At 36.3% G+C, this 134,079-nt stretch overlaps 1 protein-coding gene across 4 annotated transcripts; it reads right to left on the bottom strand.

Moving 5' to 3' along the window:
- Positions 1–19,751: 19,751 nt before the first annotated feature.
- Positions 19,752–115,503, bottom strand: GUCY1A1 (guanylate cyclase 1 soluble subunit alpha 1). 4 transcript variants are annotated; one of them, XM_007496200.2, is made up of 10 exons: positions 114,631–115,503; positions 80,206–80,316; positions 69,138–69,516; positions 64,659–64,720; positions 59,757–59,815; positions 57,919–58,622; positions 49,385–49,870; positions 46,685–46,828; positions 42,372–42,526; positions 19,752–25,471 (listed from the first exon to the last, which is right to left on the bottom strand). In XM_007496200.2, the coding sequence occupies exons 3-10, from the start codon at positions 69,390–69,392 to the stop codon at positions 25,270–25,272; spliced, it is 2,067 nt and encodes a 688-aa protein (XP_007496262.2). In that variant the 5' UTR covers positions 69,393–69,516; positions 80,206–80,316; positions 114,631–115,503; the 3' UTR covers positions 19,752–25,269. The 4 variants fall into 4 exon arrangements, with proteins under 4 accessions (XP_007496262.2, XP_007496261.2, XP_016278643.2 ...); XM_007496199.3 differs by having other exon boundaries at positions 115,133–115,503; XM_016423157.2 differs by having other exon boundaries at positions 114,588–115,115.
- Positions 115,504–134,079: the final 18,576 nt, after the last annotated feature.

The following is a 134,079-nucleotide window of genomic DNA, read 5'->3' as shown; positions in this document are numbered from 1 at the left end:
CAGAAGACAAAGGGGGGTTGACTCTGAGACCTAGGGAAGAGGGCCAAAGCCATTGCTCCAGGTGGTTTTTAAACCTCAAGTAAAGGCTGGTGCCTGAATCTGTTATTGCCTTCTCAAGTGATTGTTGATGTGTTGGAAAGAATCCAGTAAAAAAGTTGGAGCTAGCTCTTGGCTCAGCCATCCTGAGTTATCTCATTTTTGGGCATTTGGCACAGATTTCCATGTCCAGTGAAGGAGTTAGGCAAAATAAGGAAAAAATAGAAATATGTGTGTCTCTGCCATTTGTAACCATTATTTTTAAGTGACTCAGCAACTGACACAATGGTTATGAGGTGGCTTGTAATAATGATGGCTGGTAGTATATGCAAAGTGTGGTCTTCTGGGGACTAGGGGAGCATATGATCTTGCTCCTGTCTCATAGGAAGAGGTCAGTATGATTGGAAAAGAGATTTTTAAAAAAAACTCATAATTATTTATTACAGTTACTGATTTAGAACATGTAGATATTTGAGATTCATTCAGAAGTCATCTTTTTGAATTCTCTTCTTTTACAGATTAACTAGGACAGAAAGATTAATGGAATTTCCCAGGAATAAGGTAGCAAAGAAAGGATTTGAACTTGTGCTTCCTTGTACAAACCACAGTAGGCTTTCCATTACTCCACTGCTACTTGCTATTCTTCATATTTTGGTAAGATCAGTCTTGAAGTATTTCAGTTGTCCTTTCTTTCCATTCTAGAAAATAACTTTACATTTATCAGCATAAATGAATATTAAAAAATAAAAGTTAAATAGAACAGATAATGAAACATATATACCCTGTTAAGATAGAGGAAAAGGTTATTGATAAGACATAGTATTAGATTTGCTCATATATCACTTATTTTATCTTAATTTTTTCTTGATCTAAGGGCATAAGTGAAATGATTGTGATATAAAGACAAAAGACATTAAGCAATCTCTTTGAACCTTAGTTTTCCCATCAGGAAAACAGGAATACTAATACCTACTCTGTTTACTACATTGGACTGCTTTCTGGATCAAAACACATTTCTAAAAACAGTACAATTCCTGTGATATGGAATACAAATTGATGTAAACAGCTCTCTGTTTTCCTGAGCAGTTGTGTAAAAGACAGTTCTTCCTCAAAATAATTTAGACTCTTGCATTTTATCAAACACTATGTAATTACTTTTTGTTTTGTTTTGCCTCTGTTTCTTGCTAGTCTTGTCTGCTTTACTGATCTATTTATTTTGATCCAATACCAAATTGTTTTGATGACTACTGCTTCATAAAATAGTTGAATGTCTGGTAACACTCTTTTTTGTTTTTTGTTGGTGGTGTTGTTTTTTTTTTGCTGGAAATTCTAGAGCTTTTGGTCTTTTTAATTAATTTAGTTATTACTTTCTAGTTCTAGAGTAAGTAGCCCATAAGTAATTTAAAAGGCATGACATTAAATTGCCAGTGAATCTAAGTTGCATAGTAATTTTTATGACATTAGTTATTGCCTAAGCAATATCACTCTAATTGTTTTTCTCAATTTATTTCTTCCAAGAGTTTTATAACTGTATTTATAGAAATTAAATTAAATTAAATGTTTTTGTCAATTGACTTGTAGATGTTTTATATATTTTCAGTTACCTGGAATGAGGTTTTTCTTAGTATTATTTCTCTCTGATGTTTTAAATACTGTAAAAAAACCCAAATGATTTTTGTGGATTTATATTTTCATCTCATTACTCTGCTAAAACTGTTAACATCTCATTTTGCTTTACTGACCCCCTGGAATATTTTAGGAATACCATCATATTATTTGCAAATAGGCACAGCTTTATTTCCCTTTTGCCAGTGTTTATGCATCTAGTTTTGTTCTCTTGTCTTACTGTTATGACTAGCATTTCTAACATTATGTCAAATAATAGTAGAGAACGGGTACATCCTTGCTTTATCTCTAAGTGTACTGAGAAGATTTCCAGTGTTTCTTTGTTGGATAAAGTACTGGTTCTTGATTTAAATTATATGTTTTTGATTAGACTAAACAAGAATCCTTCCTTACTTAGGGATTTAAAAATTATTATTTTATATAAATGATTGCTTTATTTTGTCAAAGACTTTTGGGATGTCTAAAGAAGTAATCTTATTATTTGTTTTCATCTTTGTTGTTATAGTTATTTATGCTAAATAGTTTCTTATTTATTGAACCATTTTACATCTCTAGTATGAATGCAATTTGGTCATAGAGAATTTTTTTTCCTAAATATCTTGGGGGTAGTTTCCTTTGCAAAAGTTTTGTTTGTATTTTTTGTTTGGATGTTTATTAGTGAGATCAATATAAATATTTTACAGGCTTCATTTCTCCCCAGTTTGAATGTAAGAATACCTGCCTTTATAGAATGCCTTCTATCTTTATTTTACTAACATTTTTATAAGGTAGCATTTATATTTAGACATATGCTAGAATTCAATTGTAATCTTCATAGCTTAGAACTTCCCCTCCCCCCCTTTTCACAGATTGCTGAATATTTTTTCTGAAACTGGGTTAAGACCTTAATTTCTAATTTTGCCATTTCAAATATTTAATACTTTTATTTTTATTTTTTAAATTGAAATTATTTATTTATTTATTCATTTCAAATTCAAAATTCAAATTCAAAATAAAAAATTCAAATTCAAAAAATATTCAAATAATATTCATATTATTTATTCAATATTCCAAATAGAGGAACCAATTGGCAACATAAAAGCAGCAGAATTTCTCTAAGATTTCCATAGACTAGAATGATAGCAGAAGATGAAATGATGAAATTTAATAAGGATCAATATAAAAGTCTATATTTGTCATCCAAAAAATAATTGCTGTTGTACTGGATCTAGAAGTAACTCCAAGTGAGGTCATGTATAGAATACCCAAAAAAGTCTTAGTGAAGTTTTTATGCTATTAAAGTTTAAAACTTCAGTATGACTTTTGGGATCTCCTAGGTAGCATGAGGGAGGAGACAGCTCCATTGTCATTGGATCAGAGATTTAGACCTGGGCTGCGGGGTCTCTATCATCACCTAGTCTGGGTTCCTCATTTTATAAATAATGATATTGATATCCATGGATGTTAAATAACTTGCCTGAGGTCCTACAGGTAGCTGAGCTGGAGTTGAACTCAAGCTTTCTGATTATTTAATACTTTTAAAAGTACTCATTTCCTTTGAATTCTCAGTTTTACTGACAGAAAATGTGATAAATGATAGTTTCTGATAATTTTTTTGATTTTTAAGTTTCTTGTTTATTTTTCATTTAACTATCTTATTTTTACTTTAGTAATTTGATATTCCTCTCATCTTTTTCTTAATCAGGTTAATCAATTTCACTGTTAAAATCAGGTTTTTATTTATGGAGTTAATACATTTTATAAATAATTTTATTTTTATATTTTAGTCCCTTTTTTCTTAAAATTTCTTTCTTTATACTTATTTTTAGCATTGTTAGTTCATAAATTTTCTAGTCTCTTAAACTAACCACACAGTTTGTTGGTCGTCTCTTTTTTCCATTTGGTTAACATGTTTTCATAGGTATAATTTTTTTCAGAGATATTTTTTTCCTCTGAGGAATGCCATAGTTCTGTTCTATAAGTTTTGGCATTTTTAATTTTAATCATTTTAAAAAATTGTTTATTCTACGCATGAATTTTATTCATTCATCATTCAGGATACAGTAAGTTTATCTTCATTTAGGTCTGTATCTTTTACTTTATATTTCTTTTATTAATTACAAAATTTTTATGATATTGTCTGTAAAGAATTTATTTATTAATTAGCTTCTTAAAAATTTTCTATGTTTTATCATATAATAAATGTTTTTATATTAAGGGAGGGTGATAAATATTTTTCAATATTCTCATTTAGATGCTAAAATAGGAAAGTAAATCTAGATTTAAAATAATGTGTCCATTTCCATATTTATTTTCTATATTCTATACTCATTTATATAAATAATGTGTTCATTTCCTTCTAGCTTATATTAGCTTTGTTTCTTTTCTCTCTTTTTTTTTACTTGCCCAGGATCACAAATCTAGGAAGTATGTGATGCCAAATTTGAATCCAGGTCACTAGGCCTGGCTCTTAATCTACTGATTCATAATCTTATATATCTTTCTTAAAACGTTATCTGGCTTTAAAAGAGAAGTAATACAGTTTCCTATTATTATTTAATTATTATCAATGTCATGCAATTCATTTAGGTTTTTTAAAAAGAATTCATCTAAAAAAATAACAATAAATTAAGAAACAGGAAAAAAGAACTCATCTAAAAATTAATAATAAATAAAATTTATGAAGGCCTGTAGAATATTTTCATGAGAGATTGATGTTTTTGTGGGTAGTTGGGTGGCTCAGTGGATTGAGAGCCAGATCTAGAAATGGGAGATCCTGTGTTCAAATATGACTTCAGACACTTCCTAGCTGTGTGATCCTAGGCAAGTCCCTTAACCCCCATTGCCTAGCCCTTAACCATTCTTCTGCCTTGGAATCAATACAGAAGGTAAAGGTTTTAAAAAAAGAAAGTGCTGTTTTCAATACCAGAGCATTATATAATGATTTTTAATTTTCCCACCTAATTACTCTATATTGATTTCCAAACACCTTCATGTTTTATTCAAACTTTGTACCTCCCCTCCCTCAATAGCTCTTCTTGCTCTAGACATACCATGTACTTAATTCTTTGACAAACAATTGAGCTGAAATGAATCGACTGTGACTATGATTGTATAAAAAAAGATGAATTTCAACTAGCATTATACCTTCTTTATTTCAGCCATTATGTATTTTCTTGATGGTAGAATTAATAACAAATACACTAAAGGAATCCATGGAGTGTACATATAACCATTTAAATCTATCATGAATGTGATTTTAAACTCTTATATTTCTCGGTTGCTTTCCACTTTTTTAGGCACGCCAGCTTAATTATTGCTTTAGTGAGCAGATATCATGTAGAAGTAGCTTGGGTTTTAGAGCCAGTAGATCTGAGATCAAATCTAGCTCTTTTACTTACTGAGTAAATTTAGGCAAGTGATTTAAAATGTCTGGGTCTTGGATTCCTTATCAAAACGGACACCAAAATACTTATACTATCAACTTTACATTGTCATTTTGATGACATGCTATCTTTGGGTAATCATCTTCCCTTAAGACTTATTTACTAAGTCCTTAACTTGACAAGTTAGCAATTCTTCTGCTACATGCCTCTCCTTATTTCTCAACTTTAGATTCTGTTTCTTCTTTTTTAATGTCTACGCCAGAAAAAAACAGCAGAAAAAGTTAGTAGTAACCAAATGATTGTCAGTTTGTAATGCCTTTGCTATTTAAATAATCCTTGTTTACATTGATTTGCAGCTTTTCCAGACAAACCAGAAGATGAATTGAGCCCATAATAAATGAATTATATAAAAGAGTAATAAGAAAGAGGCATATTACTCATGAATCTATTTACAGAGTAGAACATATCCCTTCCTGGAGTGGTACTTTGGCAACTCCATGATGTTCTGAGAATAAATCACATTCATGATATGATATTTTTGACCTATGAAACAATTTTGAGTGAGAATCTGGATTTATATATAAATACATATACACATATATGCATATAGATAATTTAAGTGCTTTGAGAAGCATATGAAACATGTATATTGAATCAAATGTGGTTTGCGCTTTATATTCTTCACATCTTTAAAGATGGCTTCCACTGTTGTAGAATAACTATTTGAGTTAAAACTGAAAGGGACCTCAGGGATCATCTAGTTTCACCAAGTCATTTGGTAAGTAACAGAAAGAGGACTGGTCTCCCCAGTAGTCTTTTCTTCATGGGTCTCTCCCAAGGATCTCCAGTGCCAAATGAAGTAAATCTTTAACACAGCTATGCAGCATCACATTTAGCTTTCTCTCAGCCAATCAAGACCCATATATCCATTGTCTATGCAACACGGTACTGGCCTTCAGGACTGAATCCACCTGGACAAAGGGAGGCTACAGCTCTCTCTTGGGCTGAAATTTTTTTTTTTGTGATTCCTTGCAAAAATCAGCTGGAGGAAGATTAAAACTTGTATCTATATAGCATAACCACAAATGTCAGTGGTTTACACAACAAGAATCATGTTCTTATCTTCCCAGGTAACCAATCTATAGAACTGAAAACAAAAGAAAACAATGACCATGAAAAAGACAATTATCATTATATTTTTATAGAGTACAATTTAAAATATATGTTTAATACTTCCATATTCTAATGGAACTGTGATAAGGATGAAGATTCAACCTATCCATAACTATCTTACATAATTCTTGCCCATAACCTTCCAGAAATCCAACACCTATGATCCAACCCACCATGCAGGGGGGCTTCCTCTCACACTTTTCTCATTTATTGCACAAAGCCCAGTGGAGCACATAAGCTATCTCTCAGGCATTATCTGGTACTGATCCATTGTTTTTTCTGATCCTTCATTTCTCTGATGAAATACTTTAATTATATGTACAATAAACAAAACTTCAATAATATTCATGAATTATTTTAACAAACAAAAACATTAAATACACTCACTATTTTAGGTGAAGATATATATATATATATATGTACATATATATATATATATATAAATATAAAAGGTATAGATCCTGATCCTACATAGCTTATGTACATACTATTAAACAAGAGAAATCTAGAAACAACAAAACACAAACCACAAGGCTTCTCCCCCCCCCCCCCCCCCAAATTCCATTTATGACAAGTGAAGAAACTTAGGAGTTGGTTTTGGTTAGTAATGTTGAGTCACTGACCACATTATTTTGTACTCATCATGTGAGAAATATAAAATTCATCTGTGTGACTTTTTACGAGGAGAGAGCATTATTAAATAGTGAATAAATTTTGGAATTGAGAAAAGGCTCTTTTGACCTTTCTAGTTATGGGAACCTAACACTGTCTGGTGGTTATTTTTTCCTGCCTGTTCATTACTGGAAATCCCCCATCCAACTATCATCACTGAACATCCTAACTTTGACATTAATGGATTCCTCTTTTCTTTCTTCAAGACTGAACACTTAAATCAGGAATGTATAAGGGGAGGTAGATTCATATTAAGAGATCATTTTGGGTTTTGGGAAGAGGCCAGTGTTTAAACTAGCAAGACCATAAGCGAAAAGATAAAGAAACTGGTGACCTGAGAGAAAAGAGCTAGGAAGAATCAAGTTCTAGGGAAAAGAACATAACTGGGCAATGTCTGTAAATGCTTTGCTATCATACATCCTCGAATGAGTAAAGATATCACTTGAACAAATTAAATAAAACACCTATATACCTAGTGTTTTATAGAAATATATAACAAAAAAACCATACAAACATTTTCTCTAACACCTTGAAAGCCACACCTTTCTTATACCACCTTAATCTCTGGTATAGTTGTAGGAATTTGTCTTATAGCTTAGTTTCTTCATATTGTTCATCCTGCCAGGTTTATGTCCAAAGGAGGCATTACTGCCAGATGAGTCCTTCCCTTGAGTGGAGATTCCAAAAATAACTCTGATTTACTCCATAGTCCTCAGGGCATCCATGTTATACTGGCCACAAAATTTAGCCTGGATTCTGACAAATTCCTGTGACTCTTGCCCCTGGTCTTTGAAATTATCCAAATCAAAGACTTCAATAAATGTTCATACTCATATGGGTTTAAGTGTGTATGCTTAATACAAAAAACATGCAATATACATTATAGATGGTATGTATGTACATGTATATTATCTATCTATATGGATATATAATATGTATATCTATCTATTTGGACATTTGTATATACTGTAAGGGAAAAAAGGGGTTAATTTATTAAAAGGTTGAACTGGATTGTATTTAAAACAGGGTCTCCAGGAATTTAATTTATTCCAAAGAGATTTATTTACAAAATATAGAAAGAATGATGTAAGAAAATCAGAGAGGGATAGTGTAAGATATCTAGTCTAAGCACTAAGTAATTTACTCCTGGTCCCTGGCTCAACCCAGGCAGAGAGAGTTAGTCTTTAGTCTGCCTCAGCAAAGCTGAGGACCTGGGGGAGTCTCTCTCAAAAGGTAGGTCTCTCCTGATGCTAGTTTTTTCAGAAAATCCAGGAAAGGAGTCAGCCTTTTCACTCACCACGTGTCAGTCCAAAGGAAGAGATTTAAGAACAGCCTCACCAGGAACAGGGTCTCAGGTCCAGTCAATAGATTCTTCTCCAATCTCAACTCTAAAGAATGAAGAACTGCCTCTCACAGGAAGTTCAACTCCAAATAGAATTCCAAGTAAAAACTGCACTCAGGAAGTTGTAACTCCCTTTTAAAGACACTTTCTTTTGCATCACTTCCTGTGCCTTCCCCTAATTTTACATCTACCAAGCACAGTTGAAGCTTTGCTTTAGGACTGCCAAGGGGCAGTCAGTTTAATTCTGATTCATCCCTCACTATTGCACACATGGGTCACAGACCTCCTTCACTCAAGTGTGAATGGGGTATTTACATCTTTGGTAATTAAATCTAAAAATGGGCAAGGGAGTTAATTTAATTTTCACAATCAGGGGAGAGTTAAATTTAATCTTTACAATATACATGTTAGATATATAATATATACCTGTTACTTGTATATCTATACATGCATTCATGTTTTAAAACTATATATGTATACGTATGTGTATATAAATAAATATATACATATCCATTTTTTTGTTTATATGCTCTCTCCTATACTACCAATTCCATACTCTAAATACAAAGTAAAACTGCTTATTGGCAGCAATTGCTTCATTGTCTTTTGTTGCCCCAGTCCTTCATGTTTTGCTTGATAGATATTTAATATTTAATAAATACTTTTTGAATAAATTCATAACCTGAAAACTAAGAATAGAAAGCTAAAAATTAGACAGTCTCTGCCTTCAAGGATTTTGTATTCTACTAGGGTTGGAGTGCAAAAAGAGTTCTGGAAAAAAGGGAGAGTACTCACAACTAGGGAATAAGGAATGGTGCAATGAATAGAGCACTAGGCAAGTAGTCAGGAAATTCTGAGTTCAAATCTGACCTCAGACACTTATTAGTTGTCTGGCTCTGGGCAAGTCACTTAACCCTGTTTGCCTCACTTTTCCCATTTGTAAAATAAGTTGAAGAAGGAAATGAACTACTCTAGTATCTTTGCCAAGAAACCCCCAAACGAGGTCATGAATATTTGGATAATTACTAACAAAAGCTCACAATTAAGGGGATGTGGAAAGACTTTAGGTAGGATTTGAATTTGAATTTGTGTCTTGAAAAGAGCTAGAGATTTTGAGAAGCAGAGGTGAGCTTTGATTTTTGTTATTATGGAAAATCTCCATATGTTACCTTAGAAATATGGGAAATGCATATTTAGATACTGAGTATCTATATTTGTATAGAGAGACTTGTCTTTCTAAATTTTTTAAAGTAGGGAAAGCATATGAAAGCTTATTCACTCTCACTTTTTTAAACTTAAGAAAAGCAGTCTGATAATTATTTTACCTCCAATTTTCTTTGGAGAAAACATTATTTGAGGCAATCTTTCTCAACAAACCTATGGATTTGGGTCCCTTAGAAACTGGTGACATATAGCGTGTGTGTGCGCATGCATGTGTGTGTGTGTGTCTGTGAGAGAGAGAGAGATAGACTCCTTTGGCAGTCTAATGAAGTCTATGGACTCTTTTTCAAGATAAAGTTTTGAAATGTTTAAAACAAAATACATAGAAAAACAATTCTACTGAAATAGTTATTCTTTTATATGTTTTATAAAACAAATTCATGTATTTCATGTTAAGAATCCCTGAAGTCTATAACCTGAAAGGGAATTAGATGATAAATTCTCTTATGCAATATTTTGTTATGTTTCACAAAGCACTTAACTTGTTATATCCCTGTGAGTTAAGCACTAGGGATTATTATTGTGTCCATTTTATAGATAAGAAAATTGAAACTCTGATAGGTTAAAGGATGTTTTCCTTGGTCACAGAGCCAGTAAGTCTGAACCAACGTTTACAGTCTTCTTCTGCCTCCAGATAGAGTACTCTCTCCTAAGGCTATGCTGGAGACAGCTCAATCTCTACAACTGATTATAAAATTTCCAGTGTTGGCATTTATACTTCAGAAATCAGCACATAGTACATATCAGGGCTTAAGTTTTCATTTTGTTTATTTCCTACACTGAAGAAGATGTTAATAATGCAGCTTAAACTTAAAAATGCCATGGACACATTTCCCCCTCACAGCCCTCTGTTTATCAGCACACTACTGCTTTTTCCTCAGTTCCACAATGCCTTTCAAATGATTTAAATTCTTATTTGCTCATTGTTTCCCCCTTCCTAAGCCCCCCCCCCCTTTTTGTGGACTATAGCATGACTACTCAGGCTTTGTATGTGTGACCCTTTCTAATCTGTGTTGTTGTACTGTTGTTTAGTATCATCAAGTATTTATGAAGGAACACAGCTCATGCCAGAAAAGTCCTCCAGTGCCTCTGTCAACAGTGAGACCACTCGCACCCTCAATGGGAAGAGGACTAAACTAGTAGGATCATAGATTTGGAACTGGAAGGGACCTTTAAGAAGTCACCTTGTCTGATTTATCCACTTCCCCTCTTCTGCCTATACTTCCTCCATATTATCCTCTCCCTCCTCCGCTCCTCCCTGCACCCATCCCACTGCAAACTTGGAATCTGCTCCCCAGACACCAGCCTGTGCTAGATGAGTTTTGACCTTATTTGACTGTAACTAGACTTCCCCAGTAGTTCCTGGATATTTCCACACTTTGCTGCTGCCAGTATGCCCTCCAGCTCCTCTTAAAGTTTTGTTTTCCTCAAGAAAAATATAAGAAGTCTCTTGCTCACTCACCTTTCTATCCCCTGCACTTAGTATAGTGGCCAACACTGTTATTTGTTCTTCATTTTCAAAGAGGACCAATGACATCATGAGGGTGATATCTTGACTTGCATGTGAGTTGGATTCAAGAGAGGTAAAGTCATCAACCTCCTTCTCACTTCCCATCACCAAAATTCAGTGGCAGGACAAAAATTGAGATGCCTAGCAGTGCCAGGTACTTCATAAGCACTCAAGGAAAGTCTCTCTTTCTGTCTCTGTCTCTGTCTCTGTCTCTGTCTTTGTTTCTCTGCCTCTCTCTGTCTCTCTGTCTGTCTCTCTGTCTCTCTGTCTGTCTCTGTCTCTCTGTCTCTCTCTCCCTGTCTCTCTGTCTCTGTCTCTTTCTGTCTCTGCCTCTCTCTGTCTCTGTCTATCTCTCTGTGTCTCTGTCTCTGTCTCTCTGTATCTCTCTGTCTCTCTGTCTCTCTCTCCTATTTAACTGTCTTACAGATGAAGATCAGAGAAATTAAATAATTTACCCCAAGGTCATATGGGAAATAAGTGACAGGTTCACAGGTTCAGGTTTTAAAACCAAGTTCCGTAATTCCAAATCTTATATTATGATACTTCACTACCTATTTACAATACTTTTCTGCCACTGTGCCAAATCCAAGGCTTATGTCATGATTTTTTCCTTGACATGAATAGACAATTTTCAGTGAAATAAATCAAAACTACTAATAAGCACATGAAAAAGTGTTCTAAGTCTCTTATAATCAGAGAAATGCAAATTAAAACAACTCTGAGGTATCACTTCACACCTAGCAGATTGGCTACCATGACAGCAATGAAAAGTAATGAATGCTGGAGGGGATGTGGCAAAGTAGGGACATTAATTCATTGCTGGTGGAGTTGTGAACTGATCCAGCCATTCTGGAGGGCAATTTGGAACTATGCCCAAAGGGCGATAAAAGACTGTCTGCCCTTTGATCCAGCCATAGCACTGCTGGGTTTATACCCCAGAGAGATAATAAGGAAAAAGACTTGTTCAAGAATATTCATAGCTGTACTCTTTGTGGTGGCAAAAAATTGGAAAATGAGGGGATGCCCTTCAATTGGGGAATGGCTGAACAAATTGTGGTATATGTTGGTGATGGGATACTATTGTGCTAAAAGGAATAATAAAGTGGAGGAATTCCATGGGAACTGGAATGATCTCAAGGAACTGATGCAGAGAGGAGCAGAACCAGGAGAACATTATACACCAAGACTGATACACTGTGGTACAATCAAATGCAATGGACTTCTCTAACTTCTCTAGTAGTAGCAATGAAATGATCCAGAACAATTCAGAGGGATTTATGAGAAAGAACACTATCCACATTCAGAGGAAAAACTGTGGGAACAGAAACACAGAAGAAAAACTGCTTGATTACATGGGTTGATGGGGATATGACTGGGGATGTAGACTCTAAATGATCATCCTAGTTTAAACATAACAGTATGGAAATAGGTTCTGATCAAGGACACATGTAGAACTCAGTGGAATTGCGCATTGGCTATGGGAGGGGTTGGCAGGAGGGGAGGGAAAGAACATGACTCTTTTAACCAAGGAAAAATATTCCAAGTTGACTAAATAAAATTTTAAAAATTTGTAAGAACTCCCATAATCATGATAGGGTTGGAGTAGCAGATCTTTGAGATTCCATTACAAATATTTTTTAACCAATCTCAAATAAAACAAAGAGGCAAAACTCCAGGCCAATAACAGATTTATTGAGAGAGACTGGTGTCTCTCAGCAAAGCTGGGTCATTAGATATTTCTTATATTCTAAGACAATTGAATGAGTTTTCTCCTTTTTTTATCCTAAAATTATATCATTCAAGACCCCATCCCAATATTCAACCACAGTCTTAGGCTTGTCTCAATCAGTGGGCAATCCATTTAGGATCAATGGGCAGGAGATATATTTTCTAGTAATGATTAGGTGCAGTCTTATTGAAAAGCAGTCTCTGCTTTTTATTGAGTCTTGGTTAGTTGGATGGCCTTCAATTTGATTTACCAGCAATGTTCCTCAGCCAAGGGGTCAGCACACTTCCAAAGCCTCCATCACTTATCATCTGGACGTGTGTTATACGGTTGATAAGCTTTCTGTTATCTTGATGAGTCACATCCTATTGCAAATGCTAACATGAGAAAAAAGAGGAAGCAGCTAGATTTATTGCATAATTTAGACTTTTCCCTTATAAAATAGAATTGTGTTAATCACTAATTAATCATTGTCCCAAATTAATTACTTATTGTTGTGGAATACTGATGGTCATTACTGGGGTCTTATTTAAAAAGAATCAGGGGTCAGGGATTCTTATTCTCTTCAGTTCCTGATAGCTCTATATTTATGAGTCTGTGAACCCTGGTTCACATCACACTCTTCCTTATTTTATATTTTTCCAACCCACTCTACTCCTGGACTTCATTATCATACCCTCCATCTGGAATCTCATCATTCTATAAGATCAAATCAATCCTGTATCTCATACCTCTTTAGTATCCCTTCTCCCTCAGGTCTTTCCTTTCTTGTGATAGGAAAGAGAAGGCAGAGTGTGAACAGTGGAGAGCTCCTCCCAGATGCTCCATTTAAGAGGGTCTCAGGACAATCATCTCATAATTTTCCACTCTTATTTCCCACCTCACTGCACTCATGGATGTTATTTTGTCTATTCCCCTACTTTTCCTCACTTTCTCCTTCCCCTTTCAGCTCCTTTTTTTTTTCCAACCCTTACCTTCCATCTTGGAATCAACACTGTGAATTGGTTCCAAGGCAGAAGAATGGTAAGGGCTAGGCAATGGGGGTTAAGTAACTTGCCCAGGGTCACACAGATGGGAAGTGTCTGAGGCCAGAATTGAACCTAGGACCTCCCATCTCTAGGCTTGGCTCTCAGTCCACCAAGCTACCCAGCTGCCCCCTCAGCTCCTTTTTATATGTTGTTTTTCCCAATTAGATTGTAAGCTCCTAGAGGGTAGCCTTCCTTTAGCCTTTCCTTGTACCCCCAATGGTTAGCATAGTGCCTGGTACAGAGCAGGTGCTTAATAAAAGTTTAGTGATTAAATAATTGAATAAATACGTTTTTCAAAGGAAAGCAAAAAAAAAGTTCTTTTTTTTAATGCTAAAAGTAAACTGTATGTGGGTTGATGGTATATATTTGTAACCATAGTTCCAAAGCCCATTTGGTGTGGGGCTCTCTCTTTATTGATGGAGACCAATAATGCCAGAAAGAGCTTCTTCAATTTTTATGGGGAGGGATTGAATTGCTGAGTCTCCTTGAATATTGGGTCTTCTGGCTTTCAGCTTTGAGAGAAAAAATGAACAAAACCAACTCCATTTCAGGTTACTGAAGGAAAAGAATATGGAAAGAAGCCAACATGAAAGAGGTAGTAGGCTCCAGAGGCTCTGGGAAACTTTCCTTTGGATATGATCTAAAACCCTCTCATGGTGTAGCTGAGTGACCACACTCCCAATGGGAGAATTCCTCCATTCTGTATTTTGGGGCATATATTCTCGTATGTATATTTTCTCCAATTTCTGTTTCTTACTAACAACTGGATAAATGCCTTTAATTTGCTTTAATATGTTCATGGTGGAACTGGTATATGGATGGAAAAAGATCAAAATTTGGATAGAAATCTTAGGGTCCCCATTCCTCCCAGCTAATGAAATGCCATCTTCAGTTAAATTGAACCTGAAAAATCATATCCCCTAGTCTAACAATATTTAAGGAAGTAGACAAATATAATTCTAGTCTGATATCTTATCTCTCTGAGGAGAGCAGAGTGGCCAAGCTTCTGGTCCCAGCCTTCTGTTTCTCCTCCTGGCAGGAATCAAACTCTCCCTTAGAGTAGGACAGAAGAAGAGTCTAGATATGTCTATTCTGCTTCCTGTTAAGTCATAAAATGATAAGTCCCAGGTTACATTTGAGGGAGAGAAACAACCTTTACAATATACTTAAGGTTATAATCCTATGATACAATTTGAGAGCTATTTCATATTATAAATAGTCATTCAAAAATGGAGACAGAGAAGCTATGATGTATGCAGAAACCATTCTGTAAATTATGTACAGAGATAGGATTAGAATCGGAGTTTCCTGAATATGAATCACTTGTGCCTTGCATATCGTACTACTTTTCAAGAAACATTTACTGGCCAGCAAGTCATATTTTAGATGCAATAGCAGAATCCTGTTGGAATCATGCTATGAAAGATTCTCTTTTATAATAAGAAGCATTAAACACATCATTATTGGTCTTGTAGAATGGGAGCTTCTTAATGACTTTAATTTTTGTCTTTCTAACACAAGCAATTTGTTCAGTAACCTATATATAACTGACATTTACTAAATATTCATAGGACTTAATGAAATTATTTCTCTTTAGCATAAACACATTTTATATAGAATATTTGCCTAATCAAGATATACTTGTTTTAGATGTGCAAAAGAGGTAAGGATTACTCCTTTCATGAAGTATTCTGATACTGTAACATGGATCAAATGTGATTTTGAGTCCTTGAAAGATATATATCTGTCTGAATATAAGCTGTTAGTTCTTCAGTAGCCCCTTTATAGTGGAGCACTCACTTGGGAATGGATTCTTCCCAACATGCATACACTTCAGAGCAGGCACAAAGATCTTTCACTGCTTCTTCTTAGGTACGAGGACTCTTTTAGTTGGGTGATCTGTGGCTATACTAAAGATAATCTCTCCTTCAGTCCTCTTTTTCCTTCTAGAAGGCCTTGAAGAAGAAAGATGACTCTGGGCTCTGCCAGTTTTAGTATATCCATGGAATTCCAACTGAGCAGCCAATTAAAGAGTCTTCATGGCCAATTAAGAGGCAGTCAGCAAATATCCACATCTGCTCTGGGGAATGGCCCCGCAATCACATACTACCAAGGGAGCAATGATATTAGTTGTTATTCAATGTAATTAGATATGCCAGGCATGGGTAAAAGTATAGATCCTGAAATATATCTAGATCCAAAGTCCAGTCAACAAGAATTTATTAAATGTATGCTATGTGGAACATTTAAGTGGCCCAATGGAGAGAGAGCAAGACCTAGGGATGGGAGGTCCTGATTTCAAATTTGGCTCAGGCAGCTCCTAACTGTGTGATCCTGGGAAAATCACTGAACTCCAATTGTTAGTCCTTACTGATCTTCTGTCTTGGAACCAATAGTTAGTAATGATTCTAATACAAAAGGTAAGAATGATATACCTATATATTAATTATGAGTCAAATATTGTTCTGAGAGCTTTTAATAAATGACAACCTTTGCTACCTTAAAAAAAAAAAAAACCCTTACCATCTGCCTTAGAATCAATACTACACTTCTTTTTCAAGGCAGAAGAGCACTAAGGGCTAGCAATGGGGACAGGATGAAGTGACTTACCCAAGTCACACTACTAAGAAATGCCTGAGGCCAGGCTTGAACCCCGGACCTCCTCTCTCCAGGCCAGCTTTCAATTCACTGATCCACCTGGCTGCTCCCTCCATTGCAGTCTTTTTTTTTTTTAGTTTTTAAAACATTATTTTATTTGGTAATTTTCATACATTGTTGATTAGAAACAGATCATTTTCTTTTCCTCCCTCCCCCCACCCCTTCCCTAGCCAACGCACAATTCATCTGGGTATCACATGTGTCCTTGCTCTGAACCCATTTCCATGTTGTTGGTATTTGCATTAGGGTGCTCATTTAGGTTCTCTCCTCGATCATGTCCCCTCAACCTCTGTAGTCAAGCAGTTGCTTTTCCTCTGTGTTTTTACTCCCTCAGTTTGTCCTCTGCTGGAGCATAGTTTTTTTTTTCCATTGTAGATCACTGCAGATTCTTCAGGGACATTGTAAAGCCATTAATGGAGAAGTCCATTACATTCTCTTGTACCACAATGTGTCACTCTCTGGGTACAATGTTCTCCTGGTTCTGCTCCTCTCACTCTGCATCACTTCCTGGAGGTTGTTCCAGTCTCCATGGAACTCCTCCACTTTTTTTATTCCTTTGAGCACAATAGTATTCCATCACCAACATATACCACAGTTTGTTCAGCCATTCCCCAATTGATGGGCACCCCCTCATTTTCCAATTTTTGGCTACCACAAAGAGCGCAGCTATGAATATTCTTGTACATGTCTTTTTCCTTATTATCTCTTTGGGGTACAAACCCAGCAGTGCTATGGCTGGATCAAAGGGCAGACAGTCTTTTAGCACCCTTTGGGCATAGTTCCAAATTGCCCTCCAGAATGGTTGGATCAATTCACAACTCCACCAGCAAGGAATTAATGTCCCCACTTTGCCACATCCCCTCCAGCATTCATTACTTTTCATTGCTGTCATGTTAGCCAATCTGCTAGGTGTGAGGTGATACCTCAGAGTTGTTTTGATTTGCATCTCTCTGATTATAAGAGATTTAGAACACTTCTTCATGTGCTTATTAATAGTCTTGATTTCTTTAACTGAAAATTGCCTATTCATGTCCCTTGCCCATTTTTCAATTGGAGAATGGCTTGATTTTTTGTACAACTGGTTTAGCTCTTTATAGATTTGAGTAATTAGGCCTTTGTCAGAGGTTTTTGTTATGAAGATTGTTTCCCAATGTGTTGCTTTCCTTCTAATTTTAGTTACATTGGTTTTGTTTGTACAAAAACTTTTTAATTTGATGTAGTCAAAATTATTTATTTTGCATTTTGTGGCTCTTTCTAAGTCTTGCTTGGTTTTAAAATCTTTCCCTTCCCAACGGTCTGACATGTATATTCTTCTGTGTTCCCCTAATTTACTTACAGTTTCCTTCTTTATATTCAAGTCATTCACCCATTCTGAGTTTATCTTGGTGTAGTGTGTGAGGTGTTGATCCAAACCTAATCTCTCCCACACTGTCTTCCAATTTTCCCAGAAGTTTTTATCAAATAGTGGATTTTTGTCCTCAAAGCTGGGGTCTTTGGGTTTGTCATAGACTGTCTTGCTGAGATCATTTACCCCAAGTCTATTCCACTGATCCTCCTTTCTGTCTCTTAGCCAGTACCAAATTGTTTTGATGACTGCTGCTTTATAATATAGTCTGAGATCTGGGACTGCAAGTCCCCCTTCCTTTGTATTTTTTTTCATTATTTCCCTGGATATCCTTGATCCTTTATTCTTCCAAATGAACTTTGTTATGGTTTTCTCTAATTCAGTAAAATAGTTTTTTCATAGTTCAATGGGTATGGCACTAAATAGATAGATAAGTTTGGGTAGGATGGTCATTTTTATTATGTTAGCTCGTCCCACCCTTGAGCAATCAATGTTTTTCCAATTGTTTAGATCTAGTTTTAATTGTGTGGAGAGTGTTTTGTAGTTGTGTTCATATAGTTCCTGTGTTTGTCTCGGCAGATAGATTCCTAAGTATTTTATATTGTCTCAGGTGACTTTAAATGGAATTTCTCTTTCTAATTCTTGCTGCTGAACTGGATTGGAGATATATAGAAATGCTGATGACTTATGTAGGTTTATTTTGTATCCTGCAACTTTGCTAAAGTTGTTGAGTATTTTGATTAGCTTTTCGGTTGATTCCCTAGGATTCTTTAAATAAATCATCATATCATCCGCAAAGAGTGACAGCTTGGTCTCCTCCTTGCCAATTTTGATACCTTCAATTTCTTTTTCTTCTCTAATTGCTACTGCTAGTGTTTCTAGTACAATGTTAAATAATAGAGGTGATAATGGGCATCCTTGTTTGACTCCTGATCTTATTGGGAAGGCTTTGAGTTTTTCCCCATTGCAGATGATATTTGCTGATGGTTTTAGGTATATACTGTTTATTATTTTTAGGAAAAGCCCTTCTATTCCTTTACTTTCTAGTGTTTTCAATAGGAATGGGTGTTGTATTTTGTCAAAGGCTTTTTCTGCATCTATTGGGATAATTGTGTGATTTTTGTCAGTTTGCTTGTTTATATGGTCAATTATGTGGATGGTTTTCCTAATATTGAACCATCCTTGCATTCCTGGTATGAATCCTACCTGATCGTAGTGGATAACCCTTGTGATGACTTGCTGGAGTCTTTTTGCTAGTATCCTAGTTAAGATTTTTGCATCTATATTAATTAGGGAAATTGGCCTATAGTTTTCTTTCTCTGTTTTTAACCTGCCTGGCTTTGGGATCAGTACCATGTTTGTGTCGTAAAAAGAATTTGGTAGAACCCCTTCTTGGCTTATTCTGTCAAATAGTTTGTATAGTATTGGGGTTAGCTGTTCTTTGAATGTTTGATAGAATTCATTTGTGAATCTGTCTGGACCTGGGGATTTTTTCTTAGGGAGTTTTTGGTGGCTTGTTCAATTTCTTTTTCTGATATGGGGTTGTTTAGGTAATTTATTTCTTTTTCTTATAGTCTGGGCAATTTATATTTTTGTAAGTATTCATCCATATCACTTAGATTGCCATATTTTTTGCCATATAATTGGGCATAGCAGTTTTTAATGATTGCCTTAATTTCCTCTTCATTAGAGGCGAGGTCTCCCTTTTCATCTTGGATACTGTCAATTTGTTTTTTTTCCTTCCTTTTTTTAATTAGACTGACTAGTACTTTGTCAATTTTATTTAGTTCTTTGACTTTCAATTTTATTAATTTCTCCTTTGATTTTTAGGATTTCTAATTTAGTCTTCATCTGAGGATTTTTAATTTGTTCACTTTCTAGTTTTTTAATTTGCATGCCCAATTCATTGACTCTGCCCTTCTCCATTGCAGTCTTAAAGACTTTCTTTTTAACAAATGATCTAGAAGAGGGAAAGACTGATACAGTGGTCTAACTTGGAACAATATTCCTTTTATATGTATCAGATTTTTTTTTGCAACAAAAGACTCATTTTCTTTTATATTTATTTTAATTATGTTTTAAATAGTTCCATTACAATATTTATATGACAACACATCTAGGAAGGTCCCAAGAATCTTGGGTAACATTTTCTCAGGTTTTTGTGGCTTGCCAGAAGCAAAACTCAGGTATAAACAATTTGCTAAAAGTAATGGTGAAAATAATTCTTTATCATCACAATCATTATGCAAGTTTTCAATGCAAAGTAAAACATTTCTTTTTTTAGTTATTAAAGTTTATAATAAAAATTAAGTCAAAAGAAATATACTACCTGTATACATTACATTAGGTATATAATAGATTGGCTTGGGGAGAGGAAAATGTTTGCTGTAAATAAAAACTTGAGAATTGAAATATGAACTTCTATGAATTGCTTTACACAGGGCTTTCTGCCTCAAAAATTAAATGAGGAAACTATGAATATAGAGAGAATACAATGCCAAAGAATCCATAGGTCTAGATCAAAGCCCAACCAAGCCAAAACAACCAAAAGATTGGATTCATTTGGGTTTGGTTCAGGATTCTCTTCAAAATAGATAGATTTCATGCTATTTAAAATTCTAATTAAATATCAGATTTGATGCAAAAGCTATTTTGTCACTTACATTTATGCTGTACATTTATCAAATTAAATTTAGAATATTTAATGCCAGCAGAACCTCTTTCCTAACCCTCACCCAGGAAATTGAAATTGAACTTCCCAGATCCTCTATTTTTTTGATTTCTGTAATTGAGTTTTTAAAAAGGCAAATTAGTATATCCATAGATTAAAATCTAGGCTCACGATGAAAGAAACATGATATTTAAAAATATCAAGCTCTGTCTCATTATGTTTTCATGGATATCCTTCAAGGATCTGTGGATCATGGATACTGGTGCTCCCTCACTCAACTCAAGACTGTCAGTCCTCAATCACTGAGCAATAGTTCTCAAGACTTTCTTTTTTTCACGTGTGGTCCAATATTTCATATAATATGCATCATATTTAATTAAGTTAGCAACAAAGAAATATCCTGAGGCAGACAGAAAGACTCCAACTGCATCATCCAGTTTAGAATACTTATGCCTTGCCTTGTTTTCCCTTCCCTCTCTTTTTCTTTTACTTTCATAGCATATTGGAGGATGTGGCTTTGTGCCTACTGGAAGAAAGCTTCTATCATGAATTGCTGCAAAAATCAGGCAACAAATTGTACACAGAGAATGTGAAAATCCTAAAGTACACCTTGGTGAACATTGTAGTGGTAAGCTTGTTTTGGCAGAAAAAAAAATACAAATTGACCTGATGTCCTACTTTGGTGATGCCATTCTGAGTATAGTTAGGTTGGTCATTGCTCCATTAGGGTGTTTACACTGTATATAGTCACGGTGACCAGAATTTATAATCTTTTTATTCATATTTTTGATATTTATATTACATTAATTTCCAAATGTGTCCTTTCCCCCTTCCATTACACAGCAAGTCATGCTTTGCATTAAAGATGAAAAAAAAAGAAAAGCAGTTCAGAAAAAACAACCAACCCATTAACTATATCTGACAGTATATATATAAATATCCCACACCTACAGGGTATGGACAACTGGAGGAAATGATATTGCTAAGAAAAGAATATGGTCAAGGGAGTATCTATAGACTAGCAAAATGTTAAGAATGATGGAAAAATTTTGAAATGAGAAAGACAAGCAATACAGTTACTATTATGTGTTAAGAGTTTCTAATATAAGGAATATCTTATTCATAAAAAGCATAATTCTCATTAACTGATAAAATATGAAGAAAAAACATGCACCCACAAATATTATAATGTCTAAAATGAGGCTGACTTGGATGCTAATGGGTTTTAGCCCAGATAACATATTTCTCACATGTTTTAGGACATGGAATTTCCTAATTTCCTTTCTTGCTAGAGAGAAGTCACAGAAAGCATAGTCATTTTTCTTGATGAAAAATTCTCTCCAATAGAATTAAAATTAAATCATTTGGTTTCCATATCTATTCTTTTTTTTTTTAACTCTTAACTTTCTGTATTAGAATCTATACTGTGTATTGGTTCCAAGGTAAAAGAGTGGTAAGAGTTAGGAAATGGGAGTTAAGTAACTTGCCCAGGGTGACACAGTTTGGAAGTGTCCAAAGCCATATTTGAACAGAGGATCTTCCATATTTAGGCTCTCAATCCACTGAGCCACCTAGTTGTCCTCATGTCTATTCATAATATAGTAAATGCCTATTTATTCAGAATTTTTCATTGAATAATAAGGAAATTATTCCTCTTGTCTTCTCTGGGAATTCTTTCTTTGAAACATGAGTTTTCTCTACAAGAAGGGTCTGATCATGCTTATGACAGTCTTTTTTATTTTAATCCTTAGGAAAATTTCTCTTTTTTTCATTTGTGAAGAAATATTTCTTCAAGTGTGGAAAGACACCAAGAGGGTATACTTTGAAAATCATGTCTTTGATGGAAAAATAAGGCTCCCAGAAAAAAAAAATGCTGACAAGCACAAGAGGGAGATAGCTTCTTTAACCATAGTGACAGAGGTGCAGTAACATGGATTTGAATCCTGGATTCAACATTTCCTGTGTAATTATGGGCAATTCACAACCTCTCCTTGCCTCAACTGGCTCAGCTATAAAAGGGGAATAATGATGTTGGAATAACGTGCTTTACAGTATGATTGTGAGAACTGTATATAGCTCATTTTTAAAGTTCTCACTTCCTTGACTTCCTTCAAGAATCACTTGCTGCAAGAAGTTTTTCTCCAGGCTTCCTGACACTTATTAGCTTCCCTCTGAGACTCCACCTAATCTACCTTTCTTTGTGGTATTTGTACATACTCATTTTTATGTTGTCTTCCTCAGTAGAGTGTGATCTCCTCAAGAGCCACGACTGTCTTTTGCCTCTCTTAGTTGGAATTCTACTTAGAACTCATCTTGTTCTAGAAAAAGCCTTATCCCTTCTAGAATAATAAAGAATATCAGTACATGGGATTTAGACGTGGACTGGAGGTAAGACATCTTCATAGAAGGAGACCATTTTTCTTTTATGTATTTATTTTCTGTTTCTTCTCCCCCCAATTTATAATCCAGCCTTAGAGCCAGAAAGAAAAGGATATTTAATCCTTCACTTAAACTGAAACACATAGAGCATATTAGTATTATTTAAAGAGTCCAGCAGAATGAAGCTGATTTTCCCTCCAGTGACTAAGTCACTTCCAAGTTAAGAGGTTAGATGCTTAATGAGGCACCTTCATTCCTGCAGGCTAGGGGAGTATTGTTTGTGACCAAGTAATTCATAGTAAAATACTAAATTGTACACTGGGGAGGAACCAGGCTAATGCCAATCAAGAGTACCCTTTTCATCCTGTTTTCAACAATAGAAAGGGTAACAATGAGAAGTATTTAAAAACATGGCACCATTTTGACTGGATTTGAATCAGTTTAGGATCTTCTGTTGAACACTTGTTCCCTGAATATACTTCATTTAAAATCCATCCTTTGCATTCTGCTTTTGCTTGTGTAGTGCTCCTCTTAAATGTGATACCCACACTGTCAGGTTCTAAAAGGAGCTACAAGGACAAGTACTTGAAATTCTAGCACTGAAAGCAAAAATCAAAGGAATGCTAAAGCCAGGTCACAGTGAAAAACACACTGGACTCCAAGTAGCCTATTCATTTGAGTCTTGTCTTTGTTTTTTTGTAGTAGGTAACTTTGGGCAAATTTCCTTTCTTAGAAACTTAGTTTCCTCATCTGTAAGATGAACAAATTGGATTCAAAGAATCCTTCTATCTCTAAGACAATGGATTATTTTCTTTGCCACCATCCACCAAGCACTAAAAAATATAACAAATTTAGGAGCCTCTTTTGAAAACATTCCAATCCATAAAATGATCAATATGGACTTTTTAATTAAAAAAATAACAAAGAAAGAAACAAAGTCAACATCTCATGTAGCTTAGCTTTTTCCTACATATACTCTTATTGATTTATTGATTTTTATTTTTTAAACCCATACCTTCTGTTTGAGTATTAATTCTATGACAGAAGACCAGCAAAGACTGGGCAATTGGGGTTGAGTGACTTGACCAGGGTCACAAAGCTAGAAAGTATCTGATCCAGATTTGAATCCAGGTCCTCCTAACTTTAGACCTGGCACTCTATCCACAGTGCTACCCAGTTGTCCCTACTCCTATTGTTAAAAATAACAAAAATAATGAACAGTTCATTTATAACTGCACAGTGGGTTCCTGTATTTTGGATACTATCCTCAGCCCCTAGAAGCAATGTGGAATGGTGGAGAGAAACATGGAATTAGACCCAGGAAGCCCTAAGTTCAAATTATGACTTTGACCCATTTGCTATGTAGATCTGGTCCAGAAGCTAAATCTAGCATTCTGGAAAACTCTAAGAATGTAAATTAGACCCAAGATGCCAATCTCCACTAGTAGGAAGCTTCCCATCTAATCATTCCCCATGTCAGTGAAATTACACATCCAATCTATCTCTTCAACTCTATTTTTTTTCTATTTAAACTGTAGTAATTAAACCAAGAGCATTGCATTACAAAAAGTAATATGATCTCTAACAAATGTAAATTTATATTAACTACATTCACTGGGACACTCTCCTTACATATCTGTGTGTTATGGAAAGGTTTTATCATGCTTAAACATGGGAAAGAATACATGATAAGAAAATAACATTTATTGCTATGATACATGCTAATATAAAATTGTTTAAAAAAACTTTATGAACTACATGTAATATTTCGGTTACTTTGAATCTAGCTTGTGATTATTTATGACATGTACTTTCTTTTGTTTCCTAAAAAAAGAGGACTTGACAGAAAAATACTTGGCTTGTTTTGCTATATATTGGCAGCCACAATGAAAACATGATAATAATAATAGTTAGTATTTATATACCACTTTACGTTTTCCAAAGTGCTTTACAAAATGTCACAGTTTAATTTCACAACAACTGTAGAAAGTCAAGTGACTTGCCCAGAGTCACACAGTGTTTAAGCATCTGAGGCTAGATAATAACATGCAGTGAACTTTGGAAATTTATAATAGGGCCAATAACTTCTGGTGATTCTACTCTTAACAGCATCGTGAATATTGTATTTTAAATATGGTTGGAGCTCAAGCAAGGAACAGGACTCAATTAAGTAAATCTGTCTCTTGCTACAATACATTCAACTTTTCTAATATATGTTCAGTGGGTCTAGAATTCTAGATTCAGGTTTATCTGAAGTGACTTATATAACATCATCAATCACAGGAAAAAAAAAAAGGTACCTCCAGAGGCATCATATTAAAATAGAGGAGTTGAAATATTATTTTGGTACATATAGTCTGTCATTTAAAGGAGAAATCATATGTCTTAGGGGACCTAACTCCTGAATCAGTAATACTGCTTTTCAGGCATCTGCAATCCTAAAGTGCTTTTCGTGGCTTCATACATCCTCACTGGATTCACACCTCCAAATATCGATGGACCTGGTGAAGATACAATTTAATCTATGCCTGATGCTTTGCCCAGAAAGTTAGCATTTCCATCCTCAATATCTCTTTTTGGGAAGCATGTCTTTGGATTTGCTTCTTGTATGTAAGCATCCAGGAAGTGACAAATTCCAGGAATTTCCCTGGGAAAGTTGGGAGGCAGTTCTTCTCTTGAACGAGGGGTAAACACAAAGCCAGGGCATCCTTTGAGTAGTCTGAAAGACAGTTAAAAAGGGAGTTATTAAAATCATCTAATTAAAATAAGTGATTGTTCAGGAGGGAAGAAGATGACAAGATATTCTTCAGATTATCAGTTGAGGTAGAAATGTTAGCCTTGGCTAGAAGAAATAATTTAATGACTTTATCCTTTCTCAGGTACTCTAGGTTCAAGACAAACAGGCTTATTTCCTGTTCCCCATACTGGTTGCTCCATTTTTCATTTTGCACAGGTCTCTGGGCAAGGGGTGTATCATTGGGAAAAGGGGGTTTCTTCCTGAAGACGGAAAATCACTTTGGCTACTATGTGGGAGAAGGTATTGGAGTGGTGTGTGACCTGATGAGGGAGAACAATTAGGTGGCTATTGCAATGGTTCTCACAGAGGGTGAGGGGGATCAAAAGGAGGGTAATGGTCTTGTGACTGAGAAAAGATATATGTAAAATATATGTAAGATACATTGTGGAGAAAGAATTAAGATAATTTTATGACTGATCAGATTGGTGGAGAAGGAAAGTAATTATCATTGTAGAATCATTTTCTGGTAGATTTATCTGACCATCCATCTCAGTGTTAGCGTCTTCATCTCTAAATTTGGATATGTCTTTCTTAGTCTTTGTCTAAACCCATCTGACTATGTTTGGTCTGATCTATCAAAATAGACTTCTGAACTCCCCTTCTGTTTCTAGAACAGCAATAACATGAGGAAGAAGATTGGGTTTGGGGGGAAAATAGTGAGTTCTGTTTTGGACATGTTGAGTGTGAGACAACTATAGGACATGCAGCTTAAAATGTTTAATTGGCATTTGGTGAGGAAGGACTGGGGATGTACAGAGGAAAGAGATGGATATGTAGAAGTGGGAATAAATGTATGGAAATGATAACTGAACATTTAGGAGGTGATGTGATGAACAAGGAACAACGTGTACAGATAGAAGGGTGTCCAGGAAAAACCATTGGTGTATTCCCAATATTTAGGGGGATTTCATATGAATGATGCCTGAGAAGGCAAAATCTGATGTGTAGGAGAGCTCTAAGAGAGAAAAAGTATAGAAAAATTGTAATGATTGCTCCTGATCAAGTATACAAAATCAAATCATAGTGAATTGTATAATAACATGACATAAAACAGAGAAAATTAAAAAAACCAAAATTTTAAACTTTTCCTAGTTCTAATCAAATTCATATAAAACATTTTAACAGATGCCTATAATATTTAAAATTATACTTATTTCATAAATTTGATTTAAATTCAATGATAACCACAATAAACATTGAATTAATAACTTCATTTCTCTTCTTAAAATTTGAAAACTGTGCATGCTTTTGTATGATAGTATAGATTCTTTAAAAGAATTATTTTTATTTTTTGCAAATCAGAAAATACTTTTTAACTTTTTTCCTGTTTTCTTTTTGGTCTATGTTTTCTTTCACAACATGGATAATATGGGGATATATTCGGTGTGACTGCACATGTATAATCATATAAAGTTGCTTGTCTTCTCAAGATGAGAGAATTTGAGACTCAAATTTAAAAAAATGTTAAAATTGTTTTTATATGTAATTGTCATAAGTTCTTCAAATGCTTTCAGAGCAAGTTTTAGTCTATCTCTCTTAAAGCTTCCTTGAAAAATCACAGAAGCATTCTTTGATGATATCTAATCCAATCTAAATCTGGTTAAGAATCTGCCTGTATAACAGCCCTAAGTTCCTGAGTCAGTTCGTTGCCATTTTGGACAGTTCCAGTCATTAGAAAGTTTTTCTTTGCACCAAACTGAAGCCTGTCTGTCTGATATCTTTCCACAGTCCCAAGTTCTTTCTTCTGGGGTCAAGCAGAACAGATCTGATCTCTCTTCCACATCAGAGTCCTTCAGATACTTGGAGATAACTAGCCAACCTCCCACGGTCATATCTTTTCCCTGGTGAAATATTGCCAATTCTTTCAACTAACTCCTTTTAGGGCATGATCTTAAGACACTTTACTACCCTGGCTGCTGCTCTCAGGTCATTCTCTGTCTTCTCAGCATCCTTTCTTACATTTTTGAGAAACTAAACAGGCATCCAACTATGATTTTTTAGGGCATGGAGTGCCTTTTGCCTCATATCCCTAGCACTTAGCAAAATGCCTAGCACATAGGCTATATAATAACATGGACTTAATGGGCAGAATTAAAGGTGGCACAGTGCATAAAGTGTTAGACCTCTAGTCAGGAAGACCTGAATCCAAATCTAATATCACATGAGCCTCTCGGGCACACAGTCCAATTCGTTTATCCTGGGCAAGTTGTTTAGCCTCTTTTTACTTATGTTTCCTCATCTATAAAATGAAGATAATAAATTGCATCTACCTCCTAGGGTTGTTCTGAGGATAAAATGAGATTTATAAAGCATTTTGTAAACCTTAAAATGCCATATAAATACTGTATATTATTATTGTTGTTTCTTATTCATATTCTTATAATGGTATTATTATTTTTCACCTCCCTCATCCTCACCATAATGTCTCTTTTAAGAAGCCTGGAGTCCTTGATTGGATGCTTAATATTAGCTTAATATTATTGATAATATTATTTCTCCCACTAAAGTTTTATTTTTAAAGGATTGACCCAATTTCCTCTCCTTCACCTATTCCTCTCATACCATATCATTTATTGAAATTTTGTTTATAAATGAAGGTAATCTTTCAGTCACATAGAGACAAATTTTTTTTATATGGGTATTTATTAAGTAGATTAAAATAATGATGATAGAAAAGCTGGGTTGGGTTGACATTCGAATCAATTCAACAAGCAATCATCAAAGGCCAATTTAACTTTCTAGACTTCTGCTCCCCAAAGGCCTAGATTAGCAGAACATGATGGGGTGATGCCTTAATTTGTTCATGAGTTGGACTGAAGTGAGGCAGAGTCACTGGCCTCACTCTCTTCCAGAGTCCTTGAAGCCCAATTGGGAACACAAAAGTCACAATAACTAACAATGGCCTGGGATGCAGTGAATGGTCTTGGCATTTTTGGTGTCTAATCAATATCTAAGTGCTCCACAGTGCCTGCTTCAGCTGTTGGAACAAATTTTTCTCATCTCCCAATTCCCTGAGAAAAGTTTTCATGTTATTGGGCTAGACACTTCACTTACTGATGGATTTGTGGTTATCCTCAACTTGGTTATAAATGAGGAACTGAGGCAAATAGGATTAAATGACTTGTCCAGGGTTACATAGCTAGTGCCTGAGGCTGAATTTTAACTTATGTCTTCCATCTAGTTGCCCTGTTTCCCATCTACCTCCATAAGATTTTGCTAATACCTTTGATTTATAAGCAGTGTTGCTTTTGGCCACTTTTTCTTTTTGGTTGATTAGGAGATTAAAGTATAATTTCAGGCTGGTTGGAGTTCTTTTGAGCATCATTGGCTCCTTTGAATGGGAAAGGTTGGAGCTGTTATAATTATAAGACACGTCTTCTCATTTTCCTCTTTTCTTCTAAGTTGAAGTTGATTTTGATCTCTCTCACAGCAAGTGAGCTATTTTGGAAATGATTTCCATATCCATAACTAGTTATTTCATATCCCAGAAGATATAATCAATTTCATATTTTTAAGTAGTGATTTTTGATTCTTGCAATGTCTGTCATTGTCTAACTTTTTTGAAGAAAATATTCATATTATAAAGGAGTGAATATTCTGTTTTGTCAATAAGTCTTTGGAATCTTTAATTTTTTATATCTGAAAGATATTTTCCAATATGTTTTTTTTTTCCTTTTCCAGTGCTCACTTCTGCGAATTAGTAACCATGTTTAATTTAGTTTGGGCAAACCTCAAACACTGTAGTTATGCAAATGGTTATCTTTTTGTTCATGCTTATCTCAAGAACTTCTATGGAATGGTGTTTCTTCTTACCTTAGTCAAGCCAACACTTAATATGCACCAATTATATTCCAGGCACTATACTAAGTGCTGAATACATAAAGATAAAGGAGCAAAAACAGATTCTGCCCTTCAAAAACTAAGGGGGGGGGGATAACATACAAAGAACTATGTATAGAATGGATATACACAGGATGAACTGGAGATTACTTTGGAGGGAAGGCATTAGCATGATGGGATTGGAAAGGCTTCCTGCAGAAGGTAGAATTTTAGCTAAGATTGGAAGGAAGCCAGAGAAACCAGGAGGTAACAGCCAAGGTGAGGAGGGAGAGTTTCAGGCATAGAGTAGGGGTATCAGTTAGAGATTTGGGAGATAGAGTGACTTGGGAAGGAACAACAAAGAGTTTGTGAAGAGGAATAATGTATAAGAAGAGCAGAAAAGTAGGAAGTGGTTAGATTATGAAAGGCTATGAATATCAAATAGATAATTTTACATTTAATTCTAGAGGTCATATGGTATATGACAAATCCAATCCCATCAACTTCCTTATCTGCCTCTCAAAGGAGAACCTGTTATCAACCCTTCTTTTTCACTGCATTTTCCTTATATCCATTCATTATATTTAGTGTGAGAGGATTTAAATTGGTATGATTCAATTCCTCCAATACTATATCAAATCACTGGTCACTGAACTAGAATTTCACATTTACAATACCAATGGCTAAGTTAATCTTTAGAGACTCTTTAAAAACTGTATGATTCTTGCCCTCTTCTTTTTGGCCAACTTGAGCATCATCAATATAGAAGTTGTGTAGTTATTCTTGGACTCATGGCCAAAGAATAAATTATCTAGCAGCCAGTCTTCAGGATGAGCATCTCTATTGATCTGGTTCATCTGGTCTTCAAAAGAAGTGTAAAGCCTTTGGTCCATGCACTAAACTTTCTTAGCTCAGTATGGTTTGTAAGAGCTACTGGTATAACTTCTAAGAACCCACAAATACCAACATTTCACCATGAGTCATTGAATTGGACTTTTTGGATGGAATTCATTGATACTTATTCAATTAACAAATGAGAACTTTAACATTAATGGTGTATATAATAGCCAGTGTGACTGATGACTGTAACAATCTTCTAATTGATCTCTCTGTCTCAAGTTCATCCATATTCTAGGCCATCCCACACATTATTGTCAAAACTGTTTTTATTAAACCCAGGTTCTCATCATATTATCACCTTTTTCAGCCAACTCCAGTGGTTGCCAATTGCATATAAGAAAAAAAAAACTCCTTTGTTTAGCATAGGACTTCTTAAAGTCTTACATAATCTAACCCTAATATATCTTTTCAAATTTTTGGACATTACTTTCCTTTCTACACTCTATAATCTAGCCAAGCTGGCTCTCTCTCAGTTCCTCACATTTGATCCTCCATCTCCTATTTTCATGCCTTTGTACTGTCTGATTTTTTACTCCCAGAATATCCTGCCTCTCCTTATATTTAACCTCATAAAATTCCTTAAAAAAAAAAGATGTAAAGACACCATCTTTTACATGAAGTCTCACTTGCTTTTTCCAACTGCTAATGAGCTTCCTCTCATACTACCTTGTATTGAACAATTTTGTATATATTTGTGTTTGCTCTAGTTTTACTAGGTATACATTTATATATCACCCATCTGTATCTTGCCACTTTTATTAGAATATAAGTTGAAAACAAGTAGGAATTATTTCATTATTTATACTTTGTTATTTATTTTAGGACCTATTACAGTGCCAGGCACATCATAGGCACTTAAATATTTGCTGATTAAATAATTGACTAATAGCATAATGGAGAGAGAATTGACTCTGAAGCCAGGAAGACCTAAGTTAAACTATGACTTCTAAAAGAATCTTGTCGTGTGAACCTTTACAAGTCATAACATTGAAGAACTCTCACTAGCAATCCAGGACTAAATATTGCAGAGAAAGTGCTAACCTCCATTGATACAGGAATTTCCTCATCATAGCTCCAATCCCTATCCCTATTATGGAATTGGTTTAAATGTTGATTAAAAATAATTAATCTTGTTAGTTAAATATATTGTCAGCTAAAAATCTTTTTAAAAATCACCCTACTCCTTTTAAAAAATAAATGATAAAAATATAAACTTAGAATAATGGATTTTTTTTTTATCTAGTAAGGATCTACATGATCAACTCTGTTTCTTCAGAGATGATAGAACTTAGACCCAAAGAGGAAAAGTGAATGGTCCAGGTTCATAATGGTTGGAAGTTACATTAGCTAGCATCAGAAATCAGCTCACTTCAAATCCAGTATCCTTTCTACTATAAAATTTTTCTACTTAGTTTTCTTTTTAAAGTGATCATGAATCTCAAATTACTAAGATTTTATTTTTTCACTATGTTTATATAACAACCAATTTTTCCATGTTTTGCCATTGTTTTTCCCTCTAAAAACACCACTCCCTGGTTCCCATTGGTTTCATTGTTTCTTCTGAACCACTTTTCCAAACTTCAAAGGGAATTTTGAATTTTCATTGTATCCTTCCAAATTGATTGGCTTTCCTTCCTTCCCCCTCCTCCAGCTTTATGTCTTCTTCAAACTTGATGAATATTCTCTCTATTCTATTATCCAGGTCACTGATGAAAATGTTGAATAGCTCTGGGCTCTGGACCAATCTTGGTGAAAAACAACTCTTTGTGCCTCCTAAGTAAACAATGTCTCATTCATAGCCAGTGTCATGATGCTGTGTCCACACAGAAGAGGTGAGGTTGAGAAAACTTTTGGTTCTCTGATATGCCCTGGCCACTCTAGGTGGGCACAGCCTGAGTAGAACTCTATGTGCTAGAACATATTTACCCTGACTGAACCCTTAAATTTAGTGGTGAATATATGTGGGTCAGAGTCAAGCAGATATTGAAGAAGAACACAGACTTAGTTTTGTTTGTACTGAAGACCTACCAGTCTAATGGAAGCTTTTTCATAGTGGGAAGTGTGCTACTAAAAAGTCTTTAAATCTGCCCACAGTGCTTAGAACAGAACTTCCTTGTAGTAAGTGTTGACATTTAATTGATACTATTTTTTCCTAGATTTGATTCTAGTTCAATGTAAAACAAACACTTTTAAGCCTTCTTTCCCATTACAATTCTTCAAAGATTTAAAGAAACAGAATCTCAAAGTTGAAAGGAATATTGGAATCAAGTCCAGACTGTATTTGGACAAGACTCCACCTTACTACATCCCTGAATAGACCTCCATCTTTCTATTTCTTGATGCCTTCCAGGGAGAGGAAGCATTTTGGGATCACTTTATTTGTTAAGTATTTTTCCTTACCTCAATCCTAAATTTTCTTCTTTGAAACTTCCACCTATCACTTCTAGTTTTGCCCTCTGGGGTTTATTCAGTACCTGTGACTGCCCTTCAAATATTTCAAAACAACAATTCTGTCTCCCAGAAAGTCTTTTTCCCCCCTTAGAGCATCAACATTTTAACACTTTTTCTGCTGGAAAACAAGGGTGTGCTGAAAGAAGCTCCTTTCCTCTTCTTGTCTTCCTCCAAGCTTGAAATGCTTGTGCCAGTTGTTGGTTAGCATCCTCTTGGGGCTGCAGTAAGGCTTCAGGCACCAGTGTGTCAGCTCAATCTTCCTGGTGTTCCCCTTCTTGCTAATGTGGGCTTGGTCTGGCCACTGGTCCTCTGCTTTGCAGTCATAGAGCAGCTCGCCCTGCAAATAGTCCTTATACTGTGTCATTCATGTGGCTGGAGCTTCCCGGCACTTCTTGCAGAAGGTACCCTGGGTCATTGGCACATTCACTGTGGAGGTGGCAGTGGATGAAGAAGAGGATGACTGCACAATATTGGGAGGCAGGGGCATGGGACTCCTTAATTATGTTTTACCCAGGACTGGACTTCTCTTGAGTTTCTGATGTTACACAAAAGACACCAGAAGAGACAGCGGAGGTGGAGGAGAGATCTGAGAGAAAAATCTGCTGAGAACCGATCCTGTAAATCTTCTAAATTACTCTGGTTCCTTCAATAGAACCTGATATGTTGAGTTCCTTCTGGAGGCCAATATTTTATGAATAGACTCTGGCCAGCCATGATTTTGAGTCTCCAACTTTGGCTACCATACTCCTGCTTGGGTACCATCTCCCATCTCCCTCTCCTGCTCCTACTCTCCCCTTCCTTTTTATGTATTCTTTTTTCCCCATTAGGATGTAAGTTTCTTAAGGGCAGATGACGTCTTTCTTTTTTCTTTGACTTATATCTCCAATACTTAGGATAGTTTCTGGTACACAGTGCTTAATAAATATGCATTGCCGGCCTTCTAGAGTCTTGAATTCGAGATCCTTTACCATTCTGGTTGTCTATTTCATGAATAGTTTCCAAATTTTAAATATCCTTTCTAAATTGTGGTGCCCAGAAGTAAATGCAATATTTCAGACATTCTAGATGAATGAATGAAATGGCATGAGTATTTATTATGTGCCAAGCACTATGCTGATTACTGGGGATACAAACAGAAAACCCAGATAATCCCTGATCTAAATGAGCTTACATTCCAAAATGGGAGACACCTCATAAAAGATGATTCAGCTTTATGGAAAAATCAAGTGGTATTTAAGGTCCAGTGGGCAAAACAGGAGGGCAGATGGCAAGGCTCAGGGGACCTTTGGGAGCAATGACAAAGCAGATGTTCCCTAGAACAGACTACTAGAAAGAGATAGTGGACCAATGAGTTGGAGTGGAGAGGGGTACCTCAAGTAGAGATGGGGATGAGGGATAAACACCCAGGCAAAATTAAGAGTCCAGTATCTGGTGAGAATTGGACAATAGGGTTTGGAGTAAGAAAAGGGAAAGATTTCCCAAGGCTTCTTCCTGTGGGTCTGTCTTTAAGTTCCTTTTAATGCAGCTTAATATAACTTAAAAAAACATTCTAGCACACTGGCTACATATTGAATGTGCATTCAAATTCCTACCTGTTTTTTAGAACTCCCTCAATAGCCTTTTAACTACGAAGTACTAATATTGACCATAGAGAAGGTAAAGATGGCTAAAATTATTTCATCTCAAATATCATACAGTTAAGAATGTTATTTTACTTTATTTTAGAAATGAGTCAGAATTCACAAGATAAGTAGTTTAGAAAAGAAAAGATAATAGGATTATTAGGACACCTAGTTGAGAAGAGTACTGGGACTGAAGTCAGGAAGAACTGAGTTCAAATTTACTCTCAGACACTTAATAGCTGTATGATCCGTTACTCCAGTTTTCTCAGCAGTAAAATGGGCGTAATAATAGTGCTGACCTCACAAAGTTACTGTGAAGATTAAATGAGAATATCTGTCAAGCACTTAGCACATAGTAGGTGCTATATCAATGCTCATTCTCTTCCCTTACCTAATGCCAGTATTTATCTCTATTTCCTCATATTTTTTCCCTTTCTTCTCTATTGGAATTTCCCCCATCACCATTTTTCATCCCCTTTTTGTGAATTTTCCTCATCTGATTTTGGATTTTTTTTTTTGGGGACAATTTTAATATGGGACAATTTAACAAAATATTATATCATTGACAATAATGATAACTAACATTCACATATGTTATCATATATGTATCATGAATCCTATCATATATAGCATATAGTACTTTATGATTCTTGAACTACTTTCATTATACTATCTCCTTTTATCCTCACAACGATAGGAGGCAGGTCCTACTATTACCATTACTTTGGGCATGAGGAGACTGAAGCTAAGAGAGATTGGATGCTTTGCCTGTAGTCCCAAAGCTAGTAAATTTCAAAGGCAGGATTTGAATTTGGTCCTCTTGCCTCCAAATACATTGATAAATCTGTGATAACAGCTACTTCCGTACATGATCTTGAACCCAAGGGATCTTCATATACAACATGGTCTTGTCTTATTTTAGCCCTTATTGAACTCCTAACCATCAATACCACCCCTCTATCACTTCTAATATATTCGTGGCAAACATCTTGTAAACTCAGTGTCATTACACACCTCAAAGCCTCAAATATTTGGATTCCTTATGACCTTTGTGCTCCCCCACTCCTATTAATCAATAAAACTAGATTGAATTTGTTCCTGTAATAAAGTGAATAAAGTCTTAAATGGAAACTCAGCAGCTCTTAGAATGGTGACATAAAAGCTTTAAGAGACTTTAGAAAAGGTGGACATAAAATTGCCATTAGGACTAACATATCTTGGTTTATTGGTCAAAATCTGGAAATAATGAGAATTTCAGTGTGAGGCTATTCTTTTACTTGTTATCCACAAGAGGCATTTTTGTGTGGCATGTACTCAATGTCCTGAATTCACATCATGTTCGCCATAAATATATCAAAAGGATCCTTGACACTAGACCATGAATTTTATTCTCAGAGGAACCTTCTCCCAGAGTGCAGCTTTCAGTGAACGTGCTGCCAAAGGGCCTGTCAAGAGAAATATTTACACTTCATGACAAATTGGGTTTCTTGGTTATTTTACACAAAAGGCCATTTGTGATGACCACTTATACTGCAACTGGATTTAAACCCAAACTGCCTGTGTGTTTTAAAGTCAATTATTAATTATATATTTACAAAGCACAGATGTTGAATGGAAATTTCAAATGATCCCTTCTCTCCTGAAATACTACAAGATGGAAGATAAAACTTTTCTAGAAGAAATTATTTATTTTTTATGTTTTTTTATTTTAAATTTTTAAAATTTTAAATTTAATGGATGAATTAATTAAGAATATTTTTCCATGGTTACATGATTCATGTTCTTTCCCTCCCATCCTCCTTGCCCCCTCCCATAGCCAATGAGCAATTCCACAGAGTTTTACATGTGTCATTGTTCAAAACCTATTTCCATGCTATTAATATTTGCAATAGAGTGATCGTTTAGAGTCTACACCCTCGATCATATCCCCCTTGAACTATGCGAACAAGCAAATGTTTTTCTAGAAGAAAACATTTAAAGTAACACTACTGAAAACTGAATTTAAGTACTGCCTCTAGTACTCAAAGGCGCAGCTAGGTGGCACAATGGATAGAGCAGCATGCCTAGAATCAAAAACTCATCTTCTTGAGTTCAAATCTGGCCTCAGACACTTCCTAGCTGGGTAACCCTGGGCAAGTCACTTCAGCCTGTTTGCCTCAGTTTTCTCATGAAGTGGAGAAGAAAATGGCAAACCACTCCAGTATCTGCCAAGAAAACCCCAAACGGAGTCATGAAGAGTCAGATATGACTAAAATGACTGAACAACAACTAGTACTCAGGTAAATTACTGTAGGAGTCTTGGTAAGTGTTTCCTTGTTTCAGTTTTCCAGCCAACGAAAATTACACATTACGCTGTATCAATGGATCTAATTGTCACAATAGGAATTCCTTTAGGCTGACTAAATCAGAATCCAAGACTGTGTATTCTTCTTCCCCCTTCCAAAATTCTTCTCAGGTGATTTCATTTACTCTCATGCCTAAATAAACATGGTGTTTTATATTTCTTTCTGATCTCTACTATCTCTTCAAAAATCTGAAGTTCTGTGATTTTATGAAAATCAGAAATTGCTACTTTCAGTATCTTGGCCCCTGGACTATTTCAGGGGATCTCCCTAACTGAACTTCCAGCCTCAAATCTTTCATCTTGAATTCATCTTCCCACACTTGCAAAAGTGATTTCCCTAAAGTGAAGATCTGATTAGGTCATCACCCAATAAACCCCAATTGTTTTCTCTTATCTCTAGGATCAAATATAAATTACTCTTTTGAATTTAAAGCTTTCACCACCCAGTCTCACGCGACATTTGTAACCTTAGTATATAGTGCACCCTTTCCCTCATTCTATTCAATTTTCTTTGCCATAATTGCCTTGTTTTTATTTTATGTATATTCTATAAGAGCTAATTTATACACATGATACACCTGCCATTAGAATGTAAGTTTCTTCACAGAAGAAAAACATGATTGATCACATGGTTCAATGCGGATATAATTGGGGATATTGACTTTAAATGATCACTCTGTTGCAAATATTAATAAACTGGAAATAGGTCTTGATCAATGACACATTGTGGCCTCTTGGCCCGAGAGAAGCCACAAGGTAGAAAGATAGAAAAAGGATAGAAGTTTTGGATTCCGTGAAGGGCATGATGGAGCCGAGTTCAAGATGTCAGAAATGAGTCAGAGATCAGGTCTTATTAATTATCATGGAGCCGCAGCCATGCCCTGATCAGTGGACTTCTCAGAAAGGCTAATTCCTGTCCAAAGATCGCAATTTAACACTTCACGGTCAGAGGATGATATAGCTTAGGTGGGAGAATAAACAGAGTAGAATTAGAGAGTGCTAAATATTAGCATTGGAAAAGAAAGAGACACCTGGCCAAAGGCCAGGTTTCAGGTAGAGATAGAGAGGAGAGAGAAAGGTGGAAAGACAGTTTAAGCTACCCTGTGAAATCTCCAAGAGATCGAGATGGCTGCGAGCTCCCTTTTTTAATCTCTTTGATACGCAAATGTACTCAATACATATTGATGAGTTACATAGTGTATTGCCATTGGATAATTGCAAATTACAACAAGGTGAAGGTGGGGTTTTATCCCAGGTGGGTAAGACAAAGGGAAATAGGCTTTCACACCCTAACTCCAGCCACGCTGGGAACAGAGTTCATTGCCATGAGCAGAATGGCCATGTGCCCACACACAATCCTTGCCTCTTAAATATACATATGGGCTGGACTGCTACACACATGTAAAACCCAGTAGAATTGCTCATTGGCTCTGGCAAGGGGGAGGGAGGAGGGGAGAGAAAGAACATGCATAAATCATGTAACCATGGAAAAATATTCTAAATTAATCAATTAAATAAAAAATGAAAAAAAATGGAAAGAAAAGAATGTAAGTTTCTTGGGGGCAGGGACTATTTTATTTTTGTCTTTGTAATCTAGTACCTCATTGTACCTGATGTGTAGTAATGTCTAAATAAATACTTATTGTTGATTGATTGGTTTATAAGACTTAGGGACATGAAACCCACACAACTGGTATGATCTAACCCAAGGGCATTTAACTTTTTTATGTGGTTTAGAGTCCTTTGGCACCCTGCTGAAACCTATGGATCTCTTTTCAGAATACTATTTTCAAATATATAAAATTGGAAAAATAAGATAACAAAGATAACAAAATTAATTATTTTGAAATATTATCAAAATATTTTTTTAAAAACAAGGTGATAGGTGGTTAAGAACTTATATACATGGAACACCTGGAGGTTCTCCAGTACTTGAAGAAGTAGAAAAGGAGGATTATGTTTTAAATCTTGATAATAGACCAATTATAGTAAATAAAAATAGGAAAAACTATGGAAACAGTTTCAAGAATACCTCCTCCTTGGCATGTAAAAACAAAACTCTTAAAGTAGAAATATATTGCATGTCACAAAAATATTGGTGCAACATTAAGCTTATTAATGCTTTGCTTAATCCATTAAATTAGTTAAATTTAAGTATTATTTAATATATTTTAACAAATTTACTTAAATTTATTCAAGCTGAAAACTTCACTAAGGCTTTGGGATACCCTCTATATAAATAAAGCTGAAAATTTTAATGCAGCATGTGAAAAGTCTTAGTGAAGCTTTAAGCTTTTAAGATCTTAAGTAAGCCTATTAAAATAAATAAAATAATAAGTAAATGAAATAAAGCTTTAATAAGCTTAAAAATTCACTAAGTTTTTTGGACATGTTGTATGCAATTATTCAGTCCAGAATTTTAACTACAGATTGCATATATACAGTCCAGAAAGTTTAAGAACATAGTCAAGATGATCACATCTTCATTTGCTGTCCACAGACTATAAAAATGCTTTCAAAGAGATAGCAGAATTGAATTTACTACACACTAGTGGGAAAAAATCTAGGAAAGACAAAAATTGTTCATGCAAATATGAAAAAACTTTATACTGAGCTAGTAAAAAAAGAATGCAACATTCTTCATTTACTGTTTTTTTTTTCTTGAGTCAGTTTTTAGATGCACTCTTTTCAATTTCCAAATATATATACATTTTGGAGGCTTTGAATTGTTCTTTTTAAAAAATAAGTCTTACCTTCTGTCTTAGACTTGTTACTAAATATTCCTTCTAAGGCAGAAGAGTGGGAAGGGCTAGGTAATTAGAATTTAGTGACTTGCCCAGAGTCACACAGCTAGAAAGTGTCTGAGGTCACATTTGAACCCAGGACCTCCCATCTCCAGGTGAGCCTGACTCTCAATCCACTGGGTCACCTTGCTGCCCCTCTTTGTATTGTTCTAAGTCTTAATGTAGCCATCATGATTATTTATAAATACACGAGTCTGAAAGATCTTATCCATGAGGAATCACTCTTCCCTTTAAGTTCTGTTCTGGATGCCCTCCATGACAGGGACAACCCCTTTGGCAAGCATATTTTCCATTTTATGCCCCACATGAATAAAATGATGTCTACAATTGCATTGCTCAAAGACTTTTGTATGATTTTACCATATGAATGAATGATACTTTTTTTTGAAAAATTTTATTTAATTAGTTAATTTAGCATATTTTTCCATGGTTACAAGAATCACATTCTTTGCCTCTCTTCCCCTCACCCCCTCCCATAGCTGACGCACAATTCCACTGGATTTAGGTACGTGTTGTTGATCAAGATCTATTTCCATATTATTGATATTTGTAGTAGGGTGATCTGAATGAAAGGTTTTAAAGAGTACCCTTAAAGCTACATTTTTGCTCTTCTAAATAAAATTCTTTTTATAATCAAATATTAACACAAGGAAATTTTTAATTTTTCTGTGACTTTCAGTTGGCTGTTTGATTGTGAAAAGTGTAAAGATGATTTAAGAGTTGTGACTTAAAATGCAGATTTAATTGGTTGCCAAATAAAATACCCAAGTCAGTCTGGTATTTTAATGGTAATTTAATTAATATAGAGGGAAGGAATTAAGGAGAGGGAAGGAAGGGGATATAGGATTTCTTCCTCCTGGCCTATGCCAGGGGGAATTTAAAAAATCCCTGCCTCCAGGTCTCTGAAGAAGATTAGAGGTTTCCAAGAGGATAAAGTTGGAACGTAAAGGAGGAAAACTCAGCAAGAAACTCACCACCAAACCGCTCTCTCAGCTAACTCTCCACTGCCAATAATGGAAAGAGAGTCTTTTCCAATCAAGATCCTCTCAGAGACAGAAAGGGAGCCAAATATATAGACCTTTCACCCTTGTGTCTCCTCCTCTAAATGCCCATTTCTAGTTCTCATCTTCTTTTGATTAGATTATTTCTTTAGAGTTACTTCACACTTCTTTGTTAAGTTCACCTTCTTTTTATTAATTTAACCTTTACAGTTACTTAACACCTTTTTGTATTAAGATCTAAAAATAGACTTAGCTTAACATTCTAGCTTCACTATAAGGTGAGAACTAAGTACCTTCATTGTTCAATCAGGAGATTACAACTTTATCTTCCCCTAAAGTAAGGTTTAAGTAGGATAGAGTAATTTAAAGTTTATAAAGGGTATTCTATTGTAGAATGCCATTGCTTGCCAATTCCCTTTATCACTGTTTGAAATGCAGATAATTAAAAAAAATAGAGATAGGAAAGTGAAGATATAGTTCAGGAATTATTGTGATCCTTTTGATGGCTTTTTGGGAAGTAATATAAATCATTCCAAGGTTCTTTCTTCTACTTTTTTCAGATCTTACGTTTTGAAAGTCAACAGTTAAATTTATATAGAGATAATATGATAAATTTATATAGAGATAATATGTGATCCTTAGCACTCTCCAGTCTCTTTTCTGCTACTCTTCTACCAAATATACAGAAAAAGAAACAGACCACATTGGATTAAGGTCCATTTTGTAACAGTTTTTGCTCTGTATAATGAAATTTCTCACCAAGTGGCTTACATACTTGTGATGAGTCTCTTTGTTTTTAGAGGAAAAGGTCCTCAGAAAGCAGTTATCATCTGTTCTAAAACAATATCCATCTATTTGGGATGAGCCTTCAGACCAAATTTCATTGTCTTTTTTTAAAACACTCTTAAATTCCATCTTAGAATTGGTTCCAAGTCAGAAGAGCAGTCAGGGCTAGGCAATGGAGGTTAAGTGACTTGTCCAGGGCCACACAGCTAGGAAGTGTCTAAGGCCAGATTTGATCCTAGGATCTCCTGTCTCTAGGTCTGACTCTCTGTCCACTTAGCTACGTAACCCCTCTTCCCCCCAACACACACACACACAAACACACACACACATCCATTGTCTTTAAGTATGCAAGATCACCTTCATGCCACAAGAAGGCTATCTACTTCAATGCCTTCTTATGGCACAAAGGTGATCTTATAGCTAAGGTTGGAAAGCTTTTTTTTTTTAATAGCACAAGGACTTTTATTATCAAGATTTTCCCCCCACAATATTTCACCTATACCACATGGCACCCCTCTTTTCTGGATTTTGATCATTATTTCCTCATTTAAATGGGAACCATTTGTTGACATGCTGTTAAGATGAAAGAGTTTAGGTATTCTCTGGTTGCCTGCAAAGGGTTTCCAGAATGTTTGTCTTTGCTCTGCTCCTTATCAGTTACATGTCATTTCTCTATCACTATCTGCCCACAGCAGTCTACCAACTTTTCAAAATAATGAATCACTAGCTATTTGTTCCCTGACTCACTCCCAAAGAAAAATGATTTTCCCTAAAAAGACTAAGCTTTTAAAGTAAACGAATAACAAAAGTTACTTTCAAAAAGTTTTGGAGCTATTCTATGTTTAAAAAAATGTTATGGAGATGTTATGCATAAAAAGAAATTGTGACTTGGGAGCTAATATCCCAGGGAAACAGGAAGTCAGCAATTCAAAGGATATAATGCAATTGAAATTAAAATAAATAAATATAAAGCCATGAAAATGAAAGCTACTGATTTCCTTACTATCTAAGAAAGTAAAAACAAATTGAACAAAAAATGAATAATATATTCAAACACAGTAATATAAATAGATTTTACATGTCGAACACAAGTACCTGTAAGTCGTTGGGCTGACGTTGATCTTCCGTGGAACACTGCAGGACTCAAATTTGTTGGCCAGGGTGACATTGTTTCCAAAAAGACAGTAACGGGGCATTTTAACTCCAACAACTCCAGCAAAGACAGATCCAGAATGCAAGCCAATACGCATCTGAAAGAAAATGACAAGATGAATTCCCAGCATCCTTCAAAGCATAGCTCAGGTGCTAGCCCCTACAAGTGACTTTTCCTAAAGATATTAGGACCTTCTCATTAAATTATTTTCTATAACTTTGTATAGGACTTATTTTTTACCTATAAGTGTACATGTTGACCATTTTGGTAGAATGGAAAAGACTCTAGGAACTGTTATAAGGAAAGTGTGTAAGTTTGCATAGAGGAGTGGCCTGAGACCAGCAGGAAGAATCTCATCCCCAAAACCCCCTATTATTATATCAGTGCAAAGACTTGTTTTCAGTTCCAGTTTTATATCACCAGCATCTATCATGTGTCTTTCACATAATAGGTTCTTTTAACATGTTTGTTGAATTAGATGAATTAAGAAGATCTCACTCCTGTCACTGAAAAAATATTTTGAATCATTCTAGTGTTTCTGATTAACATTTAAATGCTACCACCAATAGGACCTTTCTCATGAACTACTCTGAGGGTAACACTTTTCTTCGTTAGTTGTGTAAATTAAACTCTCTGATGTTTATTTTCTTGATTTTTAAAAGGAGGGTAATAGTAGCACCTATTCCTCCACAGGGTTGTGGGGAGGATCGAATGAGATGCTATCTGTAAAATGCTGTGCAAACTTTAAAGTAACATGTAAATATGAGCTATAATTCTTACTTTCCACCTCACTCCTCACTGACCTTTACACAAAATTAAGTGTGCACCCAAAGAAGACAACTTTACTTGGAATCAGGAGACTAATATTTAATAACTACATGACTATTAAGTTTTCAGGCTTCATTGTCCTCTTCTATAAAACAGAGATAATAATAGCTACATATCGTTACTTAAATTCTTTATCTCTCATCTTTATTATGTGTAAGAGAAGGGATTCTTAACTTGGACTACACAGACCCTTCAATGAGTCCTGGGGTGGATTTCAGCAGGTCTGTGAACCTGAATGAGGGAAAAAAATACATATTTATTTTAAAAACTTCCTAACTAGAACTTAGTATTTACTTAATTTATTAGCCTGGGCAACAAACTAACCTCATATCAATGCTTATGACTTTTTCATCAATAGAAATTGTAGTAGTTGTTGCAGATATTTGGGAATGTTCATGCCCATCACTACTACATCAACAATATTTTTCTTACTTGACCTCGACTGTACATATTAACATATTAAAATTTGTTTTGATAAATATATTTAACTATAACTGTTTCCTTTATAATCCTATGTATTTTCTTTTATGCATCTATATGAATACTATTCTGAGAGAGGTTGCATAGTCATCACCAGACTGTCAAAGGGATCAATGACACAAAAAGTTTGATCTAAGTTGTCTTCCAGGTCTCTGAGTCAATTAGAGTTACAAATAAACAAACAAACCAAATTACAGCCTATAGTAATGTATATCTTAAAGGTTATTTTTTTTCTTTTGGATGGCATTTCATTTGAAATATGTATATATATATGTGTGTGTGTGTGTGTGTGTGTGTACACAAGACCCCAATGATCTATTAATTTATTATGACCTTCTTCCACATCATAACTAGAAGTTTAAATACCAAATGAATATTAGATAGAATACAAATAAAATTTAAAGATTATCTTAGCCATCATTTCCTCAACCATTTTATCCTTCTCTCTTCCTTAAGAAAATAATGTCAGAAGTGGAAACTGAAAACGAATTTTTTTTTTCTCTTGATAGGCAGGCATGGGAAGAGAAAAAAAAATCTCAATAGAAATATCCTGAGACAAAAAGACCATAGTCTCTGGGCAGTTAGTTGGCATAGTGGACAGAATGTTGGGCTTGGTGTTAGGAAGACTTAAAAGAATTCAAATTTGACCACAGACACTTTCTAGCTGTGTGAGCCCTGGGCAAGTCACTTAACTTCAGTTGTCTAGTCCTTACTAGGGAGGTTTTTTTTTTTTTAAGATGATAGTTTCAAGATCATATTGTTCAGGGCTGGCAGTGACCTCCAAAATCATCCTGTCCACTCCCAACTGTACAAAAAAGGCACTGAATACGAGAGAAATCAAACTCTACTCTGAATAGAATCCAAGAAGAGAACATAAGCATTTACTGAGCACCTATTATGTACCAAGCTCTATACTAAATGCTTTACAAATATTATTTAATTTGAGCTGGAAGAACCTCCTCCTAGAATATCGTTTTAAAAAGCAAGGGCATGGAAAAGGAGGGTGGATTGAGAGGACCTTCAATTAGTGTCATTGAGATGGGAGACTCTGCTCAGAGAAACTGTATACGATATTGCTTGCCTTCAGACCCAAGGAAATACAAATCAGGAATCATCTGCAAATAAATCTCAAGGGATACCCGCTGAATCAATGGTTCAGGTAGCTACACAGAGAATTGTTTTGACCTGAGGCAAAGTAAGGAGGAGATAGGACCAAGACAGAAAGAACTCCTTAATTTACCATAGATACTGAGAAATTATTCAGGGTGAGACAGAGGGTTCAAATTGGGTCAACTAGCAAAACTGGATGGTAAAAGCTGGCAGTACCTAGAAAAGATTGCTCGATGCTTTAAACCTGTGCCAAGTTCTATGAGAAACACGGGGCTTGTGTATTTGTAACTTAGCTCAAGTGTCCATATGATATACTCTGAGTTCATTCACATTTTATTTAGCAAAAAGAATAAAACAAAATAAAAGACACAAACACACAGTTATACACTTGAGCAGGTTCTGAGTATAATATCCTGCCCCAGAGACATATAGAGAGGAACAATGTTGGAGGAAAGACAGGGGACCTAAGCCAGATTTATAGGGTCACATAGTACTTGGGAAAGAAGTCTTCATAGAACACAGTAGTAGTAGTAACAGAAATTCACCCAAGAAAAACAAAGGGAATCCTGTTTGGGGAAGGGTCTGTTTGGGAAATCTCCTTGAACTGGCCAATCATTACATCTCATGATTCATTGGAACTGGGCAAAACTGGTACCAGAACTGTGTTCCCTAGTTCAGCCTCTACATACTGTCCCTCATGTGAAAACCTTTCACTTCTCTTTTCTTATACCTACTCTTGTTCAGGACTTCCCACATATGTTATGGGTAAATGAATGAGAATAAGTGAGTGATTGTTGAAGGGAAACAATACACAAGACTTCTGGGGAAAGGGATCTTTTTCTTACATTATTCTTCTCTCATTGAACTCAATTTTGTTTGGTCCACAACCTATATTTATTGATTTTTGACCTTTGATTCTGTCAGTCATGGGCAACTTGTAAATTTGTTAGTCTTTTCTGTTGATTTTTTAGTTTTTATATGGTATAATTTAATTATTACTTTTGAGTTCTATAAGTAGATTTTAATACTCAAAAACATACAAACTTGGTAATCAGTTGTTAAAATGACTCCCAAATATTCTTATCATAGCTAAAATTAAACACAGATAGAGTTATCCATTTCTTAAGAATCATGCCATCCAAACAAAAAACTTGGAGAATTTGGTGATGAAGGTTCTCTTGGTCGTACCATCCCAATTCAGACCCACATTTTTAAAAGCTGGTTTCTGTTAGTCTTTGCCATACTGAAAACTAGAAAAAAAAAAGAATGATTCTTCCATTGAAAGGAAATTATGGGATTAAGCTTGGGATGGTAGCCAGCCAAGGATTTGACCATAATTCTTATATTTGTGGGTGTCTTGATGAATTGTAAACACTTAGAAGAGCTTCTGGAGGTTTAAATACATGCCTTTTAATAGAATTAATGAAAGTTTCAGTCTAAATCACTATACATTGTTACAACTGCTTGTTTTTTACAACCATATTCTTTTAGGTTTATCTGCTATGAAGCCCAGTTTAAGAATTTCCTATTACTACCAACAGTAAATCCTATTTCTGAAGACCAGACCTTGTTGTGTTGTGGTCACAGAAAGGACAGACCCATTAAAAGTAGGACAAAAGAGGATAATCATCATATCTGCATCTACCAAACTTGTGTTTACTAAGAATCGGTTGTATTCAATCATGTTCACCAAGCCTCTCAGATTCAGCTTGCCTGGCGCGTTCTCTTTGTAACTGCCTCCGATACCATTTTTTGATAGCCCAAATGAACATTTCCCCCTTCACACCCCATAGGAACCACCACGCACATCCACCACCCCTGGGCACATCCACCTGACCTTGATAGGCTCTCCGTGTGGAGACATCACTTCATCTGACAGCTCCATCATCTTCAAGGCCATCAGGGCAATTTGAACAGCGTGTGTTTCGCTTTCTCTGTGTAAGCCTCCAGCGACACAGTATGCATCTCCGATAGTCTCCACCTAAGCGTACAAGTTAGGTTCTCAGAATAAATGCAGGTTAAGGCAAATGGAACAGAAGAGAACATGCTTGAAAAGTGGAACAGGAGGAATACCAGGGTCTAAATCCCATGTTGTCTCAAATTATATGCAATAACTCTTGAAAATGTTGTATATAGAGAGATATAGGAGCTTGCATCATGTGATTTTTTTTTTGCTTTGGAAGTGACCATGTAGATCATGTAATCTGAATCCATTATTTTCTGTTGCAGAAAATGTGCCACAAAGAATTCTCCAATGACTTGACTTTATGCAAGTCAGAGAGCTAATATGTAGCAGCAGAGTAATCACAAATCAACAAAAGTAAAAATAGTTCTCTTAGGACAGAAATTCAGACAAGTAGAAGGGAAGCTTATGCTAGAGCAATGCTATTTTTTAATTAAAAATTCTTTTTAATTAATTAATTTAGAATATTTTTCCATGGTTACATGAAAAAATGTTCTTTCCCTCCTCTCCTCTACTCCCCTCCCCCCATAGTCAATGTGCAATTCCACTGGGTTTTACATGTGTCATTGATCAAGACCTATTTCCATATTATTGATGAAGAGCAATGCTATTTTGAGAAAAAAGGAGCAACACAGAATAAAATGGATTTGAGAAATCTGAACTCTCCTCTAAGTCTTACTACTAACTATGCACAGCATGACCAATGGCAAGTTACTTAATCCTTTTGCGATTCATTTTTCCTCGTGTAAAATGAATTTTGAGAAAATGAATGATGCAATTAACCTATTTTCAAGTGTTTCACGCAAGAAAACAACCCAGATCTAATATGTTGGTGTGATTAGGTGCGGAAGCAGAAGATGTGTGGACAAGATATATATCTGCATTCTGATCTACTTGACCATGAATTTCATGAGAGTGGAGATACTGTTTTTTCTTAATTTTGTATCTCCTTCAGAACTCAGGACAGTATCCTACACACAATCTTCTAAAGAAGAGGGAAGATGAGCAACCAGCAACAATTTCTGAGAAGGAAACAATCACAGAATTAGGAGTAGAACTGGTCTCTAGAAGCAAAGAGAAGATAAAGAAGGAAGAAAAATGGTGGCGTCAACAGTCTCCAAGGCCACTGAGAGGCCAAGAAAGATTAGGAGAGCAAAAAGAACACTGGCAATAAGGCAGTTTATGACAGAAGGAGAGCTGTTTGAAGAGAAATCTGAGGAAAAGAAATGTGTAAACTCTGAAACTATTTACTGATTGATTATAATGTCAACATCTGAAAAACACCATCAATAGTTTTAACAATGGATTGCAGACTTGATTTCATAGGAATGGGAATTCTTTCAATTTATAGAAACGAACACCTGGCCTGTGATTTACAATGTTTTAGAGCTGCTAGGGGTACTGAGACAAAGTAAGGACTTAACCAGGGCGATACAGACACTTGAGGTTAGAGCTCAGGTTCAGTTTTTCTGATTACAAGTCTGATAGACATCCATGAATGAATGCCAAAGTATTCCAGCCATTCAAATATATGAACTGTAAATTGGAATACAGGATTATAGAATCTCAAATGTAGACCTGGATGGGATCTTAGAGTTCATTTACTCCAACCTCTTCTTATTTTGCAGAAGAAGAAAATAAGACCCACAGAATGGAAGTGACTTGGCAAAGTCATGCTGCTAGAGTCAGAGTCAGAATCTGAACCAAAGTTATAGACTCCAGATTTAGTGCCTTTTCCAGCATGCCATTTTATATCTAAAGATCAAGTAAAATGTTAGGATACTAGGTTTTCTCTCTTTTGTATGCTTAAGCCTAAATCTATTATCTGTGGCTTTGTTGTCTTTTATGTCCTCTTTAGGACTAAAATATGAATTGGCACTGAAAATTAATGACAAAAGTCTTTAGATATTTGTTTTCATTAAACGTTTCATGGCATTGTAGATTTATAGGGCTAGAAGGGATTTGAGAGGCCATTAACTCCAACCTCTTCACTTTACAGATGAAGAAACTGAGGCCCAAAGAAGTTATTGATCTTGTTCAGGGTCATAAAGTGATAAAGAGTCTGAAGTAGGATTTAAGTCCATGTCTTCCTGACTCCAGGACTAGCATTCTATCTATTGTACCTTTTGCCTCTATTTCATGATACAAAAGAATAACTTAAATTATTTCACTCTATATATTTCTTTCAGACCAAATAAAAATGAGGCTGCTTCATCTTTAAATTCTCAACTCTATCCCAACCCAACTGCCCTCTTCCATGTAGACTACCATGTCTTTATTTACATTCTAGTACAGATATATAGTAGTCCTCTAAGCAGAACAATGCCCTTTTTCTTCATTTTTTTCTTTTTTCTTTTTCTTTTTAGAAGGCAGTACTATTTCTGGTACAGTGAATACTCATGCTGATCACTTGCAGGGTGCCTGCCTCTAGTTTGCTCAATTCACAGCTCCCTAGGTGATTTTCATTTCGTGATTAAGACAAATGAAATCTAATTCAGGCTTGGAGCAAAATCTTTTTTTTTTTTAAATTTCTATGTCCCAAAGAACCATCTGCTGTCCACTCCACACTCCTACCTTGTAGACATCCAGTTCTCCACACTGGTAGTCAAAGCGAGTGTAAAGTTCATTGAGCATTGTGATGACCTGCATTGGTGAACACTGGGAACAGATGGCTGTGAATCCAACAATGTCAGAGAAAAGCATGGTGACATGGTTGAATTTCTTGGCTTGTACAACCTGTCCTTGCCACAGCTGCTGAGCAACCTCGCCTGGAAAGATGGAACACAAGAGATCAACTGTCTTTTTCTTCTCTTCCTCCAGGGCTTGGTGTGCCTGTTCCAGGGTAGCTTTGAGCTTCCCTAATCTCTTCTTCAGTCCATCTTGAGCTCGAGCTTGTTCTCCTATTAGGACCACATCCCTCAGGGCATTATGGATTGGGATATCTGAGAGATAGAGCCCACGTCCTGTAAAATCCTCTAACCGATCCACACACGGTGACCCCAAGAACAAGATGGCACTAGATTCAATGATGTAGATCATTTGACCTTTGAGATCCATGACCTGTGAAGCAAAGGAAAACGTCCTGTCAGTTTTCATTTTTCCCCCTTTTTCATAAAAAAGTGTTCCTTCAGTTTCATATCACAGGCATAACCAGCACTGTGCCTCTTTACAAACACACATATTACCATCATTTCTTTCCCTTAGGTTTTCCCTTAAAATGAAGAAAAAAGCAAGTTAAACAAATATAATACATGAAATGACCATGGATGCAACACATTGCCCTCTCTGCTACCATATATGCCCACCAAAATATCATTTCTTTGCTAAAATGATCATAGATATTAAGTAAGAAAAGACCTCAAAAGAAAAGGCCATTAAATCTAACCCAACCCCTTATTTTTTACAGATGGAGACACCAAGGCCAAAGGTAATGAAATTATTTGCCTACTGAAGCAACTGGGTTTCATTATTTGTTGTCCACAACCCAAACTGACCATTATCATTTCTCAGAATTCAATTTCTTTCTGAATTAATTTTAAAATTAGAGAAGCAAGAGTTATAGAGGATGTGATAATTCCTTTGTCCTTTCATTAGATTTCTTTTCTTTTCTTTTTTACATATGAAAATGAACCTCAGTAAACTTAGTTTTATCATTAGACCCCTGTGCGCTCTGCAATAGATAACACTATCTGAAGGGAAAATAAGAGTGATGTCCAGAACATAGCACTAGAATCTCACAGGATTCACCATTGAAGTTGGGGGATTCCAATAAATTCTCATTGAGGGACCTTTCCCTAAGCATCAAGATTATGCTTTCTTAGCGTGTCTTCATATTTTGTTGATATTTGGTACAATGCTGCATTATATGGAATGACATCATCTTCTATCTTTCATACTTTTTAGGATCTATGATTTTTATGAAATGTGGATTCTGCTCCCACCCCTGCAGAGGATTACTGCTTCAACGTATTACTGTGCAAAGCAATATTTGAATTATTTTTTAAAAATTGGATCTGTAGTTTATAATAATAGTAGCTAATATTTTTATAGCAGCTACTATATTACAGGTACTGTCCTAAGCACATACAATTATTTTCTCATTTGATTCTCACAACAACCCTTGGAGGTAGATGCTATCATTTTTTCCATTTTACAGATGAGATAACTGAGGCAGACAGAGGGTGACTCATCCCAGATCAAATAGTAAGTCAGAGGTTATATTTGAACTCAGATCTTCTTGACTCCAGGCCCTAAGCTCCAGCCATCTATCTTCATGATTTCATTGATATAGAGTAGTGGATTTGGATGGTCTTCAATCTTTTGTGATCACACAAGAAAGGAAAAAAAAAATAGTTTCATAGACTATATGCTGGGTTGGAGACTGGTAGGAGGAGGGGTGTCCCAATGGAACTTCCACCTATGGTTGCTGGTATTTGTGCCCAAGTAGAACAATGTTGTGGTTTCCCAAAGAGTTGGGCCCAACTAAAACAACCAAAAAAAAGTAGAGCACTTAGCTGGGAAGGAGGAAAGTTGAGAGCTTCTACATTGGGTGATGGGGAGAGAGATGTAGGAGAATGTGGAGCTGTATTGGGTGATGAGTAGGTGCATTGGAAGAAAACTCCATGATTGGTCATCTGGGGAACCCATCTTTGCACTTTCTGATTGTATGACCACATACAAGTGAGAATCAATTCTTTGCTTATCCCCAGGAGTCCATCCCTGATCTTGGAGATCACTGTTATTTAAAGAATGCTCAGAGATTAAACCTTCCTTTATTAATGATGATCAGCAATTGTTAAGGAGCTTCTAATCTTTGAATTTATCTGAGGCACAGAGAGGTTAAGTGATCTGTATAGGGTCACACAGACTGTGTGAGAGGCAATACTTTTGGCACAGGTGCTTCTGATCCTGTGGAAAACTCTCTCTGTGTTAGATCAGGCTATTGTTCATACTATAGCATTATTTTCTCTAGAAAAATAGAGGTAGGGTAGTTCAGACAATGGTAAACTAACACTGCGTATCACCCTGAATAGATACTGAATACCTAAATGCCTTGTGTAACACTGTAAGACTAGAAGTTACAGTGGTGGGTTCTGACTGGAATGGGTAGAAAGTATCCCCTAAACTAGTGACAATCCAGTTCCCAGACCTGATAAAAAGAAATTTGGTATTGTGCCCTAGAGTTTCAGCTTTCTCCTTCCTTCCTTCCTTCCTTCCTTCCTTCCTTCCTTCCTTCCTTCCTTCCTTCCTTCCTTCCTTCCTTCCTTCCTTCCTTCCTTCGCTCTCCCTCTTCATCCAGGGACAAATTTCCATTGATTTCTGTTTAAATAAACGAAAATGCCTATAAGTGATATTTTTTCTAGCTGTTCGTCTCTCTTGATAGAAATAAGAGTCACTCTTTAATAAACTGACTCTAGAACCAGCTTCTATAAGCAGCAAAATAAAATATTTTCTTCTCCAGTACCTAGCTAATCCCACTGATGCTGCTTAGCTCTTCCTGGTGTTTAATCTGTTCCGAATCCATCTCAGAAAATTGAAAGGAATGGAGGCAGAACAAAGAATCTTTTTACTGTTATCATGACCATGGTGACATGCTTGCTCAATTAAAGACTTTAGAAGCTCTTTACAATTGTAAAAGTTAATTTTTTATATTTATCCTTGCCTACACTAAAAAAAATTCAGTTTTTTGTCAGCTTGATTCTGTTTTTGTCAGGCTTCATCTTAAAGTCTTTGAGGGTCTTTATTATTAGCGGTAAAATATCAAAGAACACATATATCCTAATGGAAAACAGGAACATATTCCCCTGAGAATACAAAGACTGCCAGAGTGCCTTGTATTCAAAATAGGAGGAGGAGGGATATGTTAAGAGAAGCAAAGCTAAGTTTCAATTGTCCAATGATCCCAATTCAATTCACTTTCATTCAAGTTAACAAATATCTTTTGAGATTCTGGTAGGAACAGGTGTTTGTCTTATTTCTTGGGTTCTTAATATTCTAATAAGCCTTGATAGATTCAGGGCTCTAAGTCACTTTATAGTGGCAGTGGTAGAAAGAATCCCTGACTGCTGCATAGCCCTTTCAAGCTTCTATATGAACTCAATGTGTGTCATCCTTTCCAACCTGGTGGAGCTATTACAATGCCTTCCCAAGTCAGCATCAAAGAGCTGATATGAGAGGAAATATTCAGTCTGATTTTCATCCTTTAGTTTATAGTAAGTATCATACCTCTTTTCAGATCAGGTCTATGCTGCAGGCTGTCATTGGGCCAAAAAACTGCAAGTGAGTGAAACTTTGGATCAAAAATCAAAATCTGAACTGAACCTGTAAAGAATGTTGAGAAGACCAAATCTGGTCAATGATTAGCAGCATCCTGCTGTGCGGAGAGAGTCCCCGCACAGATCCACAGGAAGAATTCAGTCATGGCTTGTCTATTTTGCCTGCTTTTCTTGAGTAATAATCAGAGAACACATGGCTATGAAAACTAGGACTGGTTAATTCCATTACATTTCCATATAAATCTCTTGATTTTTCTGTAGTCTAAGGGAATAAGGGGCTTATGTCTTATTGACAAATCAATCTCAAAATAAATTTGGCTTGGTGAAGTCATAATAGCTGTCTTCAAGTATTTAATGGGCTGCTACTTGGAAATAATATTAGACTTGTTCCATTTGGGTCCCCACAGTGAAATTAGTAGCAATGAGCATTAACTGCCAAGAGGCAGATTTGGGCTTTAAGTTAAAAAATTTCTTATCAATTAGTGACTCTAAAGTAGGTGGCACAGCAGAGAGAGCACTAGGCTTGGAATTAGGAGGACCCATCTTCATGAGTTCAAATCTGGCCTCTGGCCTCAGGCCTCAGACACTTAATAATTCTATGACCTTGGGCAAGTCACAGAACCCTGTTTGTCTTAGTTTCCTCATCTGTAAAATGAGCTAGATAAGGAGGGCAAATCATGTCAATATCTTTGCCAAGAAAATCCCAAATGGAGTCATGAAAAATTGGATGTGATTGAAAAACAAATAAACAATAACAAAGTAGCATAGATTACTTTGGGAAGAAGTGGATCTCCCTCACTGGAGGTCTTTGAACAGAAGTTAAGTGAGCTCTCCTCAGGTAGGTTGTAGAAGGGATTATTTTTTGCTAAGAGAGTGAAAGCATCTAAAATCCTTTCCAATTCTGAGATTATGTGATTACATTAATAAAAATGTATGTAGGCATTTTATTTGAGTGGAAGCTCCTTGAAGGAAGGAACTTTTCTATCTTTTCCAGTGCCTAATAGGTACAACACATTGTAAAGATTTCACAAAAAATTGAGTGAATCACAAAAATTTGTTAACTGTGACAGAAGTGCCACAATAAATGTTACTTAATTTTATTTTGAACCTTATCTTCGGCCTTAGAATTTATACTAAGTATGAATTCCAAGGCATAAGAGTGGTAAGGGGTAGGCAATTGGAGTTAAATGATTTTCCCAGGATTGCCTTAGCCCACACAGCTAGGATAAATATGATGCCAGATTTTAACCCACGACCTCTCTTTTCCAGGTCTGGATCCCTCTCCACTGAGTCACGTAGTTCCTCTTTCCCCTATTACCAATAAATTTTTAATGGGCAAGCAACCCAAGAGTTTTGGATTTAAAATACCTCTGCTATTGGCATCTATGTCAACAAGAATTCCATTCCTACAGTTGTTCTTCAGGTACTACTATTTTTCCCCTCTTCATTTTGGTCACATTTCCTTTTATTTTTTTTCTTTTGCTTTTGTTGCTTTTTTGAATTGTGTATATGAAATTTGCCTGGAAATTTAAACAACAGTTTCTAGGCTATCTGTCACAGTACTAAGCACATGCAAGGTATTTTAAGCTATTTAATAATAAAAAACCAATATTATAATATTTTTATTCGCTGTTTGCAAGATTTTTTCTAAATTTAGGTGAATTCATCTTTAGTATTTGGGAGATGAGTCCAGTCTAACCATCTTTTAAAATGACAGGTTTTTAAATTTGGGACTCATGAATTTTTTTCCCTTTCTAAAACCCTTACCTTCTGTCTCAGTATTAATTCCTTAATTCCAAGACAGAAGAGAAGCAAGAGTTTGACAGTTGGGGTTAAGTGACATGCTGAGGGTTAAATGGCTAGGAAGTATCTGAGGCCAGATTTAGGGCCCATGAATTTTAAAAATTAGGTTACAGTATTTTGATTTAATTGGTTTCCTTTGTAATCCTCTATGTTTTACTTAAAAAAAAAAACACAACACTATTCTGTGGGGTCCATAAGTCACCAAACAGTCACAGAAGTCCAAGACATAATAAAAGTCAAGATGCCCTGGTTTAGACTTCAAATAAAGTGATTAAATATACTCACCAAATAATCTTTCTTTGGTATTGTATCTCCCTCCAGTAATTTAGACCTCAACCTCTTAAAAACTCAAAGGCTTATAGGGAATCCAAAATTTCAGAGAAGTATCATAGTTATGGTCATACCATTAGGGTCACAGGTGGGATTCACACTCAGGTTTTCTTGACTCTCATTCTAGTATTTTATCTACTGAAAATTTGAACAATTGCTCTGTTTCAAATAATCAAATAGAATTGCATGAGCTTAGTTTCTAATGCCATCATAACATCCATCAACTAAACTGCAGTCACTAGAAATACCTATCATCTTGAGTTAGTGTGGTGTACTAATAATGGGAACTGCAATCCATTCTAAAGTTGGCTTTGCCTTTTGCTACCCTTGTTAGCTTTTAGGAAAGTCACCCTGAGGCTTTGGGCATCAGTTTCCTCATTTAAAAGGTCATTTAGTATTTTTTTTTAATGCTGTTATCACAGAGTGCCTCCCATTATTTACAAAAAGGAATGACCAAATACAGGATAACTTTGAACTGCGGTTGATCCTTATTATCATGCTAGTCCCACCACTATCCTTAAAACACTCCCTTCAGGACACAGAAAACAAATGGGCAGTAATTTATAAGTTAAAAATAAAAAATTAAATCATTGATTTTTTTTAAAATGAGGAGACACCCAAAAACTTCATATGAATTTCCAAAGATAGAAAATGGCAGAGCCAAGATTAGAACCGATGACCCCTTGCCATAGATATAGTGCCCATTTCAGTATAAACTACACTGTATTCAGCAGAGAAAAGGGAACCAGATCCTAGATAACAAGTGGGTATTATCATCAGATTAGGGTAATAAACAAGGGTGAAATCAGTAGCGAAGGGACATAGATAACTTTATAAAATATGACTTTTTATAAGCAGACATTTTTAAATGCCAGAAAGTTTCTGTTTTTCATGGCTTATAGGAATTCACTTTGGGACAAGTTGCTTGTATTTCAGTGAAGATCTAAAGAATCTGGTGGATATTAACAGTATGGAGAGGATGAAATAAGCCTTTGACTTTCCCTAGGGTACAAGGCTGTCTTGGCTTGGCTCTGCCCTCATCTCTAAGATGATGGGGATTTGGACTTGTTAGACCCCTTCTCTAGATCTAGATCTGTGATATACCTAATCTGAGAACAGAGTTGCAGAACTGACCCAAGTGAAACAGGAATCAGTCTATGGACTAATAGACTAATGGTATTAGATGGCCGTGAGAACCACCAGGGAGATTCAGACATTTAATAGCAAGAGGCAGCAAGCAGTAAATCCTTCTCTCTACTAAAAGTCTTTTACAAGTTTATTAAAAAGGCGCCCAGCCATGGTTGTGCATGGAACCTTTAGAAAGTTTTGTGTGATAAGGCACAGACATCTGTTATAAGCTGAACTGCAGGTCTACGACAGTAAGAGTAAGCTGGGTTTTATAAGCGTGATTTCCTAAGAACGCAGAATCACCAGAAGTTCTCGGTCATCAAGGCACTGATCATCTTTGCTGTTTTTCACTTTGTGTAATAGTGAAATTTCAAGTCAAATGCAAATTCATTGCCTGTCACTGTAAATGAGGGCAAAGGCTATCTTTTTTGTTTTTCTTTTCTTCTTTTCTAGCACCTGACAATGCTGTTGAAGAACACGCTAGAGGCAGAACTGGCATAATGGATCAAATATGTTGAATATGGAGTTAAGAATCTCTGGGTTCAAATTTCACTAGTGATACTATCCATGTAACAATGGATGTCATTTGATTTCTGAGACTCAGTTTCCTTATTGATAAAAATAATTGAGTGGCTTAAATGAGTTAACACAAGAAAAATGCTTTGCAACTTTAAAATCCTACATAACTGTAAATTATTATTACTAAAAGACTATTATACAAATGAATGTACGATGGGAAAATCAATTTTTTATTTTATAAAAATAATTTTTCTGTAATCCTAACTTTCTAATATTTCATATTAACTCATTTTTTTTTGGTTAACACATAAGAGTTCAAATCCAGCCTCAGATAATTAATACTTATGTGATTCTGGACAAGTCTCTTGACCTCTTTCTGCTTCAGTCTCAATTGTAATAATGACACCTACTTCAAAATCACAGTGTTGGGCATGTTGTTACATGATAAATGCTTCTTTCCTTCCTTTCCATTATATCTAGATGGCCATGGACCACACTTTACATCTCCACCAGCCATCCACATAGTCCATCTTCCCTGACATCATATATACCCCTTTATATCCCTTTCTCTAAGCACAGTAATGAAATTAATATTGTCAATCCTTTTTGAAAGGACAAGTAAACTGACTGCCCTATGGAATAATCAACTATCCCTGAGAGTTCTCTGACCTAAATTTCCTTCTTTGGTCACCAATATATGTTGTCTCACTATATTCAAATGTAAGCTCCTTGAGGACAGGTATTACCTTATTTTTATATTTATATCCCTGTCATTTATCAGTACTGAATGAATGTATCTCCTCCCCTTCATACCTCCCTCTCTCTTCCTTCCTTCCTTCCTTCCTTCCTTCCTTCCTTCCTTCCTTCCTTCCTTCCTTCCTTCCTTCCTTCTTTCCTTCCTTCCTTCCTTCCTTCCTTCCTTCCTTCCTTCCTTCCTTCCTTCCTTCCTTCCTTCCTTCCTTCCTTCCTTCCTTCCTTCCTTCCTTCCTTCCTTCCTTCCTTCCTCCCTCTCTCTCTTCTATCCTTCCTTCCTTCCTACATATACATCCTTACCCCTGAAGATTTCTTGATAGAGTTGTCCCCTCTTTTCACTCTTATGATAAATTGCGTGTTCAACATGGTCATGATCCCGCTAAATGTGTAGTTGATTTTGGGGGTGAGGATTTCAAAATATTCTTCAAAGTTAGGTTTTCCTTGAAAGTCCCTCCTGTTCAGCAGCCTCCGGATGCCGTTGCCAAACTGTAGAATGGCCATGTCTTTGTCGAACATGAAATGAAAAGGAAAAGTCTTGCAGAAGAGCGAGGCTGGAATCACCAAGGAAGACTGAGGGTTACAAGGAGAAAGGGAAGGTTTTGTGCTCTTCACTTGAACAGAGTATAACAAGAAGGGCTGATTCACAAACTCGTTAGAGTCATTGCGGAAGCAGGGAGGCACCAGGGTCACTTCTACTTCGGTTTCATATAGTACATGAGCAGCAGCCTTTATGATGCCTGGAAGAATTAGGGTAGTTGTTTTTTTAGGGAAAAAATAGTAAACATTTAAGACATTGGGGTCTTTCTCCAAGCAGAGGATGGAGACCTCCTCCAGGCAGCCCTTCTTTTCGGCTCCTTGGCTGCTTTGCTTCAGAAGGGTGCTGAAACTGTTCAAGAAATCTTTGAGAGTCCCTCCGACCACACCTAGGATGTGTTCATCTTCCTCATAGCATATTTTGAAGAGCTCTTCACCCAGAGATTCTTTGATAACTTCCCCCGGAACACCTGGAATGATAGGGGATTTTTAAAAGTCACTTCTATTATATCAGTGGTATCAGGCTCAAAACTTCATGTCCTTTTCAGTTTATATGCTAAGCTATATGCAGAACTAAAATCTCAGTCTTTGTTCCAACTCACAGTCCAGTTCATGTTGCCTTGGGATCAATAGATCTATATGGTATGGACTTGGGGAGCTACAAGAAGCACATGGGCTTTGGGGTTAAGTTCTCTACACTAGGACATAGGCTGTCAGGTTCAGAAAGTTTGTCTTCCTTTTCTAATGACCTTCACTTCTTTCTCCAATGTTTGGGTTCATCGTCCTTGCAATAGTCAAATCCACCCTCCAACAATTTACATTCTTGAATTTTGTATATTTCTACAAGCTTGTAGAAAGTCATATAATCTTCTTGTGTCTTGTCTCCATAGACAACTATATTTAGATCTGCAAATACATAGAGCTAACTTTTAGTGCCCTAGGAAACTTTCTAAGACTAAGTTTCAGAGTAGATCTCCTACGGTAATGAGCATTTCTTCAGTGAAATCACAAATATAGACACATAGGTTAAAAAAATATATATAGACACACACATCATATATATATGCATATGCATGATTGGATCACTATACACACATGTATATATGCATGTATACACATGCACACATATATGTATATAGTCATGTGCCTATATGTTTGTATATATAGTTTTACTCTATTTTTCATGTTATACTAAATTTCAGTTTTGCTTATAGCTTAGGACCAAACTCCTTTCTCTATTTTCCTAATTATAAAGAGTTTTCTTTGTTCAAAACTTGATTGGCTATTAGCAAAGTAAGTACCCCTGATCAGCTTCCCAAATCAAAGTCTGTGATTATCTTTCAATGACTTTGTTTTGTAGACATTTTCTAACTCTTAGCAGATAAATTACATAAATGGGCAAGTATTTTGGGCCAAACAATGTCGCAGAGTGTGGAAACCCTTGCTTTATATAGATCTAGTCTAATTTATTAGACTGTTAGTTCTTGACAATTATAGCATTTGAACTAGATGACCTTATTAGGTGCTTTCCAACTCTAAGTCTTAATGATTCAATGATCATATTCCCCAGTCACTTAATATGAATTTATACATAATTCTATTACCTGCTGCATTTGCTTGGTCTGTAAGTAATTTTTCAAAATCCTCTTTTTCCAAAGATTTCCTGAAAAAGATCACAACCACCAAATTAGAAATAAGCTAATAAATGATAAAATCTCAGATTACCCTACAAAGAAATGATCAAGGGGAAGAAAAAATGTAAAGTTACTTTTTATATAGGGTTGCCTAATGATTATTCAGATAAGTGGAAAGAATAGTATAGTAGTATGAATAAGCCAAAGCAGTAGATAACAATAACAACAAACAATTTTCAAGAGCATAGCTTTTACTGCTTTAACGAAACATTTATTTGTATTATCCATAAACCCACAGTAATATCCTCTGTATTGAGGGGTCTAGCAGACTCAATTCAGAACACATTCCAAACTAGATGGAAAACAAGCCAAATAGGTCTCTAGGCAATGTAGACAAGATGTCAGAAAGTCCATGCATTAAGAAGTCTATGAACTTTTCTCATAGGGAGATTTTTAAGCCTTCCATCAGACCTTATTTGCTTTTTCAGTCCACAACTGATTATAAGACAGGAATAGGAGACTTGCTAAAAGCTGTATTTTGATAATAGCAAAAAGTTATTTAGTTCTATTACTGGCAGCCTGGGACCAGATGGTCAGTAGTTATCAACTATTCACAAAACATTCATTCATGGCTGGTAAGCACTGATTGCATTTATAATAAAATCTTATATTTCCAGAATCCATCTTTCATGGATTATCCAGTTTTCCAAATGACTTTGAGTCCATAAATAGCCAAATGGGAGCCATTTAAGTGATGCAATGGATAAAATGCTAGACTTGTAGTCAAGATTCACTATCTGTAGAATTATAGGCAAGTTATCTTTATCCTCTGCTTGTCCCAACTTCCTCATCTGTAAAGTGGCGAAAATAATGGTACTTACCTCTCAGGATTATTGTGAAGATCAAATGAGATACTATTTATAAAATCAGCCAGACAACTGAGATTTATTGCCATTTTTGCCTACAATGTGCCAATGAATTAAGTGCTAGAGATACAGAGAAAGGCAAAAACCAGTCTCTGCTCTCAAGGAGCTTCTGGATCACTTCCAAGGAGCCAGTAAATCTTAAACTGCTATGTAAATGCTACTATTATTATACCCCAGGAATTTTCACTGGCTGTCCCTCATGCCTAAAAATTTCTAATCACCTCTGCCTCCTGATTTTCCTGGTTTCCTTCAAGTTTCAGTTAAACTCTTTCTACAAGAAGCATTTTCTAGTTATCTTTATTTTTAGTGTATTTTCTCTGAAGTTATCTTCAATTTAACCTGGGTATATCTTATTGGACACAGTTGTTCCCATGCTATCTCCTTGAAAGCAGGAATTGTTGCTCCCCTTGCCTACGTTACCATTTTCTTGTATCTCTAGCACTTAGTACAGTGCCTGATATATAGTAGGTACTTAATAAATGCTTTTTAACATGACTTATAGCAAAGAGACAGATCATATGTAGTCATGAAAACTCAAAAGAAGCCCAATAGTTTGGAACTATTTAGCAGTACGTCTGTAGCCTCCTTAGTCTTTCAGGGTTGATGAGTTAAACAGTACAGCATCATAACTGATTTTCATAATGATAACTTTGAGCAAATAGGAACACTGGGGTCCAAATATAGTTTGTCTCCAAACAGAAGTTGTATTTTTTATTTTTTCTTTATTTTAATTTTTAGCTCCCAGTTCTTTCATTCTACCCATTTCCTCCCCTGACTATTGAGAAAGCAAGAAATACAATAGCCATTATACATATGAAGTCATGCAAAACACGTTTCCACATTAGCTTGGTTGAAAAAAAAAAGAAAAATAAAGAAAAAATTGCTTCAGAGTCGATCAGTTATCATTTTCATTATTACTCCACTGGAATTATCATGGGTCATTGTAGAGATCAGAGTCATAAAGCCTTTCAAAGTTAATTATTGTTAAAATATTGCTATCACTGTCCAGGGTTTTCCTGGTTCATCTCAATTTATTTTGTATAACTTCATATGTCTTGGGTTTTTATAAAATCATTCCCTTCATCATTTCTTACAGCACAATAGTATTCCATCACAATGATATAATCTAACTCATTCAGCCATTTCCCAATTGATGGTTGTTTGTTTGTTGATTTTCAATTGTTTTAAATTCATGACCCTTTTGTTTTTTTCTTGGCAAAGATACTGTAGTGGTTTGCCATTTTTCTCCAGCTTATTTGTACAGATAAAGGAAAAAAAGGCAAACAAAGTTGAGTGACTTGCCCAGGTTCATACAGCTAGTAAATTTTTGAAGCTAGATTTGAATATAGACCTTCCTGACTCAGGCCTGGTGCTCAATCCACTGTACCACCTCATCGCTTCAATTTACAATTCTTTGCCACCACAAAAAGAGCTGTTATCAACATTTTTATACAATTAGATACTTTTCTCTTTTTAAAAATTTATCTCATTGAGGTACACACCTAGTAGTGATATTTATGGCCCTTTGGCTATGAATCCAAGTTGTTCTCCAAATTTGTTAGGCCAGTTCATAGCTCCACCAACAATGCATCAATGTGCCTATTTCTCCACATTCCTCCAGCATTGTTGTTTTTCTTTTATGTCATCTTAGTCAGCTCATTTTGGTTTGCATTTCTCTATTAGTGATTGAAATAATTTTTTTTCATATGACTATGGAAATAGCTTTGCTTTCTTTTTCTGAAAACTGCCTGCTCATATTCTTTGACCATTTATCAATTGGGCCATGGCTCTTATTTTTTATGAATTTGATTCAGTTCCCTGTATATTCAAGAAATAAGATCTTTATCAGAGAAACTGCTATAAACATTTCCCTCAATTTCTTGCATTCCTTCTAGTTTTGGTTGCATTGGTTGAGGTTATAATCTTCAAATAATATCTCTTTGAACATTAAAAAAGTGTACAAGTACACTCTAAAAATAATTAGACAAAATCATTATGGATCTGTGATCCTGTTAATGAATAGTACCACAAATAATTCAGATTACAACCGTTTTGTATTTTATCGTCCAGTATGATTCTTGTCCAATTTCTCCCAGAATTCCTCCATAGAGAATAATTAAACATTTCAGAAATAGTATGCAGGCTATCCTTTGGTTATCCTTTGAACTTGCTACAAGAACTATCTCACTTCCATTTTTCCAGACATACATTTCTAGTCATGTCTTTAAAGCTACTGCTTGGGTGCAATTTTTCATTGATCCTACACTAATACCCCCCATGCTTTTTCCCATTGTGTTTGAATGATTTAGAATTCTGATTCTTATCCATGATTTAGTCCTACTGACTGGCAACTCGTCAGTGGAAAGAAAGTGGTCATGGATAGTTCACAAAATATATACTTCACTCACAGCTAGTGGAGAGTTGACTACAATTTCCAATATTGAGCCTTCTTAAATTCTTAGGTATTCCAGACAATTCTAGATCCACAAGTAGTAAGTAAGTTAGGAACCCAAATGACAAAGGTTGCATCTAACATATGAAAACTGGTCATTAATCACATGGAGAAAATTTGATGAACCTGGAAGGTCTAAAAATGACCAGCTTTTTTCTTATGAAGGGGTGAGTGGAAGGCCTGGGTTCAAATTTGGACTCATACTTTCTAGCTGTGTGATCCTGGGCAAGTCATTTAATCCAGATTGCCTAGCCCTTACCATTCTTCTACTTTGGAACTGATGCTTTGTACCAATTCTAAAACAGAAGGTAAGAGTTAAAAAAAAATCTATATAAGCCTTATACTTTTGTTCTATTGGGGAGTCTCTATCTTTATGCATGGGGTTCCCTTGCTGGTGAATTCAATATACCCCCAACTTGTTCCTAAATTTCTGGTTCTGGTTCTGGTTTGTTCTGCCATTGACAATTTTGACCACAAAGGATGAAAACCTTGGAAGACACCCTAAGAGACAGTAGAAATAAGAACTAGTGGGGTGTATTGGAAAATGAATGTCATATAAAACGAGTCCATAAACCTTTTTTTTCTTCACAAAAATATTATAGAAAAGCATGATGGAAAAAGGAAGGAGTGATGGAGATCAGTCTTCAGACAGGTAGTTACATATAACAATGGGTACAGGAAGGTGCAGACACTGACCATAGAGAGAAAATAAGGATGAAGAGAAAATTAAATATGAACAGGAAGGGGAGTCAGTCAATTGATAAATTATCTCAATGTATGATATAGTGGAGCAAGCACTGTACCTCCTAGTGTTGTTATTCATTAGCTGTATAAAAAGAGGCAAATCCTTTAATTTTGCTTTGCCTCGGCATCCTCCTGTGAAAATGGAGATAGTCTTCTACCTAACTCACAGAATACTATTGTCAAGTATTTTGTATTGTTGAGTTATTATGATTAGGGCACACTTATTCTGCATGTGTGGGGGTAGTAAACAGATATCTTTCTAAAATTATAATATTATAACTAATAGCTACAAACATACTATTCACACTTGTAAATCTGGTACATTTCAATAAGTGATGTTACAAGAGAGATTCAATGTTTAATAACAACTCTAAGACATAGCCAAAAGATCACTACATTATGTTCAATATACTCTATTAAAGATGATAGGGCATGGATGTTATCTTTTTAAAGATTTCCAATAGAAATGGCAAAAATGCAGCCCTTAAAATTTTAATCTTCTGCTATCCAGAATAATTATCCCCAAGAGTGTCTGGCAATCAAGGTTTTACAAGTTTTCTTAATATGTTTTCTGGTTCTCTTCTCTTCCTTTGCTTTTTTTATGCAGAGAACATTTAATGACCTCAGTAACAGTTTTAACAATATCACTGGAATTAATTTCCATGCCATGCATTGCAAGCTTTGGTTCCCACCAACTCAAATATTATTTATTTATTCATTTTATTTTATGTTAAAATATTTTAAGCTTACCTCTTCTCCTGTATTTTATGCTTTGTCAGTGTCCTCTGAAGTGCAAGATATAGCCTTTCATACTATAAAGAGAAAAAAGTTTTAAAATCCTTTTTAAATGTCAATTCAATTGAAGGTATAAATCAAAATAAATCAACCATGCCATTCTCATAAGATGAAACACAAATAGTTCTATTTTTTTGTGACAAATGGAATTAATCCCCACTATAGAAGCTGACCCTTATTTTTTCTGTTGGTGTTTTTTTTTTGACTCATGAAAGACCAGTAAGATGCCACCTGAACATTGTCAGACTTTGTTACTATGGATGGTTCCATTATCCTTCCCTTCCTCTCTTGCCCCCAAATGAAGCTAGTTTGGTCAAAATATGGTATGGTTATTTTAAAACCAATCCTAAGGTATTATTTAATGTTATTTCCTTTCACTTGGATAACCATTCCACATCCATATGGCTAAAACCAAACTCTTCATCTTGATCCACCCTTCAAAAAACTATACTAAACTGGTGCCCCTTCCCATAGTTTACACTCCTATCAAAACATTTCCAACATTATTCCCATCTGCCATGATAGAAATTTTGGGAATCATCATTAATTCTTCCATATCCTTCATTATCTTAATCCAATCTGTCATCAAATTCTTCCTTAAAAATCAGTCTTGGATTCTCTCTCCTATTGTGTTCCTCTATGTCTGTCTCTCTGTCTTTGTCTCTGTCACTCATTATCTCTGTCTCTCTTCAGCTTTGTCTCTATCTCCCTCTTTCTGTCTCTATCCCTGTTTCTGTCTCTCTGTCTCTGTCTCTTCTCCTTCCCCTCTCTCTCTCTCTTCTCCGTCCCCCCCCCCCCCTACTCTTTTTGTCTCTGAAATTGCTAGTGCATGGAAGTTTTCTTGGAATATTTTATTTTCCTATGTTGCCCCTTAAAATTCTAACTGGTCAAATGGATTAATAATAACAATAACAACATTTATGTAGTATTTTAAAGTTTGCAAAGCACTTTATAGTTCATATGTTGTTTAGTCTTACAGTAACCTTGTGAGATAAATGCAAGTTATTACTATATCCATTTTACAAAATGAGGGGGAGTTACAGATCTAGTAAATGCCTGAGGCAGAATACAAAGTCCTATTAAGTCTTATTCTGGAACTAAATAGGACAGAATAGAACAATCTTTTTTGTTATAGATTAGGCAGTAAGAACTTTTTGCGAAAAGAAAAAGAAGTGAGAAATCTGAAGTAAAAGAAACTGGTAATTTGTTCTAAGAAACTATGAGTGCCAGTAAGAAATACTGGGACACTTAAACTCCCACTGTGGAACAAATTCTGAGTGTCTTGAAAATAAAATAAAACAGAATAAAAGCCACTGTTCCAATGTAGTGAATTTAAAATATATTTTTTGGTATGCTTAATTAGAAACGTCTCTACCAGAGCCCTACTCCAGTACTTTATCATAGCATGGAGGTGATCCTGGGACCTCCAATGACATGCTGGTAGAGCATAAGCTCTATTCAATCCTATCAAGGGAAGAGGTCTTGAGGAAGGGTCCAACTACACTTATGTCTTGTTGTGTAAGGACCATTCTGCCAAGGAATTTAAAGGAGCTTGTCCTCAGAAAGTGGGCCACCATTAGATGAGTTATTTTTCTGGCACAAAACTCTAGAAGGTTATATTTTAAGGCAAGGCAAGATTATGACTTGGATACCAATGAAATCATACATAAGTCATTAAGTAATGAAGGCTAAGGACGAAACAGCATCTGAATACTAACGCTGTCTGTCTGTTACTTGTGTGAAGAGTTGTTCAGATTCATATAATCTCCCTAAGCCTCCTCTCATTCTCTGCCTAAGCTTTGTTGTGTATCCATATCTCTCCAGTATGTTGTGGCAGAAAAAACAATGAACTTAGAAATCCTAGTGAGCTGGTTTCTCATCCTGGCTAAACGATTTTATCAACTGTGTGACCGAGATAAGTCATTTAGACTCTCCGAGCCTTAGTTCTCTTCACATCTAAAAATGGGGGATAACAATCCTTATACATCACCCTCATAGGTTTGGTTTGAGGAAAGTGCTTTATAAAGCTTAAAGCATGATACAAATGCAAACAGGAGCTATTGATATTGGGATCTTTCCCCTCCCAACTCAAGGAACATTCGTCTAGAGGCAACAACGAGCAGACCACAGGGAGTAGACTTGGAGTCAGGAAGGGTTAAATTCAAGTCCTGTCCCTAATACTTATCAGCCATATGACCTAAAGAAAATGAATAAGCCACAGTTTCATTACCTATGAAATAGTGATGGTAACATTTTTATGACCTACTTCTTGAGATGATTTTGAGTTTGAAATGAGATAATGAAGGCAAATTTTGTAAAGTGCTTTATTTGTGTAATTATTATTCCATAAATCTTTCCCTCTACCCCCTTGAACTCCTATAATCTATTCACATATCAACATATATTATTTTGTCATTCATTTTGGCACTAAATCCTAAGCTATATGAGTGCATAGTGAGTAGGGTATTTGACTTGGATTAGACTAGATCAAAGTTAGGAAAACCTGAATTCAGACTCTGCCTCCGAAATTTACTGGCTGTATGACCCATGTCGATTTACAGAACCTCTTTAATATTCAGTTTCCTGACCTCTCAAATGGGAGTAATAATAGCATTTCACAAAATCATTGTGAAGATCAAATGAGGTAACCTGCACGAGGCACTTTACAAACTTTAATCCACTCTGTATATGCCAGACATTATTATGTAGCTATTTCATCCACTTATTTCCCAAACGGAGAGATTTGGAGGCAGGGCTACGTCTCCTACTTTCCTATATTTACCACAGTGCCTAGGATGATTACATCCTCATAGGAACCAGTTGTGTGATTTTGAACAGATCTGAACTGTTCTAAAATTCAGTTTCTTTAGGTGTCACATGAAGGGTTTGGAGTGGATAATCTCTAAGGACCCACACATACAAGCAGGATACAACCCACAGCAAGTAAGGAACTATGAAGAAAAATCAGAAGGTTACATGAAAAAGAATGATAGTAAAGTATATAATCAGAGCAACGGATGATTGCTGGATAAGGTGGCTACATTGAAATACTGAGGAATAACCAGAAGACAGTCCATATGCTCCTCTGGTCCCCTCACAATGTTAAGAGAAACTGACAGAGGTCCCCGACATCTCTTGAGGTGAACTTGGAGGAGGAAAAGGAGAAGAGAGACATATAGGACAAGGTAGCTAGATTGTAGAGCAGTTAGAGTGCCAGGCCTGGAATCAGGAAGACATGAGTTTTAATCCAGGTATTATAATCATTATTATTACAGGATGGGCAGATATAATGAGATCTATATTACTGGAGGGAATATTCACATCGATGAGATCATAGATCCATCTTAGTAGTTGAACCTGGTCCCAAAAAGTAGCTGAATAAAGGAATGGTTATTAAACAATATGAATGTTCTTGATTTTTTTTGTCTCATTGGTTAGAGATCAGGCTTGTATAAACTTATGAAGGGAAATGCTATGTGAATTTCCATTAGGAGAGAAACGGTGAGTACTAGAAAAATACTGGTCATGCATCCAGAAGACCTGGGTTCAAATCACACCTCTGACATTAATTTGGGAAAGTTATTAAATCTTTTTAGGTTTCAGTTTCTTTTCTCTTAAAAATACTAAGTATTGATTCTAAGGTAGAAGAACAGTAAGGGATGGGCAATGGAAGTCAAGTGACTTGCCTGAGTCACACAGCTCAGAAGAGTCTGAAGCCATATTTGAACTCAGGACCTTCTGTCTCTAGGTCTGGTTATTTATCCACTGAGCTACCTGGCTGCCTCTTAGGCTTCAATTCTTAATCTATAAAGTTAGAAGATTGGACTAAATGATCTACATGACTTATAGGTCCCTTGATGTCTGATATTCTGAGTTTCTGGGCTTCCCTGATAGTACCACCATCACTATCACCACCACCACCACTCACACACAAATCATATATCCTGAAGGAAGCAGAAACATTCTGTCTTTTCACTTGACCATTGAGATATTTGAGGGTCTCAACAGATTTCAGACATTCCACAGAAGTGGAGCTGTGACAGTTTCTAAGACCTCAATATGTCATTATGCAGAGCATCTCTTAGATATAATCAAGGAAATGACAGGAGTCAGCAGCTATTATGGATTATTGACTAGGCGCACAGCCTCCAGATCAAGCAAATTCAATCACATCAAACATATAATGGGGTGGGGGGGAGAAATTGTTTTTGTACCTCCTCAGCCCTGCAGGACCCATGTTTTGCTCCTTGGAGCTGCAGGAAGAAGAAAGCTTAAAACAAAGAAGAAATAATTTATCTATAAGAGAAAGGAATAAATATTTTATTTTTTAAAAGGAGGGTTATGGGTTTATTGTAAATGAATTTACAATCTTCCCAGTCAACTGCAACAGGCAGAAATTAAAGAAATAAATATTGCCAAAATGTAACTATTTACCTCAGGGAATATCAGTTTGCAAATGCTCTCTGCTAAAGTGTGCAGATACACTCGGCTTCGGCTAGTCTTTCTTTGAGGAAGATTTCCATGGATGTGTTTCTCCGTAACTTCCTGGCAAACAGGCAGGGCTGCCTTAGAACTCTCAGGTTGCTCGGCACATTCCTCTTCAGGCTCTTCTGAGACATGACCTTGAGTCAGTAAAGAGAAAGGGCATTCTCCAGTAATTTTAAGATCTTTCAACTTGGTGCAGAACATCCTCTGGACAAGCTTTGGGGCTACTGGGTGCCCTTCTCCTCTGCTATGCTGCAGTCTTCTAGCTTGTTAGCTGGAAAGTTGGAACCACCAAGAGAACGATGAATCTAGCAGCTTCGATGTCTATCTACAGCAGAAAGTAGGAACAGAGACAAATATTTCCTTATACTTTTATAGCAGGGAGAAAAAGAAGAGCAGGGGTGAATGAGGCACATCATAAGTAGAAGAAATCTTAATGTTCATTGAAAGAAAGAGATTGATTTGGTAAAGAACCAACAAATTTTTTTGCAAGTTTTTATTTATTTTTGGTGATTGTTGTGATTGTTTGCATAGGCTAATAATATTCTAGTGTGTGTGTGTGGGGGTGCAGGGATTCTTTGACAGCAGCCTATTTTATATTCCATAAATATTGAAACAGAATAGAATATTTCTAATAGTAAAATTTAGCAGCAAATTCTTTTTTTCCAGTTTTATAAAATTTCTTTGATCCTGGTGTTTTTTAAAAAAGCTCTTTTAAAGGGGTTTATAGAGGAAAAAGAGATAGAAACACAGAAGCTGAGATGGAGACAGATACAGAAAGAGAGAAAAAATACTCTGGTATAAAATGAAGTCCCTTTTCAGTACTACAAATAATGATGTACTTCTCCAAAGCTCAACACTGTCATCTACTTCCTCCTTCTGTATAGGTGGTTTGTAGTATAATCTTAAAATAACAGCACATCCAGTAACTGCTCTATAGTGTCTGTCTACCATACTTCCTACCTTGGGTTCCCATTGTTTTTTAGCTGAATTGAAATTCTTACTATAAAATATTACAGTACTTCCCATTTTATCTAAATATTTGATGCTTTCAACAACCCAGTGAAATAGGCAATGCAGATGTTGCTATTATTCATATTTTTAAAATGAGGTTTAAAATGGAAGCAATTTGTTCTATAATACACAGTGCATAAGGAGTTGTGCTAGAACTAAAATCCAGGTATTTGGGCTCCTATTCTAGAATGCTTTCCACTATAGTAGAGGCTACTTTCTTGTATAAAAGAAAGTGGCATGAGAATAAAGATTTTACATTGCCTTGTAGAAGAAGATGATAATGCAAAATGGAATTTATGTTCTACTCTTTGGTATATACCAATAAACAATAGACTTCTGTCTTTACTGTTTTGAAAAAAAAAACACCCAAATTGCCATCTATCACAGTTAAATTCAACAAATATTAATTATTTATGCTGCTGACATTGCTTTGTTGCCAAATTAAAGAAATATCTTGTAATAACATTTTCTGGGATCTTGTTGAAGAATGATGCACTCATTGGAATAAAAACCTATTCATTTCAATCAAAAACTCCTTCCAACTTTGCACTTAATTTTAAGAATTATAGTTAAATATATGCTAATTCCATTACCAATCATCCAACTTGAATTGTCTTAATATTCTTTCAAAAATTGATCATTTGGTGTTTTGACTTCCATAATTAAACACTTGATGAGCTGATACGCTTCTCAAAAATCAAAACAATCCAAAATTATGAACATTGCTTTTCCTTCTAGAGTCATAGAAAGTAGTATTATTGATTGAAACATTTGATAACAATGGGTCCAAAGTTATATGATGTAAGATACAGTGAAGCAAAAGAATATAATAGAAATAAGGAAACCTACATATTTAGAAAGGGAAAGAATGAGTCACAATTTGTAACCACTTTGCATTATTATACATATTTCTAATGTGCTCTAATGTGCTACAAAGTTTACAAAGATTTTTCCTCACAATAACTCTTTGAGGTTGTAAAAATAATATTTTGCCCATTTCATAGATGAGAAAACCCTCAAAATAAAGAAGGGCAATTGTCCAGCTAAGCCATCAGAGTGATTCAAAAGCACTTAAAAGCAAAAAGTAGGTAGAAAGCTCTGTTCTTAAAAAGCCATATCTAAGACCCCCTCTTTTTGCTCTTCATCTTCCCCTCTCTTAATATCCAGTATTCCCTCCAATTATGATCTTTCTTTAGATGAACAGGTCTTATCATACATTTACGTTCTATAAGCATGTATCTATTGAATTCACTATACCACATCCATATCTATTTATTGGATTCAAAACTGATTTATTCTTTACAAGCTGAACAAATAATGCATTCTGAATGCAAAGATTTTAACATAATAGTAGATATATGTGAAAAACAGACATGGTTCCAAAGGGAAACAATATCATATGTGGTAAGATTTTCTTATATCCTGAAAAAAGTTAATTCTGCAGATGAACTAATACCATAAAAGAGATGAATAATACTCTTTGTACCAAGAAATCAGCATATTTGTTTTGTGTTCACTGTTGGTCTATATTATGAACTAATGAAACTTTCTATATTAGGTTAATGAAAAATTTAATATCAAATATAAAAGTTTTATTTCATATTAGTGGGGAAACAGAATTTAGTAATATCAGATTATGGAAATCATGAGATAATAGAAGCAACTAATAAGTGAAATTAAAAGATATGAATTATAACAACAATGTCAGAGGTAAAGAACAGAATGAATAATTATTACAAAAAAGTTTCAATGAAGGGGCATTCACAGGTTGAAAGTTGATTATTAAATAGTCCAGTGATGGCAAACTTATGGCATGGGTGCCAAATATGGCACACAGAGAACTCTCTGTGGGCACTTGGCCACCCTCTCTCCCCACCACCCAACCCCAGAGTTTGTTACTAAAAAGGAAGAGGGATTGCGACGGAACTGCTCCCTTACCCTTCTCCAATGTGCCTGATGACATTTTTTTGTATCACCACTCCTGGTCTGGGTGGTGGGGTAGGGGTAGGGCCCTGCACTCTATCGCTATATATATATATATACATATATACATATATATATATATATATACATATATATATATATATATATATATATATATATAGTGGTAGTCTCTCGGTGACCGAGAATGACGATTGTCTTTGTGCATTATCATCCATTGATGTACCCTCATGTGGCTTTGGAGTCCAAAGGCTGAGGCGCACAGTTTGTGGCACACGGGGCATGGGACGCCCGTTGTTACGGGAGGTGCGGTTGTGGCCTGGTGTCGGTGTTCACGCGCAGCGGCAAGACGTCGACGTCGCTCATCTTCAAAGGTGGAGGCAGCATGGTGAATGTGGGTTCGCCAGCTGCTTCTGTCAGAGGCAGCGAGTTCTAGTTGCTTTGGTGTCATGCCAGCCCACTTCAAGTTGGACTTTAGCTGATCCTTGAATCTTCTCTTTGGGCGGCCTTGTTTCCTGAGTCCAGCTGACAGTTCACCATAGAATACTGTCTTGGTATTCGCTGTGGGTCCATGCGGATGATGTGTCCAGACCATCGTAGCTGGGCTTTGAGGACCAGGACTTCGATGCTGGTGGAGTTGGCTCTGTCGAGGACTTCCTGGTTGGTGATTCGGTCCTGCCATCGGATCCTCATGATTGACCGGAGAGAGCGTTGGTGGAATTGCTCCAGCTGTTTCATGTGCTTCCGGTACAGTGTCAATGTCTCGCAGGCGTACAAGAGCGAGCTGAGGACCACTGCGTTGTACACTTTGAGCTTCGTCACAGTGCTTACACCGCTGTGTTGGAGGACTTTGCAGCGCAGCTGCCCGAGTGCCTGGCTGGCCTTTTGGATCCTGGCATTGATCTCATGGTCTAGGGACCCGTCGTTGGCGATGGTGCTGCCCAGGTACTTGAAAGTGTTGACGTTAGAAAGCTGCGTGCCGTCGATTGTAATGCACGGCTGGTTCGTTGGCCTCCCTGGAGCAGGTTGGAACAGCACCTCTGTTTTGCTGAGGCTGATAGTCAGGCCAAACAGTTTTGTTGCGGTGGAGAACCTGTCCACAATGGTTTGGAGATGATTTCCTTGGTGGGCCATGAGAGCACAGTCATCTGCAAAGAGAGCTTCTAGTATGAGTCTCTCTGTTGTCTTTGTTTTTGCAGTCAGGCGGTGAAGGTTAAATAGTGAGCCATCCAGTCGGTATTTGATGTAGACGCCCAGGTCTAGATCCATCACAGCATGTCCTAATACTTGGGTGAAAAATAGGTTGAATAGTACCGGAGTGAGGACACAGCCTTGTTTCATGCCATTGGAGATGTTGAAGCGATCGGAAGTCTCTCCACCAGATAGGACTTCCCCTGTCATGTCGACATGAAAGAGCTGGATCAGTTTGACGAATTTTGCTGGGCAACCGAGCTTGCTAAGGATCTCCCACAATGTGTCCCTGTTCACTGTGTCGAATGCCTTCATCAGGTCTATGAAGACAATGTAGAGGTTCAGGTTCTGCTGAAGGCATTTTTCTTGCATTTGCCTCACCGTGAAGACCATGTCGATGGTGCTGCGATCTGGTCGGAAGCCACATTGTGATTCAGGCAGGTTCTGCTCTGAAACAGATGACAGGAGTCTGTTGAGTATAACACGGGCGAGGATCTTTCTGGCAGTGGAGAGTAGTGAGATGCCTCTGTAGTTGTCACAGGCTGCTCTTGAGCCTTTGTTCTTGTATAGGGCTATGATGGAGGCATCTCTGAGTTCTGGGGGCATGTCTTCCTCCTCCCATATGCTGGTCAGCACTATGTGGAATGCCTGGAGCGCCTTTCCATTTAAGGCCTTGTACACTTCAGTTGGGATCCTGTCTTTACCGGGTGCCTTGCCTGTACTCATTTGTTTGATGGCTTTTTGGACTTCCTCTATTGAAGGAGGGATGTCAAGTTGTTCAATGGAGCGGTTTTGGGGGATCTGGTCAAGGGCACTTTGGTCGACTGAAGAGGGTTGGTTGAGAAGCTGACTGAAGTGTTTTTTCCACCTGTTGCTGATGCCTTTTTTATCTTTTATGAGAGTGTCACCGTCAGAGGATAGCAAGGGAGTGGTGGTGGGTTTTAATGGCCCATAGACAGTCTTGAGGGCACTGAAAAATTGTTTGTAGTTTTTTGTATCAGCAAAGCACTGGATTTCTTCTGCCTTTTTTTCCCCACCATCGGCCTTGCATCTTCCTGATCTCATACTGTGCTGTGGCTTGGAGAGACTTGAATCTGTCCTTTTTAGGAGCAGAGTTTGGGTTATTTTGCCACTCCATAAAGGCTTTGTTCTTTTTGCTCAATAGGTCTTCAATAGCAGTGTTGTTCTCGTCGAATCAGTCCTAGTGGTTGCATTGTTTGGGGCCTAGAACTGCCTTTGATGTTTCCATCACTGTGTCTCTGAACTGGTTCCATTTCTCGGTTGAGCTTCCAGTGAGTGATCCCTTGGCAGACAGCTTGTCATCCAGGCAGGACTGGAATGTTTGTAAATAAGATGGATCTCTAAGAGGACTCACATTGTAAAATGTGTGAACTGTCTGGGTGCATTTTGGATGGCGAGGTGCAATGTGCATTTGAAGAGTCTCTCTAACCAATCCGTGGTCCGTCCAGCATTCAGCTCCTCTCACGACTCTGGTGATCTGTACATCCTGGATGTCTCACCAGTGTACAATGTTGTAGTCAATGAGATGCCACTGTTTTGATCGTGGGTGCATCCATGTTGTTTTATATTTGTTCACCATTCTGAACACAGTGTTCGTGATGGTGAGTTCGAACTCTGAGCATTTGCTGAGTAGCAGTAGGCCGTTATTGTTCATTTTGCCCACGCCGTGTTTGCCGAGCACTCCTTCCCATCTTTCATGGTCTTGGCCAACGCGGGCGTTGAAGTCTCCCAGTAGTATCAGCTTGTCATTTGTGGGCACTGAGTGCAGGACGGTACTCAGGTCAGAGTAGAACTGCTCGATGGTCTCCTCTGTGCTGGTCAGTGTAGGGGCATATGTGCTGATGATTGTGGCATACCGGTCTTTGCTGAGAGGTAAACGGATCTTCATGAGCCTCTCGCTGATGCCCACAGGCAAGTCTGGCAGCTGTTTGAGCAAACTGGTGTTGATAGCCAGGCCATCACCGTGGATTCTGTCTTCATTTGTGGCTCTACCTTTCCAGAAGAAGGTGTATCCAGTGGTGGGTTCGCTGAGTGATCCCTCTTCTGGTAAGCATGTTTCGCTTAAGGCTGCGATGTCGATGGTATATCGTGCCAGTTCTTTACTGATTAGAGCTGTTCTTCTCTCAGGTCTTGGGGTATTCTCTCTATCAAGTAATGTTCTGATGTTCCATGCTCCTAGTAGGAGTTTCTTTGTGTTTTGTTTCCTTTGATTTCGACCGCTTAAAGGGGTGACCCGCCAGCCGCGGTGTGCTGACCGGGTGTTTGTAGGGCAGGCAATGTTTGGGACACCTTTTCTAGTCCCCTCCCTTGATTAGGGTGAGCAGTGCTGTCCTAGAGAGGGCTGCTCAGTTGCCCAGGATGCTGCCAAATGTCCCTGCTGCCCTACAGGGCCGAGGGACCACTGGTCCGCAGGATCGTGACTACAACTGCCAGTGGTCACCTCCACCTGTTGTGTCGTCACTCCCCCATCGCCGCAGGTCTTGAAGAGGGTGGACGGGGTTAGGATAGATGAGTGTGCACAAAGATACTTGTGCATGAAAGAGATTTAAGTGGAAAAGCCGATGCACAGAGACAGTCCCACAGAGGTGTATGGGGTGCTCAGGGAGGGGTAGAATCTCTGGTATGGAGGGCTTGTCGTGCCCTTCTAGGGCAGCTCTCCAGCCTCTGACCCTCACCTGACACCCAGCTCTCACTTGTGGCTCCCAATAGCTGCTAGCATATGGCAGCGGCCACACTCCGGGCAACAGCTTTGACAGGCCAGCTAAACCTTGTGAGGGTAGCCATCGGGTCATCGACCCCTGGTGAACCAGGGCTTTGCTCACCCAGCATGTGAAGACTGCTTCGGCGGAACAGGTGGAAGAAACCAATAAGCAGGTTCAATGGCTGAGATGGGGACGCAGCAAAGCACTGTGGAGTGCTCAGGGCATGTTGGAGCACAAAGGACAACATGGCCATCCAATGCAGCTGAGGAAGTCTCCAGGTGTAACGACTTTTCGTGCCACTGGACTCAGGCTTCCAACACCAAGAGAGTGGGGCTGTCTCTGTCTCTCTGTCTCTGTCTCTGTCTTTGTCTCTGTCTCTGTCTCTCTGTCTCTCTCTGTCTCTCTCTCTCTATATATATATCAGAAAGATAGTTCTAAAATTGCATTTGCCCAGTGACAGGACAATTTAAATTTTCCAAGAAGCATTGGAGTATAAAATGAATTCATTAAAACATTAAATAGCACTCATGTTAAATTCTTTCAAAATTGTAAATGGCCGATTTATTCTGTCACTATTCACTATCAAGTAAATTATTATTTTATTTCCACTGTTTTGGGTAACAAATATGAAAATTCAAAATGAGTCGACATAGCTTCTAAGTTAAATGAGAGCATTCAAACTACTAGTTAGAATAATTATTTATCCAGGAAGGGTACGTGTCCAATTTGTTTCAGTGCCAATTTCTAGATCCCTGTCTTTGCCTAAAACAGCAGAAATGAAGACAAATGTGTTACTTTTCTCCTTAAAAATAGCCAAACTTTCTGATCGTCCTTGACTGTAGGAGACTATGTAGGCAGTAGGCAGTAGACAAAAGGACTTTGAACCAAAGACAAATGTGCCAATCTTAGTGGGTGCAGAGCTAATGAGAGCCCCTTGAAATGTAACTATTAGGTCAATAAAACTAAATGCAGAGGTTGATAAAATTCCTTAATTTTCAGAAAATGTAGTCATAGGTAAACTATGTCGTTATAGATGATTCCATCTCCATGTTCCTTCTTCTCCTTGAAAGAGGCTTGAACTACTCTGCCATTATGGAATGCAAAAAGAATAAGAGACTATCCTTCAAATATATTGAATGGATCTCACATGGCAAAATTATGGGAAGACATTGAGGAGTGTAACATGGGCTAGGCAGGCATGGAGGGTCATGATCTGCATCACTAGAGGAGCTACTCACCTTGTTAAGATCATAGACTCATTGGAACACTAGAAAAAGGCATGAGGTGAAGAAGATATAATTTATTGAAAATAGTAAGTCACATAGGAACATGGGAATAATAACAGCAATGACAATAACAGTTGACTTTACATAGCGCCTTATTCAGCAAATAAGTCTTTATAAATTGTTTTACTAGTTTATATTTTATACTTGGCATCTGATGAAAGTAATTTTTCACGATGATAGCAAAAAGCAGCAGTGAAGTTATAATGGGAAATATATAGATGTATATATATATATGTATATACATATACATATGCATATATATAATTGCTGGTGGCCAGATGATTAGATTATTGGCATTTTAGGTGAAATCTGGTGTTATTCAATATGTGTTTTCTAACTTCTAATTATCCTTTTTGGATTTGATTAGAACACTTCTCATTGCTTGTTGCCTCTCCTCCTCAATCCTAAATACAATTTAGAATCCTGGAAAAGAAAAGAATTTCAGAAGGTTTTACCTTCTTTCTGAGAAGTAATTTCATATAAGAAATATTCTCACCTACTTGAAATTTACTATTCGTGTGTCCAAAGACAAGTATCTTACCCTCTTTTTCTTTATTTGTTAAATGCAGATATTGATATCTGTAACCTTCACCTCACTGGGTTGTTTCAAGCTCTAATGAGGAAATGTAGAATGCTTTGAAAACTTTAAAGTATTATAGAAACGTAGCTTTTACTGCATTTAATGAACCTTTTTATTTCTGAAAAGAAATTATATAATCCAGTTAGTTTGTGAGAAAAATACAAAAAATCTTGGGGGCAGCTGAGTGGCTCAGTGGTTTGAGAACCAGGCTTAGAGAAGAGAAGTCCTAGGTTCAAATCTGGCCTCAGAAATTTCCTAGCTGTGTGACCTTGGGCAAGTCACTTAATCCCCATTGCCAATACAGAGTATTGATTCTAAGATGGAAAGTAAGGGTTAAGGAAAGAAAAGAAAAAAGAAAAGAAAAGAAATCTTGAATCAATTGTTTTTCTAAAAGGTGAAAATTTCCCTATGGGAGACAATGTTCATGGTGATTTCACTAGATCTCTGAACAATCTTTAACAACATTGGCCAGAAATATCAGTAACCACTTTCTCTTTGTTATTCTGGAGAGATATATTTCTATATACATCCCTTTGGGGTCTGTTTCCTAAAAAGGCATATTAATATATCCTTATTAGAATTGCTAAATGGCAATGTTCATGATCATCACTCATTTTATTTTGCATATTCTCTCAAAGACGCCAGATACAACTCTGGATTATACTTTCTCATATAAAATAAAGTTTTATGTCCCCCCCCTTCTCATTAAAATAATGTTGATCTAGCTTAAGGGGGAAAAACACTGAAGATTTACTTTGTGAAAATCATTACTTATTAATGAAATACCTATATCAATAAATAGTACTTTTTATATTATAAAAATAGAATTATCATACAGCACAGAACAGAGACCTGTTTTTTAATTTCATCTTGTTTAATTCCATCTGCTAATACATACTGGGCCAAACAAATGCCATTACTAAAATAATATCTGGAAAGCTTACTTACTTATACTAAGCTGATACTTAAGCTCCTTTTCTATTCACAAAATGAAATCCATGTTTATACAAAGTAAGAAAGTCTTATGCTGCTTATGTGCCTAATATTTTCTACAAATCCAGCATCTTTGACAGATATTTCAAAAGATATAATAACAAGATAGATCAAAACTTCATACTTATAGGATCAGACAGAATTGAAATGGCAGTCATTCTGAATATTGGGGAACAGTACTACCATAGATCTATCATTTCTACTTTATGGATATTTTCTCCAATGATGCAAATCCCAACATATTATATTTTTTCATCTGTGTAATTCTATTGCCATGTTCTTCCCTAAATCCTCCAAAGAAGGCTTACCCAATGTGCAAGAGACCTTATTCTAGGTCTCTAAAACATTCTCAGGTATGAATGCCACAGAACTGATATCTATTGGTTATCTTGTACTCTCACTACATGACTACCTTTATTATTTCTTTGTTAATGTAAAGAACATCATCAAGAGGGGCAGATACTTAACATATCATTTAAGGACTGGATGCTGGAAAAAGCAATGATAGATATGTTCTAGTCCTTAGACTTTCATCATGGGCAAATGACTTAACTTCTTTTTGCCTCAGTTTCCTCATCTACAACATTGTACCATATCAGGGACTGTCAGTCTGAAACTAGAAAGCTGATTTTAGCTCTCTCAAAACAAATGAAAAAGTTCATATCTGTATGTTGACTCATTTTTCTGGGGCCCACAGCAGTCCAATTAAAGATGATTAGTACCCAGTCTTAAAGGCAAAGAAAGCTTACAACCACAGCTCTCATGTTTCCTCTTTCTTGCTTCTATTCTACCATCTGTGATGTTATCCAAAGCACTTAGCTTCCAGTGGGGTTGTCTTCATTTAAGCCTGCTATCCCCAATCATTACCCTGCTTAGCAATTCTCCCTTTCTTCAGGGCTTGCTCTTTCCATGTTTCTCTAATTCTTTCAGCCTTGTTTTTATTTGTTGAATGCCTTACAGTAATGCTTTTCCTGTGTTACAAGGTGACAAAAAACAAAGCTTAAAAATTCATTGTAGGGTTTGTGGGAAGAGGGCAGGGTATGGCATGAAACTTCCTCATCCTCATAATACCCCCCCAAATACCCAAAAACTTCACAAAATCAATACTAAAAGTGGGAAAAAAACCAAGCAGGAGTTGGGAGTGAACCTGAACAGCCAGGAACAATTAGGGAGGAAGATTTCCAGCTACTCTGGTCTCAGTTCCATTGTTATAGGCACTAGGCACAAAAACAGAGCAAACAGCATAGAATCAACAAGGTAAATCCTCAGGGCAGGACCAGCAGCCTTACCTTGTTTTCTGATCCAGAGAGTTCATCAAGGAGGATGCCACTGGAAACCTCATGTGGAAGTCCTTGGGAATAGCTGTGTGGGTAGTCTCAACTCAGGAGACCCCTGCTGGCCTACAGATGAAGATTAAAGAAGGGGACAACACAGAGTTGATGGTCATCAGGTCCAGAAGGCAGGACCTCAAGCCTTACTGAAAACAAATGAGTGACTTTGGAGACCCAAGGAATGAGAACTAGTTACCTACTCTATCCTAGCAATAGTAGAAGAATGAGGAAAGCCATGCACTGGTGAATGTGGTTGTTGAGAAACTGGAGTCCTGTCAGCTGTGGTTACTCCCAGGAGAGTGGACTCCATGGTTGTTGACACAGGGGGGCATGGCCTGGCTACTTGCAGTTGCATGGTTGCAGAACTGCCTCTGGGCTCTGGTTGGAGCACCTGAGGTCAATCATACACTAGGGCTTGAGTAGGAAACACAAAAGTACATCAGACTCTGTATTATAATAACTGGAATTACTAAATAGGATCCAGGAAAAAAACAACACAAAAAATTCTGAAATCTAAGGTAACATACTCTAGCACACTTGGAACCCATGACTGTAGAAAAAAGCTAATAATTAAGACTATTGGCCTGACTGCTAAAATTATAAAAATAAAATTTAAAAATGAGCATGAAAAGAAAAAAGAACCCAACTATTGATAACTATTATGGGGATAGAGAAGACCTCAGCTCATATTCAGAGGATAATGAAGTAAAAATACCTCCTTCAAAAACAGCAAATAAATACAATAAATGCTCACAGACTTTAAAAGAACTTTTGGAAAACTTAAAAAATTCCTCAAAAACCAAATGAAAGATGTTGAGGAAAAATTAGAAAAAATAAGAGCAATGCAAGAAAATCAAGAAAATTATGAAAGAAAGATCAGCAAAATGGAAAGAGATTCAGAAATTCATGGATGAAAGTAATTTATTAAGAACTAGAATTGGAAAGGGGAAGCTAATTATTTCCTAAGACAAGCAATAAAGCAAAAATAAAAGATTGAATTAATAAAAGAGAATATGAAACATCTTATCACAAAAACAACTAATCCTAAAAATAGATCAAGGAGAAATGATATAATAATAGTTGGACCCCCAGAAACTTATGGTCAAAAAAGGAGTTTAAACACCATAGTTAAAGAAATCATCATGGAAAACTTCCCAGAAATATAGGATCAGGGGGTAAACTAGAAATTGAAAATATAGGGATAGCAATCATGACCTCTACCAGAGTTGGGGCTAAAATGAATATAATTTGAAGAGATGAAAAGGGTAACTCTATTATGTTGGGGGTGTGTGTGGTACTATGGCTAATGAAGCAGTATCATTATTGGACCTGACTGCACCAAGTATTATAGCATCTAGATTTTTAAATGAAAAATTAAATGAAATACAGATGGAAATAGATAACAAAATAGTAATAGTGGTAGATTTTAATTTCTCTTTCTCAGAACTAGATAAATCTATTAAAAATAAATGAAATCTTGGATCAGTTAAATATGATTACTATCTTGAGAGCCCCCACAAACATGCATGACATTAGTAGTTGATCCAAGCCCAAACATACACATAATCCAAACATAATTACTGGTGGGACAACAATGGTTTAGAGGGCATAAATATTCTTCAGAAGTCTTACTTTAACACTCACAAAAGTTCTACTGGGTATGACCAAGCTGGAGAGACTTCGTGTCTGCTGCCTAAGGACCAATTTAGCTAAATATGGTTCTAGTAATATATGTTAATTAAGAACAAGACTGGTTAAACTGAACAAATTAAATGCTGAGGGGAACTTGGAGAAATAGGCCAAATGTTGCATTGCTAGTGCAGTTGTGAATTGTGTTTTAGAAAACAAGATAGAACATAAATTAAAAGTTGTAAGACTGTTCATGTTCATTAACCTAGGGTTCCCATTACTAGGAGTAGGCCCTAAGGGCATTATTGAGAGGGTAAAAAACTGTGTATATATGAAAATATTCATGGAAATTTTATTTATAATGAGAAAACAACTAGAAACAACACAAATGCAATGAGTGTGAGAAATGGCTGAGTGGATTATGATATTTGAATGTAATGGATTTGTCTAATGACAAATAATGGAAATATTTTTTAAAAAGGGGAAATAGATGAAAAGATGAAAAGAGAAGAAAAGAGAACAAGAATAATACTATAATTACCTTTGAAATAATAACCCCCACAAAATCAAGAGAAAAAAGTATCAAAGTAAAACAAATCCAAAGGGAACTCAAAACCAGAGGATGTTTATATTAGCACACTTATAAAAATTTACATATTTTTAAACATTATTAAAAATGGGGATTTATGGTTTTGCACATTTTTGCATTTGTTTAATTAAAATTTTTTTGTTGTGATGGTGGTTACTAGGTATATATTATTTTAAAGATTGAAAGAAAAATTTATTGTAGGAATATGCTAATGGTATATAGCTATATGAGCTTTTCAAATCTCTCCACCAGATCCTAGACCTCACATATACATTATTGCAAAGATTTTTTTGGAGAAAATAAATTGTTATTTTCATTGTAATGTGTAAAAATATTATATCTACCTATACAACCTTATGATATTAATACAAAAAAATTCATATGCAAATGCAAATGATTTTGATGTAAAATTTTTTAACATCAATTGAAAAAAGTATAGGTAATAAAATGTACCACCAATCTTCAAAAATATAATATATTGTGATATTTTATCATGGCACATTACATGATTTATATTATTTTACATTGTCTTACATATTGCATTGTCATATCATGTCATGTTATCTTATCTCATATCATGATGTATATTTTTAAAAATTTTTATTTAGAATATTTTTCCATGGTTATATGATTCATGGTTTTCCCCACCCCTCTTCCCTCCCTCCTTCTAGAGTTGATTCCCTTTCAATATTGCATGTCTGAAATTTACATAATATGCCATCACCTAAAGTAAAATTGCAACTCCTCTATAACTTTGTGTTTGGTCCATGGGAGTTACTATTACCAAATAATGTATCTCTCTTTAGTTATTCTAGTAATTGGCACTTCACATTTAACAAGACTCTTCTTTAATCAACAGATATACAATACATTGCTAGACTTGTACTCAAAACCTTTCCACTTTTGTGGGGGACTCTAAAGCTTACGCTCTGTAGTCAGAATTTTCAGGAACCCAGTCAGAGTATAGCTATATACAGCTTTTTGGATGAAGAGATTTTACATTTCACAATGCTTTCTGATTCTTATTTATTCATAAATTCTTCTTCTATCCATAAATCTGAATTCTTGATAGTTTTCTGATATCAGGAAAATTCATTAGGTTACACACACACACACACACACACACACACACACACACACACATATGCATTGGCAATGGAATCTGGACATTTCCAAAACAAAGTATATGGCAAAGGGTGGAGATTAGAGGGTGGACGCTATAGATTCAAGGTGATTCTAAACTAATCCCGAGCCTCAGATATACTACTAAGCCCATAAAAGTCCCCAAACCTACTTGGTGACCTTAGAAACTGGGAATCCTGTGATTCTGTCTCTGTGTGAAAGTGTGGAAACTTGCAGGATAGACACACTATTTTTTCAAATTTTTTGAGTCTAGTTTTCTTTCATCCATTGGTTTTTCTTCAATTAATTTCTATTATTTGGGAGCATTTAAATGAAAATTTACTTTGAATAAATATACTTTTCCCTCAATTTTTCTCACAATGTAAAGATTCTCCCTCCTCTCCCTAGCTCCCTCCCTCCCTCCTTCTCTCTTCTGGCTGGGCAGGGTTGGGAGAGCATGAGGAACACTCTCTCAAATTTCAAACTTTGTGCACTGCTGTATTCAAAGCTAGTTCTGGGGTTATGGATATTTTCAGTGCATCCAAGATGGTACAATCTGAGGAGAGGTGTCACTTCTCTTTTGATCTGTATTCTGGTCATTACCCAGAAAGGACTCCTGATCCCATGGGATTGTAACTGATACTGTACCTCCGGGTATTGGAACCTCTTGGTTCCTCTTGGGACTGGAAATGATACTGTTCTTCAAAGTCAATGTCTTTTGAGAAAAAGTGATCCTTCTCTTCAAGGATCTCCTTCTCTCTTCAGGAACTATTACCCAGAAATGGGTATATGCAATGGATCTTCCAAAAAGCATTTATTCTTGGGTCCAGTGCTAGCACAAGGATCCTTCGTTTTCTCTATTTGTCAGGTCTCCCCTTACCTTCTCTGGCTTGAGAGCTTCCAAAGCTGTTGCTAATTTTGTCACCACCCTACCCTGCAGTTTTTCATCCACACTGGTTTTAGGCCAGCCTTCACCTTCATATCACAGATCTCTCTTTCAGACTTGCTAAGTTATCCTGGTCTAGAAGAACACCCCACTCTGACCTTTGGTTAGCTCTGCCACTCCAGAATTCAACTTGAGTTATTGTTTTCAAATTGTTTGTAGGAGAATGCTAAGAGTCCTTGGCTGAGTAGTTTCTCCACTCTGTCATTTTGGCCCTCCTTTAAAGTTTTAATCTGTTATTTTCATGGTTAAGTTTTAATATTTTTAGAAATCTAACTGTATTACTACTCACACTTATCCTGTTATTAAAAACATCATTTTCTTGTGCAAGTGCATTTCAAAGCAGAGTTGATCATTTAAATTCAATGGACCTATTATAAAACCATATAATATCCTAAAAATGGAAACTTTCTGTGGATGGAGTCAAGATGGCCACATAGAAGCAGCATAAGTTCAGACCTCTGAAAACCCTTCCTTAACCAATCACAAACTGAATGCTCCTAGGGGACTGAAAATCAAACTTAACAACAAGACAGAGCCAAGGAACCCTCCTGCGGGACCCAATTCAAAAGGTACTCCCTCCAAAATCCAGAATCTGAGAACATTCGGGTTTAAGGGGAAGGCAGAAGATAGGTCCCAGGACCTTCCCCACCCACCTAGAGTGCTAAGTCTCCAGTGGCAGTGGGAACCTCTGGGTGGGCAAAGGCACTGGTCTGGTGGGTATACCTTGTGGGCACGGCTGTGCCAGGCTCAGAACGTTGAACACAGGTGGTGGGGAATGAGCTGGAGAGGGAGCGCAGATCTGGCAGCCTGGTCAGAGAGGCAGAGACCCTTCATATTGCTCCAGCCTTCCAGGATGTTTTGGCCTCAGAGAACATCCAGCCCAACCCAGCTGAACTTAATCCTATCAAAAGTCTTTAGAAGGTCAGGGAATAACAAGCTCCAACACCCCTCCCCCACAGACTGCTGGACTTTAATCTGATCAAAAACCTCCAGAGGACAGGGAAGCTCAAACTCTAACAGTCCTCCCACACAGACTGCACTGAGAGACCTTCTGTCAAAGCTCCAAGAGGAGAGACTGACAGAAAACCCCAAAACCAAAAAAAATGAGAGGAGCATAAGCTCAGACAAATACGGGGGGGGGGGGTTAATATGAGCCAACAACAGAAAAAGAAGAAAGAAATTACAATCGACAGCTTCTGTACAGGCAATGAACCAAGGGCAAACAGAACAGAGCATGAGGCAAGCAATAAAACAGAAATCTCAGCAAATTGGATACAGGCTTTTAAAGAATTCAAAATGCAATTCAAGACACAATTAAGAGAGGCTGAAGACAATTGGGAAAAGAATTTAAAAACTAAGAAAAGTCATCTGGAAACAGAAAATCATGTCTTGAAAGCCAAAATCAACCAGCTTGAAAATGAGGCAAAGGAGATGAAAGATGAGGCAAAGAAGATGAAAGATGAGGCAAAGGAGATGAGATATGAGGTGAAGAGAATGAAAGATGACCTCCAAAGAAAATCATACCAGAAGAAGAAGGATGACCAAAAAGCCAGGGATGAAATCCAGTCTATAAGAACCAGAATACAACAACTAGAATTAAGTGACCTCACAAGGCAGCAGGACACTATAAAACAATACCAAAAGAATGAAAAATTGAGGAAAATATGAAGCATCTCATTCACAAAACAGAGGATTTAGAAAATCGTTTGAGGAGAGACAATTTAAGAATCATTGGTCTTCCAGAAGACCATGACAAAAGAAAAAGCCAGGCCATAATACTCCAGGAAATTATCCAAGAAAACTGCCCCAATATTCTATAACAAGAGGGAAAAGGAATCCTCCTGTACTTAATCCCCGACTGACAACACCAAGGAATGCTATAGGCAAATTCAAGAACTATTAGACCAAAGAAAAAATATTACAAGTTTCCAAGAAGTCATTCAGATACCATGGAACCACAGTGAGGATAGCGCAAGATTTGGCTGCATCTACACTGAAGGACTAAAGGGCATGGAATATGATATTCTGGAAAGCAAGGGAACTAGGTCTACAACCAAGAATCAACTACCCAGCAAAACTGACTATATTCTTACAGGGGAAAATATGGTCATTCAACAAAATAGAAGAATTCCAAGCATTCGTAAAGAAAAGACCAGATATGAACAGAAAATTTGATGCCTAAGGACAGAACTCAAGAGAATCATCAAAATGTAATTAAAAAAGAGGGAAAAAAAGAAAAACAAAACAAAACAAAAAAAACCCTTTTTTAAGAGACTCAATAAGTTAAAATGATATATATCCCTATAAGAAAAGAGGTCATTGGTAACTCTTAAAAATTGTTATTATCAACTGCTCAGCTATAAGAATTGTACTTAGAGGGAACAGTGACAAAATGTATAGGATGAAATGACAAGACATAAATAGGTATATAGATATATGTATGCATAAATGCATAGACATGTATATATATATACACACAACTAGAGATAAAAAAGAGGTTAATACTAAAAGAAATGGGAAAAGAAACAAAAGGCGGTAAATTTATATGTCACAAAGAAGCTAATGGCAGGAGGGTGGAGAACATCAATACACTGGAAGGGTAAAGATGTTGGAGATATGGAATACTCAACTCATGCATGCATTGAAATTAACCCAAAGAGGGAAGAACAATCCAATAGAATGGGGCAGAGAATAGATTTGTGCCCTGTAGGGGAGTAGAAAGGTAACAAACACCCTGGTGGGGAGGGAAGCAGTACAAGGAAGGGAGAGAGTAGGAGGTAGTTTTAGAAAGACTGCAAGGAAAATAAGGGGAGGAATAAAAAGAGAGGGGTAGAAAGGGAGGTAAAATAAGGGTGGGAACTAGGGGACTGATTAAAAACAAATATTGGTGTAGAAGGAAATAGTGAAAGAAGAAAAGGCAGAACCAGGAGTAGAAATCAAAATGCTGGGAAATACACAGCTAGTAATTATAACTCTAAATGTGAATGGAATGAACTCACCCATAAAAAGCAAGCAAATAGCAGAGTGGATTAGAATCCAAAACCCTACCATATGTTGTCTATAAGAAACACACATGAGGAATGTAGATACACATAGGGTGAATATAAGAGGATGGAGCCAAATCTATTGGGCATCAACTGATAAAAAGAAGGCAGGAGTCACAATCATGATATCTGACAAAGCCAAAGTAAAAATAAATCTAGTTAAAAGAGATAGGGAAGGTAATTACATCCTGATAAAAGGCAGTATAGACAATGATGAAACATCAGTACTCAACATGTATGCACCAAATGGCATAGCATCCAAATTTCTAAAGGAGAAAGTAGTGGAGCTCAAGGATGAAATATATAGAAAAACTATCCTAGTCGGAGACCTGAACCTTTTTCAATCTGAACTAGATAAATCAAACCAAAAAAGTAAATAAGAAAGAAGTAAGAGAAGTGAATGAAATCTTAGAAAAATTAGAGTTAGTAGATATGCGGAGAAAAATAAATATGGACAAAAAGGAATACACCTTCTTTTCAGCAGCACATGGCACATTCACAAAAATTGACCATGTATTAGGGCATAAAAACATTGCAAACAAATGCAAAAGAGCAGAAATAATAAATGCAACCATCTCAGACCACAATGCAATGAAAATAATAATTAGTAAGGGTACACAGAGAGGTAAATAAAAAATTAATTGGAAATTAAACAATACGATTCTCCAAAACCAGTTAAAGAACAAATCATAGAAACAATTAATAACTTAATTGAAGAAAATGACAATGATGAGACATCCTTTCAAAACCTATGGGATGCAGCCAAATCAGTACTCAGAGGGAAATTTATATCCTTGAGTTCGTATATTAAAAAATTAGGGAGGGCAGAGTCAATGAATTGGGCATACAAATTAAAAAACTATAAAGTGAACAAATTAAAAATCCTCAGATGAAAACTAAATTAGAGATCCTAAAAATCAAAGGAGAAATTAATAAAATTGAAAGTCAAAGAACTATTGATTTAATAAATAAGACTAGAAGCTGGCACTTTGAAAAAACAAAATAGACAAAGTATTGGTCAGTCTAATTAAAAAAAGGAAAGAAGAAAATAAAATTGACAGTATCCAAGATGAAAAGGGAGACCTTATCTCTAATGAAGAGGAAATTAAGGCAATCATTAAAAACTATTATGTCCAATTATATGGCAACAAATATGGCAATCTAGGTGATATGGATGCATATTTACAAAAATATAAATTGCCTAGCCTGCCAGAGGAAGAAATAGATTACCTAAACAACCCCATATAAGAAAAAGAAATTGAACAAGCCATCAAAGAACTCCCTAAGAAAAAATCCCCAGGTCCAGATGGATTCACAAAATGAATTCTATCAAACATTCAAAGAACAACTAATCCCAATATTATACAAACTATTTGACAGAATAGGCCAAGAAGGAGTTCTACCAAATTCATTCTACGACACAAACATGGTACTGATCCCAAAGCCAGGCAGGTCAAAAACAGAGAAAGAAAACTATAGACCAATTTCCCTAATGAATATAGATGCAAAAATTCTAAATAGGACACTAGCAAAAAGACTCCAGCAAGTCATCACAAGGGTCATCCACTATGACCAGGCAGGATTCATACCAGGAATGCAAGGATGGTTCAATATTAGGAAAACCATCCACATAATTGACCATATATAACAAGCAAAAGGACAAAAATCACATGATTATTTCAATAGATGCAGAAAAAGCCTTTGATAAAATACAACACCCATTCCTATTGAAAATACCAAAAAAGTATAGGAATAGAAGGGCCTTTCCTAAAAATAATAAACAGTATTTATCTGAAACCATCAGCAAACATCATCTATAATGGGGATAAACTAGAAGCCTTCCCAGTAATATCAGGAGTGAAACAAGGATGCCCATTATCACCTCTATTATTTAATATTGTACTAGATACACTAGCAGTAGCAATTAGAGAAGAAAAAGAAATTGAAGGTATTAAAATTGGCAACGAGAAGACCAAGCTATCACTCTTTGTAGATGATATGATTGTCTACTTCAATAATCCTAGAGAATCAACCAAAAAGCTAGTTGAAATAATCAACAACTTTAGCAAAGTTGCAGGATTCAAAATAAACCCGCCTAAGTCATCAGCATTTCTATATATCTCCAACCCATTTCAGTAGCAAGAATTAGAAAGAGAAATTCCATTTAAAATCACCCTAGACAATATAAAATACTTAGGAATCTATCTGCCAAGACAAACACAGGAACTATATGAACACAACTACAAAACACTCTCCACACAATTAAAACTAGATCTAAACAACTGGAAAAACATTGATTGCTCATGGTTAGGATGAGCTAACATAATAAAAATGACAATCCTACCCAAATTAATTTACTTATTTAGTGCCATACCCATTGAACTACCAAAAAAGTTTTTTCTGAATTAGAAAAAAAATAACAAAGTTCATTTGGAAGAACAAAAGATTAAGGATATCCAGAGAAATCATGAAAAAAAATGCAAAGGAAGGCCTTGCATTCCCAGATCTCAAACTATGCTATAAAGCAGTGGTCATCAAAACAATTTGGTACTGGTTAAGAGACAGAAAGGAGGCTCAGTGCAATAGACTTGGGGTAAATGACCTCAGCAAGACAGTCTATTATAAGCCCAAAGATCCCAGTTTTGGGGACCAAAACCCACTATTTGATAAAAAGTGCTGGGAAAATTGGAAGACGGTATGGGAGAGATTAGGTTTGGATCAACATCTCACACCCTACACCAAGATAAACTCAGAATGGGCAAATGACCTGAATATAAAGATATAATACAAGTATACTATAAGCAAAATAGTACAGAATACTATACAGAATAATATACTTGTCAGATCTTTGGGAAAGGAAAGACTTTAAATCCAAGCAAGAGCTAGAAAAAAAATCACAAAATGTAAAATCAATAATTTTGATTACATCAAATTAAAATGTTTTTCTACAAACAAAACTATTGCATCCAAAATTAGAAGGGAATCAACAAATTGGTAAATAATCTTTATTACAATAACCTCTGACAAATGTCTAATTACTCAAATTTATTTATTAAACCAATTGTACAAAAAAGAAATCAAGCCATTCTCCAATTGATAAATAGGCAAGGGACATGAATAGGCAATTTTCAGTTAAAGAAATCAAAACTATTCAAAAACACATGAAAAAGTGCTCTACATCTCTTATAATCAGAGAGATGCAAATCAAAGCAACTCTGAGGTATCATCTCACACCTAGCAGATTAACTAACATGACAACAAAGGAAAGTAATGAATGCTGGAGGGGATGTGGCAAAGTTGGGATATTAATTCATTGCTGGTTGAGTTGTGAATTGATCCAACCATTCTGGAGGGCAATTTGGAACTATGCCCAAAGGGTGCTAAAAGACTGTCTGCCCTTTGATCCAGCCATAGCACTGCTGGGTCTGTACCCCAAAGAGATAATAAGGAAAAAGACATGTACAAGAATATTCATAGCTGTGCTCTTTGTGGTGGCCAAAAATTGGAAAATGAGGGGATGCCCATCAATTGGGGAATGGCTGAACAAATTGTGGCATATGTTGGTGATGGAATACTATTGTGCTAAAAGGAATAATAAAGTGGAGGAATTCCATGAGAACTGGAACAACCTCCAGGAAGTGATGCAGAGCGAGAGGAGCAGAACCAGGAGAACATTGTACACAGAGACTGATACACTGTGGTACAATCGAATGTAATGGACTTCCCCATTAGTGGTAATGTAATGACCCTGAACAACTTGGAGGAATTTATGAGAAAAACCACTATCTACATTCAGAGGAAAAACTATGGGAGTAAAAACATGGAAGGAAAACAACTACTTGAATATATGGATCGAAGGGATATGGTTGGGGGGATAAGTAGACTCCAAATGAATATACTAGTGTAAACAATAACATGGAAATAGGTTCTGATCAGGGGCAGCTGGGTAGCTCAGTGGATTGAGAGTCAGGCCTAGAGACAGGAGGTCCTGGGTTCAAATTTGGCCTCAGACACTCCCCAGCTGTGTGACCCAGGGCAAGTCACTTGATCCCCATTGCCTAGCCCTTACCACTCTTCTGCCTTGGAGCCAATACACAGTATTGACTCCAAGACGGAAGGTAAGGGTTTAAAAAAAAAGAAAAAAGAAAGAAATAGGTTCTGATCAAGGACACAAGTAATACCCAATGAAATTGCATGTTGCCTGCTGGAAGGGTGGGTGGAGGGGAGGGAGGGAAATAATGTGATTATTGTAACCAAGGAATAATGTTCTAAATTTACTAAATAAACTAATAAAATTGGGAAAAACATGGCAAGTTTCTGAACCTTATTATAATTTGAGAAGAATGTTCAAGAAAATTAAATAAATAAATCTTTTAAATAAATTACATATCTAATAAAGTTATTATTTTTTTTAAACCTTACCTTCCTTGTTAGAATCAATACTGTGTGTTTTTTCCAAGGCAGAAAAGTGGTAAAGGGCTAGTCAATGGGGGTTAGGTGACTTGCCCAGGGTAACACAGCTAGGAAGTGTCTGAGGTCAAATTTGAACCCAGGATCTCCTGTCTATAGGCCTGGCTCTCAATCCACTGGGCCACCCAGCTGCTTTCAGAAAGTTCTTCTAATTTCCCCCTTATGTGTGTTTTTGATAGTTGAAATCCATATCTACATGCATATGTAGGTATATAGATGTATATATAGATGCTAAATAGTTACATAAATCTGATAGTCTAGGAGATTGTTTAATCTTTAGTAATTAACATTAATTGTTTTATTTTAGATTATAGAATTGACCCATCAATCAATATGTACATCATGGTTACATACTGCAAATGGACAATGAACTGGGCCTAGAATGGATTAGAAAAAAAATAGAAAACAGCTGCATTGTCTTCAGAAAATCACATAATGGCATAGCACTTTTAATGAACCCTATTTTTCTCCATGAAACAAAAGCCCATCATTTTCAAGAATATTATTCTGGTGATGAGTATTTAATTGAATGTCATAAGTCTCCAAATATCAGACTTGCCAAAGAAATCAAATTGAGAGTCATTCAAAGGGCAAAGGAGAGGCACATGGATAAAAAGGAGTAGGCTGCAAGGTATTACTAACCAGGAACTGTCCAGGGAAAGCAATGTAAAGCGTATCACCAGAGGCATGTCTCATTTGAAAAGTAGGTCAGCTAGTCATGCAATGCCAAGAGACTTAAGGGTAAATCCCCAACTTGTTGGACAAAGAGTCTATGGACAATTTATTGGAGGACAAGAAGAAGAAGGACAAGAATAGGAGAGAGAATGGCTACAATCTCTACTACTGGAGAGAGTATTAATATTGACAAGAGCAGAGACTCATCAAAACACCAAATGATCTGATTTTTACATTTTTATTATTCGTATAACTTGGTGTTGGTAGCTGTTTAGTGGTATGGAGGTTATTAGGTGTTGTGGAAAAAGCAATGGAATTGGGTGTCAAATGCATACCTTTTAATTTCATTTCCTTCATCCACTAGATCTTTCTACATTTCAAAATGACTCCTGGCGTACAAGACATAGGTCATATAGAGAAACCAGATTATTTGCAAAATGGCAGCTTAATTGTAGGTTTAAATATGAATTTTTTCTCTTACCTAATTACAGGTACAGTAATATATGTTTCTTGTATCCTGATTACAGTGAGCAAATATAACCCCAAGTTATACAACATAAAATAAGGCAAAGAAGCAGCATACTTAATTTATCAATGCACTTCTCTTTAAATCTAATTTCCTTGAATCTGAATCCTGGCTACTGGTTGTGATATAATGAAGTATCATGGACTGCAAGTTAAGGGTTCTGGGTTCTTGACCTGGTGATGCCATTAAATAGCTGAGCACCATTGGGCAAACCATAGAACATTTCTGGGTTCAGCTTTCACATACGAAAAATGAATAGACTGAACTAGATTATCTCTACTTCCAACATTCTGGAATTCTATTCCAAACCTAAAATCTTCCTTTGGATGACTTCTTTGGATTTAATCACTTGCCTGCCTTTAACTACTGTATCTAATCAACCAATCAATAAACATTTATTAAGTGCTTACTCTATGCCAGGCATTGTGCTAAGCAATGAATGGGAAGGAAAAAAGAGGCAAACAGTCCCTGCCTTTAATGAGCTTATCATCTAATGATTTTTATACTAATTATTTCTTTGAAATTTTGAGAGATTTGTGATCTCATCCTATTCTATTCTTCCAGATGCCTTCTACAACCCTGGGTGACAATAGTGAAAAAAAGATAAAATTAATTTGTTTAAATTTATGTGACTAAAATCTAGTACTATCAAGCCCATAAATTTTTAATCTAAAAAACTATGAAAGATAGCAAAAGATGCTTGTAAATGCATTTTTCTTGTTTTAAAAATGTTAATCTAAAATTTCTTTTTATAAACCTCGAGTCCCCCAGTTTTTTACAAGTTGCAAGATTCGTAAGTCCAATCAGCAGAGGGGCTTTGACCCTTCCATTTCTGATATGGGTGGATTCATCCCAAGTCAGGCAATCTGGTGGCCCTGGGGGCATTATTATGAGAGCCCCCCTGAGAGTTCACCATAATAATGCCTAAATACAGACACCCTATCAGAATAGTCCATTATGGTACAGACCTCCTAAGGATAGATATCTATTAACTTTGGTCTCTATAGCTAGAATTGTAGGAGTGGCTACTATATACATGTTTAATGGATATGGTGCAAAAGAGTATTCTTTTTTTTTGTTTGTTTGCTTTGGTTTTTTAAAAATTGAATTCAGCATTTTAAAGTCTTCAAACTATCCTTTGGTATTGGAAAGGTTCTAATTTCCAATTTATAGATGGAACAGATCCTTCATTACCATTATCAAATGTTTCTGTTTTCATATTGAGATATTAAATAAGAAAGGCTAAAAATAATATTTTTTCAGTGCAGCAAAGCTGAATAGTGACTCGAGCTTCTTTGTACCTAAAGAATGTCTTTTTCTTTCAATTTATTTTCATCCAAATTCTATTCCTCCCTGGTCTCCCTTCCCCACCATTAAGAAGGCAAGAAAAACAAAACCAGTTACAAATTTGTAATCAAGCAAAGTGAGAATATTCATCTTTAAAATTTAATTATTCCTATTTTATAAATATTTTGGTTATCAGTGTTGAACTTTGTCAAAATTGGTAACAAAATATATTAGAAAATTGATTATATTCAGCTCACAGTTATTTACATTTCTCTTATACTAAGTACAGTTTGTCTGCAGTTAATTTTTCAACCCATGTAAATTTCTTTCTAGCATGACTCATGCTTCAGGGACAGAATGCCCTATCGCCTAGAGCAAAGACAGTGTTTGAAAAGAAAATTCATGTTCATGTTCTTCTTGGCCCAATATAGTTATAGTACATCAGATAGAACAATATACCTTTCAAAGCCACATGGACAAAACAATCTTTAATGAACTAGTATTTTTATTGGGAATAGAGCACTAATCTCCCTTCTCAACAAATCTCTAAACAAATCATAAGAAACTTAGTTTTACAAGGAATTTTATAATTCACCTGTCATAAAGTCATTATTTTGTGTATGGAAAATATTGGTAACCTTCCTAATGTTATTCAGGATTTCCAAGGACTTATTTGTGACACCTGTTTTTTTTTTTAATAAGTCAAAAAAATTCAAGATCCCTCTTGTCAGCCCAAATCGATTAAGAAACTATTCTACTATAGAAAAGTAATATGCATTTCTAGTGAGGTAATCTTTGATATTGTTTATTTCTTTAAATGCAGATAAGCATTATTTAAACATGGAAAGCACTACACTTAAAATTTGGAGACCCAACTTAAATTCACGGATAGAGACTATTTGCAGGCAATACCTACTTTTCCTTGCAACAGGCTCCTAAAAATCACATCAGAAAATAGAACTGTTCAAAGAACATTTTTTCCTTCCCCTGTAGTGTGCAATCAAGCCACTGTATAGCCTGCAGTCACGTACTTTCAACACTAGATAGAAGTTCTGTAATGGCGAGGCAAAGTAACAAGCACTATAAACAGGGGCAGCAAAAACAAAAACAAAAACAAAAACAAAACACAACTTCCCTATGATCTTCAAGGACAAATGGACTTCAATAGAATTACCAGATATTGGGATAAATGGATTTTATTCCACAACGCACTTTGTATATATCCAATAAATGTTAACTGAGAACAAAAATAATGGAAATGTGGCTCTCCTGGAATATTAATAGGAATATACAATAACAGCTAAAGCAATTCCAACTAACAATAGCAAAAATATGAGAATTAGATGAGTTGGACTGATCGAAAAACTGTAGGCATTTTGTGATAATACACGTATACCTAGATTGAATTGCTTCTTTCTGGCCACTGCCCAGAAAGGGAAGGGAAGGGAAGAAGGGAGACAATTTTTGTCATGTAACTTTGGAAAACTTATGTGGAAATTTGTTATTACATGTAATTGGTAAATAAAATATCTTTATAATAAATTAATTAATTAATTTAGTATGCTAAAGTACAGTAAAAGTTTTAGGCATGTTCTTTAAAAGAAAAAAATTAGATGTATTAATGGTAAAGGATATAGAGAGATAACTTCAAAATAATTATTTCATCACTGATGATTCATTGTGCCATGTTACTTAATTTTCCTTTCATTCTATAAAGTCTAACTAGCCACTCATTCCAGGCACCCCAGGTATAACATGGATAATTAGAAAGAAAAAAACCTCCCTAAAGTGACTGATGGAGTCATTTTAGTCATTGATGAGAGGGTGGAGCTATATGTAAATAAAATGGTTTATTATTTAAGGAAACATACATTGCTATTCACAAACATTTAATATGTATCTACTATAGTTCAAGACTCTAGTATACAAATACAAAAAGGACAAATAATTCTTGCCATACAGAACTAACATTCTAATAAGGGATAAAACTCATGAGCAAAAGTAATTATAAGGTCATTTGCCAAGGGAAGGAACACTAACAACTCTAGAATCAGGAAAGGATATTCCACAAGAGACAGAATCTGAGCTGAGCCTTGAAGAGAACAATCAATTCTGGGGCAGCTGGGTAGCTCAATGGATTGAGAGTCAGGCCTAGAGACAGGAGGTCCTGGGTTCAAATCTGGCCTTATATACTTCCTAGCTGTGTGACCCTGGGTAAGTCACTTAACCCCCTTTGCATAGTATTGGTTCTAAGGCAGAAGCTAAGGATTAAAAAAAGGAAAACAGCCAATTCTAAGAGATTAAAGTAAATAAATAATAAAACTTATTATATATATATATTTATATATAATAAAATAAAAAAATAAAATAAAGATTAAAAAGTAATAATGATAACATTCATCAGACTTCACTGCATCTTGTCTTAAATAAAACTACTTCTTCTTTCTGCCCCCAACCCTGTCACTCCCTTAAGAGATCTCAGAGCTGCTTACAGTTTTATAAAATAATTCCCTGCACTTGCAAGAAACTAAAAGAAATATTAAGATATGCACCAATGAAGAATTTCCTATCCCAAAGGACAAAAAGTGTGAGAATTTTTTTCCACATGTTCATTCTAAGGATAAAGCTGAATGACTGTGTAAGCAAATGTTCAAAGCTGTCCTTACTTTATGAAAGGAATATGTGACAATGTGTTATTTTGGCTTTGGGAAATGATAAACAAGTGGATTTTTTAAAAAATTCTTAAGTCTGAATTGACATATTCATTACTTTCCAGGAACACTGTTCTCTTAAACATTTTTACTTAAGTAATAGTGGCAAAGGGCTTCTTATCAATCAATCAGACATTTGCTAAGTGACTACTGTGTGCTAGGTATTATAGGATAGTGAGAGCCCCACGTGTATAGAGGCTCCTTCTATGGCAAGGGTTGTCCCCTTAAGGGTGCCACTTGTCTGGCTCAAGGTGACATTTTGGGGAGGCATAAAACCCCTCAACACATTTCTAGCATCATTTCCCCTAACCCTTCTCCTAGGGAGAAATTAATTCCTGACACATGTGGAAGGAAGAAGTTGGGACTAGAGGCCACTCAGAGAAAGTGGGTAATAGGCTAGAATTTTATCTATCAGCTCCTTTAAATATTGTTGTTTTCAGATTCAGTCTAACTTCTTATTGTTGTATCATTGTTGGAAAGAAATAGGATCCCAAGCTCTCCATCCAAGACGCACCAAACACTATTTCCACAATGAACATAATAACAAATAGGGGGAAAGAAACACATTCAGCCAAATTGTAGCAAAACAAATAAAATCTATTTTTGTAAGAAACAAAATCTATTTATGTAAAAGCAATACATAAGCGAATATATTCCAGACAATACTGAGTGAAAGGGCTCTCTCACTTGGAGCAAAATAATTCATCTTAACCAAGAAAAATAGTTCTAGATCTTACTCAAGGAGAAACTTTCTAAAGTCTTTAGAGGAGTAAGTTAGGGATAAGTACATGATGAAGGTTTTCAGCTCCTCTGATGTTTTCCTAGTGTCTTTTCCTTCACGGATCTGAAATGTGGTTGGCTTCTCCCATCCACCCTTTGAAAGCTGGAAGCCAGAAGCATCCAAAGCAATTGAAATCTCAAAGAAGATTGAAGAAAATTGGAGCTCTCATGCACTTCCCAACTTCATTCCAATGCTTGTACAAATCAGGGCATTCACCTTCATCACTGAGGAGAGAATCCCATACAAGTGGCCTTTGGGACAGGAATTATAGTAGAAAATGCTAGGTGTACAAAAGTAATGGAGGTGCTGGCCAATGAAGGTCAAGTCCTATAGTATACACATTTGCAGAACCTGCTTTTGTAATCTTGTGATGACATGGAATGGAAGGGTCCAGCTATCCATTGCACAATATGTGCAGATATCCTCTATTTCTATTCTGCTTACTGAGTCATGAAGAAGACTTTTTGTTTGACTGTTGAAGTAGAACTGCTTGTGCATATAAACCCAACATTTAATCTCACTTTCCTAATGGCAACAGAGGAAAGACATGTAAAACTCTGAGGAGAGAGACACAAAGTCCTCTGTACTTCAGCCAACATGAGGCCCTTAAATACATGGCCTTGCTTCAGAAGTCTCCATTGTTTATATTTTTCTCTACTCTTAGGAAGGATTAGATGAATACAACATTATGAGTCTTAAAAGGACAGAAGAAAATGACGTTCATTAAATAGAGATGCTGGAATTTGGCAGCAATTGACCTAATGGTGTCAACATAACTATGAAGATCAACCTTCTTGATATAGCCCAGTAATAGATAAAACTCATAACTGAGATATTGTGGTTTGGTTTCTAGGCACTGACTCATCTATCAGTTATATCATATTTGAAATTTAACCTGGTAGAGGCAAGTGCTTTACAGTAATTGCTTTAAGTTTCAGCCTACTCTCCCCAGGGACCAAGATAGTAGAGGAAAGATAATGACTCCTTTTTGAAAGGGAAAGTTATATTTATATTTCTGTTCTTGCTACATCTTATCAGTAACTATTCCTTTGTAAAATCTAAGTAATATTAATTGTAAGACAATGATATGAGGAGATAATATTAGTGAGGTGCTGATCATTGAATCAATCATAAAATATAGATTTAGAGGAGATGACAGTTATAACTAGAAATTGATATTGGAGAACACACAAGAATGGGGGGGGCTTTAGATAATGGAATTTGGGAAAACTAAACTACATCCCTAGAGAAGAATATTACCTCTTCCTAGCAGAGATATCATGGACATATCTGGTGTAGAAATAGAAAAAAACCTTTGCAAATGGCTTTGGGTGGATACATTTTGCTGGAATGGCCCATTAATTTGGTACAAATATTTTTAATTTGGGGGACAGGTTAACAAGAATGATACCAAAAAAGAGAGGGTATTGTAACAGTTTATAAAATGCATAAGAGAAAAGAGGAAAGTTTTAGAGGAAGAACAGAAAAGCAAAACAATTTTGATGGAAACTTGTACAGCTTACAAACACTCATTAAAAGAAAAGTAAGTAATATAATATGGAGGTTCATGGTTTCATTTTCTGTTATTGGTCTCTTTTTGGTATTTAAGTTCAGAGATTTTTAAAAAAAGAAATCATTGGTAATTTGGGGGAAGGTAGTTTTAGTTGAGTGGTAACATCTGTGAATTTCAGTTTTACTCCACCCTGCTTAGTCTTTAGAATTTTAGCAACCAGGAATGTATACACCCCCACTTAAGGATTAAGTGTGGAGGAGGATGATGTGTGACCTGTGTGTGCTAGCAAGTGACAAATCAGAGACTACTGACTGACCCCTTGGGCTTTCCCTAAGCCAAGTTTAAGCCACCATTGGTACATGTGAGACACAGGAAGTGATGTAAAGAACTGCCTTTATATTTTGCATCACTTCCTGTGAGAGATGCTTTTTGTGGCTTTTGAGGACTTGCATGAAAAAAACTTGACTTGGAGGAGCTCTGAAGTGTGGGTCCTGAGACTGTTTCCCTTAGGCAACCATGTGGTGAGTGTTAAGGCTGATTTCCCTTTCTCTTGACCCTTCTAAAGGTTCCAGCCTCCAAGGAGGCCTCTCATCTTTGAGGAGGCCTCCTAGCTGGAAGCCGAGCTAGATTTAATCTTCTGGGAAGACCCCTTGGCTGAGAGGCCTCTGAACCCCACTTGGCTCAGGCCTGGTTAGAGTAGATATTTACCCCTTTCCCTCTTTCTCCTTCTTCTTAATTTCTTCTGTCTATTGTAAATAAACCACCATAAATTCCATTCTGACTTGAGTATTTCATTGGAATTTAGAATTTAAATACCTAGTGACCATTAAGTAATATATTCAGTCTCAACCCTAAATTTACCCCTTACATATTAGAAGCCAGATTGCAAAGCACTTAAAAGAGAATGAGAAGAGGAAAAGTAGAGTGAAAGAAAAAGTAGTAGCAACAAGTGTAGACACATTTCTAGATTAAGTTTAGATGTGATAGTGAGCAAGGATAGTGAGTGTGAGAGCAGGAGAAAGTGTGACTTTCTTTAAGTCTGAGAGAAACATGATCATATCATGGTTAGCATCAAGGAAGGATCTAGCCGATAGAGACAAGTTCGGGACAGATGGGGATGACAATGGAGGCAACATTTTGAAAATGATAGAAAAGGCATCAGGGATGCATATAGAGAGTTTGACATAGTCAAGGGAAAAGTCAAACAATTAATTGAGACTAGAATGTGATGGAAGCCAGTGATGGAAGGGGGAAGATGTTTGAGTCAGATGATGGTGAAGAGGTGAGATCCTCTGCTGAGTGAGTGAGATAAGAGCTGATGATATAAGAAAAGGAATTTGGTAGTCAACCATCCACAAGCCCAGGAGACTTTTAGAAAGTGACTAGATCTATTCATGATGCATCAGGAAACCAAGAAAGGTGGTTATTCCAAAAACCGGCCAAATTTCACGTGTAATGTGTATTCCATATGGCATAACAATATATTTTACTATGTATTTCAGTATACCTTGCATTGTTACTATTGACTGATTCATGTCTCTTTACCATGAATGCAGTGTTGCTGTGGATGCCAAGATGGAATATTTGTTATATGGTACATGCTTCCCTGACATGTCCTTTGGCTATATATACATTTGGCATGTTATTACTTGTGGCCTCTTAGTTGGTCAGTGTGTGTATCATTATCATATGCTTTTTAAGATAGCATATGGTGAATGTCATGATAAATGAATACTGTGATGACCTATGTTACCTATGTTGATCATGGAAACTATGAAATGTCTATATGTATCTATCCCAAGTGATTTGTAAAGACAAATTTTTCAATGAGGTGAAGGTGCAATCAGATATACTCCATTTGCTTTCAATAGTGCTGAAAGTCCTGAGGATCAGAGACTTTGAGATGTAAAGGTGAAGACATTTCAAAAGCAAAGAGAGTGTTCCACACTTTAGAAATGTCTGAGGCTTTAAAAGCTCAGCTGCTTATGAAGAGGACAACAAGAAAATGAAATTACTTTCATTTTGACAATGACAGGTAGTCATAGACTACTTCAATACCTTTGTACTGATTTACTCTTCATTAAGTCCCAATAGCAGAATGAGAAATGTAATATAGTTGGTCATTATAAAGAAAAAGGGAGTTCAAAACTAAGAATGCTTCTCTATTCCAGAAGAATTATCCAACAGGAAAGGCTAGAAGTCTCATCTCTCTCTGAATGGGAGAAACCTCAGAACAATGCTTCTAAGGAAAATAAATAGGGGAAGACAATGCCAGTCCTGGCTAAGTGTCACTGCCCTGGCTAAAAGGAACATTGTAATGCTTCACATGTAAAGAGAACTAAACTATATTAAACTAAACAAGCCAGAGATTGAGGGTATCAAAGTTGTGCCTTGGTTTCTGCAACCACTTCACCAATTACTACAGTAAGGGGTATATAAAAAGTCAGGATAAAGGAATAAGAACATAAATAGGAATTGAGAGAATAAAGGGAAACATAGAAACCACTTGGAAAAAACTGCCTCCTAAATTAATTATGGTCACTTCCAGAAACAAAATGCAAAATTAGAAGATAGCTTGATGTTAATATAATGGCCCCTCCATCCCATGCCTTAGGTCTGCAAAGTGCAAATAAGCTCCAGATATGTACAGTAAAACCAGAAAAACATTATACTAATTAGGGATTCCTGAGCTGGCAATGATAACTTGGAGATGATATTGATATGCTAATGAATAAACCATGAAGTGGCCTGGAAAAGACTTAATCCATTCCCCTCTCCCCACCAGAACCTTATAAGAATAGTACCCTCAAATCCTGCCCCTCAAGTACTTCTTCACTTGACACAGGTTCATGTTGCCTTAGTGCTTCCGATCATAATCCAGTTTCACAAATGATTCCATGTGCCCTTTTCCCCTCTTCTATCTCTTCCCAGAACAGTCTGCCTCTGATCCTTTTTTCTGCTGGACATCCCTGCACCATCTGCCTCTGTACCCTCTGTGCCCTCTGTCTTTGTACTTTCAGTCTTGTTAAAGTGTGATTGATGCATCACCCCACTGATTGCTGCCAGCATGATCTTTCCCATTAAATATGCAAGAACTAGACATGTTCACCCTGACCCAGTGGAGGATCACTTTATGGTCCCTTCCTTTAGGTATGAACCTAAGGCCTCCAGGACTGGGACTAGTTGTTCATAGTCACATTTCTCAGTAGGGGGGCAGGGTGCCATAAACCTACTGGAAGAAAGCAAGGGCACACAAGGAACTCTATGCCCCTATGTTGATCAGGACCTTCAAAGTTGGGTCATGAAAGATCGCTGAGTATAAGTGAAGATTGGAACTTCCAATTTGAATGGGAGCCTGGGAAAATCCAGTGGATTGACTCCAGTGGAGAAGTTTCAATTTGGGAAAGCAAAATTACTGAGCAATCTGCTAGCCCAGCCTGAGCAACAGCATCCCACTGGCAGAGCACCATGCCCAGTCCTTCACAGCAGCTAAACACTGAGTGGATCCATCTTCCTAATTAAGTGATTTGCTTGATCCAGCCCAGCAGAGGATTGACCCAACAGGATGAAACACAGCTCTGCGAGGATTAAGTTCAGCCTAATAGATAGGTCTCTCCCCCATTACTGATTCCTTAGCCTTCAGTAAACTCTACAGGGGAATTTAGAGGAAGAAAAGACATGAGAGCATTACAGTTTTAGTATTACAGTTCCAATATCAGGAGATTCTTTGGTCACCTTTGCTTCTTGTATATGTGGCTTTACTACCATTTAGCTCTAAGTTTGTGTCTGCTTTTCCTCTTATAGAATTTTTATATATTTATGAAAGAGTGATTCTAGGGTTTTTTGTTTGTTTGTTTTATTTTTGATTTTTTTTTTTGGGTGAGGGGGAAATGCTTTGTACTCACTGTTTTTGCAATGCCATTCAAGAAAATGCCTTTGTTAAAGAACTGAATCTACTGGCTGGTTATTTCAGAAGAAGTATACCATTGAGGTCTTATGAACTACAATATTAGGAGAATTGCCAGACAAAAGATATTCCTAGAACCCAGAGTAGTAGAAACAATCTGTTAGTGTCAGTGTAAGTTAGAAGACTCAATGAAGAGGGAATGTTGTACAAAACATACTGGACCACTTAATGGTCTCCAATCTCATCCAGGTTTATCCTGACTTAATGCATTAGGTATCCTGGCACTGGTACTCTTTTTACACCTGTGACAGCATTAAAATATTCTCATTATTTCTTCATTTAAAAAAATTAATTAATCAATTCATTTTTTCCAATTTTTTTTTCATGGTTACATGATTCATGTTCCCTCCCTCTTTTCTTCCCTCTACCGTCTTGAAGCTGACAAGCAACTTCTCATTCTTTAAAGCCTAATCTCTTACATGAATATTTTTTACACTTGTCTCCTTGGTAGAAGATTTGCCTCACTCCTGAAACTCTATTGCTATTATGACTTCTTCAACATACTTAAAAATCTAACATGTATTAAATAATCATTTGTCTATATATCTCATCCTGCTCATTAGATTGCAAGTGTCTTGAGAACAAAGGCTGTTTTTATTTTTCTCGTAGCCCAGGCTCCTGGTCCTACTGCCATATATAAAGTAGGCATGTTGGCCCCAAGACTAACTAAAGGGTAGCTCAAGTCCAGAGATTATCAATGGTCTTAGTCTAATGGCATCCAAAAATGTAAGACGTTTCTTAATGGCAAATTCTGTTTCATTTCTGTCCTTGTATTACTAGCTCCCTGTACAATGTCTGGAACATATTGGTTGAATTATGTTTTCATGCCAAAAGATACATTGATACTCTAAATAGGCCATTGATGGAAGAAGCAATTTCAGCACCACGGGCAGAGCTAACCAAAGTAATCCAACTAGGATAATTTGTTACTCATGCACCAACCAATCAGGAAAAGAAAGAATGAATGAAGGGCTAGAAAGTAAGTTTGGAAGTGGGATATACCTTTGAGAGGGTAATGAGGATAAAAGGATGAAAAGCTTGAAGCCTAAAGGTGTGATTATCCTGCTATTAAGATAATAAAGTCTTTCTTGCTAGGAAGAATAAAGGAGAAGAAGAAAGGGAGGAATTCCCCATGTTCACAGTAGTTGATTATTAGCATGACTAAACTAAAATCAAGGCAGGTGGTTATAGGAAGGAAATCCTTATGTCTTGGGATTCTACACCTGTAGCTTGGCATGGCAGATTCTGAAAGGTTGAGCTGCCAACAGCTTGCCATTAAAATCCATAACCAAGGAACTAAAACTAAGCTAATCTAGAAAAGCAAGGAAGCAGTTAAAGAATAGGTCTAGTTCTCTAAAACTGGTACCTAGACCTAAATGAATCCAAGGGATTTTGCCTAATTTAAAACTAAAACCAAAAACAGATAACATTTTAAGAACATCATTGGAATTCTTTGAGAGAATAAAACAGAACTTTCATTACAAATAGCTGGGATTGTACTAAGCACAGTCATACCTTAAATCTTTCTTTTAAGAAAAAATCCTTCTGGTCTTCAAGTATATTATGTCAGATTGGTTTGTAGTTTACACATCTTTTAACAACTAAGCAAAAAAATAAACTCAATTAAATATTTAAATATCCAGACATGTCTCCAAATAACTCTTCTGAGAAAAAATATAGAGATGGGCCAAAATACTTTCATAAGGATTCAGTGAAGTATCTTAACTGAAAACAAAACAAAAATATCTGGTGTTATGGCAACAGCAACAAGGCAAATACAATTGCTGAAAAGTAATATTCAATAGAGGGACTGGATTATATAGTTCAATTCTATATACATTTTATTATAGGTTCTGAATTGGTAAAGGATGATTATGAAGAAGAAAATCTTTCTTGAACTACATAAGCATGAAACATGGTATGATGGGATGAAAACTGCCTGGATGTAGGTTGGGAAGAGAATCTAGTCTTCAGCAAAACTGAAGCTGGTGAATTTTGTGAACTGTGTAAACAGTTACTAATATTATGATCATGGAAAAGTAATTTCACTCTTCTGAGACTTTCTACTGATAAATTGGTGACAATTCTCATGGTGGTTACATCCCAAAACTAGTAGTATGTACAATGCTTAATGAATCTTAAAGTTGTATGTGGAGTGTCAAAATCCTCTTCTCATTTTTTTTGATGGAGTTCAGCTAGAAATAGCAATAGCACAAGTTGCAATCCTATGGTCATCCTTTTTTAATGTTCTATATACTATTGCAAAGATAATAAAATAACTATTACTTTGCAATCTAGATCATTACATTATTCAACTGAAGTTCCTTCAAAAGTTATCAATGATCCATTATTTACAAAATCTAATGCTTTTACTCAGCCTTCATCCTTTTTTCCTTTTTTTTTTTTGCTGCATTTGGTATGGTTTGACTACCTGCTCCTTCAAGATACTCTCTCTTCTCAGGGTTTTTGTGACACTCCTGATTCTTGTGCTTTCCCCTGTCTGAAATTCCTTTCTAGTCTCTCTCTCTCTCTCACACACACACACACACACACACACACACACACACACACGCAGTCACAGAGTCCTGAACTCTCTTCTCTTTTTACCTTAAATCTTTTCACTTGATCTTCTTGGCTCCCACAAGTTCAACTATTAAATAGATGCAGATAATTTGTAGACCATCAAACCATCCATTGTCTCTTTTCTAAGCTATAGTTCCACAATATCAGCTGCCTTCTGGGAATTTCAAATTGGTTGTCTCATCAGTTTTCCAAACTCAAAATGGCCAAAGCAGAATTATTTATCTTTTCCCACAAACTTTTCCTTCTTCCCAACTTCCTTATTACTGTTGAGGGCACCGTCATTCTTCCATGTAGTCACCCAGGCTGGCTGACCCTGGATGTCAAACAATATATCACTCTCACTCACTCCACATATCTAATTCCTGGTGAAATTTTTGTCATTCCCCCCTTCAAAACAAATCTTTCATTTACATCCCATTCTCTCTACTCACACAAGGACTACCTTAATTTTAGACCCTTACAACCTCTTACCTGTACCATTGCTATGGTCCTTTACTTGGTCTACTTGCCCCAAATGTATCCCCTTTCCAATTCAGTTAGTTGCTAGAGTGTTTTTTTTTTCTAAAATGTAGATATGACTATTGTAACAGTTAAATTAGTTTCTCTACTAAAAGTATTGTATTTTATGAGGTTTATTAAAGATTATTAAAATTAAGAAATAAAGAAATACAAAATAAGAAAGCACGTGCCTAGGGCACATAACCCATTCACAGCCACTTACTCTACATCTTGCCTGCTCGGTAGAGAGAGACGCATGTGCTTAGAAGCAGAAGCAGCCAGCCCCAATAGGCAGTAAAGTCAGTTTAAATACAAATTGTGTTCTCGGCCCAGGTGGGGATCTCAGGTGAGATTATAGGGCATTCTGGGTAGTGCCAAGGACTTCCCAGAATCAAGGGGATTGAAGTCTGGGGTTCAAATTTGCCATTCCTTCACTCAGTAAAATTCAGTGATTCCCCATTTCCTTGTTACCTCTAGGAACCAAAAGTCATCTCTGTTTTTCATTAAAGAATTCCATTATCTGGTCCCTTTTACATTTCCAGTCTTATATCTTACTTTACACAATCTATAATCCATCTACACTGGTATACTTTCTATTCTTCACACATAACACACTCTACCTCCCACCTCTGTGTTCTCCATGCTTAAAATTCTTTCCCTGCTGATCTCTCTGTCTTGGCTTCCCTGGCTTTTATTTAGGGCTGCAGATTAACTGCTACCTTTTACAAGAGCCCTTTGCAGGCTCCCTTAGCTGCTAGTATCTTCTTCTCCGAGTTAACCTTCCAACTTCTTTGTATATATCTGGCATATACTGAATAATTTCCCTATTTCTTTCCTCATTTCAATGCAGGCTCCTTGGTACAGAAAATGTTTTTGTCTCTGTTTGTATCCCTGTGGCTTAGTTTATTGCCTGGCATATATTAAGCACTTAATAAATGAATCCTCATTGATTAACTGACTTTTTGTAAATGAATGGGGATATAAAAGCATTCATATGTTAACTTGCCTTCTGTAAATGAACTAAAAGCATCTTCTAGTAGCAGAGAGGACAATTGGGATTTATATCTTGTTTCAACATATTATCAAGTTTCTATATAGCTTTGATTTCATCCATTACATCTCTCTATTATGAATGTTTTTTTTTTATCTAACACAATTGAGAGAGTATAAGTGTTTGGCATGACAACTGCTATTTTAAAGGTTATATTTTAATTTTTATGGATCAATGTTGTATCCAGGTAACAGAGGACAAAAGTTTTATCTGTCATAATGCTTTGATTGAACTGGAATGTACTTTATTTGTTGAATTCTCAAGGATAGTATAAGATCTACACTTTTTAATATGGGAATTTATTTGTCAGTTTATGAAGGGTCATCATCATCATTATTTTTATTCTCCCTACCTCTTATATTGGCAGTTTCTCTTATGATCATCCCCTTTCCTTTCCCATTCTTCCATCCTCCCATGATATGTATCATATACTTCAAATTTGTCAAATCATGATTTGGGGGTTTACTAAAGGACTAATTCAATGAGAGATTATGGTCCTACTTATCTGCATTTTAATAGACAGCTAAGAATAATTAGAAACTCTTCAGCATTAAAAGGAATGAAATAATAAAGGCGGGACTCCAAGCAGTTGGATAATTTTGGGTTTGGAGATCTGTATGGTAACCTTTCAGTTAAGTAAAGGATATATTCAAATCACAAAATGGTGGTACTCTATAGAGTTGGGAGACATCTTCTCTCAATGATTATTCTGTTCTATAACCCTCAGTAACCTGAACTGCTAAAAGTGTGAGCTTTAGAGAAGTGTTTGTTCCACCTTGTTCTTTACTTAATATATCTGTAGGGTTGTTCAGACTTTGTATATTTATGCATCTATAGCCTCCTACATCTTCTCCTTGCTCTTCTCTCCAGGAGAGGAAACTATCGATAATGATACTCACCCCCTTCCTGAAAGAATAAAAAACAGACTCGGTAAATGTAGCTTATAAAAATGTAGAGGAAGTTGAGATGGGAGGGACCTTGGAACTTATACTTTGAGTTCACCTCCCAAATTTCCAGTTATAAATGGAAGCCCATAATGGTAGAGTGCTTTGAAAAAGGTCATATAGGCAGTAAGTAGGAAAGCCAAGTTTTAAACCCTAGTTTCCTGAGTCTAGCATGAGTGTTTTTTCTGAGACAGCATGCTGGTTACAACAGCCCGACATTAGAACAATAAATAATAAGCTATTAAAATATGCGAACTATAAGAGAAGTTTTAGGAATAGTTGCTAGGCAGACAAATGTCTTAATGGAGAGAATGCTGGACCTAGAGTCAGGAAGCACTAAGTTCAAATATTGTCTTGGACACTAACTATATGAACTTAATCTCTATCTGTCCCCATCTGTAAGTGGGAATTTAATAGCATCTATTTCTCAGGGCTATTGTGAGGATCAAGTGAGATAATATTTAAAAAGGGTTTTACAAACTTCAAAGCACTAGACATGTGAGCTATTTCAATTTTATTATTAAAGCTAAATACAAGAAGGGGTATGTATGCTACTATAATTAGAATAGACTCTCTACCTCATGTTGTATAGGTCCCTTTGTTCTGAAATGTAGACCCCCAAGACCATGGAGGCATAACTGTATCACTTCTTCCTAGATGAAAATGCTTCTCCTAAAATTTTACCTAAAATTTACTCTCTCTATCCCTCATACTTTGCCTAGCTTTATTTTTCCCCCCCTTTTACTTCATATTTTATTTGTATTATATATATCACATATTCAATTATTGTTTTTTTTCTGTTAGATTACATGATCTCTGAGTAAAGAGATCATGCTATTTTTAACTTTGAATCTCTATTAGCCTGTATGTGTAAGACCTTATATGCAGTAGATATTTCATAATCAATATTATTGATGAATATCTATGGCTATGCAATAGTAAAGTTTTGAATTAAGTTTAGGTTAGTGGAATTCCAAAGATGCTTCAATCAACCAAATAACCAACCAATCAACAACATTTCTTAAATGCCTACTATAGGCCAGGCACTGCATTATGCTCTGGCAATTGTTGTTTGTCTTTCTTTTTTTTTAAACCTTTACTTTCTATTTTAGATTTGTATATTAGTTACAGGGCAGAAAAGTGGTAATGGCTAGGCAATGAGAATTAAGTGCTTTGCCTAGGATCACACATCTAAGATGTGTTTGAAGTGAAATTTGAATGCAGGATCTCCTATCTCTAGGCTGGGCTCTCAGTCCACTAAGCCAACCAGTTGCTGCCTCTTCTTTGTTTTTAAAGAGAACCAGTGACATTGTGTGATGTCTTGACTTGTGTATGAATTAGATTTAAGTGAGGCAGAGTTGTACTGAGTACTTAGCTTCCTTTCTTCCAGTCTTCAAAGTCCAACAGAAAGACAAAAGTCAGGAACAACTGGTGATGGTTCAGGATTCAGTGGATGACTTTGTTGTCTTTGAGATATGATCAATATCCACACATCCCATAATGCCTGCTTCAGCTGCCTTTATGGCTTTTGGAACAAATTGTTCTCATCAACCCAATCCACTGGGGAAAGTCATTGCATGCTTGGAATAGATGTGTCAAGTTTGTGGCCCATCCACCTAATTTAGCCTATCTGTCCAGAGGGTTTACCACAGTGTGATCACTGTACATACGGTAGCTACTTGGAGCCATAGGTGAGATCTGAGTGCCTGGTGGACACCAAAGGTGGATGAGCAGCCCTGAAAATGGCAAACTTTCACACCAGAGATGCTAGTCCTTCTTGAACACTCACATACCCCATGCTTTAGGAATACAAATATAAAGAAACAATCTCTACTCTCAAAGATCTTATACTTTAAGTTATATGATTCAATATCACTCCAATTCTAGGAGAATATATAACTATATGTATCCCATTTTACACAGCCTGTATAAATGAGTTAGTTAGAGAAACAGAGATACAAAACAAGAATTCAATTGTACCCTAATCAGAATCTACATCATTTAGCCACCCTGGGCCTAAGTGTTCCCAAATGTAAAATGAGGAGAATTTTTAGAATTTAAATATAAAAAGAGATCTTGGAGCTGATATAGTGTGTTTTATTTTTTAATAATTATGTATTTATTTGTTTTCTACATTAAAGTGCCCAAGTAACTTTCTTCTTCTCTTCCCTTCCCCCATTTGAGAAATCAATCATCAGTTGACAAAAAGATATGTATATATAAAAGTATGTCTTGCTTATTTCTATTTATTGTTCTTTCTCTGGGTGATCAATCCATTTATTTTATAGGAAAGGAAACTGAGGCTTATAGGGATGGAACAGCTTACTCAGATCACCTATAGGAAGAAGTAGATCTGAAATTTTGTTTTAGTTCCTCTGATTCCAAACCCAGTGATCTGGCTCTTTCCAACTCTAACTGTGAGTTATTTCTTAATATTTTTGGAGTTGGCTACAATGCACACTTAGTCTGGACATTTTCTATAATGAATCCTAAAGGGACTTTTAGCTTAAATCCTAGGTTGTTGTTTTTTTAGGTGAGGCCATATGAAGTATTTTAACTCATTTCAAATTGACTTATTTGTGAAAAAAATTAGAATTTTTTTCCTCATCTATACAAATGATTTTCAATTGCCATTGAGAAAGAGAAGTATTTCATTTCACAAGATATCTTGTATAAATTTTTAGTGGCACTAGGAATCGTATATTAACAAAGTAGAAAGTTATTCCCCTCATTTTTGCAGAGGACAAAACTGAAGCTGATCAAGAAACTAAACTATTTGCTCTACTTAGCCGCCTAGGTAGTTAAGCAATCCTGCTGAAAATTGGATCAGTGTCTTCTGACACCAGATCTCATGTTCTTGCCACCACACTATTTTGTTTGTTTTCAGATTCTTTAGGTTTGTTTGTTTGTTCTGGAAATACCCATGGCAAAACTAAAATACCACATCAAAGGATTGTGACAAGTCAGGTTGTACTTGGTTATACAATAATTGCTATTAGTCACTTCAACTGCTCACATGAATGTTTTACTACTTGTTACTTGAGTTTAGAGTCTACAGTGACATTAGTTTTGAAATAGACTTCAAGACTGGCTCTTAAGTAACAGAGCAGAATTAAGTACCCACAAAACCATTTAAATCCCTTTCTCCTGGCACTATTAACATGGTATAAGAAAGACTACCAAGTTAGGGGTCAAGAGGTTTAGGTTTAAACTCCAGCTAACACTATGTGGCACTGGGTAAACTGCTTGGCTTCTCTGATAGTCAATTGAAATTAATTGAAGATAATTCTTGTGCTTCCTTTATCACAAGGTTGAGTGAAAAACACCTTATGAAGTCACTTCTCTTTCCTGGACCTCTGTGTCCTCATCACTAACATGAGGGGTTCAGCTTAATGACATTTGAGTTCTCTTCCAAACCTAAATGATCTCTCAAAAATACTATATGAATGAGTTAATACCAGAATCAAATAAATACCTCCATTCAGTTCCTATTAGTGTTACACCAAAAAGAGAGAAAAAAAGGAATTGAAGTAGTGACTACTTTCTCTGACATCACAAAGCATTTCTTTTCATATGGCTGCCCTAAGGATATTGCCTCCTCCTTTAAAAACCCATTTAAAATACCACTCTCTCCAACTAGCTTTCACAAATGGAGTTAGTAAGTAATGAGGTTTCTCTCCAAAGTTTACACAGCTCTTTAATTACATCTCTATTACACACTTACATAGTATCTGATATTCCAGTTATTTGCCAATATATCCTTTTCTCAGGGAAAGAAATGGTGTTTATTGTAAACTTTTAATCTTCCCAATCACCCAGAAAAAGTTTTACATACAGTAGATGTTTAAAAAAATTGACATCAGATCTCATCCCCCCGCCCCCCACATTGCTATTACAATTAAAAGGAAGCATGACATTTATAATAGTAGTGAACAGAAGTTATAGGTTAGGACCTAGATTCAGATATTCTCCCCTCTGCCCTAACCATAAATAGACACATTCATAGATATCCTATAATGACTTAACTAGCTGTGTGTGTGTGCTGACATGGATTTAACTTTAGGCAACTCATTAAGACTCAGTTATAGTTGGCTCTGGATTGCCCAAGGTAGGAGGGATTCCAGAACCTAAGAAATCATAAGCCATTGAGATTTCCCCTTAATTATGTAATACTCCAAATCAAGTATAAAGTCCATAGACCTTTGCATTATATCAAATTGAAAAAATTCTCAAACACAAAGACAAAACTTAATTCTTTTGGAATTGGACAATCAGAACAATGTTTCCCCCTGACTTTCTGCATTGTAAATAACCTGATTTTAATTCTTTGTAGGAAAAAATCTCACCCACTGAGTAATTTTCATGTAAAATGCTTTTCTTCACTAATAATACAATAAGAATTCATTATTCTAAAAATTTTTTTAATGTTTTATAGATTTATGAACCCTATGTAGATAATTTGGACTATTTGTTTTCCAAAGAAAACTGCCTCTTCAGAAAGGTCCTATGTGACAAAAGGACTCCAATATTCTGCAAAACCGTTAAGTTGTCTTGGCCTTTGGATACGTATAGCTCTATGGCTACTGATTTTGAACTGAAATGAGGGGAGATGAAGGTGTTTCATTTTATAATTCCAGGAATTATTGGAATTCAGCTGTCATTTTAATAAAGAAATAAATTGGAAACAGCAACAGATTAGATCTAAATGTGAAGAATCTATAAAATGTTGCTTCTATCAATAAATGTTGACCAATGAAGCCAATAACACAGGTGTTTCCAGAAACTGTTTTTCAAACACAGAACTAGTAGTCTCTGGCACAACTAGGCAGAATTCTCACCCCAGAAACATCAAATTCTGAAACAGCCTGTACCATTCAAAGCCCAAGCATTTCAAGGAGTTGGAAAACGACAAGATGCCTATAATTTGCTCCGAGGGCAGGAGGAATAGTCCCTATAGTTTGGTTTTATAGAATTGTTGCAATTTGCTTTGAAAAAATGCAATAACGAAGAAGGAGAAACAATGTTTAAGAGAAAAGGCAACATGTCCAAGGCAAAACGAAAGTGTATGAAGTTTGCATAATTGCAATCAGGTCTCTAGGTCTGCAGACCCTAACTGTACAAATTCAAATAAGACTTTTTTTCAGTGTTACCACTAAAGTGACTTACAGATGCAAGGCTCTATCTACCCTGCTAATTTCCAAAGTGCTGAATTAGACCCCAAACCAAATTTCCCTTTTGCCCCGCCACCATTTAAAAATTATTTACTCTCTCTGACCCCTGCCCTTCTTGCAACCCACTGGGAGCTGGCTAGCTGAGAGGGAAGGTTAACCTATACATTTTTAAGAAAGGAGGCTGGTACGCTTACAGAAGGCTGCAGATGGACGAAAAACTGAGGTTGCTAGCAGCTCATTCCTTGGCAGGCTAACTAAACGCAGGAGAAGGTTTCAGACACAGAGCATTAATCTCCTACACATAGGTGCAAAGGACCACGCGATGCCTTTTAAGGGGCTTATTTTCGTAAGCCTCCCCAGGCAGGAGAGCTGGGCTCAAGCCCAGGAGACCAACTGTGGGACTGCCCTTCTGTTAGGCTGGGGGAATGGAGAGTCTGGAGCGGCGCTGGAGCCTTAGCCCGGGCGTGGGCAGTACTTTCCCACGGCCGAGCCCTGAGCGCAGTTATCGAACGTTGGTCAGCGGGGATGGCAGGGACGTCGGGAGCCTTCTCTGTCACCTTCCTCATCTCCCTAGAGTCCAAGGCTCTCCTTCCTCGCTCCTCCTCCCCTCTCCCCAGTCTTGATCCTTGGTATCTGGACACTACCTCCTTTCCTTTGTCCCTCCTCCCAAGCGTGGGAACCAGACACTACTTAGGGCCGGGCTGGGCTGCAGGGGAGAGCTGGGCAGGAAGCTTCCCAGGGGAGAAGACAGGAGCTGAAACCCAAGCTTGAGCAGAGCTGGGAGTGGAGAAGGGACAGGGCGAAGGCGCGCTACTCCAGAACCAAGAACTAACCTCAGGAGGCCACTCCAGAGTGGGCTGAGCAACGATCACTTACTTTATATCTTCCCAGAGTCAGGCCGGAATTCCGGATCACCGGCAGCTCTAGGACATGATCCACCAAGTCTTATTGCAAGCGCTGGTCCGGAGAGGGGCGTCCGAGGTGGGAGGGGGGAGGAGGGAAGAGTGGGAATTGTGGAGTACCTGCTCTGACCTCTGGTGCACGCGGCACACTCATGTGCATGAATGACCCTTCTGGGGCTTTGCACTAAAGTCACTCACCCTACCTGCTTAACAGCTCACGGGCGGGCAGGGAACAGAAAATCCATTGGCAACCAGATTATCAGCTCTTCTGAAACCTGCCTTCTCTGACACTGTCACACACACACACACACACACACACACACACACACACGCACGCACACACACACGCCCTTTAAAGCCTTCTCTTTGTCCAATTGCACGCCATAAGCTTTGAACCGTCCCTTCTTTCCAAGCACAGAAAAATGAAAGTAATTCTTCAGACTTAGACATGGACCGAGGGAATGTCATTCACTCACCATACTGCACTCGGCGTCCTCCTGCCTGGCTGCTGGCCTAATTGTATCTGTTTGCCTTTCTCTGCTTCTGGTCGTCCACCCCACCACAGCTCCTTCTGCGGAGGCTTGCTTCCTTGGTGGGAAGAGCTGTTTCCCTCTGTTCTTACTCCCTCGGTCCCAATCTCCCAACTCACTTCAGAAACTTGTATTTTGGGTTACCGACTCTATGCTCTATGCTCTATGCTCCACCCACCAGACTCAGCTAGCAAAGGCAAACTAAGCTCTCCTGGACTGCCAGATTAACCATTCCCGAAACCATACTTAAGAAATGGAAATCAAAGGGACAAAGAGAGTGGGAGAAAACCAGACGCCAGCACGATGTACTTTAATATAATTTCCTCTTTTACTGGGCTGTGGTTCTGAAACGCTCTATTTAACTGATTTAAATAGTAAGAGCTAAAATCTCTGACAACAGGGTTGTGAAATTGATTCATTTCTCTGAATCTGTCTTTACTTGGCCTGTAATTTCAGGTTCAGCCCAAGAATCTTCTTTCTCAGAGGACATAGAGAGTCACTGAAAGACTTGGCTTTGTTACTTAATGCTATCATTTCTCCCTTCAGCATCCCCTCTCCCTGCAAACAGAAGCAATGTACACACCATGAGCAGATCATTATATTCTTTGTCAAATTCAAATGGAAAAATTCCTTCCTACAAACAATGAAGACATAATGATATGAAAGCTTTGAATGACCTTTTCCACTCTTTCTGAATCTGTGCTGCTTTTCTGATAATACTTCATAGCACTCTTTGAAGGATACCTTAGGTGCTGTATCCACAACTAGGAATAACCTCTCATTGTCTATGTGACAACTTTACCCCTTAAAAACCTTCTTCAGCTCTCACTTCCATCAAACTATTTTTTTTTATCACCATTGATTTTATCACTGAGGAAAACATTGATTCTATCATTTGGCTTGCTAAATGTGACCACCAACCTCTTCCTGGAATACAGATTATCATCTTTCTTTTTGTTAGTGCTCTGTCTGAATTCAGAATTTGAACTTCCAAAATACATTGAGTTCTTTTGGTTTCAAAATTGCTGTTGCTTCAAAAACGTAGACATTATAGAGAAGCAAAAGAACAAATTAAGTCAGAACATTGCAGGCACAGATTATTAATGCCTGAAAAAGATATGACAGCATTAAAAGTCTATAACCCTAGGCCTTCTCTATTCCTTATGATGCCTTCTACCCCACTGTATTTCCAAAGTGCTCTAAAACATAACCTGCCTTTTAATTTGAGCACTGAGGAAGAACAGACAGGCAACATGTTATGGTGAGAAAGGTACTGGCTTTCAAGTTATCTTTTTTTATTTATTTAGTTATTATTATCTCTCAGTAGATCTTACTGTGTCCATCCTTAATAAATCCCTATCCATCTTTCACTGTTGCCAAAATATGTTCCTGATGTAAGGAGACATTCTTATAACTTCATGGTTCAAAAGCTTCAGCAATTTCCTACTAAGTAAAGAGAAAATTCACTAGAGATTTGGAGGTCAATTCAAAATTGCCATTCAAAGCCCTCCACAATCTTATTCCAATTGCCTATTCTAGTTTCATTTCACACTATTTTTTTCTTACATATTCCTATGCTGGGAATGGACTACTTAATATTTTAATATATCTCTGAAGGTCTTTCCATATAGAGTTCTTCTATCCTCTCCCCCATCCTCATCATAGGATTGATTGATTGATTTATAAAAACCCTTAGCTCCTGCCTTAAAAATCGTTACAAATACCAGTTCCAAGGCAGGAAAGGCATAAGGGCTATGCAATTAGGTTTAAGTGATTTGCCCAGGACACAGCTAGGAAGTATCAGATACCAGACTTGAACACAGGTCGTCCTGACTCCTGACTGGGCACTCTATCCACTGAGTCACCTACTTGCCCCCATAGTATTTAGAAATAGAAAAATTTAACTAATCATCTTATCCTCTCTGCCCTCTCTGTACCCTCAAAAAAAAAGCCTCAATAGGTTACGGTATTTACCCATGGTCTCACAGGAAAATGGAAGAATGGAAATTTGCACTTAAATTTTCTTTCTTCAAATCTGCCCCTGCCACTACATCTTCTCCCTCTCTTTCTGCCTGTTGATATCGTATCCATTATCTGTTGTCCATATCCATATGTGTTGATATCTTATCCATCCTTTAAGATCTAGCTCACATACTTCCTGTTCATGAAGCCTTCATTGATTTTCCCAAGCTCTCATCTGTTCTTATAGTAAGTAGTTCAACCTCCACATTTGATAGATTAGGAAACAGAGGCCAAAATATGTTAAGTGACTTGCTTAGATGTGTACACTGAAGTGAAAGAGCCATGATCTGAGCCTACACCTGTTATTTCCATATCCATAGCTAGTTCTACCATTTCATGACCTCATAATACTCATAAAATTGAACCTCTCAGGATATCTATCAGTCTATTAGATTCCTATATGCAAAGAGAATAAAAAGAACTGAGGACTGAGATTAGAGGATTTAAGCTTGAATCTTCATTTGTGCCACCTGTTTAAATTAGGTTGAGTCATGTAACTTTAGTGTACTCAATGTTCTCATTTGTGAAATGAGGTCATTAGATAGAATGACCTCTAAGATCCCTTCCAACTCTAAACCTATGATGCTTTGATTTGTCATTATATATGAAAAGTTCATGATGAAAAGTCAAGAAATTCAATTTCTAGCCATTCATCATAATAGGCATCAGAACACAATGGAAGCATTGTGTTGGTGACAGTGTCACAGAACCTATGTTCGACTCCCAATTCTACCACTTGTATGATTTAGAGAGTTGACTTAAGCATGAGAGGCCTTAATTTTTCACCTCTGTAAAATGAAGATTAGAGTAGGTGATTCCTAAGGTTGCTGTGTGACTTTGGACAAGTCTCTAATTCTCTCACCTTCATTTTTTTCTCTGCAAAATAAGTTTGGAATAGATAACATATAAGGTCCCTTTTAACCTCTAAAATCTATGGGATGTAGTATAGAAGCCTAGTACTAGAAAGTTCAAGTATCTCTGACCAGTACTTCAACATTCTTTTTGTAAACATATGGTGTCATTTTTCTATGTAATTTTTGTTTTCACTTCACTTTTGTTTTCACTATTGTGTGGAGAAGCAAGAAAAAGAATGTTGAGCTAATAAAAGGAAATTCCAAATAAACTATGTACAAGCTGGTGTTCTACATATTTTTTGTTTACTTTGATGCCTTCTCCTTTTTCCATGCCATTTCAACTCCACTTTCCTTTTTTCTCCTTAGATATCTTATTTTTAGTTTAATTTAATAATTATTATCATGGGTTTTTTGTACTCAGCACTTAAAATAATTATGACTCGCCTGGCACTCTGAAATGTCCCTTCTGGAATGCAAAGCTTCATTTGGGACAAACAAGAATAATTTAAGGCTTCTGAATGAGAATCTATCTCTAGATCTGGTAAACATTCTCTGTTTATTCAGGCACTTCATAGAGATGTTGGAATTGAGATTCTGAGGATGAGGGGAATGCTGTCCCATCATCTTTTGCCAAAAAAGGTGACTATCCTAAAATTATGCTTCTAAAGAGTAGATTTTATTTTATTTTACTTTTTAATTTAATTTTGTTGATTAAGAAAATTTTCCCATGGTTACATGATTCATGTTCTTTCCCTCCCCTCCTTCTACCCCCCCACTGGGTTTTCATGTGTCATTGATCAAGACCTACTTCTATATTATTAATATTTGCACTAGAGTGATCTTTAGAGTCTACATCCCCAATCATATCCCCATCTACCCATGTGATCAAGAAGTTGTTTTTCTAATGCATTTCTGCGCCCACAGTTCTTTCTCTGCATGTAGATAGTGTTCTTTCTCATAAGTCCCTCAGATATGTCTTGGATCATTGTATTGCTGCTAGTACAGAAGTCCATAACATTTGATTATGCCACAGTGTATCTGTCTCTGCGTATAAGGTTCTCCTGGTTCTGCTAAAGGAGTAGATTTTAAAATGGACAAATGAGGGGTATTGACAACTTCATTCCAACCCTAAATCACTGCCCTCCAATGCTATTAAGTTAAAAAATGAAAGAGTTGATTTTAAAAAAAATATGGCATTTATGACTATTCCAAGTCTTGCAAAGCATTATAGAACTGGTGAGACAATTTTTACAAATTGAATAGGAATCTCAGAACCTGAATTACAATTAAATTAGGGCAAAATCCTCTCTGCCTCTGAGGTCAACACAGATATTCAAATAAGATCAGGCTAGTATTTTAATATTCACTAGTAGGGTTGTTGGTAGTTCATTGTTCAAACCGATCTGGTCAGTCTTCAAACAGATTTTCACAAGGATTGTGATTATAAATAATAATAACAATATCATTTATATAACACTTTATTATTTTAAAAGTTTTTTAAAACATTATTTTAAAATTTTTTTCCATTTTTCCATGATTTATTTTCTTTCCCTTCCCTCTTCCCTCCTCACTCCCAGAGCCAACAAGCAATTCCACTGAGTTGTACAAATGTTATAATTTGATAGCTATTGATATTATTCATTTTTGCTATAGAGCAATTTTTTAAAGCCAAAACCTCAAATTGCATACCCATATATACATGTGATAAGTGTTGTCATATGTTTTGCTTTTGCATTTCTACTCCCATACCTCTTTCTCTCAATGTGGTTAGTGTTCTTTCCCATAAGTCCTTCAGGAGTGTGCTGGCTTGTTGCATTGCTACTAGTAGCAAAGTTCATTACGTTGGATTTTTAAAATTTATTTTTATTTTTATTCCCCAAATGCATTAAAAACTGACTAGTAAAAAACCAAAAAATTAAAATTAAGATCAACAAATGTCTGTGTATAAAATAGATTTCCTTTAGTTACATTTAGACAGATGACATTTCTTTAAGTCCCAGATCTCATATTGAGTTCAATTGAACATGCCTGAAAATTCAGTTCCACTGGAATAATGAGACATTGGGAAAAGAAAAGTCAGCATTTAAAGGTTGATACAAGTTCTATGTTCATTACAAACATTAATTTCCATTACATTTGATTGAAAGGGGCCCATGGATGAAGGACTAGAACAAGCTTGGGAACTCCATTCACTTGAATGAGGATGGGTTTTTTCTAGGACACAGTCTGCTTGAACATTTCTTGTTATGAGCCATTCTCATTTTTCCTCTTTGGTTACCAAACCAGTTCCTAATCTGAACAGGACTCAAGCCCACTTCAGCAGACATGACCTTGGCTTGGTCATAGTGAATATACAGATCTCTATCAAAATGCTCTGTAAGGATCTTCAATTGGTCTTCAGAGAACTCATTTTTTCTTTTCTTTTCTTTTACTTTACAGTTTCTGCTCATTTCACTCTGCATTAGCTCTTAGAGGTTCTTCCAGTTCAGACAGAAATCCTCCAGATCATATTCCATCACCATCAGCTACCACAATTTGTTCAGCCATTTCCCAATCAAGGGACAACCCTTGATTTTCCATTTTTTTTTGCCACCCCAAAGAATGTGGCTATGAACATTTATATAACAGTTTAAGGGATTGCCAAGCAATGGCGCTGACACCGAAACATAAAACAACAAAAACAAAAAGGAAAATTAAAGAATAGCAACTCAGGAATCCCTGATTTCTTTCAAGACTTAGATCAAATGCTACTTTCTGCATAAAGTCTTTCTTGCCCCTCTCCTCATATACCTGCTTCAAGTCCCACCCCTCCAGGTTACATTATGTATATTTTATACATACACTTATATATGTGACTAATACCCCTTCTCCCATGACCAACTAGGTGGCACCATAGTGCATATAGTGCTGGGCTTGGAAGCAGGAAGACCTGAATTCAAATGTGGCTTCAGACACCTACTATCTCTGTGACCCTGGGCAAGTCACTTACCCCTGTTTGTCTCAGTTTTCTTACCTGTAAAATGAGCAGGAGAGGGAAACAGTAAACCAATCTAGTTTATCTGCCAAGAAAACCCCAAATGGAGTCACAAAGAGTTGGACTTGACTGAAACTATTGCACACATCCTTTCCTCCCCCTGTTAGAATATAAGTTTCTCAAGGACAGGATCTGTTTTACTTTTATCTTTGTATTCCTAGCACAAGGCACAGTTTCTGGCATATGGCTGTAGCTTAATAAGGGCTTGCTGATTGGTTTATATTAGATTTTGATCCAGAGAAGGCTAATGAAGCTGCTTTGCATGACTGCCAGTTTGTCTCACAAAAACTTCTGAACCAGTCTTCAGCAAAAACAAAATACAGAGGATTACGCCCTAGGATCCAGTAATGAAGAGAGTCAAGGAGGCTAGAGGTTAAGGCGCCCAATCCTAGACTGCCAGGAAAGGCTCAACAATTTGATCATGTTGTCTTGTTCTAGGAAACTTTTAAAGTTTCCTTGCTTGGAAATAGGAAGAATATTGGGTGAAGCCTCTTCCCACTCTAGGCTATCCTGCTGCTGAAGTAGTTTTCCTTATGTGCAGATCTGACTCTGCATCTCCCCTACTCAATCAATTTCGGTGGCCTCTTACTGCCTCAATGATAAAACACAAACTTCTCTGTTTTCCTTTTAAAGCCAATCACAACTTGACTCTAGTCCATTTTTCCAGACTCATTGGAGAGTTATCCCCTTTTATACCAAACTGGCCACCTGTCTATTTCTCCCACAAGGCATCCCACCTTGGTGCCACTGCTCTGGCCTTGCTGACTTACTGGAATGCCCTCCCTCTTTAACTTCCTCACAATCTCTCTCTTCCTTTAAGTCTAAGTCGAAGCCCCATTTTCTGCATGAAGCCTTTCTTTGTCCTCTCCCAGCTCCTAATGTCCTCCCTCTCAAATTATTTTGATAATATTTATATTCATTCACTTTCTACTTAGGTGGTATATATTCACATGTGTTCTTGTTGTCTCCCCATTAGACCCTGGAGAAAAAATTTCTTCTTTCTGCGAACTTTTGTTTCCAAATCTTTGTAAAGATTAGACACTTAACATGTTTACCAGTTGACCAACATTCTTGCAACAGGATAAACTTGTTAAAATATGATTTTATATGAAAAATAGTATCCAAAAATCTTTAAAAAGTGTTCCGATGCTTTTATTTTTTTCAAAAAAATTTTTTTTGTTGTTCAGGAAATTGAAATTATTACCTTGGGAAAATATTTTTCTGGGCACAATTAAATTATTCCCATAGGCTGGGATATGTTTTTCCTCAAGCTATTCATAACATCCCCAGTATACTCATAAAATACATTCCTAAGCTATCTGATGGCTAATACAAAAAGCCACCAGTTTTTCCTCTCCTTTAATCAGGTGCCAAAAGTACTAATTTCAGCTCTAATGAGAAAGGTATAAAAAAGACTCTGCTGCAAGGAAACAGCCTGTGAAGAAAGATAAGACTTGTGGAGAGCCTCAGTCAGATGAGGCTTTGTATTTGGAACTATGATAAGTGAGGAAGGGTTTTCTCTGTGGTATCTTTGTGAGTTATTCATTTGAAAATTTCCATTTTTCCCTTATTTGAATGAAGCATGTGTAATTTTCTATGTAGTATTACTTTTATGTGTATATATACCTCCTCCTTCTTCCAGGTTCAGTAGAGCTGCTTGGGGGCAATTATTTCTGTAACCCAGGGCCTGAACCCTCTCTCTGATCTATTTCTAAATTGCTAGACTGAATCAGAGACAACAAATCCAAGAGGAAAAATATTAAGACATGAAATGATGTGAATTATGGTTCAAAAATTGATATCTGGAGTCCAGAGAGGCCATCTACTATAATGGTAAAATGTCTTTTTCTTCCCATACACGAAAAGGGCGACAACCAGGAGGGGATAATTTGATCTCCAAAATCTGGCTGATTTCCCTGCCGAGTGGAAGGATATAATCATTTTGCAAAGCATAGTCCCAAAGGTAGATTCCTACAGTATGCTTTTATTTGTCTATTGCAGTCTTCCCAAAGAATCCTTCCATCCATCAGGATGAAAACCAGCTGGAAGTTTTCTCTTCAGTTCCGGAGTCATCATGGAAAAACAGTAGTAGGATCTGGAGGATGCTACGATCACACTTACCTTGTGGTTATGTTGCCTCTTTTTTATGTTGCCATACTGCAACTCTATGTCTTTACTTCTTTTCCTGCTTTTCCTGCTTTTTAAACTTCCTGCCTGGTAGCACGCATTCCTCTAATCTGAGTCCTCACCTGCTAACATCCCCTGCTATGGGGCTATGCACAGTTCCCTGAGAAATATAAACTATAAAAATTTTGCCAGTGAATTAAGCTCTCCCAGCCCCAAGAATTATTGGAAATAAAGTTCTGGGTGTCAGTATGATGGGCCAGGTCATTTTAAGGGGTCCCCCCCCAGGTTTCAGATTGTAGCTCAAGTCAAAAGAAATAGTACATTAACCAACTACTTACCCATCTACATTTCCTAATTAATCTGAGTTCTTCATGCCATGGGCATTGTACGACTGACAGAAGGACTCCATTTGCACTTAGATTCCTTTATTCATTCCTCTTACAGGGAAAAGTGAATAAATCCAAGTTGGTGACATTTTGCTATGAATTATGACTCAAGTTCATGAAGAGAAAATGGCTGATGGGAACCAGTTTCCATGTAGAGATTCCTCAAGGTATTTTGTGACCTGGAATATTCATTTTAAACATAGTGTTTAATATAATGTATAGGATTAGATTTTTCCAAAACATGTACGGGAAGAAAAAAGCTACCTGGATTTTGAGGACAAGCAGCTCCAAAGGCTATCATATTAAGTTATTTATATCTTTTTTCCTCTAGGCATGAGGTTCTTTCTGTTGGCAGAGAAGAATCACATAAACACAAGAAGTAAGCTGAGATCAGTATGTGAAGAACATTTGGACACAGCCATTAGCTTTACGTTTTATTGCAACATCAGTCGGAGTCATGTCTGGAAAATTCTGTCCTTGAAAACAACCTTTCCATGCTAATGCACACACCCACATAACATACATACATACATATATGAAATGAAGCAGTTGTTTTAGATATAATTATACAAGTATATATGCATATACATATGTGTAAATAGTGTACATGTATATATATATGCATCTATAGATACCATAGTATGCCATACTATATATCATGTTATATGCCAAAGAAAATATATATTATACTGTGCACAAATGTATATATATATATATGCTACATATATACACATATAATTCATATGGAAAATAACAAAATGGGGGGGCATGAGTGAATGGAAGCATATAGTCTGTTTAAGGAGAGGAGGATTATGTCTGCAAAGAAAAAGCATTAAAAGAAATATGGATAATTCATGGATGTTCTTCTAATTAAATAAATTATATGGATAATTTGGCAAAATGAAAAATTTGCTGAGCTCAAATGATTCCACCTGGTACCTCACATTCAACAAAGTCAATGAAGAAGTCGAAACTTTAGCCTGTCTGTGCTGATAGTCCTTCTGAATGTCAAAAGATGAATTCATTCAACTAGCATTGTCTTTTACTGAAAGCGGAACATTTATTTTACTTATAAGGTCATAGATCTCAAGCTGAAAGGGGGCTCAAAATATGCCTACACCAATACCCTCATTTTACAGATGAGAAAACTTAGGCCTAGAAGGCTAAACTGACTCATCCCCATGTTCTCTGGCTTTCCATTTTGCAATTTCCTGTGGCTCTATATTAAAATTTTGGAAATGATGTGCTAAGTGGCTTTTAGAAATTATCTTTAAAATGTCTTATTGATTTTTTTGTTTTGATATGACAGTATTTCCCAATCTTCCCCCTCTCCCACTGAAATCCTCTTCCCCTATGGCAAAGAAAAAGTTAAGCAAAACCCAAAGAATAAAGCAGAACATCTGAAAATAATACAACATTGAGAGAAGAGAACTCGTTCCTTATCTGTTCTATGGGACCAAGGTTGGTATTACAATTAGTCCAAGTTTTAAGAATTTCGTTTACATGATTATAATCATTTTGTTTAACATTGTCTTAATTCTTTTAACTTTGCATCACATTCACAGAATCACAGAATCTAAGAACTGTAAGAGACTTCATTTGCCATCTAGTCTACCACATAAATGAAAAAGAATACTTGCTATGAGATATCCTAACAAGTAAGTTTAGCTCCATCTTCTACTTGGACACATCTAAGGGGGAATAACTAGCCATCTCATGAAACAATCCAAATCACTTTTGTACTGATTCTTGGAAAGTCTGAATATTAGGAAGCGTTCCCTGATAGCATAATTAATTAGCATGGAACTTTGCCAATGGTTAGAAGCTAACTTCCATCCATTTCACTTGGTTCTAGGCTTTGGGGTCAAACAGAACAAGATTAATCCCCTCTTCCATATGGCAACCCTTCAAATACTTGGAAACAACTATAATGTCTCACCATGAATCTTCTCTTCTCCAGGTTAAACATGCCCAGTTTCTTTAACCAATCATCTTAGGACATGGACTCAAGACCCTTTTCTATCCTGATTAATCTGCTTTGAAATTCTCCAGCTGAACAATATTGTTTTCACACTATAATACCCAGAACAGGACACAATTCTTCAGATGAAGACTGAGAAGGGTAGAGGACTACCAACTCTCTATTTCTGAAAGTTATGTTCCTTTTTGATGAAACCCCAGATAACATAAAGTATTTTTTTTCTTATAAATCATGCTGTTGGTTCATATTGAGATTTTAATCCTTAAAACCTAAAGATATGTTTCAAAGCAATTTTATGGCATGTAAACAAGTCTTCATCTTACACTTGGGTGAAATGGAATTTTTGTGGTCAATCATTTATTTAATTATTTATTTGATAATTTCCCCAGAATTTGAAGTGAGACTTACTATTATCTCTCATTTTTTTTAAAAAAATTGGACATTTGACCTTCTTTGTTCTTGTGATATTGTTCCCATTTTCCATAATCTTTTTTTTTTCAGTCTAAAAAGTTTATTAGCAAATCCCTGTATATGCTTTCTCCTAAGACCTATATTTAATAGTTCCTCATATATGATAAAATCACAGATAATTCCAGTGGACTTTCTTTATAGAGCTCATATATGGGCCTTGACAAATGTTTTATTGTATCCAATTCACTAGCATTGACATTAAGTAAGACTGAGGGGGAACCAAGATGGTGGCATAGCAGGAAGAAGCAAATAACCATCCCAACTCCCATTATCCCTTAGCAGTCCTTCAAACATTTTTAGAAAAATGCATCAGGCAAATAGACATTGGGAAATCAAAGGAAAAAAATTCAATCCAGGTTAGTACAAACATATAGACAGAGAGGTCTGAAGATAATGGGGTTGGGTCTGGCCATGAACATCTTGATAGTAGCATTTGAGAATAGGAAAAGGCTGAGCCCTGGGAGAAGAAGAGATTCTTGATATAGCAATGAGGAGTTTAAACATATGTAAATTATAGGAAGAGGTGCGCTAACTGGAAGCTTCATTGCTCACTATGCATGTCTGGGAGACAGATCCAGAGTGGACTGAGGACACCTGTATCTAGGTGTGGCATTCCAGAATTAGGAGTAGTAGCAAGGGGCAAATACAGAATCAAATAGCATCAGTGGGGTTCAGACCTCAGGAATAGAGTATAGTCTCAGTTCTAGGGTCTAATCCAGTTTAAAGCTTGGAAAGGAATAACCAAAGCAGATATTCCAAAGCAAAGTTCTGTGCCTATGAACCAACAGAGCTTTCCAGGTGGCTAATGTGATTGAGTCCAATAGCAGCTTACAAAAATTAAGCCAGACAAGTCTGTAGGCCTGCTGCTCAGATCCAAACCCAGGACAGGAACTTTCAGAGCTCAATCCTGGGGTGCAGCAATTTCACTTTGCCTCAGGTCATCCCTTTTGGGATCACTGAAGGTTTATAGGTCCTTAGGCTGAGCTGACACTGAAATCCTATACTAATGTAATAATTAGTACCCCAATAAGGGAGAAGCAGGAGGAGTCAATCAAGGCATTCTTTCCAGGAGAATACTCTAGTTATGCCTGTTTTCCAGCAGCTATTTTGACATGTCATTTTCTTCTTTTGCCATCTTTGTTATTTTGATGGATATAAGGTAGTTTATGATCAAATATCTCTGTTGTCTGTTCAGGAATCACATCTGCCAATTGTTCCCATGTTTTTTAAAATTTTCTTATCTTTTATTTTTAAATTTTTTAATATTTTTCCATAATTACAAAATTCACTTTCTCTTCCTCCCCTTTTTCCTCCTCCCCTCCCAGAGCTGACAAGCAATTCCACTGGGTTATACATGTGTTATCACTTGATACATATTTCCATATTATTCATTTTTATAACAGAGTAATTTTTAAAACCACAACCCTAAATCATATACCACATAAACAAGTGATAAATTACATGCTTTCCTATTGCATTTCTACTCCCACTTTTTTTTCCCTCTCTGTGGATAGCATTTTTTTCCCCAAGTCCCTTGAGATTGTCCTGGATCATTGCATTGCCACTAGTAGCAAAGTCAATTACATTTGATTGTTCCACAGTGTTTCAGTCTCTGTGTACAATGTTGTCCTGGTTCTGCTTATTTCATTCCATGTCAGTTCATGGAGGTTTTCCAGTTCACATGGAATTCTTCCAGTTCATCTTTCCTTATAGCACAATAGTATTCTATCACCAGCATATACCACAATTTGTTCAGCCATTCTCCAACTGAGGGGCATCCCCTTGCTTTCCATAAAATTTCTTATCTTTTAATCTTTATTTACCATTCAATAAATTCATAACAACCATAAGCCCCGGTTTGTATAGCCATTCTTTAATCAGTGGGGAACAAGTTTATTTTATATTGCCACTATCAATGTGGCTAACAATATTTTGTTCCAAATGGGTAAAGAACTTGTAAAAAGTCAGGAATAGCAAAACTCTTACAAAAATAATAAATCATCAGCCAATACGAGCAATAAAAGGGAAACAGTATAGAAATACATATATTATTTAAGTGGCATAAACAAGAAAAATATAAAAAGAAAATGTACCCCAAACTCAACCATATGTTTAAAGTGATGTTATGATATTGAGGGTTTTAAAATATTGTGACCATGGAACTACATCCCCCAGCATGCCCCAGAGGTCCCTCCCCCTTACTTCCTGGCATGAGATTGATCTTGAATTGGACTAATACCATGCTAGGGGGTCACATCTCCCTACTTTCAGGCACAGGATTGGTCTATATAAAGACCAATTCCACACCAAAGAAGGGCCTTTGACTGACAAAATTTGGGGTTTAATGGGGATAGTCAACTGGTGTTTTTTCTTTAAATAAAGTTTTTGAAAGATCAAAATGAGATAGTTTTCTTTTAGCTCTACAATGTAATTCTGATCTCTAAGGATAGGAATTAATCCCTTATAATAAGTAAAAAAGGAGAGAACAAAGAAAGCTATGCCTTGTGTAAAATTTAAAATTAAATCTTTTTTTAAAATTTTATTATTTAAACCCTTACCTTCTGAAGAGTGGTAAGGGCTAGGCAATGGGGGTCACACAGCTGGGAAGTGTCTGAGGCCAGATTTGAACCTAGGACCTCCCAACTCTAGGGCTGACTCTCAAACCACTGAGCCACCCAGCTGCCCCCTAAAATTAAATCTTAATAGTAAAAATATTATATTAAGCTAAGCGTGAGGATGACTGAAAATGGCTAACTACCATACTTGCTGCATCATTCAAGAAGAGAGCACATGGGAGGCCTAACTGCCAGTTAAATACCAATAACGTGATCTCCCCAATGTGGAGACATAGGAGAGATTATAGGGAATTCTGGGAAATACCAAGTACTTCTGGGGAATGAAGTCTAAGGTTCAAAATCTCCATTTATACCCTTGGAGCCTCTGACACTAATTAGCTGTGTGATCTGGGCAAGTTGTTTAACTTCTCTTTGCTCAAGGCAACTCTCCAAGACTTTAAGGTGAATAAAATGTCCCAAATGATATTGGTAGATGGCAATTCCTCATCCAGGAGTTACTTAAACCATTGAAATTAGAAGTTCAGAACCTATCCCTCTCTTAGAGTAATTCATCAAATGCTAATAAACAAACTCCTACATTTCACATCTACCTTCCTCAAAAGTGTTTTCATCTAAATAAGAGACCCAGGAAACACAGAGAAGTGATCCAGCATACTCATGGTCTCCAAAATGTTTGCAATTCTGTTGTGATGAATATATCACTTGTAATCATAATCCAGCTCTCTGGGACTTATTAACAAACTTGTCAAAACTTCTCAAGGAAAGTTCATACTCCTTTGCCTGGAATTCAAGACTGTCAACAATCTGGTGCCTCCTTATCCTTTCAATGTTTTCATATAAGCCTCTCTTCTGCTTGAAATTCTGTTCTCCAGCCAAAATGTTCTACTTTCTGCCCTCTGAGCATTTAATTGTTTTCTCAGAGTGACAAGTTGTTCCTTGTGCTGAATATAGCCACTGCCACTTCTTTTTATTCATTTTTCAAGTTAATCCATAAACTTTTATCCATTTTTAAAGCCCCGCTCAAATAATGATGCCTCCAAGAAATCTTTCCTAATATCTTCTGTTGCCACGAACATTCCACATCAGACTACACATGTCCCTTTTTGGCAGGTGGGATGGTGGTATGAGAGTACCCTTTCATTGTGTATTTAAACAGGGGAGCTCCAGGCCAATTTAATAAATTTCTCAAATAATTTGATCAGATGCCAAGGTGTGGACTTATATTTGGAGCAGTTTTTAGGCCACCTTCCCTGAGAGAGGAGACGAAGGAAATAGCACCTTGTTGAGAAGCTACCAGGAACCCCTTTCACTGGACTTCAGGAACAAGGACTGTCTTCAAGAAAATTGTTGGCTAAGGATTAGATAAACAGACCCCTGTGGTAAAAGCCATATCTCCCTTCATTGTCGACATGTCTCACAACATAGCTGTTCTTTTTTGAGACTCCTGTTCTTTGTTCTTTTTTCTTCTTATTGTGAGAGCAGAAAAAGAGAAGAGATAATTTTTTTTTTTGCTTTCTCTCTTACTCTTGGGAGCCATTGGTGATGTCTAGGGAAAAAAAAATACGTAGCAAGTTTCTTGTGTTTGAACAAGGAGTTGCTAAATCTCCAGTAAGAAGAAAAACTGCCAATAATAACAACTAAGCGTTAGAAGGCTTACTATAGTCAAGCATTGTGCTTTATAATTAACTTATTTAATCTTAAAACAATCCTGAGAAATAGATGCTATTATTATTTCCATTTTTCAGATGAGGAAACAGAAATTGACTTACCCAGGGGCACACAACTGTTTAGTGTCATAGCCTCAATTTAATATCAGATCTACCCAACTTTAGGTCCAGTACACTATTCACTGAGCAACCTAGCTGCTCCTTCCTTATAGATACCAGGGCATTGACATTATAGCATAGTAGGGTCATTTTGCCAGGAACCCAAATTCTCTATTGGTCAAACCACTTGTGTTGTCCTTGTTTATCTTCTGGGAATTCCTCAAAGTTTATAGATCCCAGGGCACTGACAAAACAGAAGAGTGAAACTATAAAGTCATTCTTATTTTATAAGTCATACTAATTGGAATCAGTGATAGGAAAGGCTCATTCTTCATGTATTATCACTAATAATAATTTGTGAAAATATATAAGGCATTTTCCTCACAATAACTCTGTGAATTGGTACTGTAAATACCATGTCCATTTTATAAATGGAAAAATTGAGACAAAGAAGTTGTCACTTTCTTATGGTCCCAGCCCATAGCTAGGTAAATGGCAGAAAAATACCTTTTTATTGCCATTTACTTTTCTGGATCATGAGGCACAGAAACTAGAATTCTTATCATTAGTGTGTCAGCTAAACTTCATTTTGCATTTTTAATGATTATATCTCTAAATGATCATATATTCAGTCATTTATGTATAGTCAGTGTTTAAAGATAACTTTTATTTTAACTTCTATTAACAAGTAGAGCTACTCAGATATAAACCAGAGAAAATAAGAAAAAAACATAAGGTAACTTTTCCCTTTAGGACACTGTAAATGCTTATTGGTAGTTCTTTTTTTTTTTTAACCCTCTTAAGGTCTATCCTATTACAACTCTAAGACAGAAAGGCAAGGGCTTAACAAGTGATTTAAGTGACTTGTCCAGGATCACACAGCTAGGAAATGTCTAGGACCAGATTTGAACTCAGGAAGATGAGCCTTCCTGAATTCAGACCTAGCACTCTATCCATATTGCCACCTAACTGCCCTAATTATTCACAGTTCTATATACTTCCATTAGGGATAGTTAGGTGATATGGAATTATGAAGAGTCGGACTTGCTTGAAACATCTGAACAACAATGACATTAATGCCTCCATTATATAATGATTTTTATACCCATACCAATGAGAAGCAGACAGACATGATGAAGAAATAGTCAAAGAGGGAGTCAGGGAGATCTGGATTCAAATCCTGGCTTTGGCATATATATATATATATATATATAAGCTATGTGACCATGGACAACATGCCTTACTTTTTATGAGCCTTGGCCACTCTGAAACACTGAAATTTATAGAGAGTTTATTGATTTTCAGGGAAAATTGGGATACAATGGAAAAATAAGTTTGGAAGTAGAAGTCAAGTCATAAAACTCAAGGTCAAATCCAAATCCTGCAACTTATTATCTGCATGAACTTGGGCAAGATATCACCACTCTAATTTTTATTTTTTTCAGTTGTAAAATGAGGATATAGGACTAGATGACCTGGAAGCTCCCTTTTAGCTTTATATATATAAGCCACAATGAGAAGACTCCCCAAATTTAAAATGCACATTTTTGACTTTAGTCGTCAAACCATCCTTATTTCTGGGATTCTTTGTGACCTTTTCTTGTATTTAATACACATCTGTTGCTGTTATTGTGCTCTTTAACTAAACAGTTGTAGTTGATATAGATAATATTCTTTTAGTTCTTCTTTCTTTACTTTGAATTACATTTCCAAAAACTTGAAAAAGAACATTTAACAGCTCTAATCTGGAACCCTGGCGACTCAATTGTCCTACATCCTCATTAATTTTTAGCATATGCCATCTGTCTTATGTGATCAAATAAGTCAAGTGGGCAAAATGCTTTGAAAACTTTAAATTTCTATAGAAATATCCATAATTAACATTCATATCATATCTTGTAAAAAATAGACACGAACTCTGGACTTCAATCCCCACAAGCCCTTGCTCCACTTCCCCAAAATGCTTTGTAATCTCACTGAATTCTCATGTGGGCCGAGATCAAGAAGGTATTTAACCTGATTGCAAAAGCTTTTGTCTCTCTCTCTTTTGGACTTCCGTTTTGGGGCAGACGCAGCTCTTCCATGATGTGAGATTATCTTGTCTAGGCCTCTCCGGCCTAGGCACGCTTTTCTTATCCTGTATTTTCTTTAATCCTAAACTTTTAATAAACCTCTAAAAAATATAATACTCCTTGCAGAGAGAAACTAATTTCTACCTGCCTCAGTCTCCCCTAAATTTTAATCTTTACAATCTCAAATATAATTCCTTCTATTAGCCATCATAAAGACTTCACATGATTTTAGGGGAGTCAAATACTATGGTAGAAAAAGAACTAAACTAGGGGTCAGAAGACTAATGCTTTAGTATTAGCTTTGTCACTCTATGTGAGTTTTTATAAATCATTTAACTTCTCTAGTCTACAGATTTTTTATTTGTAACATGAGGGAAATGTACTAAATAATTTTTTAGATTTCTTTCAACTTTTTTTGATTTGATCAGATAGATTATTTTTTTTTGGATATCAAGACCAATGTAGGTCTATTTTGAGTTCTTTTATATTTGGATAACAGACTTGCATAAGCGTGAAGAGGAGAGTTCTTTGGACTGATAGAATGGTAAAATGAGACTGAGGAAGATGGCTGTAGAGTAATGGTTGATGAGCTGGAGAATCTGGGCTATATTTGACATTTGTTTCATCCAAGGGCAGCTTTAATGCACTGTTGGATACTGCTAAATCCCTGCTGGACTCATATTAATTCCATTCCCTATCCACCCTCCTCTGTTTCTATCCCTCTCAATCTAACTCCTTCAACATCAGATCTGTTCATCTTTTCTGCTGTTTTCTCTGGGCTGCCTGTTTTATAGGTAACAAACTTGCTTTCTCCTTAAAATGTTTTTTTCCCTTTATATTTTCATCTTGTACTCACTGAAACATGGCCACAATAGGGTACTGATAAATATTAAGCAATCTATTCTCAAAAAAAGAAAAGTACATATGATACACTTGAGTCTAATTTGCATTATTAACATTCTACATAATTTTCTTTTAAAATCTCATTTAATTTCTTCCACTTACATGTACAGTTTCTAACATTTTATTTTATTTTTTAAAAACCCTTACCTTCTGTCTTGGAACCAATACTATGTATTGGTTCTGGCCATGGGGGTTAAGTGACTTGCCCAGGGTCACACAGTTGGGAAGAGTCTGAGGTCAGATTTGAACCTAGGACCTCCTGTCTCTAGGTCTGGCTCTCCATCTACTGAGCTACCCAGCTTCCCCTGGTTTCCAACATTTTAAAACAATTTTGATTCTTGAATTCTCTCCTTCCCTCCCCACAACCTCTCACTCCCCCTTTAGATGGTAAGCAATCTCATATAGATTCTACATGTGTGATCATGTAAAACATTTTCCAATATTAATCCTTTAGTGGAAGGAAACTCAAATAGAAAAAAAAATTTTAAGTGAAAAAAAGTTTACTTTGGTCTGGAAGTAGATATATTTTTTTTATTTTTTAAATTATGAGTCCTTTGAAATTGTTTTGAATCATTGTATTACTGAGAATAGCTAAGTTATTTACAGTTATTCATTGTACAGTCCTGCTATCATTGTGTACAATGTTCTCTTGGTTCTGCTTACTCTACTCTGCTTCAGTTTGTCCAATTCTTTCTAGGTTT

The sequence above is a fragment of the Monodelphis domestica genome, chromosome 6 (genome assembly GCF_027887165.1).
Source record: "Monodelphis domestica isolate mMonDom1 chromosome 6, mMonDom1.pri, whole genome shotgun sequence".
NCBI classification, from domain to species: Eukaryota; Metazoa; Chordata; class Mammalia; order Didelphimorphia; family Didelphidae; genus Monodelphis; species Monodelphis domestica.
Note: the sequence above shows the minus strand (reverse complement) of the source record. Positions and strands in the feature narration are given on the sequence as shown.

Bases quoted from the DNA above. Each gene is read 5' to 3' on its own strand.
- GUCY1A1 (XM_007496200.2), bottom strand. From the start codon at position 69,392: ATGTTCTGCACCAAGTTGAAAGATCTTAAAATTACTGGAGAATGCCCT. The intron at 58,623-59,756 runs GTAATAGAATTA...CTATCATTCCAG, and splicing joins AGACCAAGCAAATGCAGCAG to GTGTTCCGGGGGAAGTTATC. The intron at 46,829-49,384 runs GTAGGAGTGTGG...TTGTACGCTTAG, and splicing joins GAGAACTGGATGTCTACAAG to GTGGAGACTATCGGAGATGC.